Raw genomic sequence first — 102885 nt, 5'->3', positions numbered from 1 at the left:
GCCACGGGTGGCAGAGCAGTGACAGCAGATGGCAGAATAATCTAAAGCCAAGCCACTCCCACCTACTGTAGCTGGGAGAGGCACGAAGGCACACTCCAAGAGCAATATTGTGCTTTGGAGGACCGATCAAAAGACCGTTGTCCTGTCTTCTTGGCCTTGTCTCATGAACTCTCAGAATTCTTCTCAAACAGCTTCATTTATGGAGCATGTTCTAACACAGGTTAGCTTGGGGTTTTTTGGGTTTTTTTTGTTTTGTTTTGTTTTTTAATATGTAATGGGATTTATTAGATGGCTTACAGGCTGTGGCCCAGCTAATCCACCAATGGCTACCTATGAATGGAAGGTCTAAGAATCCAGTAGTTACTCCGTCCCACAAGGCTAGATGTCTCAGCTGGTTTTCAGTGTGCACCTCGGAATCCCAAAGAACTAGGCTCTAATGTCAGTTAAGAAATGGACTTGAGGTTGGGGATTTAGCTCAGTGGTAGAGCGCTTGCCTAGGAAGCGCAAGGCCCTGGGTTAGGTCCCCAGCTCCGAAAAAAAAAAAAAAAAAGAACCAAAAAAAAAAAAAAAAAAAAAAAAGAAATGGACTTGAAAGGGAGGTAGAGGGAAAACAGGCAGGCAGGCAGAGAGAGAGAGATATCTTGTCCTTTATATAGGTTGCCAACAGAGGTGTATGTAGTCCAGATTAAAGGTGGATCTTCCCATCTCAAATTCCAGATTAGAAGTGGATCTTCCCACTTCAAATGATTTAACTAAGAAAAAAAAAATCCCTCACAGGTGTGCCTAGTTCTTGGGTTTTAGTTAGAATTCCAGGTGTCATCAAGTTGATACCCAAGAACAGCCATCATAGAAAGTATATATGAATGCAGATGTCTGTGGAGCCCAGGAGAGGGTATCAGATCCCCTGGAGCTGATAATTAACAGGGAGGGAGCTATGGGCCGCCCAGTGTGGGTGCTTGGAGCACAGCTCAAGTCCTCTGGAAGAACAGCAAGGGCCTTTGCCCTCTCCACCAACTCTTCAGTCCCAGGGTTTGTTTTTTCCAAAGCTTATCTACTCGAGACAGACCAGTAGATCCATAGACTTCTGCACATGGTGGTCTGTCTCAGGCAGGTCTGGATCAATTATGTTGTTAGTGTCTTTCCCACTGAGCCTCTGGAGTAACCTGACCTCATCGGCTTTGACACATTCAAACCCTATCTATCGCCAACGTATCTTCCCTGCTGTTTCTCCAGATAAAACATTTACACGTGTTCAAGAAAGAAAAAAGATCCCTCAGTAGGGAGAGAATATAGTTGCAATTTTTGTATTAGGGAAGAACTTGTATCCCTAAAATCTCTGAGAATGATCACAGCTCAACCACTAAAAGGCAAGTCAATTCAAAAGAGACAAAAACATTTTGCAGATATAAGGCAAGTAGACAACTGGTCAACCAGTCCATGTTTCCAAAGGCACTCCGGATCATTAGTCACTTGACATTGGAAATGAACTGCAAGATACCATTCATAGCTAATAGGATTACTGATCGTTTATAAAATCAAGGTATATGCTAACAAGCAGAAACTGAGTTAGAATGTAGCTTAGGTGGTAGAGGTCCCAGCTACCTACTGAGAATGTAGGGGACGCTGCTTCACGTTTCACAGAGCTGCTGTGGGGTGCTATGCGCTTGTGATACCAGCCTTGGGAGATGGTGGCAGGAAAATCGGGAATTAAAAGTTGTCCTCTGCTCCTGAATCCTGGGATTCAGGAGACCCTGTATTTAAAGAAGAAGAAGGAGAAGAAAAGAAGGGGGAGGATGAGGAGGAGGGGGAGGGGGAGGGGGAGGGGGAGGTGGAGGGGGAGGGGGAGGGAAAAGAAGCTGCAGCAAGATAGAGATAGGAATTCCAATGCATTACTGGTGGGCAGTGCAGGGTGTTGCAGCTGCAGCTGTAGTCAGTTCACAAGAGAGTTCGACCCCACATTTGTCGTATAGCTCAGTAATTCACTCCTGAGCATATACATGCCCAAGAGAGCTTACGCTGGATCTCTAAACATGTAGAGTACCAGTCACAGTAGCCAAACACATAGCACAGGTGTAGTTATACAATGGCGCATTATTCACTCATATTTTAAAAATGAGATAGTGACTCATCCTGCCCTGCCACTTCTGCCTAGGAGTCTGGGTAACATCATTCTGCACGAAAGAAGCTCATTATACAAAATATCGCGTGTTGTACAATCTCGCTAATATGAAATGCGCAGAATAAGGGATTGGAGAGAAGGCTCAGCTGTAAAGGCGAGACTTATAACTGAAAAGAAATGTACAGGTTAGGGAAATCCACACAGAAAGCAGATTACAGACGACTGGGGGCCTTAGGGTGGAATGGCTCCTGTATAGATCACGCTCTTGAAGTAGACAGCGGTGATGGCTGTAGCCTGTGAATAAATTAAATGGCACTGTGGTGCACACTCCAAAAGGGTGAATTTTGTGGTATATAAAATGTATGTCCAAGAAATTAAAACATTTGGTAGGTAGGTTGAGGTAGAAAGAGACTTGATATTTCTGAGGGAAACAGAAATCGCTGACAAGTGCATATATTTCATGATGTGTGTCTCTGACTGGCATGGGCACAGGTCTTTCATGATGAGTGTCCCTGACTGTGGCATGGGCACAGGGCTTTCATGATGGGTGTCCCTGACTGTGGCATGCAAGGATATAAGGATCAGAATGTCACAGATTCTCACCCCATCACAGCTCAGCCCCATGAGATTCTTTACAGTTGGCCTTTCTAACCTCTGACCTAATAATTCCAATAAACCCCCCCAAATGGTCATCACATAATTAACTTAGGACAGGCACAGAAAGATTCATTAAAATATGGTAGGGAGCTGAAGAGACTCAGAAGACTCAGGTTCAAGTAAAGCCTCTGTGGATCTGATGTCCCCTGTATTGCCTCTCTGAGCACCAGATATGTAAGTGGTACACAGACACACATGCAGGTAAAGCATGCGTATACATAAGATACATTTAAAAATATGTATGATAGGGGCTGGGGATTTAGCTCAGTGGTAGAGCGCTTACCTAGGAAGCGCAAGGCCCTGGGTTCGGTCCCCAGCTCCGAGAAAAAAAAAATATGTATGATAACGATGCCCTTCTAGCTCCTGGTAATAAAACATGAACCACAAGTACAGCCTGCAGACTAGTCATTAAAGACCTGTAAGGAAAGATCCCCCTTGTATCAGCCCCTTCCCGGATGGAAAGGCTCTTACCAGGTCCTCTTGAATCTCCTTCAGTCAAACTACAAAGACATTCTTTGTGGGTTCAGATCTGAAGGATTAAGGTTGTCCTTCAGTCTCCATAGCCTCAAGCACATCCTGAAGAGAAGGCATTACCCTTGTGTAATGACATCTTAAACAACGATAGGTTCCTTTCATAAGATCACTCTGTATTAGAAAGGTTTAAAAAAAATGCTGTTACTGGCGTCTAAGTAAATCCTTTCTAGATTGGGCTCCACAGAATCACTGAGACTGTGATAAATTGTAGTGGGCTACTGAACTATATTTGGAGACTGAGTACAGCCCGGGAATGAATTCACTTTGTAGACTAGGCTAGCCTTAAACTCAGATGCTTGTGAGCTACCCTGCAGTTGCTGGGGACAGAGGTCAGTGTTAGTCACAGAACCATCTTTCCAGGATTAAAAGCATGCGCCCAACGTGGGGCTCGAACCCACGACCCTGAGATTAAGAGTCTCATGCTCTACCGACTGAGCTAGCCGGGCGCTCCTGTGAGCTGCATTTTTCTGAAACACTTTAAACCGGAAAGCGATGAGTCATGTCTTTAATCTCAGATCTCTTGAAATAGAGGCAGGTGGATCTCTGTAGGTTTAAGACCAGAACAGTCAGACTACACAATGAAACCCTGTCTCAAAAGTCAGTCAGTCAGTCAGTCCGTCAGCCAGCCAGCCAGTCAATCAAACAAACAAACAAATAAACAGACGAACAAAAGACAAATACCTTTAAGTGCCAAAATTATCTTAGGTAAACTAATCCCTGGTTATGTAGACCAGTCGTAAATTTCTACACAATGCCCTACCACTTATTTAACTTGTTATCTCTCCATTTCTGTAACCCACTTTTACTCACAGCTGCCTTTCTGTGTATGTCACACGGTTGTGGTCTTTGCCTTCAAAAATTCAGACAAATGGGAGGTCGGGGCTGCTCACTCCTCTACTCTGGGTGGAGCCGTCCGGAATAAAAGGCTCCATAAATAATTGTGTTTATTCAAGTCTCTCGGGTATCCTTCTGGTACCATATGATAAAGGGACTGCTAGATTTGTGGACCGCTGCTTCCTGCTAGTGTTTTCAGCCTGTCTTGAGGGACAGCCTCTATCCTGGGTCACAACTGGAGACAAACTCCAACAGGTCACTAAAGATCAGCGGGAGTGTTTTGTTCTTTCAGACGTTAAGGCTACTGTTCACCAGCCTGGCCTTGGGGGAGGGGAAATCCTTAGTAGAGCCAACTTCCAAGCCTGGGAGTGGCTAAACTTCACTGGGCTGGCTGTGCTACACTTACAGCCTTTCCTAGTTTTGCTACTTAGTTGGAAACAAGGAAGACTCTTTTCAGGTTTGGAATGCTACGCCCCTAAAATAGTGCAACCGAGTCATACAGGTGCGTGAGGAACAAAGAAAACATCGATTTGACTAATATAAACATCTCACTGTCCTGTTGGGATGGATTCCTGTAGCTCAGCCACAGTATTAGGGTTGCTTCACTGCCTGGAGGCTGTGAACTCCACAGGTGGTTCCTCAGGATACAGATGGGATTGTGGGTACAGTCTGTGTCCAAGGCTGCCCTGGTGGACTGTGGGCTGTACATTAGGACACTCCCGGATGTAAAGGTAATAACCGAACGGACCTGCACACCTCCCCACACTACGGCATAGATGGAAGAGGTCTGTTCCCCACCGCTGTGCTCTTTAGCTCCCAATTTTACTCCCGAGTAAGGATTAAAATGGCTTTAAAAAATGGTGTGTATACATGGATACTATACAACTCTAAAGGAAAATTAAAGGTAAAAAAAATTCAGGAAAATGAATAGACTTAGAATGTATAATATTAAGCAAGATCACACAATCTCAAAAAGAAGCAAACCATGCATGTGTTCTCCCTCAGCTATAGAGTCTTGCCAGTTATTAATATATCATATATGTAAACAAATATTAATTATTATAATTATACATGATTAATATATAAATACATTGCATATATATGTAAATACGTGTACATGTGAGTACAATATAACATGCAGGAAGAGAACGAGAAATGCTGACTATTAGGGGATAGGGAAAGGCTGAATGCAGGTAACAGACACCAGTTATGAAAGAGGGGAGATATATATATATATATATATATATATATATATATGTATATCCTAGCTGCACAGTGGCGACACATGCCTTTAATGCCAGCACTGGGGAGGCAGATGTGAGCAGATCTCTGAGTTTGAAGCCAGCCGGGTCTACAGAGAGAGTTCCAAGAGAGTCAGGACTACACATAGAAACCCTGCCTAGGGAAAAAAAAAAGAAAGGGGGCATTTTTCTAATACCCACACTGGGCAGCTCACAACTGCCGGTAACCCCAACTGACCTCTGGGAGCATCCATACACACAAAGCACATAGATAGACACACGCAAGTGAAAGTAAAACAAATCAGCACTTTTTTTTTTTTAAAGATTTATTTCATGAGTACACTGCAGCTGTCCTCAGACGCACCACAAGAGGGCAGCAGATCCCATTACAGATGGTTGTGAGCCACCATTTGGTTCCTGGGAATTGAACTCAGGACTGCTGAGCCATCTGTCCAGCCAAGTCCTGTTTTTAAAGAAACATAAAAATGTACTTGATAGTCAAAGTGTATACTCCAACGTGGGCCTCCACCCTGCAGAACTGCTTTCCATACTGTCCGTTAGATGTATACATTTTGGCTCTGGTTAATCGTGTGTGTGTGTGTGTGTGTGTTATAATCTACAAGTTTTATATATATATATATATATATATATATATATATATATATATATATATAAATTTGCAGTGTAAGGAACTACAGTTTTACAGGGGAGAGAGTAAGTTTGAGTTTCTCAATTCTACCAATGGGCGGGTGAGAAAACCGTTTGTAGGAGTTGTTTACAAACTCTACACGGGCAGCCCAGGGCGGGCTAGAACTCAGCATTCGGTAAACAGCCACACATGTTAACCAATTGTGTCATAGATGTTATGGGGGACACCATGTAGGTGAGCGACAGTCATTTTGGCAGTCACACCTGAGATAACCTCGAGGCCCTGTGTGGTCCTCAGCAGCTGGACGTGGTGCTCACTGTAATGCACCGGGGACCGGGGAGGGCAGGGAAGGGAGGTTCAGAGTCACCAGGCACCTTGGTCCTCGTGTCCCACGCATGCATTCCGAATCCATAGAAACAGAAGGAGTACCACAGTTGTCACGGGGTCCCTACTGTGGGATCGTGTCCCCAGCGCCCAGCAGGCAAAGGAGCCCACGGGAACTTCAGGGTCCAGAACTTTACCTTCGTAGACCCGGAGTTTGGAAGTAGGAGGTATCTCGGGAGGTGTGGGTGTAGCTTCTGTTCCGCTCCCTTCTTCGACCTGGCAGCAGGAGTGGGATAAACAGCAGATTCGGTGCCCAAGCTCAGCAAGGCCGGAGGGAGGGGGAATGAGTGTACAGGGGTGGGTGGGATGGGGTGGCGGGAGCATACCTGTGGAGACCTGCGGGTGGGGCGCTGCTGGCATGTGTATGTGAATAAGTTTCTGTGGATGCAAAACGAGAGGGAGAGGAGGGCAGATAAGCATGCGGGGTGGGAGGTGGAAGAACAACGGCACCATTTAAATTGTCTTGATTTTAAAGGTAGCTTCATAAAGTTTCAAACACGTGAATAACGGTAAAGTAACTTCTCTCTGCCAGAGGTAGGCCTTTAATGCCAGCGCCTGGCAGACAGAGACAGGATCTCTGTGAATTTGAGGCAAGCCTCGTCTACACTCTCGAGTTCAATGACATCCAGGGATAGGTGTTAAAATGGGGGAGGCGCGATGTCCCACGCTTTTAATCCCAGCACTCCGGAGGCAGAGGGAATCGGATCTCTAAATTTGAGGCCAGATTGGTCTAAAAAAGAGTGAGTTCCAATGATACACCGAGAAATACTGTCTCTGGAGGAAAGAAGAGAAGGGACAGAGGGGGGGGGGAGAAGAGAATGTGTGTGTGCCTGTCTGTCTGTCAGCTGGAGTTGGCTTCCCTAGAGGTCTGTGATTGCGCGGTGGTTTCCGTTAGGGTCCTAGCTCTGGCCCTTTTGCTTTTGGTACAGTCTTCCATAACTACGCCATTGGCTCAGGACAGAGTGAGAAAGGAAACTGTTCTGTGCCACAACTGCAGATCTGGCAAATATGAGAACTGCGACTGGCCTTTCTGTCTGAGTTAAGGGAAGGGTGCAAAAACAAAAACAAAACAAAACAAAAACCAAAACGACAAAACAACCAAGCAAACAGCACAAAAACAAACAAAACAAACAAAACAACCAGGGCTGCAGCAGTCCGACCCCTCAGGAGTTTGGGATAATGCAACCATCTGACTAGATCAGTTCTTCCTCCTCCTCCTCCTCCTCCTCCTCCTCCTCCTCCTCCTCCTCCTCCTCCTCCTCCTCCTCCTCCTCCTCCTCCTCCCTCCCTCCCTCCCTCCCTCTCCTCCTTACCTTCCCCCTCCTCCTCTTCCCCTCCTCCTCCTCTTCCCCCTCCCCCTCCTCCTCTTTCCCCCTCCTCCTCTTCCCCCTCCTCCTCTTCTCCTCTTCCCCCACCTCCTCCCCTCCCCCCCTCTCCCTCCTCCCCTCCCCCTCCTCCTTTCCTCTTTGCCTGGGCATTGCTAGTCAAGTGTGACGTGACATCACAGCTCTCATTCCGCTGTTCCAGTATCTTAAGTAAATTCTACTTGATAGAATAAAATTAAACACGATGACTTTCTTCAATTATTTTCTGGGTGTGGCTGAAAAATGAGCCATCACCTAGGTCAAGGGATAGAGAGAGCGTTGATCTCCATCGACCCGCACTGTGCAGGTAACCTTAGTCATCACCCACTCCACATACACAGCCACCGTTCTGATCTCTCTTTCCCTCTCGGTCAGGTTTAAGCATCAGTAAGGTTTCTGAAGTGGGGATGGAGGGGATGAGCGTGTGGGTGGATTTAGGCCTCTTCCTTTTTGCTCTTGTCCTCCTGGGTGGTTTTAAGGATGGCATGACTTTACACACAGATGATACTCAATTAGTATACTAACTACTTTTTCCAGCGGTCGCTTATGAAGCAGATGTTGTCTGCTGGAAGGCTACCTGCCCTGCAAAGTAAACAACTCACAAACCTGGGACCCCGTCCCCGCCCCCGCCCCCGCCCGCCCCCTTCTTCCGGCCCAAACCTGCTGGGACAGAATGTGCAGTGCTCAAAGAAGGTTCTTATCAGTCTGTGTGTGTCACACAGGTGGGGTGTTGTCTGGGACCCATACCAAGTGTGTTTTTGACTACTGAATTGAGCATATTTTTGGTCACTGGTGAGAACCAGGAGTTTCAGCTGGAACTAGCATTTCCCTTCTAATGAGCGGAAACTCCCAGGCAGAAATAGAAAGAATTCTGTTGGTCATGCCTCGAAACTCCTAGAATGACAAATTTGGCCTAGGTTTATCATAGTCTAGCATCTAGATAGGTCTGTGCTTCCCTCCTTTATACTGGAAATTAAAAAAATCTCATGACGAAACGTCAGTTTACATTGCTATTTTTCGGTAGAAGTTCATTGAGATGCATAGCTTCTCTTACCTTTTCCTGAAGCACTGTCAGCCAGCTCCCCTAACGGTGCATTGGTGGTTCAATGGTAGAATTCTCGCCTCCCACGCGGGTGACCCGGGTTCGATTCCCGGCCAATGCAGTGCGTTCTTTTCTCTCTGCTACCTACACGTTTTTCTCATTGTGAAATTAGAATCCAAGACTTGGACCAGAATCCAGGCTGGGTTTTGCTGGAAGTGTCAGCGTTGAACTTTTCTAGCTGTGGCGCAGGCAGGAGTCCAGGCGCAAATTTACAAATATTAGATATCACTACCACAGCTGTTCAACTCTTTTCCAGTTCTGTTTCTATTCAGTCACCCTTAGCCTGAGATTTTTATTCTCATGCGAGGAGGTGGTTTCACACCGATATTCTAGGCAGGAAAAGGAGCTCTAAGAATACTGCTCTGCTGTTTCTCAACATACCCGAACCGCAGTTACCGAGAAGTCAAATACAAGTCTCATGTTTAGAATGATTTTCACCAGAACAATCCTTTCTGAGGACAATATGTGAGGACAACAGCTAAAGAAAATCCTAACCGTAGAGAAACGTTGTTCCCACCAGGACTAAATTCCATAAATTCAGATTAGGAGTTCTTTGGGGGAGGGAGGAGTTATTCCGATAAACCCGGGTTCGACTTTAAGCAATTACACAAAGATTTCCGGCGATTGGAGCGTCACTTTTATTTCATGTATGAAAGCAAAATATGCATACACAAAAGCCTCAAAAAACAGCCTCTGAACAAGAACTCGGTTGGTATGGGACATCGTCGTCTTCAAGCGTTACAGATTAAAAGGAAAAACAAAACAAGTAGTGGGCGCTTAGGAGTGATGGAAAGAGCTCCATTACCTGCTGAGGCCGTGTGGATTTCGCTTCCTTTTACATACGTCTAACACACCTCACCGCTCTTGCTGCCTTTCTCAGAAACACGCGTATCTTCTGTGTACGTGGCCCCACTGTCCTTCCCACGCCATGCTAAATCTCTTGGGTTTCCCAGGTGACAGGCAGCCCCGGAAGCCCTTTGAGCGCCCCTGATCTGCATAGACACCCCTACCCCCTCCCCGACCCTCCCACACCCCTGCTTTTCTTAGACATGTCCTGCCTTCCACTGTGGACCTACCTTCATCCCATTTTCGCCACCTTATTGGCTCATTGGCAAACTTTGGAATGCTGCTTTAAGCATCCCCCTCTTGTCCCCACAGCCTGTGCTCATGCTGTGCATTCTTCCTCTTCCGGTGCGTACGCCATTCTTACCATGAACTCTGCTTCTTCCACATTTGTAGACCCTCGTGATCTATTGTTATTGTTTTGTTTTTCCAAGACAGAGTTTCTCTATGTAGCCTTGGCTGTCTGGGAACTCGCTCTGTAGACCAGGCTGTCTTCAAACTCAAGAGATCTTCCTGCTTCTGCCTCCGAGTGCTGGGATTAAAGTCATGCACCACCACTGCCCGGCATCAGTCATTTTTTTTTTTCCCCAAACACAATTTCAATAATATCCTCACTCGTTTCTGATGTTCTTCACAACTTTGGTGGAAAGACGATGGAACCACGGATATCCAAGGTCATATTAAAATTCACAGTCATTTTTCCCCATTGCATTGGCAGCACAGTACACTTTCTAAATTATTTCCTGACTGAAGTAATCAGGATGTACAAGAGGAAGGCATGGTGGTCAGCACCTAGACCTACTCTTATACTTACAAACTGCCCAGGAAGCTTTCCGAGAGACCCAGCAGATTCCTTGGGTGCTCACCCAATTGAATCTGGAAAAGACTGGCCTGAAGGAGCTTGGCTTGTTTCTGATCAACTAGCTTATCTAATAGGATAACAGACAAAGAACAAGGCTGGGTTTGCTCTGTGGGCTTTTCTCTTCAGAGGTCCCTACCTACCTCTCATCCAGTCAGGTCCCTGCTATCATTTAAAATGGCCAAACCAGCCACATCCCTCCTGCACGGTCCAACTCAAGGAGAGATGGATCTAAGCTTTGCTCCACATCCTCTTGAAAAGCATATAAACCCAGACTCCCCAGGGGGACAGACATTGTCCCTCTCTGGACACCCTGTCCCCTGTGTTATGCAAGAACTCTGGCTTTGTGCAGTGCATGCACATACTTGGTGCAAATAAATCTTGTGCAAACGTCTAGTCCTGTAGCTCTTTACTTGACAGAGAGACAGATTTGTGGAGGAGCCAGAAGACTGACACCAAACTTCTATGACCCATGAACTTTCCACTCTTGACTTCCTCTACTGCATCTGGCTCTGTCATTCTCCATTCCTCAGGGTCCCCAATGTCCCAGGTTTACCCACCATCTTACAGACTTCCACATTCTGGGGTCATTTTTGATGGCACTCACTAGCCTTGGGTAGGAGGTGCTAATGCAGAGACGCCAGCAGCACACGGCAGCCTGGCCACCACAGGCTATTTTGTAGTATAATCAATGGGGCATCCATCCACAAAATAAGTGCAGTGTTAGTCATTCCATCTCACTCAAACATGCGCGGACCTCATATTTCTGGGCTTTCCTGCCTTCCTTTCAAATCCAGTTCCTTCAAGTATGTGGAGCCCTTCTGCTTAGCACCCCATAAGGAGGTCCAGTCTAAAGAATTGTTCAGAACATCACAAATACTCCCCCAAATAGAACTTTTCCATGAATATAATTTCTGGACTGTTAGAATGTACTTGGACATATCTCAGTCTACTCTAGCCGCTCCCAACCAGTGTTAAGGTCACACATCTCTGAGATGCCACCATTACCGAGAGAGAGAGGGAGAAGGAGAAGTGAGAAGCTTGTAGTATCTGTGGGGAAGCTTCAAACCACCATGAACAGGGGAGACATTCAAAAACTCAGTGAGGTTTTCTGCACCTCCATTTCTACATTATAAAATAGGTCAGGTAGGAGCTTCCTCTTCAGACATCTACTACCAGCATGTGACAGGCTGAGAGAGAAGGATTTGGGTTTGTTGTTCTTGTTGTTGTTGTTTTTTGACAGGCGGGTGAGAAGACATAAATGACAGCTATAGTGGGAAGAAGTAAATCTGTTTTCGTTTGCAGGCCTCTTAGCCATTAAGGAAACCCAGGGAAGGTAGATTGAACATGGTGGTTAACAGATGATCTCAGGATAGTTGCCAGGCCACAGATCAACAAACAAAACTCACCTGGTTCCGAGCACCAGAGCTGGGCCATTGCCTGGGTTTATCCCTGAGCCTGAAATCACTTTCCTTAGCCCAGTTTCACCTCTGGTTATGCCGTCGTAAGCCTACCACAGTCACGATGTATACACAGGTGAGACGCTGATGACTTTGTCTTACCAACAAAATTAACTTCTCCATTCGAGAGTAGATCCTGTCAGCTAAAAATAATTTGAACTAATTTCCTATGAGAACTCATTTTAATTTACGTATTTGGAAGTTTTGTCACATTTAGCCCTGGGTGGCCTAGAACTCACTACGTGGCCTAGGTTGTCCATCCTCTGCTTCCTGGTAATGGGGCTAAAGTTGTGTAAGAGCTGATACAAACAGAAGCAGTTTGGGGCACCTCGTTATATAAACATACCATACAGTATATACTCAAAAGTAGCATACAGAAGCCATATAATTTAAGATTCTATAATGTTGTGGTAATTCTCCAACCCCAATATGCCCATTCAAAAGCACACAATTCGGGAGGGGGATGTTTGCCCGGAAACCGGGAAAGGGAATAACACTCGAAATGTATATAAGAAATACTCAAGTTAATAAAAAAAAAAAAAAAAAAAGAAAAAGAACATAAAATTGGGTGGATGTTGATGGGAGAGGGAAGACATGAGAGATTTGGGAGAGGGGAAAGAATATGACCAAAATACAGTGTATAAAGTTCTCAAAGAATAAATAAAAAACACAATGAAAACAAAAGCACACAATTCAGTTACAGTATTTATAAGCGTCACACCTACATTGGGCAGATGCGCCTCTACTCTACTCCCCAGCTCTGACAGCCCTTCTCCGTGTGACTTCTCTGGGCTATGTGGTCCTGTTCCATCTTCATTTCCTCTCCTCTCACTCCCCCTTCCTCCATCGTCCTTGTTTTCCTCTTTTCCCTCACTCTCCAAAACCTCCAGTCCCACCATCCCTTTCCACTGCCCAATCACAGGCGCTTTGACCATATAAAATAGGGAAAAGGGTCACATGGAATCACCCAAGTACATGATCCACTCCTCATTGGAGCAGCCCTTCTTGAGGAAGCAGAATTAACATCAGAATACAAACAGCACCAGGACAACCCACGACATTTCCCCAATTAAAAGGCTCTTTTCCTTCAGATGTAAATTGAGCACAACTATTACAATAATGCCATTTATAAAGTATAAGATACACTTAGCATCCAGTCTGTCATATTTGTCAACTCAGATCAAGCACTCCACCATCTATATTAACTTAAAAGGCTTACAATTCTATACCTGAATTATGTCCTGGGTTTAGCTTGTATACCGCCGGAAAACATCCTCTCAAATCTATACCATCTCTCTCAATGCTAAACAGCTTGAGTTGGCTGTGAGACTACAACCAGTCTTTAACTCCATCAGAAATCCAAGAACAACCTAAATGTTATCTGAAAATTTAGCTTCCAAAACGTAACCAATTTGTAGAGATGGCTGACTACCTGGACAGTCCCTCAATCCTCAAAAACTTAGAGCATCAGTCTTCAGCCTTCTGGCCAGGATCATCTGACAGACCTTTGTGAAGCAGAATTATGAAGGGCTGCTTACCCTGTCTGGGCAGAGCTACCAGTTGACCTCAGTGTGTGTCCTTCTCCCCACTGAAAGATCCCCGTTTGATATTAGTACAGCCATTTCTTTTTCTTTTTCTTTCTCTCTCTCTCTTTTTTTTTTTCTTCAGAGCTGGGGCCTGAACCCAGGGCCTTGTGCTTGCTAGGCAAGCACTCTACCACTGAGCTAAATCCCCAACCCCAGTACAGCCATTTCTTAAGAATGAGAATCTTTTAAGCTGGCCCTTGCTTAGCCCCTAGACGTTAGACAATAGACCAGAAAGTACAGAAAGCACATTCCCACCACTCTCTAGGAAACTGCCCGACCATAAGAACAGATGGTATAGATCATATTTACTGCAGGGCAATTACAAGGCAGGAAACATCTCTGGGAAGCTGACTGACCACTATAGATTGTGCCCCAGAATGAGAAAACCTATATGAAGTTAGATGTCCTTGGTACTGACATAGCGTGCTGACATAGCTATAGCCTGGTCCTGGGAACTCCAGGAGAAAAATATCTGCCAAGTCAGATATCCTTGGTCCTTGTCCTGGGAACCCCAGGACCGGAAAACATATATCAAGTCAGACGTCCTTGGTACTGAAAGAGCTGCGTTGATATGGTTGCGGCCTTGTCCCAGGAATTCCAGGAGGAGAAACATCTGCCTAGTTATCCTTGGCACCGAAATAGCTGAGCTAATGAAACTTTTTTTCGGAGCTGAGGACCAAACCCCAGGGCCTTGCGCTTGCTAGGCAAGCGCTCCACCACTGAGCTAAATCCCCCAACCCCTAAACTGCGTAATCTTTTTTTTTTTTTAAACTGTGTAATCTTTTTTTTTTTTTTCGGAGCTGGGGACCAAACCCAGGGCCTTGCGCTTCCTAGGCAAGCGCTCTAGCACTGAGCTAAATCCCCAGCCCCTAAACTGTGTAATCTTAAATGACTATTTAAGCTGTACATTTTTGTTGTTCGAGGCTCTTCACATCCCTCCTGCGTGAGGACCATGTCGAGCCCCAATGCATTGGTATTACGAGTAAACCTCTTGTTTTTTACATCAAGACTTGAGTCCCGTGTGTTTGTGGGGTGGTGGGTGTCCTCAGGACTGGAGCGAGAGTCTCCTCTGTCTGAGGGTCTTTCACCATCACCCCCTGAACAGTAATTTGGTCTGTAGATGAATCAAGACAACTCTCGCCCAGTGTTTTTCTTGCCATACCTAGAGCAACTGCACCAATGCTCAATTTCTTCTTTGAACCAAGAAGGAAGCGCTGTCAGGAGCAGACACGCCATTTAATAATGAAATGGCCTTAAATGTCATATAATGTGGACTTCTGACGACTTTGAAGACTATCTGTGCAAAGTATATCTGAACTGTTAAATCTTAATTATTCTTATTCGTTTTTATTTGAGTAAATTAAAAACACTTTAAGTGAATCAGACTCTAATACAACCGTGGTTTACGATCTGGCCCTTAACTTGTGCTGCTCCACCATCCTCAACTGTCTGCAGTGGCAGTCACGGAAGGACTGGCCTGGGAGTCTTAGATGAGTTGTGTAGGCACAATGCCTATCAAAAAATAATGGTATTAATTCCAAATTTTGTGTCAGTATAAGAAATTCACACCAATAATCTGCATCGATCTATAAATTTGATACCAATGCAAAGTTATAATTTCAATTTACATTAACTATAAAGATTTCTACCAATGTAAGACATGGCTATACAACGTTTTGTTTAAGAAGAAATTTGATAACCTATCCGTGTTTGTCTAGTCCTCTACTTTCTATGATATTACTATGTCTCCCCTTTACTCGTCCTCCCCTCTTTACCTAAGAAGGAAGGATAGAGAAGAGGAAAGAAAGGTAGAAATCCCTGAGCCTAAGCTCCTTACTTTCTCCTGTGTCCAAAGCGACAACATTTGTAAAGTATCCCTTAAATGACAACATATCTTTAATCATAAAATAACCAGAACTACCCAGCCCAACCTAAGGGACTGGGGAAAAGATCCTTTGTCAGCTTCCAGCTGAATTGGGGTGAAGATTCCCACTGGGGGCAAAAAGGGAAAGAGGAAAATGGCTTTGTCAAAGGAGAGCTGGCATCATTTGTCTTCCAGTCACTCTGTGCTGAGAAAGTTCATGGCTTAGCTGACATCTTGACTATGACAGTCTGAAAGGCTGGATAGGTGAGCTAGCTGTTCTGGAAAAGTTCTGGAAGCAAGCCTTTAGAGGAAAGAGCTTTCACGTAGTTGAAGTAGAATCAAACAAAGAGCTGGAAGGGAAGGTCCCAGAATCTCAGCATCACAGAGTGTGATTCTTTTTTTTTTTTTTTTTTTTTTTTGGTTCTTTTTTTCGGAGCTGGGGACCGAACCCAGGGCCTTGTGCTTCCTAGGTAAGGGCTCTACCACTGAGCTAAATCCCCAACCCCACAGAGTGTGATTCTTGTCAGGGCTGTCTCTTTTCTCTTTCATTCTGCAATATACAAAGAGCTCTGTAAAGACATTCATATGGAGCAAGCAGGGTCACAGACTGATTAATGAAGATCATTAAGAAAGACAACCGCCTTCCTTCAGAGGTTAGTTTGATCAAAAACTACAATATATTTATATTCCATTCATGCCATTTTTTAAAAAAGATTTATCCATTTTATGTATGTGAGTGCACTGTCACTGTCTTCAGACACACCAGAAGAGGGCATCAGATCTCATTACAGATGGTTGTGAGCCACCATGTGAATTGAACTCAGGACCTCTGGAAGAGCAGTCAGTGCTTTTAACCCCTGAGCCATCTGTCTAGCACATCCCATTCATGTGATCTTAAAGAGTGATATATAATAACTCAAGAGAATTTTGTGCCCGATAAGTGTTATTGACTGTATATATAGACATTTAAGTCTCAGCCAGTTCCAGAGTTGTCTCCATAGACGGAGACATAAACATCAGCACATATGCACCACCTTCTTGTTGATCGTTTTTGTCTCCCTTTTCTTCTCCATCACCAAGGGCTTCAGGAGGTCTCCCTTTGTCATGTCTGATTTTTAAAAATTTGAGAGGAACCCATGGCTTTTCCTTTCCTGTGGAAATATAGGCATAACTCCTCCCAGCATAACACATTTCCTGTTTTCCCTTCTGATCTCAGCATATACTGACAATAAATAGGCAAGTTTAGTTCAGTAGTTCCCCCCCCCCCCACAATCCAATGTATTTCAGCAGCTGTACATCTTTGTTCATTAGCATTGAAAATGTAAGGTTAGTAAAGCACTGTGTACTCTATCTCTGGGGGTTTTATTGCCCCTTTAGCCTGTTAAGCATCTCTTTCAGAGTACAATGAGATCTCCCCAAGTCGCTTGTCCTGTAGGACTATGTGATAGGCCTGTAACATGCTTTACACTATAATGTGTGAGCAGCTGCTTCTTATTAGAGACACATATGCCAGACCGCTGTCTGTTTTAATTTGTATGGGTATTCCCACAATGGCCATAACTTCTAAAAAATGTGTAATTACATAATCAGACGTTTCTGACGCTAAGGCAGTTGCCCACTGAAATCCTGACTGTGTGTCTACTGTATGGTGCACATGTTTCAGTTTGCCAAACTCTGCAAAATGGAGCACATCCATTGCCAAATATAATTTTTTAGATACCCTAGGGTTACTTCCTGTAGGTAATGGGGTTTGGTTATCTAATGAGCAAATAGGACATTGCCTCCCATTTTCCTTGTCTCATTGCCAAGCGATAGAGAATTCTTTCTTTGAAGCTTTGCTGTTAACATGGTGTTTTTTATGGAATTCAGAAGCCTCTGGTAGGGGTTGGGGATTTGGCTCAGTGGTAGAGCGCTTGCCTAGCAAGCGCAAGGCCCTGGGTTCGGCCCCCAGCTCCGAAAAACAAAAACAAAAACAAACAAACAAACAAAAAAAACCCAAAAACCAAAAACAGAAGCCTCTAGTACACTTCCTATCAATAGCTGGTCAGTCTCATTGTTACCTTGTGTAGAGGGCCTGGCACATGCGTATGGGATCGTGTGTGTGTTATATGCAGGGGATGAGTCCTATTCCTGATCATTTGCTGTAGCTCAGTAAACACTGAAGTCAACTCGGAATCACCCTGAGTAAGTTCAGCAGTCTCTGTGTGGAAACAACCCTTTCTGCAAATGGAGAGTCAGTCACTATATTAAGAGACTCTTGAAACTCTGACAATATCATGAGTATGGCATGTAATTCAGAGTTTTAAACAGACTTATAGGGACTCTCAGCCACCTTCCTTACATCTTCTGACTTATATCCTGCCTTTCCTGACTTACTGGCATCAGTGTAAAATGTAAGGGCTCCAGAAATTGGGGTTCCCTTTAATATACAGGGAAGAATCCAATTAGTTCTTTTCATGAACTGGGGTCGCTTGCTTTAGGGTGTCTGTTGTTAATCTCTCCCAAGAAATTACTGCACGCTCTCGGCCAGTGCTCATCTTGTGCCCATAACAAGGCAATCTCTGTGTTAGTAAAAGGTACCACAATTTCAGCTGGATCCATTCCGACTAATTGTTGAAATCTCGTTTTTCCTTTTAGTATCAATTCAGAGACCTTCTCAATGTAGGTTTTAATTTCTTACTCTTTTTATGGGCTAAAAATATCCACTCTAAGATATAATCTTCCCTCTGCCTGAGAATTCCTGTAGGGGATGAGTAGAGGGCAGGATGACTAAGATGCAGGCCATCTTTGGATCCATACAATCTAGATGTATATCCTGCAGTTTCCTTTCTACCAGAGCTAACTCTTTGTCAGCTTCTGCTGATAATCTTCTTGGGCCATTTAAATCTTTATCACCTTGTAAGGTTTGAAATAAATTGCTTAGCTCTTGAGTGTCCAAGCCAATTGCAGGCCATAGCCAGTTAATTATCTCCCAGTAGCTTCTGAGAGTCATTAAGAGTCCTTAATTGGCCTCCTCTGGTTTGCACCTTTTGTGGCCTAACCTTTTGTTGACTTATTCTATATCCTAGACAATTTTTTCAGGGGTGATTTGCAACCCTCAGTAAAACAAGGTTTTTGTTTTTTGTTTTTGTTTTTATTTCATCAAACTTTTTTCCAGGATATTTATATCTGAATCAGCCAAAAGGATATCACCCAAATAATGATAAACAATGAATTGGGGAAATTGTTTGTGGATCATCTCCAATGGCTGTTGTACAAAATATTGACACAAGGTGGGGCTATTTAACATTCCTTGTGGCAGGACTTTCCAATGATAGCTTTTCAGTGGGCAACTTCTATTGAAGGTAGGCACTGAGAAAGCAAACCTTCCCTTATCGTGTTCCTGTAGAGGAACTGTGAAAACCCCATCTTTTAGATCAATCAGTACGAGAGACCATTCCTTAGGCAGCAAAGAAGGTGATGGGATTCTAGGCCGCAGGGAACCCATTGGCTGAATAATAATACTATTCTCTTTTATATCTGTTAACATCCTCCATCTGCCAGATTTACGAGAGAATTCCAAGGGCTGGTGGACTCCTCTAAATGCTGAGCTTCCAGCTCCTGGACTAGTTGCTCTAATGCCTTTAGTTTTTCTTTTGTCATAAACCACTGATCAATCCCAATGGGTTGGTCAGTCACCCACCTTAGTGGTAAGGCTGTTGGTGTTTTAACAGCAGTGGCTTCCTGATGTTAAGTTAAATTGTTGTGTCTTGTTTATAGACAGCCTAGACAGTCAGTAACTGTCTTTGATAACATTCTTTAATGATTTTTTTGTTATGAGCCCTATTGGTTTTGTGGCTGGCCTCTGAAACTGAGCCGTATTGATTTATGTTTTCCACTGTTCTAACAGATCTCTTTTTCCCCATAAGTAAATGGCTTCAGGTCCTGTACATTTAAGCCATCAGGTACTTTGTTTTATTTGGAATAAAGTCCCGTCTCCCTTGAAATTGGATGGTTACTTCTTGAAGCAGCCAACTTGCAGGCCAAGATTTTGGAGAAAGAAGGTGACATCTGTTCCAGTGTAGATCACTCCATGGATCTCAATATTGTTTAGTAGTATTCTTGGTTTGTGCCTTTGATCCTCTATAGAAGTTTGCCAAAATATTAGTTTTTAGTTCCCTTTTAGGCTTTTAAATTTTTTTTTTTTATAGAATTTGCCTCAACCTTATTATCTGGTCTCAACTCTGTTTTTAGAGCAGTGATGTTTACTTGTCCTGAGGAAGAGAATTCTCCCTGCCTGACACTGGGGCCTGGCAGAGGCCTCCTGGGAATTTTTTTTGGGGGGGGTTCTTTTTTTTTTCGGAGCTGGGGACCGAACCCAGGGCCTTGCGCTTCCTAGGTAAGCGCTCTACCACTGAGCTAAATCCCCAGCCCCATCCTCCTGGGAATTTTTGTTATGGCGTTGCTCCATTTGTCTGCTGTCACTCTACATTCAGCCTTGCCACATCTTTTACTGTTCCAGAAGAAATAGGCCCACTTTTTGGAATTAATTTGGTTTAATTAATTATTAATTTTGGTTTCCCATGCAGTTTCTTCTGAGATGTCCCTGCTCACCACAGTGAGAACATTTGAAGTCTTGTGTTGTCTCTTGGTCTTTTTGTGGTGGCTTCTCCTATCACAGTCATATCAGGTGTAGGAGGTCTAACCTTAGCTCTGTGTCTAACCCACTCATCCATGGATACTGCCCTTGCTGTCAGTGGTCTGATTACTTCCTTATATCCAGCATCTGCACTTTTAAAAGCCAAAGACTCGATTATTGCCCAAGAAGTCAAGAATCGATTTTCAAATGGCGAATGCATTCCAAAATTAGTGACTTTCCTCAAATTTCCTCAGTTCTAACACATCCACAGGTTGCCATTTGAGTTCCTGATAACCCTGTGGATGATCATCATCTGGAGGTCTTTGTTGTACACTAACTGGATCACTGAAGTTTGTTTTCTTTTCTTTTTTTTTTTTTTGAAGTTTGTTTTCTAACAGCCTTGGGTTGGTGTGACAGTTTGCATATACTTGGTCCAGGGAGTGGCACTATTAGAAGGTGTGGCCTTGGAGGAAGTGTGCCACTGTGGGGGTGGGCTTGGAGACCCTCCTCCTAGCTGCTCAGAGATGTTCAGTCTGTTCCTGGCTTCCTTCAAGTGAAGATGTAGAACTCAGCTCCTCCTGCACCAGGCCTGCCTGGATGCTGCCACACTCCCACCTTGATGATAATGGACTGAACCTCTGAACCTGTAAGCCAGCCCCAATTAAATGTTGTCCCTTATAAAACATTAGTCATGGTGGCTGTTCACAGCAATAAGACCCTAACTAAGACAGTTGGCTTTCTTTAATATCTTCTGTCTCTACCTGAGTGTTTTCCTTAATTGAGATTTTAAATTCCTCCCTTAATGTCTATGTCCATGCTTCACCTCTCTCCTTTTGTTGCCCCTCCTGTTCCCTGAGTTCCTGTATTCTCCGTTCCAGCTTCTGCCTCCACATTTTAATCTTTTCTTTATATTGTAACGCTGATATTCTGCTGTCCATTTTATTCTGACTGATTAATTTTAAAAGGTTCTCCAAGCCTTGCTTCCAATCCTCATTTTCTTCTCGCTGCCTCTCAGTCTGATCTGTGAGCTGCTGCACCTTTCCTTCTAGTGTCCTCCCCAGCTCGTGTCTGTTACCTTCATCTTCATCCTTTAGTCTCGTATTCTGATCTATAATTTCCTGTGTCTTCAATCCTAGTGCTTCCTCTAGGCCACGTTGCCAAGTCTTAAATTTCTCCCTCTGTTGTTCATGCTGCTCTGTAAATCCCTGTATCTTCTGTGCTAGGCCCTGCTTCTCTTTATGTTGTAATTCTGATATGGTAGCCTCTTCCTGACTTTGACTTACTAGCCTTAGTAATTTGTTCTCTAGACTTTGCTTCCAAATTTTAGTTCTGCCTCCTTGCTGTTCAGTCTTATCTGTGAACCGTTGAATCCTTTTTCCTAGTGTGTCTTCCACCTCCTGTCTTTAACCTTCATTTTCCTCTTTCTGTTGCTTATCTTGACCTATACAATCCTGAACCTTTAGCTGTAGTGTTTCCTCCAGGCGGTGTTGCCAAGTCTGAAGTTTATCTCTGTTTCTCAGTCTCATCTATGAACTTCTCTAGTGTTTCCTCTAATCTCTTTTCTAAGGCACATAATTTTTTATTTAGGGCCCTGTGTTTTGAGAAGACATAGTAAATCAAGAGAATAAATACTGCAGTACCAGTAAATGACAAGGTGTCGATTTCCTTTAAATCCATCCCTGTTGAACCATTCAAAATATCATCCCATAAATCCCACAAAGTATTTGTTTTTCATCTTTAAGTATCAAAAATTATATATTATATAGTATATATTATTTATATTTATTATATATTATTATCAATTAATGAGTCTTATTACCTGCTCCGGAGCCCTTTGTACCTTTATCTCCCCCTACTGTTCGATTCAGGACAATGCAGTCCTCTGATTCTTTTATTTACAGGGAGAGGTTGACAGAAAACCCCAGTCTTCTGTGCTTCTAAGCTGACTCTCTTTTGTTTGGGTTGCAGCTGGCAGCATGTGCTTGTGTGCTGATCTCAGGCGCCTGCAGCGCAAGCAGTTGGGAAAGCCAGTCTGGCTGTCCTGTATTCAGTGTTGACTCGGGGGATACGGGGAGCGAGCACAGAAAGGTTTCCTCAGGCGTAGAAGCCCTGGTCAGCTAGCTCTGTGTCTGCCCGAAGAATTCCTCACAGGCAGTTGCCCTCCAGGGTCCCCTGTCCCTTCCTGGGAATCCTATAGAGCAATGCCTAAGTCCAGCTCCAGTCTGGGATGCTGCCCCTGGCTGTAACTGCCTGCCCTGGACTTGGGGGAGGAGCCTCTCTGCAGCTCTCTATAGGCACCTCAGACCCAGTCAGCTTTCCATCCACACATTGCTGCAGCCTTAGATTGTTGCCCCAGTGGAGTATTGAGGGTGTGGGGAGAGGCAGTGGACTTTTATGTTAGTTGGGTTCTAATCGATATGATGGGCGTCAATCGTTGTGGTAAATTGCCCCAATATGTCCCTGCAAAACCACACAACTCGGTTACAGAATTTATAAGCTGCACACCTAGATTGGGCAGATTCACCTCTATACTATTCCCCAGCTCTGAGATCCCTTGTTACTTGCGGCTTCTCCGGGCCAGATGGTTCTGCTCCAACTTCACTTCCCTCTCCTCTCCCTCCGTCTTCCCCGCCTTCCTTTCTTTCCCCACTCTCTAAAACCTCCAGCCCTGCCTTTCCCTTCCATTGCCCAATCACAGGCTCTAGCCTTTATCTGACCTAGTTAAAATAGGGGAAGGTTCAGTGAGGTTGATTGCAGATAGCTTCCGGGTTAGGGGTGGGAGCCTGTGTGCCCTTCCCCGTCTCAGGACTGGGACCCCTGGCTTGAACCTGCTTAGCCCTGTGTGTGCTGCCCCAGTCTCTGTGAGGTCATAGGAGCATCAGTCCTGCTGGGACCGGAAGACAGTTTCCTTGGACTCCTCCAGCACCTCCAGCTCTTACAATCTTTCTGCCTCCTCTTCAGCATAGATTTAGAAGTGACTGTCCCAAACTCTCCCACTCTCTGCACATTGTCCAGTTGTACCCCCTTGAGTTTTAAAATGTGTGACAAAGTTTTTTTGTGTAACAGCCCTGGTTGTCCTGGCTTGCTTCACACAGTGACTTTGAATGATAGCCTTGTTTTTTTTTTTTTTTTTTTTTTCCGCCGATAGCCTTGTTTTGAAGGGGAAAAAAATCAGATGGTTAAACTAAAAGTCACCCCTGCCTCCATGTTATAGTTTAGCAATGTTCATTTTTTTTAGCTTAGTTTTCTTCATTTTTAAAAATACTGTGGCTGAATTGACTTGGAAATATTCTTTAAAGATTTATTAACCTTAATGTGGATGAGTATTTTGCTTGCAAGTGTGTGTGTGCAATGTTCACAGAGGCCAGAAGAGAACGTCAGATTCCCTGTTGGAGTGACAAAGGGTTGCAAGCTGCCAAGTAATTTAGGTTCCCTGGAAGAGCAACCCGTGCTCTCTACCCAAGTCAGGCTTGGGCCTACTCAACTCCTTTGTTTAGAGACCAAGTCCTAATAAAGCCAGCTGTTAAACTTCTGTCTCCTGCCAGAGAACTGGCTCCTCAGAAATTAGGGATCCGGCCTCTGTTAATCTAGCTGATCTGCTTGGAAGCCCGTGCTGCAGCAGCCCCTCCCCATCCATTTTCCTCCTCTCCTCCAGTGACTCCAGCTATAAATCTAGACCACCCCCCTACCACCCTCCACCATCCCCACGCCCCCTGGGGAGATGGCTCAGCGATTAAGAGCACTGACTGCTCTTCCAGAGGTCCTGAGTTCAAATCCCAGAAACCACATGGTGCCTCATAATCTGGGATCCGATGCCCTCAGAGCAACAATGTATTCATATATAACATAGATAAATCTTTAAAAAGAATCTAGCCCCCCATTTTAAATAAGCGAGCTGCCCTCTGACAGTCTTCCAGGTGGCTCATACCTGAGTATCCACTGCTGCTGAAGACCTTCCTCTCCAGCTCCTCTGTATTCCGAGACTGCCGCTGCCCAGTGGGCAATTGGGGGAGAGGGGAGGCACAGTTGTTCATAAAAGTACTCCTTAAGAATGTGTACTCTGAGGCTGGAGAGATGGCTCAGCAATTGTTTGCTGCTCTTTCAGAGACCCTGAATTTGGTTCCCAGTACCCACAAACTCAAACCTCAAAACTCCAGCTTAATGGAGGTGAGTCTCTACAAGGACTCCATGCATATGCATATACCAACACACAGACACATACGTAAAAATAAAGATGATTTAAAATGTATATTTGGTTGTACAAACCTTAAATCAGGAGGCAGGTGGGTCACTGAGTTTGAGAACAGTCAGGGCTTGTCTCTTAAAACAAACAAACCATATATATATATATATCATATATCACATATCATATGTCATATATCATAGATATATCATTAAGAGCAGAAGTCTATACTATACACTGCTTCTCCAAGGTCTTGAGATCACAGAGGAAAACACACACTCCAGCACTGGACAGAAGAGGGCGACATTACTCAACCAGAAGACACAGCTACATAGGTTTTTGTCATTAACAGGTGCAGGTACCAATGGCCTGCACAATCCTTTCGTGTTGCCCAAGGAAAGGCCCTGTCCTGTCCCTGTAGAGGTCATAACTAGCAATGGAGAAGGTCAAATGCTATGTAATGTACTGACAGAGGCAGGAAAGAAAAAAAAAAAAGACTATACACGGAGTCTGACAAAGCTCCCTTTGAAAGGTGATTGATTGGTCATGCCTGTAATCACCACAGGGAGGAAGCTGAGGCAAAAAGATGTTGGCAAGTTCCGGTTGTTTGCTGGACTGTAGTTATTTGAGGATAGCTTAGACTTTAGTGTCTGCCTTAAACAAACTAACAAGAGTCCAGCAACACTAGATGTGAGGACTGTTTATCCGTAGGTGAGAGTTCCAGGCTCCGAGACCTATCTTATGCAGTCTGGTGGGAGATATAGAGCGATCCTTGGATGTCTCTTACTATGTCGTATAGCACAAACACCTCACCTGTTCATTCAAACAGTGTAGCAAAAATTATCAAGACCCAAATCACTGGTGGCTCTGTCTCTCAAGGTGAAGCAAGTACTTAGTATGCCCTAGGTCTTTGGATGGTTACACAGTGTTCTTGCAAGTACACACTAGCAAAATTGAGAGTATCAAATGGAGTGCTACGTACACTGACACCGACTTCAAAAGCATCGAAATGACGTGGTTTTGTCTGTTTTGTTTCTCTGTGCAGCCCTGGCTGTCCTGTCCTGGAACTATATTTGTAGACTTAAACTCACAGATATCCTCCTGCCTGTCTCCTGAGTGCTCTGTGAGAGGATGCCTGGAAATAGGATGTTGTGAGCTGGTGAAGTGCAGGGGTCCCAGAGCCCTTGGGAGAGCATTACTGGGTGTTTTGAGTTTCCAACGTCCACTGGAAGGTGAGATCCGTGGCAAAAGATGGCCAGGCAGAAGTACTACACTGCCGTGACTCGGATTCGAACCGAGGTTGCTGCGGCCACAACGCAGAGTACTAACCACTATACGATCACGGCGAGCCACGTGCCCGGCGACGAGTCTTCATGCACTTGCTCGGTCCTGGTGCTGTTGGCTGAGCCTCAATCCAGTTCCGTCGGGTCTTGCGCTGCCCTCTGCGTTTTCTCCTCGCTGGGCGCAGACGCCCAGACTGAGCTGCCCGCCCTGGTGAAGCTTAGGCCAGCATCCTGTGCGAACCGCGGAGCGTCTCTGCTCGCTTCCGACCTGCCTGTCCTGCCTGTCGTCCGGCAGAAGTGATTGGTCCCCACTGCGTTGGGAGCGGCGCTGAGTGCACGGTGGATAGTGAGAGCAATTGCTGCTACCTGTGAAATCAATGTAGAGTTCAAGTTGACGCAAGACTCCAATGCGGAGCCAGGTAGAGTGGCACACACCTGTAATTTCAGCACTTGGAATGCAAGAGACAATAAAATCAGGAGTTGAAGGTTAAAAAGTGAGTGCCGGGGAGCCTAGGATACTTGCGACCCAGTCAAGAAAGAGGAGGGAAGAGGAGGAAGCAGCAGCAACCACTAAACCAAAGTGTGACACAAACCAACGTCATCAGAAAGAAGGAAACCTCAATTAAGAAAACGCCTCCATAAGATCGGGTGGTAGGCATGCCGGTAGGGCTTTTTCTTAATTAGCACTTGATGGTGGAGGGGCCAGCCCATTACGGGTGAGGCCACACCTTGGCTGGTGGTCCTGGGTTCTGTAAGAAAGCAAGCCGAGCATGTCAAGGGGAGCAAGCCAGTAAGCAGCAACCCTCCCTGGCCTCAACGTCAGGTTCTGCCTCCAGGTTCTTGCCCGGCTTGAGGTCCTGTCCTGATGGCCATCAGTGATAGACTTGGACAGGGATGTGTAAGCCCAGTAAACCCTTCCTTTTGGTTATGGTGTTTCATCACAGCAACAGAACCCTGTCTAAGATAGTCTGGCTGGGCAAATAGGGCCTGGGCTGTCCAGGAAAAGCCAAATAACCCCCACCATGGGTACTGGGTTCAGCGGGACAAGAGTGACCCCCACCATGGGTACTGGGTTCAGCGGGACAAGAGTGACCCCCACCATGGGTACTGGGTTCAGCGGGACAAGAGTGACCCCCACCATGGGTACTGGGTTCAGCGGGACAGGAGTGACCCCCACCATGGGTATTGGGTTCAGCAGGACAAGAGTGACCCCCACCATGGGTATTGGGTTCAGAGGGACAGGAGTGACCCCCACCATGGGTATTGGGTTCAGAGGGACAGGAGTGACCCCCACCATGGGTATTGGGTTCAGAGGGACAGGAGTGACCCCCACCATGGGTATTGGGTTCAGAGGGACTACCCCTAAGAGGGAAAAGCCTTGCCCTGGTCTTAGAGGAAGGAGCAACCACAGTCCAAGTAAGGAATCGTGTGTGTGGATTGGTCTGCGATGATGCGGCATATTCATAAAATGGAAGGAGACTTAGCAGGAAAGTTGGGGAAACACCAAATTAGGAGCTAATGGAACGAACTGAGAATAACAACTACTAAGCCCAGAAACGGTATAGCAATTATTTTATGTTTCCTTTTTTTTCTATTTTCCTTTTGTTTTTAAAAACGAACAGACGGAACTGAAGCCTCCCTTTCTTCCCTTCCCCAAGTTCCTTTGTCCCACTACCTCAACAACTCAGTTAAAAACTCTGAAGGTGAAGGGAGCATAGGTTCCTGGAGGTGAGAGCAGCAGAAAGGAGCGCTGGCTCGGCAGAAGACACATCCCTCCTGGTGGTCCTGCCCCTCTGTATGGGTAAACAATTGAGTACTGAAAGAGGAGGGAATGTGGCATTAAAAGAGAGCACTGGAAATACATTCCCTGACCGGGAATCGAACCCGGGCCGCGGCGGTGAAAGCGCCGAATCCTAGCCACTAGACCACCAGGGACACACAGAAACCTATTCGTTGACCACTTAAAGGAAATTTCTAAGAGTAAAGCCTCTTAGTTTTCGAAGGCGGCCAGGCCAGGCATTAAGCCCTCTCCTCCTATTCAAGACCATCATCATCATCATCATCATCATCATCATCATCATCATCATCATCATCATCATCTCCTCTTCCATTTTCTGTCTTGGTAATGTTCTGCCTCGGAAAGCAATGGACAGGGAAGAGCATCTGGACTCCATTCCACACCATGTGGCACATTTCTTCCTCCTAGCCTCGGGTGGGCGAACTGTCGGTTTGACTCTGCGTGTAGTGAACCAAGTCCTCCTAACCTGGGAAGAGGCTCCTTTTCCTTCCCTCCCACCCCCATCACTACAACAGCCGCTCAAACTAAGAGTTCCAGGAACAGATTGGGATCGTTTTTTCTCACTGTGATGGTTTCTCTGCCTGTCCTTCCCTGGCCGTGCTCAGGGTGGAATCAAGGCGACTGGACTACAGGAGGGAAGAATCCCTTCGGACCTTGGACATCTATCTCTCTCTGCCTGGAAAGATTTAAGCAGAGATAGAAGTTGGAAGTTTCTGGATCTAACGCTGAGGGAAGTGCTTCCTGGTGGAAGTCTCCACCGCACTCACACGGGAAGCCAGGTGGATTCCTGCGAGGAGGGGTTGCTGGAGGTGGGGAAAGCCACCTACTTATTCTTAAGGGCAACTTAAGGTCGTGCTCCTTAACCTTTAAGGTCCGCTTTCCATTCCTCTCTCTTCCTGCCTCTCCTATCTTCCTTTGTCTCTCTCAGAAAATTGTTATGTTCTGTTTTTGAGATCAATCTCATTATGTAGTCCTGACTTGTCTGGAACTTGACTCGCAGACCAGGCTAGCCTCCAACTCACCGAGTTCCACCTCCCTCCACCGCACCCCTCGTGCTGTGATTAAAGGCGCGCACCACCTATTGTTTTTGAACAATTACGTAGTTCAAGGCGGAGCCAGAAAATTGATTTTGAGCAACTGTAACTGGTGGGATTGCGGACAAGGTCCTGCATAGAGCGCTTGGCTTGTATGGGAAAATGCTAATGGGTCAGGAGGAGAACAAGGTGAATTCCCTGGTGAATTCCTCAGGAAAGTCTTGTGCTGTGTCCAGTGCAGTTCTGGCTGCCTGCGAACACACCAGCAGCCATTGTGTGTCCAGGTTCTTCTACAGAAGCAAAGTGCTCGGCAGTGGAAGAGTGCGCCAGAGGCCGGGCAATCTCCCTAGGCCAAGAGACTGTGGCCCCAGCGGACCCTGGGCAGGCAGTGGAGAAACTCGCCCAGAAGAGACCGGCCTTTTCCTGGCACAATAGTGTGTAGAGAGACTCAACGCTCTGGCCCGCAGCCCCAACGGCATGAACCAAGAGGCCACACCGGTGCGCAGTCCCTTCCCTGCTGATGTTCTAACTCCTACTGCAGCAGGAGTCTCCGAGCTGGGACGTCCGAACCCAGAGTAACTGAGGCCGTCTGTGATCCTGGACGCCGGGTGGGGGTCCATGTGGGTTCCGCCACCCGGGGGGGCGCGGTGGAAACTGCAGACACCGGCGTCCTGGAGCCTGTCCAAGGATGGGCACTTCCAATAGTGAGACCCTTGGCCTGGGTCCTGTCCCTCAAGTCGGCGGGCAATCCTAAATAGCTCTAGTCCTGGGCCCAAAGGGATTCCCATCACACTGGCTTGTTTTCTTTTCTCTTGTCCCCCACTAGCTTATGAATAATATCCAATCATGCCTTGATGATTGCAGTGTTAATCCCACAAAGGAGGAGAAATTCACCGACTCAAATGGCCAAATTAGAGCCAAGTGTTTTTTATTCATGAACAGAGGCTGTCTTCCTCTAAGCCAGGGGTTCTAGAGATCAACTCTGGACATGGGGAAGATAAGTTTCTTAGAGGTCAGGGGTAGGAAGTTTCCAGATCCGGAGGTTGGCAGGCAAATAAGTGGGGTTCACAGAAGCAGGACACAAGCATAGGGAGTTGGTCGTAACCAACCCCTTCAACAGTCTTCTGTGATCTGAGTGACCAAGTCACCACAGAAAACAATCAGGTATTGGAGGGCTCTGAAGTGCCTTAGGTTTCCATTCAAAATACTTAACATAGTGTCTGTCTGTGTACCTGTGCACTGTGAGAACCCCTCTTCCCCCAGTTTAAACATCGGAGACAGCTAAGAGAAAGTTCGATTCAAAGTTTGTCCCTTTCTTTGTAAACAGGGAACATGATACACCTGGAAACACTGCACCAGGACTGGGCACCACCCCTGGGGAAGATACATTTACAGAATGGGCTCAGTTAGAACATGATACGAATGCCATCATGTGACAGTGGTACACCCATCTCTCCACTATCAAATTAAACATCTGCAGGAGCCAACAAGGATATACTGGCTTCCACCGCAGTTGTGTTCACTTTAAAACTATTATCTGGGAAAATGACAGGAAGAAAGGGGGGGTGTGTGTGGAGGAGGGGAAAGAACCTAGCTGCATTGAGATCTTAAGAAATTCAGAGTAGTGGGGCGGTGGTGGAGCATATCTTTAATCCTAGCACTAGGAAAGCTGAGGCAGGTGGACCTCTGTGAGTTTGAGGCCTGGTCTACAGAGTGAGTTCTAGGCCAGAAGCAGGAACAGGAAGAATGGGGTGGGAGTGGAGGAGGAATATATTTAGAGTAAGTGTTGGCCAGAGGGCTCAGCAGTTCTGAGCACTTCCTGCTCCTGAAGAATGTTCCTTACTAGCGACCACACCAGGCAGTTCACAACTGTCTGTAACTCCAGTTCAGGGAGATTTGACACCCTCTTCTGGCCTCTGACAGCACTGCACATATACAAAAATAAGATCTTAGCCCAGGGTGGGGTCACATGCCTTTAGTCCCAGCACTCTGGACAGGAGGCAGGAGTTCAAGATCAGGGGCTGGAGGGATGGCTCAGTGGTTAAGAGCACTGGCTGCTCTTCCAGAGGTCCTGAGTTCAATTCCCAGCAACCACATGGTGGCTCACAACCATCTGTAATGGGATCTGATGCCCTCTTCTGGTGTGTCTGAAGATAGTTACAGCGTACTTATATACATAAAATAAATCTTTTTTAAAAAAGAGTTAGAGATCAAACTAACTACGTAGTGAGTTCCAAGATAGCCAGGGCTGTATCGAACAAAGCAGAACACCTTATAAATTTTTAAACATAATCTTTTTCATATATATATGAAAAAGAAATGCAGAATTCGGCCTGTCTGGGTGTGGTGGTGCATGCCTTTAATTTTAGCAGCAGCTAGCAGATCTCTGTGAATCCCAGTCTAGCCTAGGCTACAAAGTGAGCAACTGTCTCAAAAAACAACAAACAAATCACAAAAGAAACACAGACAAGTTCTCCACTCTTGCTATCCTACTGGGTCCAAAGATCAACCCCAGTAGTCCGATGTGTGTGCATTGGGACCAGCTCAAAGCAGCCTCAAAGCGGCGGCAGCAGGAGAGGCAGACTTCCCTTTGGGTTTAGAATCCTCAACTTTAATCTTACAAGTATCCAAGCCTGAACAACGAGCCAACAAAAAGTACCCTAAATGTGTATCTGTAGACCCAGGGGAACAACTCAGACTAGCCTCAAATTCCTGACCAGCCTGGGTTATTTCAGGCCTTGTCTAAAAAACCAAATTAAGTGAAAACAACAGTATTACGAGTGTACCCTCCCGTACACTTACATAATAGATATAATAGATACCCACTCCTGAACACAGCTTTGGTAGGGGGGATTATTAACTGTTGACTCTGATCCTGAGGGAAGGGGTCTTGGCATGGTTTCTGTATCAAGAGGTGCGTGTATTCAGTAGACACAGTTAAAAGGCTCGTCCCTGGGTGGGCTTGAACCACCAACCTTTCGGTTAACAGCCGAACGCGCTAACCGATTGCGCCACAGAGACATATGAATCTCTGGTAGGTTGACCGGATGGTGAGGGAGGGCTCACCCGGTGCAGCGCTCAGTCCCGGCGGCTGGCCACAATGCTCACTGGAGTCAGCCGTTGGGGACGAAACTGGAATTACCAGACCGCACGCCCTGCACCCAGTTCTCGAGCTCGCGCGACCGCAATGAACTGCGCACGTGCTGCTGGCACCTCCTGATGCTGAGATCCCGCTGATATCCAGAGGTCGGGGCCACCAGGGACTCCAAGCCGGCGAGGTCGCGGCCTGGGCGCCCAGAGATAAAGAAGCCTACTGTGCTATAAAGGGTATGATCTTTCGCAGACCCCAAGCAGGTACCGACGACGAGGAGCTGGTCACTCCAAGTGTGTGCTGGAGCCACGGAGCAGTCGCGGTTTGGGCAGGTGAGGTGAGTGTAGAAAAGGCCGTCGGTGGAAAGGGAAGACAACGAGGGGAAGGGAGGGGAGGACAGAGTGGGAGCCACCCTTTCAGGTGCTGAGACGACAAAGACCCGCGAGAGTGCAGGTGTTTGTTCTTTCAAAGTAGTTTACACAGCTATGTGTTCCAGAGGTGAATTGCTGAAGGCATCAATCATCGACAGATCAGGTACTGAAGAGGATGAGGGGAGTCTACGGCCAATCACTCAGCAGTTTTTCTCTAAGGGAGAAAAACTTAATTCTCTAGGACTAGCAGAATAAAAAGGGAGAACGCGCGCGCGGTTGGTTGATGAAGAAAGGCTCCAACATTTTACTTTTTTTCTTAGACTTTGTATACCACCTAAGACAAAAATTCTTTACGTAAGAGAGCCGCAAGTTTTGTATTATCCAAAAACAACTACCACAAAAACATATTCTTCAAAAGATTAAAATCATTAACAAAAGAAAATTATATGACTATTTATTAAATGTTCCTTTTTTGAAACGCTCACTTAACATTTCCAATCTTTCTTTCCACAAATCCATCTTAACCCAAAGCAATAATTCTTTTGTTACTAATTAACAAAGTTTAAGCAAGCTAGTTTTTCCGTGTGCTAGCTGACGACAGTTTGTATTTACCAAGAAATAAATAATTTATTATATGTCTTATTCTTTCAAACCTTGTTTAGATAAACTGGCGAATCATCAAGTTTCTATTCTTGTATTTATTCTTATATACACAATAGAATCATTTACTTTTTCTTCATGCCTTACCTTTTCATGGTGCACACCTATGAACACATCCTTAGATCACAAGCTCCAGGAACGGAGACCCAACCTAGAGTGAATGTTTTCTTTCATCATTAACCTGTTGCAAGCCCATTTCTCCCCAAGTACATTTATGTGTTTGCAATGCATGAGAGCTCACTGCTCCTTTTCTAACCTATGTATGCAGTTCTCATTCTTCTACAAGGCAGGGGGCACACTCTACTCTTTTTTTTTTTTTTTTTAATCTTACATCTTCCTGGCAAAAACATCTAAACTGTGGGACTTTGAAAGGCAGCCTAGTTCCCGGTTGAGCTAAGGTTAGAAACCCCGGTGACCCTGAAGGGACAGAAGGAGTTTCACCTGTTTCCAGGTACCAGCTTCCTCTCACTAGCCACAGACACCCCCCCCCCTAAATTTGTGGCCATCGGTCACGTAAGGGCAACGCCCCAAGCCCCTCCACATGTAGAGGACAGGTCGAGTAGCTTCAAGACCGACCTCCATTTTATGAGGTACCTAAAGGCTTGGCCAATAAACTTTCCTTCCCAAACACCCTTCCCTGCAAAAGGTATTTAACCTCAGGCCCTCCCTGAGAAATTGGGTATGGTTTTACACATCCACTTTCCGCCATGACAATAAATGCCTTAAAACCATGGACTGCCTCTTTTCATCGGACCCGCCGTGGAGAACCACAGAGACAGGTCTTCGCCTACAGAGCCGCCGTCTATGTTCCCAGCCACCAAGCCTAAGCTCAAAACTGCCAGCCGTCAAGCCAAGAACTTCCCGGAGGAGACCAGCTGGAGCTCCCCTTTTCCCTCTCAGCCCCGGACTAGATCCAGCCCTCGGACCCCCACTCCATTCTCTGCTCTTCCGCGCCGTCCAGCGGCGCCTGGATGTCCAAGAGCCTGAGAACCAGACAGCCCCCGCCTCGTTGCAGGCCCGGGGACCTCGCCACCCTTAGCCAGCTCCGGCTGTCCCGCGCCTCAGAGCGGTGTCCCGGGGCCTCCCTACAGCCCAACACCCGCCTGGTGACAGTGTGGGGTAAGCGTCAACAACCACGTCCCGCCTCCCCAGGCTGTGCCCTGAGTCGGACTCCGGACCCACAACTCTACACTAAACCATCTCCTTAATCTTCCTTATCAACTACCCTAACTTCCTAAAACTAAAACAACCCAAGAATTTTGTAAAATCATTAATTCGTTTAAACACTATTATTTCGTAAAAGTTGATCTTCATATCGATCTGTAGAAAAATTGCTCAATAGAATGGGCAGTCACACCATCCTATAGGCAGTGAGGGTCTCCCAGCAGCCAATCAGACTACGCTACATACAGGAGGAACATTAGCAATGACAAACGTGAGCAGGCGTAGCAGCAGTAAGAAGCTATCCAGAGACAACCCCACCCTTCAGCCCCACTTTCCCGAGCTGTGCCCCTCAGAGGTACATTCAATGCCGCCATGCAAAAAAACAAAAAACCAGTGGGCTGTCTCCGGGAAGGTCACTTGCCCACTGCGGTTCCTCCTGTATGACATATGCCAGTGAATGTTTGCAGTGTTATTGAAAAACATTTTTTTTTCAAAATACGAGCGAATACTCTACAATTTAATCTTAAATTTATTTTATTGAGATAAAAATCTAACCATGTGGTCGACACCTCTGTCTCCTGCGCGGGCTACATGTCGGCCAGGAGATCCCCGTAATAGATCTCCATAATAAACCTCGCCTTTGCTTATTACATCAAAAAAAAAAAAAATCTAACCATGTAGCTCTGACAGACCTGGAACTCACAGACATCTGCATGGCTTCCTCCTGAGTGCTGAGATTAGCGGTGTAGGCATCTAAACCAGGCTTCTAATCAATTCTTAAAAGTGGTTATTGCTAAGTGACTCTTTAAAATAAGTCAGAAAATAATATGCCTTTCTAGTCTGACATATGGAGAATTTTAACACACACCAGTATGGTCTTGTGAAGACCCACCCTGCCTCGTCTTAGGCTTGAAAGCCATCTTATGGTGAAGACAAACTGGCTTCATTCCTATTTATGGTTAAATCTTTTTCTCAAGGATTGGGCTATGCCCCACCTGCAACCTTAGCTACACATGGCTCTGTACCGCTTGTTCTAGAAAACAGCAGCCTTGCCTTTGTTTCACAAAGTAATAACCATCTCGCAACCCTACCTGTGTTTCAAAACTATGTTATGATTACCTGTTGTTATGACTTCCTTGTTATGTTCCACATCTGTAACCCACTCTTTTTTTTTCCCAGCCCAGTCTCCCGTTTGGAAACCCCCTACCCCCGAACTATAAAAACCTTGTCTTCTCGTGTCCAGTTGACCTCTTGAAGTATGCCCTAGGGGAGGAAGCCCATATACAGGAATACAAAAGCTTGCTTTAATTAATTGTTTGCTTTAATTAGTTTGGCCTTTTGCGTCGGTGGTCTTTCTCTTCACCTTTCTGGGATTAACACTGGCTTCAATATCTTATGTAAACCTTTAATTTAGCTGCTTGCATTTAATTTTGTTTTTTAATTTAATTTAATTTAATTTTTAATTGTAAGAACAACAGAACTCACCGGAGTTACACAAATGTGTATACATTTAGAAAAATATGAAGGTTCCCCCCTCCCTCTCCATTGCTGACCCACTTTTATGTTACAGGAAGTGGTGGTGGGCCTTTGTTGCTGCTAGGTGGCCTAGCAAAGCAGGAACGTCCAAATTCTGCTCTTGGTATTCCTGGGTGGTCGGGGAAAAGGGCCAGACAAGACCACTAAAACCACTTATTGGAGAAATTTAACACGGGGACCGAAGGGAGTGGTGGCCGAAGCAGATGATGGAGGCGAAATGACTCTTAACTCTGAGTTGAGTGTACTTGAAGGTGAGGATGAAATGCAGTAAACCAGTCTGTAAGAAAAATCTGGGTAGTAAAGCCTTTCATAAACAGCCGAGGAAATGCTGAGACAAGAAGCTATGTGGGTTCCATGGTGTAATGGTGAGCACTCTGGACTCTGAATCCAGCGATCCGAGTTCAAATCTCGGTGGGACCTTTAGTGGTGAGCTATTTTCTTTCACTTAAGTGTGAAGGAAAGCTCTTAGGTCCTAAACCGGAGCAGTGCAGAGAAGAGGAAGCTGCCCTATGCACAAGGGAACTGTATGTAGCAGGAAACGTGCCCACAGCCTTTGGGTGCTCTGGGCACTACGCGTTGTTTTTTTTTTTTTTTTTTCCGAAGCAGGGAGCAGAGAGTTGTCCTCACACCACACTAGAGTGAGCCCGTCTGCATCATAGGCCACCCACTGGACCCCAGTTTATTGAATCCCTTGGTCGCTGGCTCCTGCATAGTTGAACAGTCGCCCTTGAGTGCCTGGATACTGGGTCTCCAGCGGTGCAGGCTGGAGCAGAAGCTGCAGATGCCTTTCCACACTTGGCCTATTTCGCCCTGGATGTTGCTTTAATGATTGCTTTCAGGTAGTGCTGTGAGGAGAGCTGTACCTGAGCTCCCCCTGGGAGGCCCAGGCAAGAGTCAGTCAGCCTTTGCCTCGGAAGCTTCCCGGCTAGAGCCAGTCTTGATTCTGGTATAGGCTCAGGTTGCTGTTCAGAGGTCTAGGATGAGTAACTCCTTGCTGGCTTCCCTGGTGGGGCCTACGGAGGGAAACCACAAGCCCCAAGTTCCCCTCGAAGGTGGGTTTGAGAGCCTTTTGTGGAGAATGAGAGAATCAAGGAAAAGCAATAGTTATCAGAGATGCATTCCAACGACTGCATTCATGGATAATGGCATTTCTTAGGGGACACGTTGAAGAGTTCAGAGAACTGTGGTTTTCATACAAAACATTGGATATAAAAACGAGAGAAAAAGTATATTGTGTATACAAACTCGCATTCCTCTGTATAGACATAAGCATTTGAGTTTAACCTTCACAGTCACTTGTATCACTATTTTGAACTCTGTATGATGTGCAAGATGTCACATATGTGACTTCAAAGGGGTTGCGACCCACAGGTTGAGGACCACTGCTCTGGGGTGTGCATCTTCGGTGTGATGGGTTTGGAACACACTGGACCTAAACATGGCACCTTGGTACATTAATCATGTTACACAGAAGCCGGAAGGGCATTCATTCCTCCCCCACCTTTCTCCCTGGAAGCAGGTGCCAAAGACTCTCATGGGAGAGGTGCTGCTGCTGAGCAGTTCGTAGGAGACCAAGGCCTTCCGTATTGGAGGTTCTCTGTCTAAGAGACAGATTTAAAGGGGAAGTAAACAACAGCTGTTCTAACAGGGAGTTCAGACACAGGATGCTTTTTTAAAAGGGAAATGAAGTGAAACAGTGCATCCTGCAAGGATGTTCAAGCAATAAACAACTCAATAGCTTCAGGAAGTCCCTGAAACTGACCAGATTCTCTAGGGCCCTCCCTCCACAACCATATACATATGCTGTGAAAACTGCAGAGAGACTCACAGACCATCTGAGCTGCCTGGCAAGCACACTGCCCTACCTGTTGAGCTGCCTGCAGGTTGTGCAGTGCACTCCAGGCTCCCAGCTTTTGTGAACTGCCGTCCATGCTGTGAAGGGCTTTGATGATGAGCTGTCCTTGAGTTGTTTCTGCTTCTGTAAGTAACCCCACCAAATTCGCTGGTTAGGGTATGGCCTTGGTGGTTTCCCCACTTTGGATGTTCTCTGTTCCCTGTCTGAGGTGATTTGCTGTGTGGGAGTGAGTTTACAGCTCTCTAAGACAGTGGTTCTCAACCATCCTAAGGCTACTACCCTTTAATACACTTTCTCAAGTTGTAGTGATTCCCAAACATAAAATTGGTTTGTGGCTACTTCATAACTGTAATTCTGCTACTGTTATGAATTGTAATGTAAATGTATGATGTGCAAGATGTCACATATGTGACTTCATAGGCATTGTGACCACAGGTTGAGGACCACTGCTCTAATAGTTCTGTCAACAGGAGGGGCCTTTAAAGATTCAGAGAGGGAGGAGCATCCTTATCACTGGAGACAGGAACACAGGGGTGGGGGGGAAGTTGGGGGGTGGGGGGGAGTTGGGGTGTGGGGGTGTGTACAGGAGGCCTGGCTGGGTTGGCTGGGTTTCCCTGAGTGTTAGCAGTGCGCCCCGGACCTCTGGCCCTAGCGTTGCTTCTGTACAGCCTGCTCTTCATCAGAGCCCATGTGTGAATCCTCTGGTTTACCTGCTTCCTCCCTGAGACGGAGGCTCTCCTGTCCTGAAAATGAACTTGATGTTAGGTTGGAAGCCTGCTCATTCCCTGCCTCCCTCCCAAGCTAGGAAACCCCATCTGCCTCCTTTCTCCCTACCCCACCCACACAGAGAAAACTCCCCCGAATGCTTGGAGAAAACTCCGGGCTAACGTGTCATCACTCCTCTGAGTTTCCAGAAACCCACCCAGGAGTGCCCACCCTGGGGCTCAGTTTGTGACCGTGTATGGACACATTCCAGCTCCCAGATACACAGCAGCATCCCGCACCAATGACCCATAAAGACCCCTTGCTTTAGCCTGGATGTGCAACTTCACTGACCTCCACCTGTGAGGTCGGTGAACCCACCGAGAGCTGCCTCCTTACCAACCTGCCTTTATCTATTGCAATCTGGTCCAATCTGGCCTCTGCACCACCTAGGGAAAGAGAAAGCTCATCACTGAAGAGCAGGCGGAAGACTGAAGGCTGTAGCAGGTTCTCTGAAGGTTCCTGAGGAGCAGGGCTGCTGGGAACTCAGGTTCTGGGATCCCCCAGCCCAGGAATGGCTGCTGCACAGAGAAGACAAGTGTTCTCTGTGTCACAGGGTCTGCAGCATGAATAAGTGCTGAGATGTAACCTAAATACAATCGGTTTTATAATGTCTTGTCTCTGAGGTGTTGTGCCCCAAACAGGAAAGCTCCCATTCAGTGGGTCCAGGCAGTGTGCCGGGTGCAGCCACCACTGAAGAGTTGTGTGTTCGTCCATCGTTCGTTTGTTCCTTAGGACAGGTCTGTGTCATGCCAGCCTGCTTGGTTGACTGTGAGAGGGACAAGGAGAGACAGGCCCAGAGACACACCTCACAGTAGAGATAGCAAAGGCTGAGAGAGTGGAGGAGATGAGATGCAGGAAAGCTGAGGAAGCCAATGTGGAGGGCAGGTGTGTGGCCAGGAGGGAATCCCGAGACTTACAGAGATGCATGGAGAGATGTGGGCAGAGAACAGGGATCCATACAGGACAGCAGCAGTGACATTGGAAAGGGGACAGAGCCCAAAGGAAATGATGGGAAGAAAGAGGGTGAGGATGGACAGAAAGGGCAGGCATCCATGGGGAAACAGTAAGCCATGGCTCTCACTGTTGGATACACAGAGGAGGAACACAGGAGTGAAGCCAAAGAGGGCAGAGAGAGACTGGGGGAGATGGAGACCCAATAGGGACAGAGCAGGTGCATCTGGTTCTTAACAGCCTGTCCCCATTTTGTTCTCAGCCCTTGGGTGCTTGTGGTCCTAAGTGGTGGGTGAGCAGGGTTTTGCTATGAAAGACCACCAGGGTGGGGAAGACCCCCACTCAAATCTCGAGACGACGCAACCCCCAAGAACTCACGAGAAACCGGTCTTGATGTAATGAACAAGAGGTGTATTTGAGGCACCAGAGCTCTGGGGACGACACGTATCTCACACAGGAGACAGAGGAGTTGACCCCGAGCCCAATTAGGGGAAGGTATTGATAGGGAAAATTACATAGGTAGTTGGCAACAGTCACACAAAGCAAAGCAATTTCACTAGTTTGTTTACATTGGCACACATGATCTAGCTTGGGCTCAGTCCAACTCCAAGCTACCCTGCCTCTGGGGCGAGCTGACCCCAACTCTTTTTTTCTCAGGACTGGTAAATCAGGCCTTATGGAGGCCGGATGGCTTACATCAAGTCAGGTCTTAACAGGGCCAAATGGCTAATGTTCAACCAGGCCTTATCGAGGCTGGATAGTTTATGCTGAGCTAGGCCTTATGGAGGCCAGGTGGACTACTTTCCCATAACATGTGAGGTTATTCTTTGCTGTGAGGTGGACTGGCCCTCACAGCAGGGTCAGTGGGATAGTTTAAAAATCTTTATTCTTTCAGTTATACCTGTGAATTGGGAGTCTAGAGAACATCTGCTGGGATTTCCAGGTCATTGTGGACCAGAAAAAGGAGCTGTAGCAGAAACCCATGCATAGGAAGCAACAAAGAACATTCATTCAGAGCACTTCTCAGTGGGTGATGGGGCCAGGAAAGGGCTGTGAGAATCATGGCTCCAATGTGCAATTCATATAGTTTCCCTTCCTCTGCATTTGTGCTCCGTACTTTCTCATGTCCTGTCTGTCTCTCACGTGCATCCCTCGTGGGTAGGGGCTTCCAGGCTTTCTGGCCACTGAGTTTTTTGAGATCCTCATCCCGAGTCTTCTCTCTGTCTTCCTCCTTTGCCACAGTCTGTGCTGGAACCAATGATCTTCAGCCTGGGCTCTGCAGAGGCAAGGTGGCCAGCAGACCCAGAGAGTGGGGAGCAGACACCTAGAAAATGAGAAGGGGGCCCAGAAAATGGGGGACAGGGACCTTAAGGTCTGGTGTAGGATAGATAGAAACCCAGAAGGCAGGAGCCAGGGAGCCTAAGAAGGAGCTAGAGACTTGAAAGGAGGGGAACCTGCCCAAGGGAACTTGGTGCTCCCTTTTGCTAACTGAGGTCCTTATTTTCTCTGTGCACTAGGGGTCTTGGAGAATGGACCCTATACACAGGAAAAACCTCCTTGTTTAAAGAAAGACTGTCCTAAGGGACACACTGCCATGTAGCATGGTTAGTGGCTCTGGGATTTCATGAGTGAAGTGTCAGGAGAGCCATCAAAGACACACACCACTTACAGAGAACAGCTAAACAATGAAGATGTAGTGGCCTGTGTTCGTAATCTACTCACTTAGAAAGTTGGCTCAAGAATGTTAGAAAGTCAGGGGCATCGTTGACTTGGTGTCTTACGGTTTTATTGCTCTGAACAGACACCATGAGCGATGCAAGTTTTATAAAGAACAACTTTTAATTGAGGCTGGCTTACATCAGAGGTTTGGTCCATTATCATCAAGGTGGGAACATGGCAGCATCCAGGCAGACATGGTGCAGGAGGAGCTGAGTTCTACATCTTCACCCAAAGGAAGCCAGGAACAGCCTAAGCATCCTCAGGCAGCTAGGAGGAGGGTCTCCAAGCCCACCCCACAGTGACACACTTCCTCCAACAAAGCCATACCTTCTAATAGTGCCACTCCCTGGGCCAAGCATATGCAAAAACCATCACACCTGGTTTTCAGGGCATCTACTTTTGTAGACATAGGACAACCATGAGGTACATACACATCCATGCATATGTACATATGCACACACACACATATATACACACACACGCACACAGATGTGTGTGTATGTGTGTGTGTGTGTGTGTGTGTGTGTGTATTCAGTGCACATAAGATAAAAGTAAACTTAAAAATAAAACATAAAGGGGTTGGGGATTTAGCTCAGTGGTAGAGTGCTTGCCTAGCAAGCGCAAGGCCCTGGGTTCGGTCCCCAGCTCTGAAAAAAAAGAAAAGAAAAAAAACAAAACAAAACATAAATAAGGCTGGCTATGATAGTTCACACTTTTAATCCCAGCACTCAGAAGGCAGAAGCAATCAGATCTTTGTGAGTTCAGTTCCAGCCTTGTCTATTTAGACAGTTCTAGGCCAGTCAAGGGTACCTACTAAGACTCCTTCTGAAAACGATGAGGAGTCAGATCTACAGTGTAGTCCACATATCCGGCTTTAGCCCAGATCTATAAGGGGCCAGGAGGAGGGAAACGGTGGAAGAGGAGAACAGGAAGTTCCACATGTGTCCTTAGATGAAATGACAGTTAACTTAATTTTAAAATTTAAAACCATGATAGGAGCTTGACTTGTGGCTTTAGCCTATAATCTTCGAAGCCTAAGGCAAGAGGATTACAAGTTCAAGGCCTGTGTAGAGCAAGTTCACAGCCAGCCTGGGCAATTCAGAAGTGTCTGACTATTGAATAAAAGATAAAAAGAGGGGGCCGGCGGCCAGACACAATACTGGCCGTTCTCAGCAGCCGACATTTATAACTGGAAACAGCACAACCCCCCTTTCTCTAAGGATCCGGTGGCCCTCACCGAACTAATAGAATCTGTTTTACTTAATAAATAAAAAAAAATAAAAATAAAAAAAATAAAGAGTTGGAGCTCTGAGGAATAATGCTTTCCTCACAGCATGAGGGTGGCCTTAAGGTCTATCCTCACTATAAGAGGAACACAGTTTAGGTAGAATTTAGGATTGTCGAGATCTCTCAGTAAGTAAAGGTCACCGGCCAGACTACTTTGTCTTCTGAACTTCACGTGGCCATCACACATACGAAGATGAATGAATAATTAATTTAACACTTCTTTAAAGGTAGATTTTTTTTTCCTAGTCTGTGATCATACCACTCTGTATATGAGTACACTGTAACTGCCTTCAGACACACCAGAAGAGGGCATCAGATCTTATTACAGATGGTTGTGAGCCACCATGTGGTTGCTGGGATTTGAACTCAGGACCTCAGGAAGAGCAGTCCGTGCTCTTAACCACTGAGCCACCTCTCCAGCTGATCATACCACTCTGAATTCACCCAATCGCCCCTGATGTAGGCAGCTAATCTGAAGCTGACCTGGGTAGCACGCAGAAGAGTTTGAATCCTCAAACCACTCAGCTTAGCCTTAGTTACAGTAACTGAAAGGCAGGGATGTGAGAAAACTGGAGAGATCCACAGTGACATGGGATTTGAAAGAGAACCAAAGGCAGCTTAGCTCCCTGAAAACATGCCCAGAATCATTGTGCCTTCATACCACACTACGAAATGTTAACTGTCTTTACTTAAAACCAGAGAAAAAGCCTATAATAGGTGACAACTTGTCACAAATGCTCTTATTATAAGCTTATTATATGCTGGCCTCATTATATGCACCTTATACAGAAAGAGACCATAACGAACCCTCCATACTCCCACCACATGAAAAGTACTGATCTGGATCATGATACGTGTTAACGTCGTCGTCTTTTGCAAAAGTGGACTCATTTAGCGAGTGCAGTTGAAACCAATCAGGAAAAGCATAAAGGTGGCAAGGTTTTTCTCTGTAGCGCCTGACGTTGAGAAACGGCTTTTAGTAACAGATGGCCCGAGGAAAATAGTATCCCAAAGAACTCGAAAGGCCGGTTCGGTCGGTTTGTGGAGAAGGAGGATAAGGCCAGTTAGCCTCCAGATAGGGCCTTAGCTTCCTTCTGGAGGGAGAATCTGGAGCCCACAGGTGCCTTGAGCCGGGAGAGCAAGTCGGAGCCTCAAGAGAAGGAGCCGTGTGCTCTGAATCGGAGGGGCTGATAAGTTCATTCGTCTCAGGGGACAAACATACTGCAGGTTAGGGACCCTGGCCTGGTTTCTGAGAAGGGCGGAGAGGCAGCCAGATAGGGCTGTGTGTCTGCGTAGTCTAGGAGCCTAACTGCAACACGTTGTTTATCCGGGCAATCGAAGGAAGGGTCTGGGACATGTTGAGCATCGTTAGATTGGAAGGGCATTTTTCGTTCGGTCACCCCCAAGCATCCCCTCACCAACCCTTAACTCCGCTCCTAGATCCTGTCCGGGCGGGATCTCAAACCTCACAGTCGGGAGGGAGGGCAGAGGTAGGAAGACCTCAAAGAACAAAATCGTCGAGTCTTCCAAGTGCACTAGCTGCCATCTTTCAGTTTATCTAGGGAAAAAGGGAATCGACTCTTCAAAGTCAAAGATGTCGTGGGTGCTTGTCTCTTTAGAATTGGCCTCAAGTGGCTTAAGCAAGTCTCAACCTCAACTGGGGCTGGGGAGATTCACAACCTCGATATGTGCCTTCACTCCCTTTTTCCCCGGCTCTCCCAGTCATAAGACTGCTGAGCGACAAAGGTGACAACAGGCAAGACAGCTTAGAAACTCTTACTTTCTCATACCAGAAATGCCAGGGGAGAGCGCGAACGCAGTCCCCCACTACCACAAATTATGCAGTCGAGTTTCCCGCATTTGGGGAAATCGCAGGGGTCAGCACATCCGGAGTGCAATGGATAAGCCTCGCCCTGGGAAAACCACCTTCGTGATCATGGTATCTCCCCTGCCAGGTAAGTATGCTTTTCTACCGCACAGCCCCGACTCACGGACGCCGCCACTCCACTCTTAACGCACGGTCACTAAGCTACACACGATCGCCATACCACCCCCTGTCTCATTCGCCATACCTGTGCTCCTCTGACACCCGCGGACCCGCGCTCCCTTCCTCGCCGCGACGAAATCCCTCGCGTTTCCGCAGAGAGCGCGGACCCGGCAGACCCTGCGCGCCGCTCATCTGCATAGGCCACGCCCAGGACCGTGACTTCAAGGATGACGTCTGGTCATCTATCTTTCTGCGCCTTCCTGGCCGCCTTCGGATTCTTTGTTTGTAGTCTACGATTGTAATTTCCAAGCATTTTCACCTGATCCTTATTTTTCCCCCTTTGGGAGGAGGAGGGGGGGTATCCGTGTGGCTCCGGCTGGTCTGGATCTGATGCAGCAGAAACTTCCAAGTAGAAAAAATTAGTGCTCTGAAGGTTTACTAATAACTAGGGCTCGAGACTTGGTTCCCCGAGGTGGAGGGGAGGAGGAGAAGGAGATGGAGATGGAGATGGAGATGTCGCCCTGCCACCTCCTTTTCTGCATCTCATCTGTATAGACCACACGCCATCCGTGACCCAGGGGAGACGCCGATACAGCCGCCGCCGTCGCGGCCACCACCACCACCACGGCCACCATTGTCACCCCACTGCCCCTTTGGCTTGTTGAACTTTACTGCTAGCCTAGAGATGGGGTGTTGAAGGCTCCTAGACACATCTTGAATTATGTTATGATGTCATCCTTAAATCTGTTTTAGATCTTGGCCTATCCAAGGATGGGCTTCTTGTCTCTGCTCTGGCTGCAGCTGGACTTCTTATGCACAAATCAAAGGTTAGCCTTTAAGTCACCACCACAGTCTTCTCTCTTTGCCACCGACAACATCTGCTAACATACAAGGGTCTCTGAACACTACCGGCTTTCAGAGTTCTCTCTCTCCAGTTAGCTTTGCTAGAAGATGCTAGAACCTTCAACATTTTATACTGACGACTTTCCATTTCTTTCTGCTGGCTTCTGCCACCTATCATATTGGGTTCCAGATTCTAGAGTCGGCCTCTCTGGTCTATCCTAGAGCCTAGAGTCCGCAGCGTATGTCTGCCTGCTCTAACTAGCCCTTTCTCCTGACTTACTTGGAGCCTTTCTCCCTGGTTCATGGAGCCTGCTATACTTTCTGGGTCCTCAGTGTCTGGGCAATGCTCTAGTGAAGATTCACTCCTCTCTCTCTGCTGGAGCCGGCCTATTCCTTTCCTCCTCTCCCTCGGAGCTGCCTATTAAGCCCTACAGCCTCCTTAAGCCCTTCTGGGCCTCTGTGACCTTGTCCCTCCTGTCTCTCAGCTCTGTCCTGGAAGACACATCTTCTCTGTGCCCTCCTGGGCTTCTTTGTCTTCAGCTCCCACTTGGAGTTTATAGAAACTTCCTACTGCAGAGTTAATTTTGTGACACTTTCTCTCTTCTACCATGGACTCAAATTTTATTAAAACCTCACTCCGTTTTCACAAACAGCTTTTCGTTGGTACAGTTCAAATGGCCACAGTTGTCAGGCTTAATTTTCAATGATGGGACTTCTATCTCTGCACAAACAAATGATAAAACCTTTTATATTCTAATTAAAGACTGAAGGCATCCCAGATGGGAGATGTGGATTATTGGTAAATGCTAGTATAGCATTCATCACAACTGCCCATCAGGCACAACCAAAATACAGGGTACACATCCCACTCTCAAACCCTAGACATAGACATGGTGGAAGAAACTGTCCAAAGCTCCTCAGACTTCTCATGTCCCTAGGATCCCCCATTATTAATAATCTTGGTCCTGCTTCCTTTCATATGGTCTCTTGTTTCAGACCATAGCCTCTGCATGTCAGCTACTGAGCTGTTGGGAGCAGCCTTCATGTTAGATCAGAGGCAGCTATACTGTAGCCTTTCGTTAGATCACAGCAGCCTTTCCTAGGCCTGCACCTGCAGTTCTGCTTGAACTCAATATAGAGCAAATCTGGTTGTCAGGTCGCTTAGCACCGGTGGTCAGGTCACTAAGCAACCCATCCTACTGTTCCTCCCGCTGACCGATTTACCCAGCCAACATCCTGGTCATCAAGCCAGGCTCATTCCTTTGTGGTTACCTAACCCCTCCCCACATCCTGCTTCTACCTTCCGCCTGAGAAAAAGTCAGCTTGATCATACCTTTTGACTTGCTGTCTGTTCTTTGTATCTCTTGTCCCCCGTTCTCTCCCAGGTGGACTCCAGACCCTGGTCCACTGCCCTGCAGGACAGGGCACTGAATAATGTTCTACCTGACTGCTTTGGAGAATGTTGCTTGTGTGTTAGTCCCAGGTCAAACTCACTACTAGTTTGTGGTCTTGCCCATTGTCTTATGAAATTCTGTCACTTTGCCAATTGTTAATTGCTCTAAGCCAAATGCCTCTACCACCCCTAGCTTTTCCACATCTCTCTTTTAGTTGTCACAGATCACTTTAACTCCCCCAGGAAGGCACTTTGTGGGTGTAGTAGAGTTTGCAGACCCTAAGAATGCTTTAATCATTACTATTACCACCCATCCTCCATGTCCAAACATTCACAGGCAGAAACCTCCTCACCAATATCTTACTCATACTTTCTAACCAGCCTGCTTAGTGCCCTACCTGTGTTGAGTTATACTGGAAGCAACCTTCCTTTAGCTAAATTCTAATTTTTCTCAGCATGTGTATCAGTAACTCCTTTTTAGAAAATAGATTTATTTACTGTATGTATATGTGTACACTGTAGCTCTCTTCAGACACCATTATAAATGGTTGTGAGCCACCATGTGGTGGGTGCTTGGTATTGAACTCAGGACCTCTGGAAGAGCAGTTAGTGTTCTTGACTGCTGAGCCATCTCTCAAGCCACATAACACTTTTTTATAAAAATTACTCTTCTTCTCAGGTCTTTTTTTTTTTTCAGGAGCTGAGGACCAAACCCAGGGCCTTGCATTTGCTAGGCAAGGAGCTCTACCATTGAGCTAAATCCCCAACTCCCATAACTCTTTTTTAAAAAATCATTTTCTATTATTATTCTGTGTGCATGACTTGTTTTGTCTTCATGTGTGTCTGTGCACATGTGCACCACACGTGCTAGTGCTAAAGGAAGTGGTGACCCTCCATGTGGATGCTTGGAATGGACCTCGAGTTCTTTGCAAACGAGAGCTCTTAACCACGGAACCAAGTCTCGAGCCCTAGTTATTAGTAAACCTTCAGAGCACTAATTTTTTCTACTTGGAAGTTTCTGCTGCATCAGATCCAGACCAGCCGGAGCCACACGGATACCCCCCCTCCTCCTCCCAAAGGGGGAAAAATAAGGATCAGGTGAAAATGCTTGGAAATTACAATCGTAGACTACAAACAAAGAATCCGAAGGCGGCCAGGAAGGCGCAGAAAGATAGATGACCAGACGTCATCCTTGAAGTCACGGTCCTGGGCGTGGCCTATGCAGATGAGCGGCGCGCAGGGTCTGCCGGGTCCGCGCTCTCTGCGGAAACGCGAGGGATTTCGTCGCGGCGAGGAAGGGAGCGCGGGTCCGCGGGTGTCAGAGGAGCACAGGTATGGCGAATGAGACAGGGGGTGGTATGGCGATCGTGTGTAGCTTAGTGACCGTGCGTTAAGAGTGGAGTGGCGGCGTCCGTGAGTCGGGGCTGTGCGGTAGAAAAGCATACTTACCTGGCAGGGGAGATACCATGATCACGAAGGTGGTTTTCCCAGGGCGAGGCTTATCCACTGCACTCCGGATGTGCTGACCCCTGCGATTTCCCCAAATGCGGGAAACTCGACTGCATAATTTGTGGTAGTGGGGGACTGCGTTCGCGCTCTCCCCTGGCATTTCTGGTATGAGAAAGTAAGAGTTTCTAAGCTGTCTTGCCTGTTGTCACCTTTGTCGCTCTGCAGTCTTATGGCTGGGAGAGCCGGGGAAAAAGGGAGTGAAGGCACATATCGAGGTTGTGAATCTCCCCAGCCCCAGTTGAGGTTGAGACTTGCTTAAGCCACTTGAGGCCAATTTTTTTTTTTTTTGGTTCTTTTTTTCGGAGCTGGGGACCGAACCGAGGGGCTTGCGCTTCCTAGGCAAGCGCTCTACCACTGAGCTAAATCCCCAACCCCCTTAGGCCAATTCTAAAGAGACAAGCACCCAGGACATCTTTGACTTTTAGGAGTTGCAGACTACGCAGACACACAGCCCTATTTGGCTGTCCCTCCGCCCCTCTCAGAAACCAGGCCAGGGTCCCTAACCTGCAGTATGTTTGTCCCCTGAGACGAATGAACTTATCAGCCCCTCCGATTCAGAGCACACGGCTCCTTCTCTTGAGGCTCCGACTTGCTCTCCCGGCTCAAGGCACCTGTGGGCTCCAGATTCTCCCTCCAGAAGGAAGCTAAGGCCCTATCTGGAGGCTAACTGGCCTTATCCTCCTTCTCCACAAACCGACCGAACCGGCCTTTCGAGTTCTTTGGGATACTATTTTCCTCGGGCCATCTGTTACTAAAAGCCGTTTCTCAACGTCAGGCGCTACAGAGAAAAACCTTGCCACCTTTATGCTTTTCCTGATTGGTTTCAACTGCACTCGCTAAATGAGTCCACTTTTGCAAAAGACGACGACGTTAACACGTATCATGACCCAGATCAGTACTTTTCATGTGGTGGGAGTATGGAGGGTTCGTTATGGTCTCTTTGGTGTATGTTTCTAAAATTTTCTCAGATTTATTTTAATTGTGTCAGTGTGAAGTGTGGATGTTCTCAGAGGTAGGAGGTCAGATTCTTCCAAAGCTGGTCTTACAGTCACTTGTGATCTGTCATATGCACCTTTTGGCCACTGAAACATATTTAGTTCTTTTTTCCAATTTTGTAATTCAAAAGGTTGACAACCGGCTACTTAACAGGCTGTGGAAGGGATAGTGAGAGGGAAAGTATGCGAAGATAAAAGACAAAACAACCCAAGAGTAGAAGGCAATGATGGTGAAGACGGATATTTGGGATACCTGCAGACACACATACTGAAGATAAACGAAAATGTAATAAACATTTTCATTTTTTGTTGTGGTTTATGAGACAGGATCTCACTAAATAGCTGGACCTGGCCTGGAACTCTAGGTAAATCGAGCTGTCCTGGAACTCATGGTGGTCCCTCCACCTCCCTCTTCTTCCCCGAGACTGGATTAAAGGCGTACATCACCACAAAAGGCATGAGAATGGTTTTGTTCTGTTTCAAGGTGGCTATCTGGAGGTGGTTGTTTGACAACCGCAGCAGGCAGCAAGTGATGGGGGCATTGTGTCAGTCTTAGGCATCTCATGAGATCTCTCCTCTGGTTTTAAACAAATACGCAGTGGGCTTTCTTTGCAGTGGTAGAGCAGCAAGGTGGTTTTGAGGACGTTTTCAGGAGCCATGCTACCCTGTTTTCAAATCTCGAGGTTGAAATTTCATGTCGGATGTGGCTGTCTGTCTCTGTTCCATTTTCTCACATCCCTCTTCTTCCGGGCATCGATGTTCTTCAAGGTCCTCTGCTAAGCACCTTATTCCCCTGAGATTGCCAAATTCTGCCATTTTTCTGCTATTTCTCTCAGTCCTTGGGATAGAATCTATGTTACCAGTGTCTGTCAGGAAGCCAATAATCCATCATCCGTACTTACAGCCAACTCCCTCCATCAACCAGGCATTTAGTTCTGTATATAAACCCATAACCCTCATTGAAGTCCGCACACTTCCCAGGCTCCAATGTCTCCATTACCACATACCTGTTCCACACTGGTTCCCCGGCTGTTTTGGCTTGCACACTTCTCTCCCCTGCAGTATCTGCTCACCTTAAAACTGACAAGGCTTTCTCCACCTTTCCTGTTATCTCTGCTCCTGAGAGATTGTCACAGAACTTTAAAACTGACCAATAAACCGTGCTTTCTCCTGTGGAGTGGCCCAGTTCTAAGGTTTCATTGTACCCTCGATTAGGTTGTGGGCGCTCTTCCAATGAGCTGTCTGCAATCCTTTTTAACCTTTGATTTAACCTCTTGCCTCAGCCTGCCACAGTAGGTCTCTTATTGGCCTGGATAAACAGGCTAGGCTTTTGTTTTCAACAGTTCACACAGCTGTTAGAGGAGACAAAAGGACTAGGCCACTTTGCCCACAGAGGCAGGGAAATGGGTTTGGTTTTAGTGCTCATGGAGTTCCCAAGTGAGGACCTTTGCCAGATTTTAATAGCTCAGAAAGGTAGAAAACACTCCTCAAAACAAAACAAAACAAAACAAAACAAACAAACAAACAAACCAGGTCTGCTTCTCTCATTCTGTAGTCCTCATAGGACTAAAAGGCCTCCCGGACATTCTTTTGAAGCCATGTGGCAGAATCTTTCTTTCGGAGCACGTGTGCGGGTGTGTCCCTAGGTGCTTGGTGTGCTCTGGAAAAGGTGAAGAAGCCACAGGACACGCTACCCGGTGCAGTGGCTCGACCCACCTGCGCGCCGGCCTGCCGGGCGGGGGAGGGGGTGGGTAGAGGCTGAGGACGCGACCTGAGTGGGCAAGAACTCCACTGGATTAATAAGCAAACTTGCTAAAGACCACTACTGTTCTCAGCGTCAGGATTCAGTTTCTGGAACGTTGGGAGCTGGTCAGGCCACAAAAACAAAACACCCCCGAACCGCCATTCCCTCCCATGTCACGTGCGAAATCCCTTGCGTTTCAGCATCAATTGCGGACACCGCACCCCCCCCCCCATCTGCATATATCGTGCCAACGTCAGTCCATGACATCAAGGATGATGTCGTCGCCGTTATCTACTCTTCTACCGGTCCCCAGCCAACCAGAGAGCACCGATCACCTGCTACCTGGGAGGAGGAGATGTCACCCTTTCCCCGTACCTCATCTGTGTAGAAAAAATGCCGGATCCATGATCCAGGGGAGACGCCTCGCCCCTCCCTTTCGCCAGGTGAGTTTGTTGAACCTTTTGGCTTCCGGAGAACTGGAATGTTGAAGGCCCAGAGACAAGCAAACTGTGGGTCATGAATCCTTTAGGAGAGTGGTCAACGGATTTTCAGTGTGGTCCCCTAAGACCATCAGAAAACACAGAAACATTCGCAACAGTAGCAAGATTACGGTTTTGAAGTAAAACGAGGACAATTTTGTGTTTTGGGGAGGGGGGAATCATCACAGCATGAGGAACTGTGGCAACATCAGGACGGTTGAGAGCTGCTGCTGTATTTCCCACTGTTAAGATCTTAACAGGTAGTTGGCAAAACCCACAGAACTTTAAATGGAGCCATTTTGATTTATACTCACGTGTTAAGAAATGGCTGGGGAAGGGTGTTGGTGTATACATCTTTCCTCTCAGCACCCAGAGGCAGACAGAGCCTCAGGTGAAATGGGGCCAGCTTGGCTTACGTAGGGAATTACAGACTGGCAGTTTGGAGTCCGTTTAAAAACAAAAAGCAAGCTATCCAAAAGTCTTTCTATTGTACTAAGAGGACAACATCGTTCCCTGAACACCACACATGAAGCACAGTTTATTCCTAACAGTGAGAAAGTGTTGCCGAAAAACGTATGAAATGGAGACCTGTCTCTACACCCATCAGCAACATGCACTTGTTTAGTTCCAACCAAAAAGACAATCTTTGGAACAGAGTACAGGCCTTTAAAACGTTTTCATAGGGTACCATGCATTGTGAGTACTTTACTTCCCCCCCCCGGGGGGGGGGGCGAGTGTAGTGAGCCATATTGGATTTGGGCCTGGCCGCTTTGTAACTGTACGGCCACAGTTAAAGTCATGGGATTGTTGGATAGAGGCCTCTCCCATGTATTTACGGCACAGGAAGAAAAGATCAAGTAGTAAACACCCGGTGTCTCCACTGCATGACCTCTGCTGAGCCCGGCTGATGCATGTGGAACTGACACACCTGGACCACACCTGGGTGGTGGTCAATTTACTTCTGCCTTTTGCTTCCTCAGCCTTTATCCTTGAGATTTAGGCTGATCTTCTCGGATTTCTCCCTAATTAATTCAGGTCTCCTAGTCGGTCTTCCCCCCCCCCCCCACCCCCCGAAGTCGTGAGCCAGGTAGTCAAGAGCCAGGGTTTCCCACTGTGCTTCCCAGTTATTTTCTACCTGGAGACTTGGGTATATAAGTGGTGAATAAAGCTACAGGAGACTCTCACTCTTCTTCCTCACTCTCACTCTTCCTCTGTCTGTCTGTCTGTCTGTCTGTCTGTCTGTCTCTCTCTCTCTCTCTCTCTCTCTCTTCCTCTCTTCCTCTCCTGGCTTGACACGATAACCTGTGTGTGTGTGTGCGTGTTTCTTTCATCCTGTAGGCTTTCGCCCGATTCTCGGTACCATGTCGGTGCTGGGGCCGACAGGCGAGGACAGACAACATGGCGCTCTTATACAGTCTTTTGACTTAGAACTTCCCAGCAATTAACTGTAACTGTGGGTGAAAGAGATACAGCACACTGGAGACTTGCTCTCACAACCATTTTGTTTCTCTTTCTAATACAAGAGAATGTATAATCAAAATGTTTAATAAAATGAGAAAGCAGTTGCCCATGATTCCCCTCCACCATCCTTATTCTGCCTTTGGTAAGTCGGAAAACCAGGGGAGAGAGCAGATGTGGTCCCCCACAACACAGTGATTCCCCTCCTTGTGTCAGGTGTAGAACTAGGGCCCTTTTCCTGTGCTTGGCGGTTTCTGTTTGGTTTCTCTGCAGCTGGGCAGCAGAACTTTGGGTAAGACAGAGCTAAATGTGGGCCTCAGGAGGAACTCTTTGGTTCTGAGACCCTGGTCAGCCTGCAGAAGAGGAGTCCTGGGTATTTCTAGAGGAGTCCCAGGAATCTTTGGAGGAGTGCTGGGTATTTGCAGAGGAGTGCTGGGTATTTGCAGAGGAGTGCTGGGTATTTGCAGAGGAGTGCTGGGTATTTGCAGAGGAGTGCTGGGTATTTGCAGAGGAGTGCTGGGTATTTGCAGAGGAATGCTGGGTATTTGCAGAGGAGTGCTGGGTATTTGCAGAGGAGTGCTGGGTATTTGCAGAGGAGTGCTGGGTATTTGCAGAGGAGTGCTGGGTATTTGCAGAGGAGTGCTGGGTATTTGCAGAGGAATGCTGGGTATTTGCAGAGGAGTGCTGGGTATTTCTGGATGTAACTAACTGAAGGTTCTCCCACTGCTACTTCCCGATTTCCATCCCTCTCACAGCAGCGAAGCAAACTGCAGTCTTAGATTAATTTCCATCAACTGCTAAAAGGAAAGCAAGCTTTGTAAAGACAGGAGGAGAAGCAAGGAGAGAGGAAAATCACTGAACTATCAAGGTTTCCTTGCCCTTGGATGAGCAGCATAGCAGAAACCTAAGAGGTCTCTGTGGCAAGCCTTCCTTGGAGTTGAGTCAGTGGCCGCACAGGAAACAGTTGCAGTTGTTAGAAGGCTTCGAAGGGCCTGGGAGTTTCTGTTTTTAAAGCTGAGCATTAGTATCAGTGTGCCAGGTCACTGGGCTCCAACTGCAGTTTGAATGATGTGGTAATTTCCTTCTGGTTGAAATATTCTGGGATGGGGTGGGGTGGGAACTCCACTGGACACGGCAAGTTCTAAAGAGAGTGAACTCCAGGGTTCTAGCTCTGAAGAGCTGTCACCCCTCACCCACATTCCTGTAACATTTTCACACTCTGTGATCCTCCACTTTGGTGCTATTCTTACTTGGGTCTGATGAACTTCAGGGGAAGCTTTTCAGAACCAGGGGTTTGACCTGGCATTGGTGTTTTTCCCTTCTAATGTGCTGAAACTTCAAGGTCATGGCAGGCAGTAGAAGGAACTCTGTAGGCCATGTTCTGAAACTCCTTGAGAAGCAAACCTGGCCCAGATCGAAGGGTAAGAAGACTTTTCACAGACTAGCAGGTAGAAGAGCGTTTCCCCCTCAACACTGGGAAATACAAAATGTCCTGTGGAGAGATACTGACTTCTTCTGGGCGTTGCCTCACTGTGGCCTGTGACTGCACTGTGGTATCTGAACTGCATGGAAATGCAGCAGCCTGCATTCAGGTTCCAGCCTCAGCCCCCTGACCTCTGCTTGTGGTACAATCTTCCCATCACTGTGCCATTGTGGCAGGACAGAGTGAGAAGGGAAACCAGTTGGCACAGGCCTGGCAAACACAAGAACTGGATTGGCTTTCCAGTCTGAGTCAAGTACAAAACAAAACAAAACCAATAAAACCAAACCCAGGGGCTGTGTATCAGTCTGTCTCCTGTGGAGCCTAGGTTGATGGAATCGAGTGACCAGATCCGTTCTTTCTGTGTCACAATTTCCTCCTCCTCCTCCTCCTCCTCCTCCTCCTCCTCCTCCCCCTCCCCCTCCTCCTCCCTCCCTCCCTCTCCTCCTCCTTCCCTTCCCCCTCCTCCTCTTCCCCTCCTCCTCCTCTTCCCCTCCCCCTCCTCATCACCTTCCCCTCCCCCTCCTCCTCTTCCCCTCCTCCTCCTCTTCCCCCTCCCCCTCCTCATCACCTTCCCCTCCCCCTCCTCCTCTTCCTCCTCCTCTTCTCCTCTTCCCCCCTCCTCCCCTCCCCCCTCCTCCTCCTTTTCCCCCTCCCCCTTCTCCTCCCCTCCCCCTCCTCCCCTCCCCCTCCTCCTTTTCTCTTTGCCTGGGCATTGCTAGTCAAGTGTGACATGACATCACAGCTCTCATTCCGCTGTTCCAGTATCTTAAGTAAATTCTACTTGATAGAATAAAATTAAACACGATGACTTTCTTCAATTATTTTCTGGGTGTGGCTGAAAAATGAGCCATCACCTAGGTCAAGGGATAGAGAGAGCGTTGACCTCCATCGACCCGCACTGTGCAGGTAACCTTAGTCATCACCCACTCCACATACACAGCCACCGTTCTGATCTCTCTTTCCCTCTCGGTCAGGTTTAAGCATCAGTAAGGTTTCTGAAGTGGGGATGGAGGGGATGAGCGTGTGGGTGGATTTAGGCCTCTTCCTTTTTGCTCTTGTCCTCCTGGGTGGTTTTAAGGATGGCATGGCTTTACACACAGGTGATACTCATTTACTAGCTATTTTTTCCACATTTGCTCACCTATATAACATCCCAGAAGAGCAGTGCTTGTTCATTAGGACGCTGTGTGCCCTGCAAAGTAAACAGCTCACAAACCTGGGGGACAGTGGCCGGCCTTTCTTCAAGTTTCTCCCTCCTTCCTGTCCAAACAGAGGAAACAGAATGTGTCACCCTTCAGAGAAGGGTTTGTCAGTCCGTGTCACACAGATGGGGGTGATGTTCACTTGTCCCCAGGACGTACACCAAGTGTGTTTTTGACTACTTCTGAACTGAGTGTGCCTTGCACTGGTAAACCACAAGGAAGGCTCTTAAGAACTGAAACTAGCATTTCCTGTCTAATAAGCTGAAACTCCCAGATCGTGGCAAGGAGAAGTAGAAGGAATTCTGTAGGTCATGCTCGGAAACTTCTTGAGCAGCAAATCTGGTTCAGACTGAGTCAGGTGAGAGGACTTGGCCTTTTCACAGCCTAGCGTGTGGGAGGGTACTTTCTCCTCAACGCTGAAAAATACTGAATATCACGAGAATACATTGATTTACATTGCAACTTTTCGTGGGGGAAATGCGTGGCTCTCACACCTTTTCTCAATGTGTTGTCAGAAACTATCTTCAAGGGTGCATTGGTGGTTCAATGGTAGAATTCTCGCCTCCCATGCGGGTGATCCGGGTTCGATTCCCGGCCAATGCAACATCCTTTTCTGGTTCCCTCTCTGACTTCAGCATATTTTTTGGTGCAATGATCAGGATCCAAGCCCATCTTTTCGGTCTCTTTTGCCAGGAAATCTTAACACTACTTGACTAGCAGTGGCACAAGCAGATATCATCTTATGAATCAAGGAATCCAGGCACAAACTTACAAATTCCGAATATTGCTATCACAGCTCTTCAGTTAGTTTCAAGGTCTTCTTGTTTCCATTCAGACACCTTATCTTGAGGGCTGTATTCTTAGGGCAAGAGATGGCATCCCCCCAATATTCTAGGCCAGAAAAATATGGGCAGGCAGAAGGTGTTCAGGGAAGAATTACATCCGGAAACTTCTGCCTATCTGTAACTGAGTTATGTGATAACTTCTGGCTGGAAGATACAAGGAGTGACTCGGGTTTCTTGGGGCATTCCGCAGTCAGGCAGCATCTCCGTGATTTTAGGTCAGCCTGACATAAGGAGGAGGTCAGCCTAATTTATATAGCGAGCTCCAGCCCAGCTAGAGCTAAATAGTGAGACCCTGTCTCAAAAAAACAAAAACAAAAACAAAAAACAAACCAACCAAAAAAGTTTTTATCCCTAGGGATCCTGCCTGAGCTTTCTCAGTATCACTGCACGGAGGCAGTTGAGTAAGAAGTCAGATAGAAGTCTTAGGTTTCCAACGTCTCACCAGCGTAAAATCCTTTTGTGGGAAGACCACTGTTTACTTAATTTAAGACTTTCGCCAAGATTAAATTTCATTAGGAAATTCTCTAATAAGGAGCTAAAGAGACAGCTCAGAATGAGAGCTCTTCGAAGAATCCAGGTTTGACTCCCAGCAACCACACCAGAACTGTCGGATCTTTGTTCCCTGTGGGTCCCGCTCAGCGTCCTAAACAGAGGCAGGCTCGATAAACAAAACCCTTACAAACTCTCACCAATGATTTTTTTTGTAACAAATTATAAGGACAAAGCGGGAACGCAGCTCCAAATAATACAAGTCAGGGAGCCGACTTCTCCCGTTTGCGGAAGTTACGGGAATCTGCACATCCCAGATGCAATGAATCAGTCTCTTCCTAGGACGCCCCGCCCCGCCCCGCCCAGCCCAGCCCAGAATAATAATGTTTTCCCGCCAGGTAAGATTGCTTTTTCCACCTTCACCTTCGACTCAGCCTCTTTAGCCCCGCGCTCCGAACGCACAGCCACTTTCAGTGCATGCTCGGACACACGCTACTCAGTCGCTCCTCTGCTCCGTCCCACCACCAGCCTGCCCCGGGACCCGCGCTCTCTCCCACAATGGTGAAATCTCCAGGGTTTCTAAAGCGGGCGCTGACACCGCAGCTCCACGTATCATTCATTTACATAGATCACTCTTCACTTAATGTCAGAGAGCTCCGATTATCAAGAAAACGCCCCGCTCCTAGACCTTTCCTCCAGCCGTCAAATTAGGTTTATTGATATTAACAATTTTCAAGATTGCTTTAAGGTTTGCTGTACCTACGTGTAATCCCCACAGCTGTGTTCAAATGACATTTTTCTGCCTCTTAGGTGAATCCTTTATTGTCTCTTGTTTCTTCCATGTCTCAAGGGACCCAGAAGGGCAGCGAAATGCACCTGGAAAAGAGACAGCAGGAGACTGGAGAGATCTATGGTTTGGCTGTTAAGAATGATGTTGCCAGAGATGGAGCGAATAGCTAAGCAATAACCGGCCCAACATGAGACCCATCCCCTGGGCAAGCACCAATCCCAGACACTATTAAAGATACTCTGTTGTGCTTGCAGACAGCAGCCTAGCATTAAGTGCCCTCTGAGAGGTTCCGTACAGCAGTTGACTGAAAGAGATGCAGAGACCCACAGAACCATTGGATGGAGCTCGGGGGAGTCTTGTGGAAGACTTGGAGAAAGGATTGAGGCCCCTGAAGGGGATAGGAACTGCACATGAAGACCAACAGAATCAACTAACCTGGATTCTTGGCTCTGAACCACCAACCAAAGAGCATAGACGCCTGGACTGAGCCCCACCCCAACATGTAGTAAACGTGCAGCTCAGTCTCCATGCGGGTTCCCCAATAACGAGCAGGGGGCGTATCGCTAAAGCCCGTTGGTGGAACACTCTCCTAATGGGGTTACTTTGTCTGGCCTCAGTGGGAGAGGATGAGCCTAGCACTGAAAAGACTTGATGCGCCAGGGTGGGGGGATGGGGTCCACTCTCTCAGAGGAGGAGGAGGAGTGGAGGGGGAAGAGATTGGGATATAAAGTAAATAAAATATTTTTTAAAAAGTTGAAGACTCGCGTTCGGTTCCTAGTGTCTTGTAAATCCTATTCCACAAATCTATTTCCAGATGTGATTGGTTCAGGCCTCTCTAAGACACTTGGTGACCCCATAGCTATTATTTTTTGCCCATCCCTAATCCATATCCATATCGCACTTTTCTATAAGTACGTTAAGGAAGTCTCATCTCAGCTAAAGACTTAAAAATCTTATTCAGAACATTAAAATCCTGGAAAAAAATTTCCTCCCCACAATTAACTAGTTCCAAGGCTCCAGAATCTCACTTTTTAGACACATAAACTCAACCCACTCCTGCCCGAATCCTCAGACTTGGTTTTCAAAGCTGTAGCCTCTGGGAAGCTGCCAATAACTGAGGAGACTGGGAAGCTTGCAAATTGTACAGGGAAGCTTCAGACTTGAGGGGAACCTCAGAGTCTCTCTGAGTAGCCATAGCTGTTCTGGAACGCCCTCTGTAGACCGGGACAGCCTCCAACTCACAGAGGTCCGCCTGAGTATTGGGACTAAAGTTATGCACCACTGCAGCACACCCAGCTGTAACAGTCTCTTCCATAGAGCAAACACAGTAAGAAACTTGGCTTTAGGGAGCTGAGGGATGGCTTAGGGGTGAAGAGCATTGGTTGCTCTTTGAGAAGACCATACCCACATAGCAGCTCTAAATCTAGTATCCATAACTCCAGTTCCAGAAGATCCAGTACCCTTTTCTGGTCATCCAGGGTACCAACCACACACTGGTGGTGCACAGACATACAAGCCATTGAGACACCTTTACACATAATTTCTTTTTAAAAATTAAAAAAAAAAAACTTGTCTGAAACACTAGTTCCATCACCAGTAACAACCCTTCAAAAATCGCATGTTCTTTGCGCTGAGGTTGGAGTGGTATATATTTAAAAATTCTTTAATTCATGCACATGAACTAGGTACTCTATATAGATTATTTATATCATAATAAGAATATATTACACATAATAAGAATTCTAAAAAAAAATTTCTACATCAAAGTACTTATTGGTAGTTCTTGCAGAATTGTCTTGAAAGAAAAACAAGACATTTTACAAAATGACGTATAGGCCTACACAAGTGTGCATAACTGATGTGCATGTTTGTCGCCTAGGAATTGCTATTTATTTTGAGGCGTTGAGAGGACTTATTTTGAGGCAGAGGGATTCTTATGCTCTTCATGGTCAAAAGGTCTTCCCTGACCGGGAATCGAACCCGGGCCGCGGCGGTGAAAGCGCCGAATCCTAGCCACTAGACCACCAGGGAGCGACGAAAGTTAAATGAGGTGGTATGGAGTAGAGTACCTAGAAATAAATGTCGACAGGACTAGAAACCGAAGACTAGCAGGTATCCAGTGTGGTAACATCCACCCCCACTACCCTAGAGCCTCTGTTCCACCTCTCATCTTTCCGGGGACAGGAGATGCTTTGGGCTCGGAGGCCTAAACTCACTTGCGCTCCATTCCAGTCTAGCCTTGTGCACAAACACTTCTTCCGGTTCGTGGTGGTTTAAGTGGGGACTCGGCTCTTGGTGTGGGGTGAGCGTCGTCTTTCATGTTCCTTATGTGGTAATTGGCTCAAGGAAGCAATTGGCATGCTGGTTCCGTTTATCTCGGACCATCTCAGTCATTATAACAGATAGACTTCGCCCCTGGTTCTCCAGGTGAAGGCTTAGCCTCGAACCCTTTGCCTGACTAGATGCTCTACTCTGCACTTGTGCGTAGGGAAGGAAGAAAGCCAATGGGTTTTTCAGGAAGAAAAACAAAAAAACCTGAAAACAAACACGCAAAGACCTTTCTGGTTTTTAGACACTAGACACTGTCAACTTGTAGAGATTTGGGGAAGATGAAAGTTGCAGATTCCTGGATCTACTGCTGAGGGAAATTAGCGGTGGCCCCAATGCCAGTCGCAGCGGGGGATAGAGGGGGATCCTGGGTGTTTACCGGGCTGCAGGGGGTGGGGAACTCCTGGGCACCCCCTTTCCGCCTCAGTTACAGCAACCTAGATTCTGCCATTTTTGCCTCCGCTTCCTACATCCTTCCTTTCCTTCTCCTCTTCTTCCGCCCACCCCCCCCCTCTCTCTCCCTCCCTCTCTCTCTCTGTCTCTGTCTCTCTGTCTCTGTCTCTCTCTGTCTCTCTCTGTCTCTGTCTCTCTGTCTCTGTCTCTGTCTCTGTCTCTGTCTCTCTGTCTCTGTCTCTCTCTCTCTCTCTCTCTCTCTCTCTCTCTCTCTCTCTCATAGTTCTCAGCCTTCCTAATGTAACCCTTTAATAAGCTTCTCATGCAGTGGTGACCCCAACCATAAAATTATTATCTTTGCTACTTCATAACTGTAATTTTGCTACTGTATGGATCATGATGTAAATATCCTGTGTTTTGGGAAAGCAAACGCTCCTCTTCCAGGGATCTTTCAAGTGTTAGCAATAACCCTTCGGGGGCCCGGAGAAGAAGCCCACACCATGCCTTGACGATTCATTCGTGAGACTGAATTGCACCTTGTGTAGCTCTGACTGGCGACAGTTGAGGTGTCACTGGTTCCAGTTCTTCAAGCAGTGCCAACGTGCTTGGTAGTGGAAGAGCATGCCAGAGATTGGCAGTTACTCCGGACCAGGAGACAGCATCTCCAGGAAGGAAGATGACAAGGCATAATCTGCAGGGAGCCCAGCCCAGCAGCCTGGTGGAGCAGACATTTACCTGGCAAGCCCTGTGTGAATCTTCACCTGTGCTGCCCCTTCTCTGACCTGCCCTCTGATGTCCCTTCAGAATGCCCAGGGACTCATGCTCCTGTATCAGTCAGTGGCAGCATCTGTGCTTGGTACTTAGCGAAGAAGGTTTGTTTTCGCAGTTTCAGCTAAGCTCTGGTTTTATCTCTGTCAAAGCAGTACAAGTAGAAGAAAGACCACTGACCCAAATTATGGCTGCAAAAACTAAAGTGTGCGTGCACGCGTGGGTGCATGCGTGCGTTCATTTGTACCGGTTAAAGGTAAGGTACCAGAGATCATGAGCATTGCACACAGAGAATATAAATATTTTAATAGCTCGGGAGTGGGGGGTTTCCAAATTGGGGGTTTGGCTAGCAAATAGGCAGTAGCAGAAGCAGGACATAAGACATAAGCATGACACGCCTGAAACCAAGGCATGGTTATAAGGTGGTCATAACAACTTTTTGAAACAAAGGTATAGTTTTTCCCGCCCTGGGACAAGCAGTACAGAGCCATATGTAGTTAAGGTTACAGGTGGGGCACAGCCCAGTGCTTGAGAGAAAACAGAGGTTTAATCAACAAGAATTAACCTAGTTTGTTTTTACTAGGTGACTTCCAAGTCTAAGATGGCGGCGGGCTGGTTTATCAGTAGCTGCTGTGAAGAGAGGAACAGCTGAGATAGGGGCTACCTGGTCCTGGTCATTTCACAGGCATTGTCTTCTGTGCCTTCTGTCCGTGGCTCTGCTGCAGTTGTCAACAGACTGTTATTGGTGTGAGCACAGGCAAGACGTGACATATACCATGTGGCAATGGGACATGCATCTCCACTCCAGAAATAAGCATGTGTAGGGGTCACTAAATAACCAGGAAAACAGTCCAATTTAAAAATAAAAAATCAGAAAAATGTAAGCAACATCTAGCACAAGCTAAGATAGGTTCTTTTCAAAATTAATAAAGTGGTGTGTGGTATGTGTGGTGTGTGTGGTGGCCCACAGTTGTACCACAGCACTCCGGAGGAGAAGTTGAAAAGAGAGAGCCAAGCCAGCAAGGGATTTATAAAACCTTTCCTCAACATAAAATGTAGCAGTTCAAGCGATGTGCAAACAGTGGCTATGCTGATGTTATGTGGTGGTAACATTGTTGCTAGAGCAGTTACTTAAAATTCAGGTTCCCGGGGTTGGGGATTTAGCTCAGTGGTAGAGCGCTTGCCTAGGAAGCGCAAGGCCCTGGGTTCGGTCCCCAGCTCCAAAAAAAAAAGAACAAAGAAAAAAAAAAAATTCAGGTTCCCAGTCATTCATGGGATACCCCTGTCCACCTCACTTTGCAGGTGAAAAGAGTAGGGACGCATGCCTTAGCTGTTTAAGGCTTGACAAAGGCACTCGGATCTTTGATCTCGAAGTGGGAGGGGGGAGCGCACCGGATCAGGAATTTGAGTCTCAAGCGTTTAACATTGTTATCCTATTAGCAGGGTTAGGCTGTCCAAACGGAGGAGGGTATCAGTTTGGGCGTGTTTATCCATCTGCCACTGATAATCCTGTTTAGCTGTCCGCCCTTGAGAGAGGAAGTTACAGCGGTTTAAAATGACAGCAGGACTCCCAGGGTAGGTGTGAACTTGGACCATGCAGTTAACATTCCTTTGCTGGGCTGTGCTCATGAAGGAAGTGGGCGCTACGCACCCTCTGGCGTCTCCCGGATGCTGGAATTCTGCTGCCACCCGTGGGTCGGGTCGCGGGGACCCGGGAACCCCACGCTGACCAGGTTACGGCCCGGTGAACAACAGGACTCGGAGAAGGAGACCGCGTGCGCCTTAGGATCCGGGTGGGTTAGTCCGCTCTAATCGCCCGGCGACGGCAGCGCAAATTCCTCGCTAGAAGCCCCAAAATAAAAGGCTCTGTGTGTGTGTGTGTGTGTGTGTGTGTGTGTGTGTGTGTGTGTGTGTGTGTGTGTGTGTGACGGGCTTTGTTGGTTGGTGGCTGCTGTAGCCTATTGATCCAGGATAGGGTTTGAGGGAGTCGGTTTCAGGAGCTTGTGAGGACACTTGGTGGTTGTCATTCGGGTTATGTGTGCGGGAACATCCATTAGAATCCAGGTCAGAGCGGAGCGTGGTATCGCGCGCCTTTAACCTGATCTTTTGAAAGTCCGAAGCCAGCGGATTCCTGTGAGTTCAAGGCTAGCCTTATCTCCGTAGTCTTGAATTCCTGGACAACCAGAGTCACACTATGAAACTGTCTCAGATACAAACGAAGCAAACGTCTTTTGAGTGGTAGTGATTAAACCCAAGGCCGGTGGAGCTCCCGCTCCCGCTCTAGTAGTTAAGCAACAGCAGCCTTGACCTTGCATTTGAAGCCCTTGTGGGTTTTCGCTGTGGTTGTTGTTTGTTTTCTTTTGGTTTGGTTTGATTGGCATGTGTTTTTTTGTTTGCTTTATTTTGTTTTGGGGTTTTGTTTGTTTGTTTTCTTCGAAACAGATTCTCTGTATAGTCCTGGCTGTCCTGGAACTTGCTCTGTAGGCTAGACTGGCCTTGAACTCAGATCTGCCTGCTTCTGCCTTCTGAGTGCTGCTGGGATTAAGGGTGTGAGCCTGCCTGGCTCTGTTGATCTCTTTTTAAACAAATTTCCTCACATCAAAGTCTAAGTGAAATCTTTTAATATCTAACTTTGTGATTTCTAAAGGGCCCATAGACTATCTCAAAAAAGTATTGTATTTTCAACTCACTTGAGGCTCACATCCCTAATCCTCGCACTGGGGAGACAGAAACCTAAGGATTTCAATGAGTTCCAGGCCAGCCAGAGCTACATTCTGTCTCAAACAAACAAACAAACAAACAAACAGAAAACTATTATTTGTCCTATGAAAAGAGTCACTAAATAATGTTTACATTATATTTTAGTTTGCATAGGAAGTGATAAGAAATGTTGTGTGGGCTGACAAAAATAATTTCAGTGATAGATTCAGTCCCTAGCCTACATAAAGCCTTGGGTTCATCTTCAGAACAGAGAAAATATTAGCAGAGTACTGCCTTTGGGTTACACTTGTGCACAGGTACATGTTATTGACGAGGCTCTGTGAAACTGTTACTAATGTCATGCACCAGCTACAGGGACCCCAAAGAGCACAGAGGAGCCAATTCTGATGCAAATACTTAAGAGCCTTTATTATGAGCTGAGAGCAAGGTCAGTGGGTCAGAGAGAGAGCCCCAACTCTAGGGGTGTAGGGTATCTTTTGTAGTACAGCAAACTTGGGGAATATCTATATGGGTCAGCAAGGTAATGCTTTAAAAACTGTAATCTGCAGGAACCAAACGCTGGGGCAAAACCACCTGACAAACAGGAAGGCTAAGGTATCCATTCTCCTCAGGATGTCTTAAGTTATCTATGTGTACCTTGACCTGCTATTGGGATGTTAGCTCAAGTGGAGTTTGGTTTTCTTCCTGGAATTGGAGTTTAGCCGCTTCTCTTTTACAAAATAGTTTCTTCAGAAATCCACTGTCTTGGTGTACCATAGTCATAATTGATTACCTCAAATAGTCTATGACAGAGATAAGCAAGTTTCCGTGTTTGATGGGTTGTCATGGTGATGGATTCTCACCAGGTCTTTAACCATGGTCCTTCTGAGTCTTGTCTTCCAGAGTTCATTGATTCATTCATTCACTTGCTTTCCTAAGTGTCTATAAACTAAACTATTTTTTCTTCTAAGAAATTCATGGAAAAGGTGGACATACATTTTTCTAAAGTTAAAATCAAACCACGTGGGGCTGGAGAGATGACTCAGCAGTAGGGAGCACTGGGGCTCTTCCTAGGGGACAGGGGCTTGATTCCCAGCCCCCACACATTAGTTAATAACAGTCTATCACTACGGTTCCAGGAGAGACTTCATCATACCCTCCTCCAGCCAACGTGGGTACCAAGCGTGCACAGAAAGCACAGAAATGCATGCAGGCAGAACATCCACTCAAATAAAGTAAAATAATCTAAAAATGTCATACCATTTGGCAGGGAAGGAGGATCGGTAGTTCAAATGTCTGTTGACTCAACATCAAATGGAACAAAAATAATCTGAAATTGAATGAACTGATGAAGTATATTTATTGTTTTTCCCATTTCTTTATTTTTTTTGATGAAGTATAATTCATTTAAGTATTGTTTGTTTGTTTCAAACATTGTTTTGTCATGTTCTCTAAATCTAAGGAAAAATCTTGGCAATTAATATTTGTGTGTGTATGTGTATGTGTGTGTGTGTGTGTACACACTTGTAGGTGTCATGCCACAGCACCCGTGTGAAGGTCAGAGGTCAGTCTTCAGGAGTCAGTTCTTGGCTTCCATCTTGGTGAAAGATCCTCCCCGTTGCTGTTGCCCCAGGCTAGCCAGCTTGAACTTCTGCCTTCATTTCATCTTTGGAGCTCTGGGATTAAAGGTGCAGGCTTTTCAACATGGGCACAGCACGTTCAAGCACACATAAATGAGTAAGTCTAACAGAACACCACTGGAAACATGGGTCTGTTTATACTGCCGAAGCCTTGACCAGTGCGTCATGTTTGAAAATGTTCACTGACAGGCTGGAGAGATGGCTCAGTGGTTAAGAGCACTGGCTGCCCTTCCAGAGGACCTGGGGTTTGACAACTCACAACTGTCTGTAACTCCAATTCCAGGGGCTCTGACACCCTCGCACAGCATAGATGCAGGCAAAACACCAATGCACATAAAGTGAAAATAAGTTGTAGACTTCTTAAAAAGTAAACGTTCATCAAATCTGATATCTCATTGAAATCAATGTCACCAAACAGTTAATAAGCTAAGCCGGGCTTTATGGAGACAATAAACTTGTCATTAAAACCTGGCCTGGAGGGTTGGGGATTTAGCTCAGTGGTAGAGCGCTTGCCTAGCAAGCGCAAGGTCCTGGGTTTGGTCCCCTGCTCCGGAAAAAAAAACAAAAACAAAAAACCTGGCCTGATGTATCCCCTTACCCTCATGGAAGGAAGGCACAAGAATATTATAAGCCATTCTGAGGAGCTACAGAGAGGAATTCATCCAAATCTTTGGTAGTATAGGTCATTTGAATAGCAATGGCTTTTAGATAGAAGAGATTTTGGAAATCCAATCTGGGGCTGTGTGTATACATGTATGTGTGCATATTCATGTGTGACAGACTCTCACTGTCAAGTTAGCCTGGAGTTCACTATATAGACCGCTGGCTTCAAACTCGAGGTCAGTTCTCCTGTCTCTGAACAAACACTACCTTGCCTTGTAATTTAAAGATTCTTTGTTAAATATTCTATCAAACCTGGTTCTGGTCACATGAGTATTCTCTTAGTGTTCTATTGCTGTGACAAAACACCCTGACTAAGGCGATTTAATAAAGAAAGCATCTAATTGGGGACTTGCTTACAGTTTCAGAGGGTGAGCCCATCCATGATCATCATATTGTGAAGCCTCGTGGCAGGCAAGCATGGGGCTGAAGCAGTAGCTAAGGGTTTACATCATGATCCACAGGCAGGAGGCAGAGAAAGAGAGCAAGACTGGGTGAGGGCTTTTGAAACCTTTGAGCTCACCTTCAATGACACACCTCCCCCAACAAGGCCACACCTCCTAATCCTTCCCAAGCATGTCCACCAACTGGGAAACAAACATTCAAAATATATGCACCTATAGTGGGGCAGGAAAACGTGCTTCAAGCTCACATTTAAAACTCTGCTGAGCTTAATTTTCATCCTTGTTTTTCTTTGATTTTTTTCTTTAACTTGGTTTGGTTGATGAAGACTTAGGTGAGAGACCATGCTGCAGTCTTTTGCTATTTTCCTCTTCAAAGGCATCTCAAGTATCTTCTTGATGTGCTTTATTTTCTCAAATGTTTTGAGTGCGTGGCTCCTGTGTCCCATGCCACATGGTCTCTTTGTGATTAGAGCCACACCAACCAACCCAAACAGCAGAAAAACAAAACAAAAGGTCTTCAGTGAGTCTGACACGGCTAATATGTAAGTTCCTTCCCAAGTCACAGGCCAACCAGCGTGTCGACTGACAGTGGTGCTTAGGTCAAATTTTGACTCGCTTTCCCCAAAAAAGAATGGGGGTTGGAGGGGAGGCCGGAGAGCCAGTTCAGTGGTTAAGAGAATCTGTTGACTGCTCTTCCAGAGTTTGGATTCACAATGTTTATGTTGGCTGCTCACAACCCTTAATAATTCCGGATCCAGAGAAATCCAGTGCCTCTGGCCTTCCATGGGCACCTGCGCGCACACACACATTTTAGAAAGTGAATGGGTTGGGATTTGAGAGTTTATCTCACTGAGGTGCTGTTGTGCTGAGAAAGCCTAGAGCTGTGGGGTTCCAGGTAAGCTCACCAACGCCCAGTGTAAACAGTGCAAGCTGGCTGTGCGGATCAGTGATCCCAGTACTTGGAGGCTAAGGGGAATTTGAAACTAGCTTGGGTTTCAAAGACAGACTGTGTGTTTGCCTAGCTCCAAACCAAACAGTCCGGGCTAAACTATAAACAAAAGCAGAGACTCCGCCCATCAGGAAGAACTAACAGCTAGTTTCCCGTTAGGTAGATTTTTCCACTCTGAAAAATCAAACAACTTAGCTTTGTTTTGTTTCTTATGATCACTTAACAGATTCCTCTCTTGTCCCTCCCTGCAAAATGCAAAATTCCCTTAATTTTCCCTCAATTATAAATGATCAAAGAAATTTTTTTGTTTTTTTTTTGTTTTTTGTTTTTATTAACTTGAGTATTTCTAATATACATTTCAAGTGTTATTCCCTTTCCCGGTTTCCGGGCAAACATCCCCCTCCCCCCTCCCCTTCCTTATGGGTGTTCCCCTCCCAACCCTCCCCCCAAAGAAATTTTTTTTTAATCTTTTTTTTTTCTTTTTTTTGGAGCTGGGAACTGAACCCAGGGCTTTGCGCTTGCTGAGCTAAATCCCCAACCCCGATCAAAGAAATTTTAATTAAAACTGTAATGAACACAGGTTTGTCTTTAGCAGTCCAAGGCTGACTGGAGAGCTGTAATATGCACACGTTACTATTTTGAGATAGAATGTTGAATTTTATCTGTGTGTTTTATGGGGGCCTTGGATACATATATCCTGTGGCCCTGCAGTCAGTGGTTTGGGTACCTTTGGATAGTATCTACTTTAAAAATAAAGATTTTCAGTTGTGATGAGGAAATTTAAATGGAATCAATGGCCAACTTTGAGAAAACAGTGCCTAAATGTCACATCCGGGCTTCTGGCTTGGCCAGCACAGATGGATTTCAGGTGAGTGCGATCTAGGTTAAGAGTTCATAGTCTTGGGCTGGAGAGATGGCTCAGCAGTTAAGAGCACCCGACTGCTCTTCATGAGTTCAATTCCCAGCAACCACATGGTGGCTCACAACCATCTGTAAAGAGATCCGATGCCCTCTTCTGGTGTATCTGAAGACAGCTACAGTGTACTTATATATAATAAATGAATAAATCTTAAAAAAAAAAAAGAGTTCATAGTCTTAAATGTCACCCATTCTTATCTCTTTTAATAAATATGTGTGCATTTTTAAAGGAAAAACTTAACCTAAATGAAACATGCATGTGTATATGAAAAAACAAACAAAACAAAAAACAACAACAACAAAACCCAGGAAGACCCCTCCAGTCCTTCTTATTGAAGGCTTATGTTTGTTAAAGGTGGGTGGTGTGAACCATTATGGGTGCCTGTTGTCAAAGGAAGAGCACAGGATGTCCCGGGTGACACCCTTTCATCACTGAGCCTCCTTGAAGGAGGAATAGAATGGAAGCCCCCCCATCTCCCAAAAAAGATACCTTTGTGTGGGAAAATTCATCTCAGGACAGAGCAGTGTGGTAAATGAAAGGAGACCATGTTGCTTTTGGTGGGGGCTCTTGTCTGGTTTTAAGACCATAGAGGCATAGAGGATTTGGGAGGATTTGCCTTTAGTGTCTCTTGTCCTGTGGTGGAGATAAAACAAAAACACATAAAACTAAAAACTAGGAAAATGGAGGATAAGCTCGCTTGCTTGTTCGCTCGCTCTCTTTCTTTCTTTCTTCTTTCTTTCTTTCTTCCTTCCTTCCTTTCTTTCTTTCTTTCTTTCTTTCTTTCTTTCTTTCTTGTTGTGCCAATAAAAACATGGAACGCTTCACGAATTTGCGTGTCATCCTTGCACAGGGGCCATGCTAATCTTCTCTGTGTCGTTCCAATTTTAGTATATGTGCTGCCCAAGCGAGCGAGCACAGCATTTTCTTATACAACCAAGGAGTAATGGAGGATACTAGTATGCATGGGTTCCATGGTGTAATGGTTAGCACTCTGGACTCTGAATCCAGCGATCCGAGTTCAAATCTCGGTGGGACCTCTCTCTTTACTTTGAGTAAGAGCACTTTTCTTGCACTTCATTCCTTACCTTCCTTTGTCTTCAGGTGAGCTGGAGCTGAGTGGCCCCCAGGTCAGTATCTGATTTAGCAGATCTAAGCAGAACCTTCCCTTGGTGCCTGCTCTCTGGTGCAGGCTACAATTCCTGGGCAATATTGGACATTAGTTCACCGACGTTATTTGCATTCTGGTCTTGTCAGAATTTCTACCAGAGTGTACTCAGCTCTGCGCATGGGATTCAAGGGTGGTCTGGATTTTGCTTTTGCTTTTGTGGCTTTAAGACTGGGAGGGCAAGGTTCGGCAGCACATTGGCAGAAAGGGAAACTGCGTTCCACTGGTGGGTCTGCAAAAGCTTGAATGGAAACAGGAAACGGAATGATAAGGACAGTTAACGACTGCATGAGTAGGATGAGATTTGAAAGGAGAATTAGAATCGAAGGAATGCAGGCAGCTTGGCTCTAGAAAACAGACTCAGAAGCACCGGGACAGAAGTTGCAAATTGTAAACATCTATCTAAAGAAATGGGGATCGTTTAAAAAGACTCAATGAAAAACAAAAGATGAGTTTAAAACTGTCCCAAATTTAAAAAGAAGAACTGTCCTAAATCCCCTGGTGATTCACCTGCCTCCCCAATATTATTTATTCCAACTTCTCCCCTCAACATTTTATTGGAAACAACATCTTTTCTAGATCTGTGTTCTTAACAAGCGTTCCGCTCACATCTTGTCTCACATCTGTTTCCCACACTGTCCCTTTACCCATGCACAACTCAAAAGACATTTTTTTTTAAACAAATACATTTGACACATACACAGAGAACAACCGTATTCCCACAGCCTAGAATTTACTATGGCTGCCTTGACGTCTTTTCTGTGCAATCTCTTTTTAAGCCGCAGTGACGATTGATTTTAGTCATGACTTTGGCTGGGATTATTAGATATCTAGGACCATATCAGGGTGTCTATTCGTGGGACCTTTCCAGAAAAGATTGTGTCTTAGTGTGGTCCCAAACAAAATGTAAGTATCCAGAAACCGCATTTATGAAGCAAATCTGACATACCAGAAAAACAGCCATCCTTACTGTTTTATGTTTATATGATATTGTTTTATGTTTATTTTTTATAGACAGACATTTTTCTAGTATCCCAAATCCCACAAGGGTTTCTTTTGCTGTTTTTGCTTTTTAAATATGAAAGTATGTTGTCCCAGCAGAATAAACCAGACGCCCGTCATTGGTGATGATGGATTTTGTCACACTGGCCATCTCTTCAACCACCATCACAGACTTCGATGATCATCTTGTGTTACGTTTTGTATTCTGCAAAGACAGTCTTCAGATTTGACAGAAATACCGAGTTCAAAATGTCCTTGAAATGTTTACTGTGTCTCTTTTAGTGAGCAAGACATCTTCCTAGTGCTCCAGGAAGAGGTGACTCCTTCTGCAGTGACGCTCCTGGGGTGGGGCGGGAGCAGCCCTGGAGGAAGGCGGGTGGGCCGCTGATTCTTGGTTAGGACCTCCCACGACTATCCTCCTTGAGACAGAAGCAAGCGGGTGACTTTCTGGATTGCAAGTGTCTCAGTTGGAATTGAGCTCCTATCTCGGATACTCTAATTCCCTGGGGTTCGTGTATTCTCAAAATGGTTTTACGAAGTCGGTCACCACAGCCTCCTGGCGTTGCTACTCTGCCTCTATTACGTTCCGTTACAAATCCCCTGGCATGCGCAGACTGGGGATTTCTATTCAAACGCAACCTAGCCAGTTTTGCTTGTAGACTGTTAATGAGCGAGCGAGCGAGCGAGCGTTGGAAGCTGTGGCTGAGGGCGCTCCCTGAGACGCCTGAAGGATAGAGAGCCACGAAGCATGGCCCTCGCTGTGTGACTGCTGCTGTTAGCTGCAGGTTGTACCCTCTCCTGGAACATTCTCTATGGTTGCTAGACAACAGTTTGTCTTTATGTGCTAGAAACACATTTCTCAACTAATCTGGTAGTAAGCACATTTCCCCCAACATTTTGTGCCTCCTGAATGCTGGGATTAAAGGCAAGTGACATTACCACCCTGCTGCTTTTGCTCTTAAACTCTAACAAAGTTGTCCTCAAGTTACCCTCTGGAAATGTTAAAAAAAATTTTTTTAACCTAAAACCAAGAACCTTGTATTCCCTAGTGACAAGTGGAGTGCATTTTCTTGCAAGATCTTATACTCTAATTTTAAAAAAAAGTCCCTGGCAATATTTTTCAGATAATTATTTGGGAATTTCACATCGTGCACCATGATCACAATCACGCTTACTTCCCAATCCTCCTGTGTCCACTTCCCTTCCCTTGTGACCTCACGCCCACAAAGAAAAAGAAGAAAGGGGAAAAAGAAAAGAAAAAGCCAAGTCCATTTTGTGTTGTCTATATACTCACTGGAGCATGGACAGACTCCCAGTGGCCCCTCAAGGGAAGACGAGTCCTTCTGCAACTGCACCCCTGCCAGAAGCCCTCGATGCGGAGAGCTACACTTCAACCCCCTTACCACAGTTTTGAAGAGTTCTCTGATGGTTCCCTTTTTAGGCTCTTTTTTTTTTTTTTTTTTTTTTTTGAGGGGGGTCGTGGTGGAGGTAGGGGTTGTCACTTCTGCGGTCTTCTTTTTGAACTGTGCGTCTGCAGACATCGATACTACTTCAAGAGTAGCTTCCTTGCTCTTTACGGTCAGCCGGTGTCCAAATCCTGGGCTTCATGGTTTCTGACAACAGCGCAGACTACGAACATCCACTTGGTATCCAGTGGCGGCATAGCCGGAGGACATCAACATGGCTGTCAAGCAAGGGGCAAGGACCAGCACGGTCTCTGGAGGAAGTATGGACCACACAGGTCTTTCTCTCAAGGAAATCCAGTCTGGTAAATGGACCACTCTTCATCTCGGACATCCTGTTGCTGTTGAGAACCAGGGCAGTGGTGCGGCTGGGCAGCTTGTTCCAAGTTCCGAGGCGGAGTGGGTGAGCACAAGCTCCAGGATATCGCCCACCATCCTGACAACCCTATGGTAACGACCTGTTCCTCCATCACCTCAGCAGCCTTCTCTCACACACATCACGGTTGTCACATCTCCAGTTCCACCCCACACACACTGCTCTGCTCTCCATCTTGCCCAGACCTCCATTACGTCTGCTCTTGTCGCAGTGGCACTGGAAGCGGCAGTGTGTCACACAGTGTGTCCGTTCGCTAAATAGCTTCACATGCAGATGTTCATTGCAACAAGTCATTGGTCTGGTTCGAGGCCTCTGGCGTCTGCCACACCATCAGTACTGGATCCTCATTGAGACTCCTCTCGGATGTCCTGCTGTTGTTCAAGTCATGGAGTTCCTGTGACTCTGGTTCTGCAGGACCAGCTCCTTCAAGAGTTCTAGCAGCTCAACAGGTGGAGTCGACGCTGGGGTGGACCAACTCAAAGCCCTGGAGTGTAGCTGAGTTGGTCAGCCGTGGCCTCCGCTGGGGCAGTGAGGAGCCGCCTATACTGTCCTACCTACCCATCTTTGTGTGTGTGTGTGTGGGTGCAGTGAACTTTATTGATGGTATTCAAGAGAGGGAGGGCTCCCTAGGCCCCTCCTGTCATTATGGGGATCTGGGATGGAATTGTGAGGGAGATGCTCAGTGTTGGGGGCTGAGTTGGGATGGGGACTCCTCAGCAACTGAGGGCCTCTCTCTTGCTCTCAGTATCCTTGCTGGGCTGGGGTGGGTGGTCCAGGGTTTCTTACTCCTTGGAGGCCATGTAGGCCATGTGGTTTACCACCCTGTTGCCGTAGCCATATTCATTGTCATACCAGGAAATGAGCTTTACAAAGTTGTCATTGAGAGCAATGCCAGCCCCAAAGGTGGAAGAGTGGGAGTTGCTGTTGAAGTCGCAGGAGACAACCTGGTCCTCAGTGTAGCCCAGGATGCCCTTTAGTGGGCCCTCAGATGCCTGCTTCACCACCTTCTTGCTGTCATCATACTTGGCAGGTTTCTCCAGGCAGCATGTCAGATCCACAATGGATACATTGGAGGTAAGAACACTGAAGGTCATGCCAGTGAGCTTCCCGTTCAGCTCTGGGATGACCTTGCCCACAGCCTTGGCAGCACAGTGGATGCAGGGATGATGTTCTGGGCTGCCCCATGGCCATAATGCCACAGCTTTCCAGAGGGGCCATCCACAGTCTTCTGAGTGGCAGTGATGGCATGGACTGAACCCTTCCACGATGCCAAAGTTGTCATGGATGACCTTGACCAGGGGGGCTAAGCAGTTGGTGGTGCAGGATGCATTGTTGTCAATCTTGAGGGAGTTGTCATATTTCTTGTGGTTCACACCCATCACAAACATGGGGGCATCAGTGAAGGGGCAGAGATGATGACCCTTTTAGCCCCACCCTTCAAGTGGGCCCCAGACTTCTCCATGGTGGTGAAGACGCCAGTAGACTCCATGACATACTCAGCACCAGCACCACTCCATTTGATGTTAGCAGGATCTCGCTCCCAGAAGATGGTGATAGGCTTCCCGTTGATGACCAGCTACCCATTCTCAGCCTTGACTGAGTCGTTGAACTCGCCATGGGTAGAGTCATACTGGAACATGTAGACCATGTAGTTGAGGTCAATGAAGGGGTCGTTGATGGCAACAATGTCCTCCACTTTGCCAGATGCAGAGCAGAAGGCAGTCCTGGTAACCAGGCACCCAATATGGCCAAATCCGTTCACACCAACCTTCACCATCTTGTCTATGAGACGAGGCTGGCACTGCACGAGAAGATGCAGCTGTCTCTGGAACAGGGAGGAGCAGAGAGCCCTCCCTACCCATCTTTAAAGGAGCACTTTCTAGGGACTTTAAAGAAATCTTGTGTGTTTTTATTTTGAGGGGGGGTTGCCATCAAGTGCACTTTATTGAATCCACTGTGGACAGATAAGTGAAGGTAACATTTGCATACACATAGGATAAAGGGTCAAGGCCTCAGTCTCAGGGGAGGGCCAGGTGTGGACAGTGGGACATAGGGCAGCTAGAATCCAGAATGTGGCATTCTTTGTGAAAACGATTGAAAGACTACCACAGAGGCGGTAGAGAAAACGATGATGCAGATAATGACCTCGAGGACGCTGAAGATCAGGGAGCTGAGACTCAGGCACTTGGCAGTGGAGGCGTAGGCCTGGGCTCCAATCACATCACCCACCATCTTCCTGTCCTGTATACTTCACAGAGTAGGCAGAAGCAATGAAGCCCAGGCAGCAGGGGTTGAAGAAGAGTGCAATGAACAGGGACCAGACCACAGGTTCAGGCACAGAGACCTCTCTGGGCATGTTGATCATGGTGGTCCTCATGACAGTTGAGTTGTTGGTTCCCCCAGCTCAGTCACCCCGTACTCCTCTTTGATTGTCTCATAGCTTGGAGGAAGCCCGGCACTGGTGAGCAAGAAGGCTTGGGAATTGTGGCTCATGGTATTGATTCTGGAACAATCGCCCATCTGGAGGATGGCTATTGCTACCCCAGTTCTGAAATCTTGTGCTCTTTTTTTTTTTTTCGGAGCTGGGGACCGAACCCAGGGCCTTGTGTTTGCTAGGCAAGGACTCTACCACTGAGCTAAATCCCCAACCCCGAATCTTGTGCTCTTAATGCTTAGATAGCAAGGCAAATCCTGAAAGACCAGAAATGGCAGTGTGAGCCCTGCTTACAGTTTTCAGGTGCAGAACTGTGACTAGGCTGGGCTAGAGGAAGGTGTTTTGAGGCAAACCCAGTCTGTCTTGGAGAAATTTCACATCATGCACCCCAGTCACAACCATGCTCACTTCCCAGTTCTCCAGTGTCCACTCCCCTTCCCTTGTGATCTCCCCTCCCCCAGTCTGCTTGGGATAGCTAGAATTCATAGGTCTGTGATATACTTCTAAGAGAACTGGGAAGAGGGAGGAGGGTAGAGGTTCCTCTTCCAGTGTTCAGTAGAACACCAATCTTGGGATGCTTGTGAAGAGACTGACAGCAGGGGCTAGAGAGAAGGCTCAGGGCATGTGATAGTTTGAATATGTTTGACCCCTTAGGAGGTATGGCCTTGTTGGAGGAAGTGTGTCACTGTGGTGGTGGGCTTTCTGACTCTCCTCCTAGCTGCCTGAGAACAGTCTGCCCTTGGCTGCCTTCTGATTAAGTAGCAGATGTTGTGGGTAGTTTTGGCTGCCTGCTTTGTGCTCAGGGCTGGTCGCACATGTGCACCCACCCAGGGGCTATCTCGGATCAGCGAATAGAAAACACACACACACACACACACACACACACACACACACACACACACACCAGTTATTCTTTAAAATGCCTTGGCTAACTCAATGACTGGGCACCCCTAAACCTTCACCTGCTATCCCAGGTCCAGTCAGTGAGGTGACCAGTGGCCACTTACCCAAAAACTCAGATGACTGGTTGGCTTTATCTGCTGTTGCTACTGTGAGCATCTACAGGATAGAAGGAGGCCTGTCATTGGAGGAGAAGGAAGGATGGGTGGGAGAGAAGTCTGAAGGAAGAGGGAAGAGAAGGAGACTGGAACGGAGAGGAGAAGAGACAGGAGGAAGAGAGGGAGAGAAGCCGTGGCAGGATGATGGAGGTAGACACTAAGATTCTGCTCTGTGTATTTACAGGTTGTTATCAATGTTCTTAAGGGATGGTTGGTACCGGGCTTTATATGTTTAAGTGGACAATTATATCTTATCAATTGGGTCAAAGTTATTGTGTTGTGTGTTCATTTATGTGACGATTTGGGTGTAGCAAAGTGTGCGGCAGCAGGAGACACTGGGTCGCTGAGGAGTTGGGATGTGTTTCCACCAAGATATCTAGCAGATATCTTGGGGCACTGTGGTGCTGGATCCAGCGGGATAAAAGACCAACATTACTTTTTAAAATTTTTTATATTTTTACAACAACAAGCATCCCCTTCTTTTCCCAGTCCTCCCATCCTCTCTGCATCCTACCTGGGCAACTAACTCTCCTTGTCCCCCCCCATGCTCATCCATTGGCTACTGGCATTTTTATTGATAGATCAAAAACCAAATGGGGGCAAGGATCTTCAGCATCATCAAACACAGACTCCCCATCGAAGCATTTGAACCACCCTCTATATGTAGAACTCTCAGCTCTTCTCCAGCACCATGTCTGCCTGGACACTGCCATGCTCCTGCCTTGATGATAATGGACTGAACCTCTGAACCTGTAAGCCAGCCCCAATTAAATGTTGTCCTTTATAAGAATTGCTTTGGACATGGTGTCTGTTCACAGCACTAAAACCCTAACTCCAGTTCCCAGGGAACCTTACGCCCTCTTCTGTCCTCATCAGGTACTGGGCACCCAAAGTAGTTCACATACGTACATTCAGGCAAACACTTGTACACATAAAGTAAGAACATAGTCATTTTAAAATAAAATATAAACCTTAAAAAAAAAAAAGAAACTGACACACACAGAGAAACGTTACATGGAGAGGGTCTGATGTTCACACTTGCAGGAAGCAGGGCCTCTCTTCCCAGGCAGAGTGTTTGGCATTTACAATATTTTCATATTGGGAAATAATTCCTCAAGGCACTCTTCTGAATCACCCGAGGAGTGCCATAAAAAGGGTCAGACTATCCACAAGTCGAGAAACTTTAAAAAGATACATAGGAAGATGGGGCAGTGGTGGTGCATGCCTTTAATCCCAGCACTCGAGAGGCAGGGAAGGTGGATCTCTGAATTTTAGGCTAGCCTGGTCTACAGAAAAAGTTCCAGGACAGCCAGGGCTACACAGAGAAACCCTGTCTTGAAAAACAAAACAAAACAACAACAAAAAAGATATATAGGTGAATTCTATAATATCTGGTATTTAATCAAAGAACACTAGGTGTGGTGGTTTGAATAGGTATGGCCCCCACGGGTTCATGTATTTGAATGCTTGGCTCATAGCGAGTGGCACTATTAGAAGGTGTGGCCTTGGGGCTGGGGATTTAGCTCAGTGGTAGAGCGCTTACCTAGGAAGCGCAAGGCCCTGGGTTCGGTCCCCAGCTCCGAAAAAAAGAACCAAAAAAAAAAAAAAAAAAAAAAGAAGGTGTGGCCTTGTTAGAGGATTATGTCATTGTAGGGGCTGGCTTTGAGGTCTTCTGTGCTCAAGCTATTCCCAGTGTGACTTCTGCTGCCTTTAGCCAAGATGTAGAGCACTCAGCCCCTTCTCCAGCATCATGTCTGCCTGCACACCGCAACACTACCCACCAGGATGGTAATGGCCTGAACCTCTGAAAGTAAGCATGTGCCCTTTGTAAGAGGTGCTGTGATCATGGTGTCTCTTCACAGCAATAAGACCCACACTAAGATACTAGGTGTGCACAAAAGCAAGAAACATGGCACATAATGAGGAGAATAAATAGAACCTGGACTAGAACTGATAACTTAGAAAGAGTCAAGAAAAACTTGAAGCTGTTATAGAATTGTTTTACAGGTCCTAGGACCTAGACCATATAAAAATTAGAATGGCCAGAGCCTAAAATAACATCCAAGATAATAAGTTTCCCTGATGGAATTAACAGAATGTAAGCTATTAAATGGAGAAAGATTAGGGAATGTAAAGCTACAAGAAGTCATTAAGAAGTAAAATAAAAAATGTTTGCTGGGCATGATGGCATATGCCTTTGATTCCAGCATTTGGAGGCTGGTGGATCTCTGAGTTTGAGGGCAGCCTGGTCTACAAAGGGAGCTCCAACACAGCCAGGGCAATGAGAAGGGCCAAAGAAACCCTGCCACACCAAGACAAAACAACAAAGCAAAAACAAAACAAAACAAAAACAGAAGAAAAAAAAAAAGATCAGTAAAAGAGTGGTAGAGCGGCTGCCAACCAGCAATTGAGGATCCCGCGTGGACTGAAGGAGAAGAAGAAAAAAAATTTTTAAGGAACAGTGACATAAAAATTTCTAGTTGTAACGAGAATTATTAACCCACTGACCTAAGGATCTGAATAGCCTGGTGTACTAGATACTTGAGGAAAGCCACGCCTACGCACAGAGAATTAAACTGCTAAAACCTATTGGAAAAGAAAAAAAAAATCTTCAAAAGTAATTGGAGGAATAAGTGATGGCAGAGATCCACGGCGTGCCTTTAAAGGACGGGAGAGGGGCGTCACGGAGGAAGAGCCAGTCCTCCGGCACACAGGGATCTGTATGCACAGGAAGAATGAAAAGCACTGTAAATAACGATGCGAAGAAAATGGCAAGCACAGCACCACTGTTCTTGTTTCCATCCGCTTAAAAAACATCAGACTTTAAAGAAAAGTAGTAAAGATGAATTACTCGGTGTGTTTAAGGGAAAAAATGTGTAATGCAAGTAGCCATTAACGACAGCACTTGAAGATAGACTGTGGTAAGTAAAAAACGACTAAATCAGAAAGATAATGACTCAATAAAAACAGGGGAAGATTTACAGCTAATAAGCCAACAAAAGAGACAATATTTTAAAATTTAAACCCTACCACTGAACACTTGCTCTCCAGGACTCTTATACAAGTGACCACAGATGTGTGCATAGAATGGATGTTATTGTTTGTAATAATGAAATACGTGATCAAAAGTCAAAAATATATGGAAAAGGAATAGATATTAGTTGTAAAAGGAGGAAGATAAGACCCATATTCTTACAAATTTGAGGGTCTGAAAAGAACCACGCTTTGCCTTATTCTGTTTTGAATAACAGGATTCAGTAAGATATGGCCTTTAAGTTGAGAGTGGAGTGAAACCAGTGAATGTTCCCTAGAAAGGTACTCGTCCCCGGGTGGGCTCGAACCACCAACCTTTCGGTTAACAGCCGAACGCGCTAACCGATTGCGCCACGGAGACACAAGGACAAGTGCCCTCCCCAGCTCTATAAGAAACAAGTCCCTTGCCTCCAGCTTGGCTCCTTGTTCTCCTTGCTCCTGCTTTGCTTCTCTCGCCAGGATGGCCAAGGCCAGAGAGAGGTAAAGCTTGCTCTCCGACCCGCGTGCGTGAATTAAAAGGAAACCGGAAACCAAAAAACGCACAAGTTAGTTCCAGTGGGCTCAACAGAGGACAGGACGCTACCGGAGCTCAGATCGGAACCGATGTGACCGTGGGCACATGCTAGAGCATCGCCAGACGTCCCAAACACGAATTTCCTTATTTCTAGTAGCTTTTGTTTTTTAAATTTACGAACATTTATAATGAACCGGCCTCACTGGGGAGCAGTAAACAGTAAATGGCTTTGCTGTTCAGCTCAGGAGCCTCATTTTTCTCTGGCGTCTTCCTTTTTTTTTTCCCCTCCGAACACCTTTTTCTTCTTCTGACCTACTGGAGTACGAGGGAGGCCCTATGCCACAAGTGCTGGTCAGGAGAAACCTTAGATGTTCTCTGCGTGTGTCCATAAGAAAATAGCGACTTGAAACACACCAGCTTTCCCCTTTCCGGCTTTTGAAATAGAGAGCAGTGAGAAAGCCGAGCGCTTGAGGAGTGCGCACGCTTTGCTCCTCGGTGTCAAAAAGGAAGGGATTGAGGGTGACAGGAAAAGAAGAAAAAAGAAGCATCATTAAATGGTATCAGCCTTGAAGTGCGGAGTCTAAGAGAACGTGAAGAGAGAGTCTAGGAGAAAGCTAACAATCGCAGCGTAGCTCCCCCGCCCCCTTTTAGGTTGGTTTCAAATTCAGACTCCGCTTTCCCTAATGCTGGAATTAAAAGAATGACCCATTACATCCAGACTAGAATGTGACTTTTCTTCTGGTCCCAGCAGCCACAGCCGCAGAGAGGAGAGACCCCCCCCACCCCACCCCCCACCCCCGACACACAGTCGGTGAGTGCCTCAGTTTGGTGCACTGGGCCATCAGTCTACAGAGATCATCCTTTGAATAGTCAAGTCACTTGGGACTAAACCCATTCGCACAACGTGGTATCTATCTCCCCTGCCAGTTAAGTAGGAAGGTTGTTGTGGATACGATAAAAGTTAGGTCTATCTTCACCTTCCCTCTTACCCAAATGCCATTATAATTCTCAGTTGCTTTGTGCAGGAGACTGAGGCGACTTTCACATGACGATGCACTGCCCACGACATTCACGCGATGCTGCACTGTCCAGTCAAGCAGACCACCTTTTAGCTGATGCTCGGCACTCAAAGCCCTGCACCATTTCATCCGCTCACTCCACCTGCTGCCCGTGCACGAACAGTGGCACCTTTCTTCCAGGCCCATTCTTAGTTCTCTCGCCAGTACTAAAATCCACTAGAGACACGAGCTTTCCCTAGTGCCGAAACAGCGGGTTTTCTAGGGTACTGTTTTCACCAGCTCGGGCTATCATAACGAAGTACCAAGGTTATACCTCACACAATTGGAGCAGTTTCTTTCATACCAGCTGTGGTTCCTATTCCCAATAAAGCAGACTTCCCGAAGGAGGGAGGGATCGCTCTCTGGGATTTTCTCCATCTCAGGACACTGACCTAATCGTATTGGTGGAGGATGACCTCATTTAAGCTTCCAAAAGCTCAGGGGACCTAGCCTTTCACTGATGCATTTGGAACACCAAACATTTACTTATCTAAACTCACCCGCTCAGGGAGAGCCTAATAAGGTATGTTACCCCATTGTGGTAACCATAAATTGGTTAAAAGGAGACCAAGTGTTTCCGCCCGGTTTCGAACCGGGGACCTTTCGCGTGTGAGGCGAACGTGATAACCACTACACTACGGAAACTGCCTGTTGGAAGAGCGCCTCTGAGAGATTACATAAGAATCATGTGCCTACTATCCCTACCATCCCTACCAGTTTCTAACAGGGAATCTAAAGGCATCTTAAAATAATTTTTTTTTTTTTTCGGAGCTGGGGACCGAACCCAGGGAGCATCTTAAATTTTAACCGGCACACTAGTGATCCCTCAGACAAACAGTGTCTGAGTGGCCCTGTCTTAGAAGTTTGCGTCCACAGGCCCTAGGGTCGGGCTGCTGCTCCTCACCAGGGTTCAAGTTTATGAACTGTGCAAAGGTGTTATCCTCCGAGGGAACCCCGGTGCTCTCGGAAGCTACAGAATCCCGGGCATTTGAGTATGTTCCTGATTCTGGACACTCCACTTAAGCCCTGCTCCTGGGACGCAGAGGGCTGCAGGTAGCTTCCCCCCCCCTCCCCTTTTATGGCGCCAACAAACGTTCCTGTTCTTGACCCTTGAACAAAGATCGGTGTGTCTATTCCACTCAGAAGCTGTTGGACTCTTCCTCTGCCCCTGCGCTCTACTTTTCCTGTGTTGCTGCTCTCTCCTGTGACCTCCAGTGGCCTGCCCTCAGAAGCCCTGATTTAGCCTTTAGTGTCTCCGACTCGGAACCCAGAGGGGGACCCTCGGGTCCCAGATGGCTGTCATTTAGTCTGTGCAATTCTACATCCAGTACTTAGTCATCTTACAAGTTAAGATATTTGGGTTTTTGTTTTTAACTAAATATCAACCCAAGCCAAGCCGCGCGTCCGAAGCGTGGATTGTATTCGTTTGAGGACCCCCGCCGCCAGATCAAGTGTAAATCACTGGGAGACTCTGGCATCGCTGACTTCAGAAGTTCTTTGGTCTTGAGGTACCTTTCTGAAGCACAGCTTTAGTTTATTCTTTACAATTTTGGAAGCATCTTGCTGCTGCTGCTGCTGTTTCCCTGTTCAACTAGTTAGGAAGTGCGATTTTAAACCCAGCACAGTTCACCTTGCAGCAAATTGCCAGAAGGGTGGAGAGAAGCTGAGTCTGAACTGATCTCGATCGATCGATCAGTCCATTTTCTCGAATCCCGTTTTCCTTGGGAGAGACCCGGCTTGTCCTCCTCTGTAGCCAGAGACTTCCTGATAGCTTTAAATGGTGAACTTTCGAGAGATGTTTCTCTCCCATCTCTCACAGTCTATCGTCGTACTCACACACCCATCTAGAAAAGACTAATCTTCAGTCGCGTCTAGAGCTTTTGGGGGTACAACCAAGACAAGACGAAGGTGGCAGATGTCCATTCTGCTACAGAAATGGGAAGGGCAATGGGCGCCCAAAGACCACAGAGGTCATGGGTGCCCACTTGCCTCGCCCGCCCTGCAAGATTCCACAGAGACTTGACACGGAGTCTCCGCAAGCTAGAATGGAGGCAGCATGCAATTCTGCCTCAAAAAAGAGCCACTCGAACGGTAAGGAACTCAATCCTTCCTCTGGCTGGTTCTAGACAACAGACCCATAAGATCAAAGAAAACGGGTAACAATAGGACAATTCAGCGACGTCCAGGGTAAATCTAGAGTCTGATGTTAAACAGATCTCCAGTACCTTTTCCGGTCTTTGCTCAAAATTAAGAGTTCACAAAAGGGGGCATTATGTAAATAAAAGTTGATAGACACTTGAAAGAAAAGGTTCTGAGGAAAACAGCGCTGCCTTCGATTTTCACAGGACCGCAAGAATGAGCGTCCAGGACTGGAAGAGCACAGGTGCATTGATTGGGTGCAAGGCTCACAGATTAGTTCAGACTCCTGGTGCCGAACCTTGCTGCACCTATCCAGGTTGTCTAAGTCCCTTCATCCTTCAGACTCCTTTTAAGAGGTAAGGATTCTAGGCTGGAGAGATGGCTCAGTGGCTAAGAGCACTGACTGCTCTTCCAGAGGTCATGAGTTCAATTCCCAGCAACCACATGGTGGCTCACAAACATCTGTAAAGAGATCTGATGCCCTCTTCTGGTGTGTCTGAAGGCAGCGACAGTGTACTCATATATAGTAAATAAATAAGAGGTAAGGGTTCCTGAGGCCTCCAAACTCTCCCCTCCTTCTCACACTGGTTAACCTCTCTCCCACCTGCATCCTTCCTTGTTTGTTTTTCTTTTCTTTCTTTTTTTTTTTTTCCCGGAGCTGGGGACCGAACCCAGGGCCTTGCACTTGCTAGGCAAGCGCTCTACCACTGAGCTAAATCCCCAACCCCTCCCACCTGCATCCTTAGTGTCTCTCCTGTGCCATGACCTTGCAGGGGTCAGTTGTGAGATGTGTCCCTGACAAGGCTACACTACCTCTGCACTTGTGGACACTGCAGACAATAATGTTCTTTGTTGAGGCTGTGTGACGTTGAGGTAGTTTCTGAGGCTTTGGTTCACCTATCCATTATACTGGATACCATTATTTAGGTTTCTTATTTATTCTTAGTTTTCAGGTAATGAATTACACTGAACAATGACAAATGTTCTTAAGTGAGATGTTTCCATATGTTAAGTCTCTTTGAAAAAGGATTACCTTGTTTACCTCATGCCCTGGGTGTGTCTACACATGTCTGCCGTATAAAACGTTCCACATGTATTCATATGTATTTGTTGAAAAACAAAAATGAATTTAATGGGTTTTTCTCACTAAGCCCTTTCCTAGAGATAGAAGTAAATGCTGATCTTCAAGCTGGATGTGGTGGTGTTCTTCTGTATCAGGGCTCAGGGGTTCAATCCATCCTTGGGCTGCAAGGCCAGTGTGTGTGTGTGTGGGGGGGCGGCATCAGGAATTCTGTTTTGAACATAAATCTTGATTCTGCACCAACAAACTACACCGTAGTTGGCAATTGACTTAAGCTGTTTATGTTCTGGTATCATTAGTAAAATGCCAGCTTCAGAATCAAATTACTTGGATTTGTGATATGTAAATTTGCTTTAAGTTTGATGAAAATATAGCATTCAATAAATGAGAGTGTCCTACCCGCATTCCCAGCAGTCTGTGGGGGGTTGTCTTCCTCTCTGCCACACAGAACACTGAACTGAAAACTGAAGAAGTTGCCAAAAATACATGTGTTACCCAAATCACCCTGTTAGCTTCCAGAAAATGCAGACCTAGTTGTGGAATCAGAAGAGGCTCTGAATAAGTGAAGTCCTGAGGTAAGGCCTTCCCCTAGTGAGGTTCAGGGAGACAGAGAGGCCTTGCCTCCTCAGGGAACCTAGTGCACATGTTATAGTGTGTAAGGAGAATGTCCCTCATAGTGTTCTTTCCCCTCACCCTCCAGAGAGTCACAGCCTCCCTTCTCACTGGCTACTCCTATAAAGATCAGATAAATCCTCTGTGAGTTTGAGGCCAGGTTTGCAGGGCGAGTTTCCAGACAGCCAAGGCTACACAGAGAAACCGTACCTTGAAAAACAAAAACAAAAACCAAATCAAGTGTATGCCCACCACCTTGCCTGTTATAAAAAAAGACATGTAAGAGACTCCTTCCTTAGATTGAGGAGCAGACTCAGTCGTTCCCCTTCGCTGGTCCCTTCTCTAAGATCTGATGTAGTCTCCTCTTCAGTTAAAGTAGTTTGTTATGAAGATCTTGTTTACAGCTTGCCTGAAAGAAGGATGTGGAAGAAAAAGTGTCTAGATTCAGCTTTTCTCCAGTGCTACCTCCTTTAAATTGAAATAATACTAGTTTGAAGAAGTGAGGCTACCTGAGATTTCCAGGGGTTCACTTGATCACAAGACCAGGATCCATGGGGAAATAGAGATGGAAGCCTTCGATGTGGTCCTTTGATGTTTGGAGAAAGAGGGAGTAGGTATGGGGCTGTATTAAAATAAAGGGCAGTCGAGTATAGTGGTCCATGCCTTCGTCCCAGAACTTGGGAGACACACAGGCTCTCCATGAGTTCAAGAGCAGCCAGCCTGGTCTACATAGTGAGTCCCTGTTTCAAAATAAAATTTAAAATAAAAGGCAAGAAAACTAGGGTGATAAGTGAAGACAAATTAGGTGAAAAGGTGAATTTTAAAATTCTTACACTTAAGATGAAGGGCAGAGAGACTATCCCTTATAACTAATAAGTTTTAAGTATCATAAAGATAGAAAAAAAGTTGAAGATGCCAAAGCTCAGGTCCAAAGTCACTGAGATGTCAGCAGCAGAGTAAGAATGACACATAGGGGTTGGGGATTTAGCTCAGTGGTAGAGCGCTTGCCTAGGAAGCGCAAGGTCCTGGGTTCAGTCCCCAGTCCCCAGCTCCAAAAAAAAAAAAAAAAAAAAAAAAAAAAAAAAAAAAAAAAAAAGACACAGAATTAAAATAAAGCTACAGAGCTCGAGGACACCCTGCCATACTCAAAATAGGCTCTCTGTTCTCCGCAGAGGCCTCTGTTGCCTTGAGAACGTCTCTCCATCAATCTTTAGTATTTGTGTACCTTCTGCTAATATTGCATTTAAAGTTGAAAATAAAGTCAAGCATAATTTTCCTTATTCAAGCTTGCTCGGCCTTTATACATCCCAGGACTATCTGCCCAGAGATGACCCAGTCCCACACCAATCTTTAAACAAGAATACACTCCCCAGAGTTACATACAGTCTAATCTGTTTCATTGGTGGTTCTTATTGTGAAGTTCACAGAAAAATGGCCACTTGGCTTTATGTTTTGTAGGCCAAGAGTTAAATACTAGTAAAGTGCCATTTAGCAACCAATATACAGATTGTAAAAAACCTAAAAGATCCAAGGATCAAAAAGTACCACGACCCTGCCTGTTTTAGTGACCTGGTACTTGCAAGTAGCAGAGACTAAACCAGGCAATATACCATAAGGAGTGGAGGTTAGTAACTCATGAGGCCACTAACTTTCTAGACTAAAAACTTGGTTATCTATCTTTGTACAACAATAACCAGGGGAGCGCGCGAACGCAGCTCCCCCACTACCACAAATTATGCAGTCGAGTTTCCCGCATTTGGGGAAATCGCAGGGGTCAGCACATCCGGAGTGCAATGGATAAGCCTCGCCCTGGGAAAACCACCTTCATGATCATGGTATCTCCCCTGCCAGGTAAGTATGCTTTCCCACCGCACAGCCCCGACTCACAGCCGCCGCCCCTCCACTCTTAACGCACGGTCACTTCGCGCCGCCCGATCGCGGCCCCCTAGAGATGTATACGCCGTTCCGGCACTTTGCTCACACCTAGAAAACCCCCGCTCTCTCCCACGCCGCGCGCGAAATCCCTCGCGTTTCCGCGGCAGGTGAGGGCGCGGCGGCCTCTGCGCGACCTCATCTGCATAAACCACGCCCCCGCCAAGCACCCAACGGTGACACCACGTCCCTACCTCTCGCCGCCCGCTCGGGGGGCCTGTCGAACTTTCTCGTTTGCGCGGTGCTGGAGCGTTGAAGGACCAGAGACGAATCATCTTGCATCCTCTCTTACCGCTAACTGGTTGCCCACCTCTAGGTCCCAGCATCCTTGTGACTGATCGATCGTGTTGGGTATGGACGGACCGTCGCTGGTCTTCTCCAAGTCGGAGAAAGTCGTCAGGCAGCATATATATATACTCTTTTGTGTGTGTGTTGTGAAGGAGGAATAAGTGTGTGTGCCATGGCTTGCGTGTGGAAGTCAGAGGACATTTTGTGTTTTGTGGCAGTGGAATTTCCCACAGCCTGGGCTCCATGGATCAAGATCTCAGTCAGGCTTACCTATTATGCCACCTCTCTGTCCCCTTGAAACTTTGTCTCTGTCTCTATATGTCTGTCTATCTGTCTCTCTGTGTTTGTGTTCTCTCTCTCTCTCTCTCTCTCTCTCTCTCTCTCTCTCTCTTGCAGGAGCTGGGGACCGAACCCAGGGCCTTTCGCTTAGCCACTGAGCTGAATCCCCAACCCCCCCCCCCATCTCTGTCTCTGTCTCTGTCTGTCTCTCTGTCTCTCTCTCTCTCTCTCTCTCTCTCTCTCTCTCTCTCTCTCTCTCTCTCTGTCTCTGTGCTGGAGTTCCTTATATAGACCAGGCTGGTCTTAAACTCACAGAAATTCTTCTGCCTCTGCCTCCCTAGTGGTGCAGTTAAAGGTGTGCACCCCCACACCAGGCTTTTGTTTGTTTTGTTTTTGTAGACAAGGTTTCTCTAGGTAGCCTTAGCTGTCCTGAAATTCACTCTACAGACCAGGCTGGCCTCTTAATTCAAGAGGTCTGCCTGCCTTGCCAGTCAAATGCTGGGATTAAAGGTGTGGGCGACTACAATCTGCTCCCAGTGAGCTTTTGATTAATTAGTTGATCCAATTTTTAAGTCCTTGTTTTTGTACAGTTAACCAATAAACAAATGCTGGTGAGATTGCTTGGCGGTTATAGAACATCTGCACCTTCAGAGAATCAGTGCTCAATTCCCAGCAAAGACATGGTGGCTCACAACAAAAGGATATGATGCCCTCTTCTGGCATGTATGGGTACCTGCAGACAGAGCACTCATTAAAACAAACAACAAAGCCATCTAAATAGAATTTGCAATTAGTTAACCAGTAAAGGGCAACTTCACTTAGACAATTTTACTATTGCTTGATGAGGTAACCTGTGGAATGTCTAACACTTGAGCTATTTTATTTGTTATTTAAGGGAAAAGAGCACGAGATCTATTAAGTTTTACTTTCAGAATAAGCTGGGGCTAAGGAAATGGCGCAATTGTTGAGAGTGCTTGCTGCTCTTGCAGAGGACCAGAGTTTAGTTCAGTGCCCAGCACTCACACCCACAGCTCCAGAGGATCCAACACCTTCTGTCTTCTGTGGGAACTTGCAGGCACGTGCGCATAACAGACACACACAAATAAATCGTAAAAATGTTATTCGTTTAGAGCAGAAATTCTTATACGCTAAAAACTGGTGAAATCAAGAATTATGGATTGAGCTGCATGTGGTGGCTCAGGTCTTCCCAGCACTCGAGAGGCAGAAGCATGCAGATCCCTGTGGGTTTGAGGTCAGCCTGGCCCACTGCTGCAACCAGCACAGCTTTGGGACCGAAGAAGGGACAGACACACATACAGAAGAGCTGTGACCAGACGGGCAGGGTGCTGGTGGAGTCGTGGCAGAAGACTGGCAACTCAGCCCATTTATCAGACATGGTAGAAAGAGGACCAGCCAGCCCATGTTAGGTTCTGAAAAGAAACCAAGCCTGGCGGTGCACGCTCTAATCCCAGCACTCTGGAAGCAGAGGCAGGTGGATTATGGGTTTGAGGTTGCTTGGACTCCAGATTTAAAAAAAAAAAAAATTAAGGGCTGAGGGGTGGGTAGGGTATGTCTTAGTTAAGGTTTCCATTTCCATGAAGAGACATCATGAACATAGCAACATTTAATTGAGACTGGCTTACAGTTGTAGAGGTTCAGTCCATTATCATCATGGCAGGAAGCATGGCAGTGTGCAGACAGACATGGTGCTGGAGAAGGAGCCAAGAGTTTTCTATGTCTTGATCCACAGGCAGCAGAAGGAGACTGTGCCACACTGAGTAGAGCTTTACCATATATAAGATCTCGAAGCCCACCTCCACAGTGACACCCTTCCTCCAACAAGGCCACACCCACTCCAATGAGGTCACCCATCCTAATAGTGCCACTCCCTATGGACCAAGCATTCAAACACACGAGTCTATGGGGGCATAACCATTCAAACCACCACAGGGTACTTGCTGTTAAGTACAAAGCTCTGGATTTTATCCTTGGCATAGCAAGAAAGAGAAACTACTTTCTACTTTAGAAATTAGAATGCCCAGGTGGCTGTGTCCCTGGTCCAGTGGCTACTGATTCTGTGATCATCAGAAAGTCATTTGATTACTCATGGTGGTTTGAATCTTAAGTGTCTCTCAGAGGCTCTGTGTTTAAAAAAAAAAAGTTTTAGTTTTGGGCTGGAGAGATGGCTCAGGTTAAGAGCACTGACTGCTCTTCCAGAGGTCCTGAGTTCAGTTCCCAGCAATGATAGCTCACGACCATCTGTAATGAGATCTGATATCCTCTTCTGGTGTGTCTGAGGACAGAGACAGTGTGCTCACATACATGAAATAAATAAACCTTAAGACAAAAAAAGTCTTAGTTTCAGGCAGGCATGGTAATATGAGTTCCAGAGGTACACAGAGAAACCCTGTTTCAAAACACAGTCTTAGTCTTAGTCTCCAGCTTTGGGTTATGAAGAAGGCAAATGGAAATGAGCCATTGGGTATCCACCCCTTAACGGGAATGCTGGGATCTCAGCCCCATTCCCTTCCTCTCTTTTTTGCTTCCATGTCGTGGACTCGTTTTGTCCTGACACCGTTCCACTTAGAAGTGCCTCTGCCCCACTGTGAAGAACCCGGAGGCAATAGGTCTACCAGATCATGAACAACTTTTTAAAGCAAGCTGTCTTCCCTCAGAGACTGATTAATATCCCCACAACAACAACAACACAAAACAAAACAGCTTAAAATTAATGGATACTTTAAGAGAACTAATTGTATATTGAGCCTTCATTCAAATTGTAATTAATTATTACACAAATGCTTGTTAATTCTTCACTCCTTCCACAGCTGCCAGAAGCTCTCACTTTATCCTCTGGATCTCTGTGGCAGACCTTATATTCACTTACTGCCATGCAATGACACAGTCTCCCTTTGTCATTTTGTCATTCTGCAGCCCACTTTACACTACTGTAAAGCTATCCGAACACTTGAGAACTTCATTGTGCTAACATGGTAGCTACTGGAAGCCAGGGACACTGTTCTTTCCAAGTTCACTTTCAGACTGAGGGCTGTACTGAAGCTAGAGGTCTTGAGGGAGAAGAGTGTGGCCGGAGAACATTCGTGTTATAGCTGTATACTGACACCTACTGGGCCTGTAGGATTTTATCACTACCAGATAAAACATGAACCACTTTTCTACGCAGCAGAATCAAATACCAGGAAGTACCCAAACCAAAACAAATACCTCAGAACAAATCAACTGCCAATCAAAACAGACTTAGATTGGCTTAGCTGCCATGCGTTACCTAACAGAGAAAGAGTCACTGCTCAGCAGAAAGATAGATGTGCATTTCATAAAATCAAACCAGAAATCCATATGTACACCACTGATGGAAGAAAAAGAATCTACAATATACAGACAGAGATAAAAAGTTATTATCCAATAACAGCACTTAGTGTTGAAAACCCAAAGAGGGCTGGAGGTGTGTGTGTGACAATGCACACCTTTGATCCCAGCACTCAGAAGGCAGATGCAGGAGGATCTCTGAGTTTAAGGCCAGCCTGGTTTATAGACTGAGTTCCAGGACAGTCATGACTACACAAGGAAATCTTGTCTCAAAAAAAGTTAATAAAAACAAACCCTAATAGCTAAAGCCAACAGATAAAGGAATGAGTTCGGCGGGGCTGTTTCTGCACAGGGTGACAAAAGGTGTGGAATTCTATTGACTATTGTCTGTCTCCAATGGAGAATTCATATAGAAACAGCACTCCCTCCCTCCAATTAAGGGATAACATAAAGACAATATCATAGCTAGTTGTATGTGCCAGCCTGTCTAGGTCATCGTATAAAGATTTTTTGGTCCAACATGATGCTAGATATTTTGGCAAAGGTATGTTTAATTAAATTACTTACTTAATTGTTTCTGAGACAGGGTCCCTTTACATAGTCTTGCCCTGAACTCACCATGTAGACCAGGCAAAAGTGTATTTTAAATGAGATTAACTTTTACATTGGTTAATGCTAAGTGAAGAAGAATGTGAATGGGCTTTATCCAATCAGTTGAAGATCTTAATAAAGACAGGTTGACCTTCCCAAAGGGGGAGTCACTTTTATATATACATACATACACATATATAATTATTATCTATTATATAACATAATTATAATACTATATTATTTGTCCTAGAAGATGCACTTAAACCAAAATTCTTCCAGGACTCATTTGCTGGAACTCACACCTCTAACTTTTGACTTGCCACAATGATATCTTAAAAAATATTGATCGATCAGCATGTAGCTAGAAGAGAAGCCTGTTTCATCCTTCTGGAAAATGCTGAAGAACAGAACATGCTATACTAATTCTATCCTGTTACTCACAGGAGACAGAGAGCAGGCACAAACATTGGGGTCAATGAGTGAGGATTTTCTCCTGTTGGGTAAGATGCGTGGCACAAAGCTCTTCAAGAAGTCACACTGGCCAGGTCCCCTCATCCCTGGTTGACAAGGTCAACAGAGAAATAATCACAATTGGGCAAACTATCTTGGAGATGCAGCTGACGACCAGACAGGGAGATGTCCTTCTTACTTGATGTCCTCATCTCCCACTGCACAGAAGAATAGCTACGCCATTCCTGGATGTATTTCTATAGTTTCTGTAGTTTACCACACTATCAGGAGTATGAAGCATTTTTGGTTTAATAAAATAAATTGGAATATAAATTGGTTCCACCTTTATGGAAAGTTATTTTATAAGGTCGGTTGCTCAGAAGTACAAACACGATAATCTCCATGCCATAGCATTTGTAAGTCTAGGGCTCAGACTCTTAGAAATATTTGTACAACTGGCAAAGAATATTTGTAGGAGAATGTCTGCGGCAGCACAGTGTGTGAGCAAAAGAAGCATGGAGAGAGCTTAATTTTAAATACAACATGTACAGAAATAAATACAACGGAGGAAGAAACTCAGAGTCCCTAGACTCTTTTTTTCGGAGCTGGGGACCGAACCCAGGGCCTTGCGCTTCCTAGGTAAGCGCTCTACCACTGAGCTAAATCCCCAGCCCCTCTAGACTCTTAAAAAAGGATTTGCAGGTTAGCATAGATGCTACAGGAGACAGCGGCTGGTAGATTTTCCTGACAACAGTGATGAGCTGGCACAGGTGCTGGCTCCTGTTCTGCATTAGCAACCCACATCTCAGCCTCTTACCTAGTCTTGCAGTAACTCTCCAGGGATCAGGAGAAGGTTTAAAAGGAAAAAAAATTTCACCGATTCAATGAGTTCTGTTGGGGCTCCCTGGGTATTAGTTTGACCTAGGTCCCACCTGTGCAGAGCTGACCTGTCGCAGGGCGGGGCGGGGCGGGGCGGGGCATCGCATCAACCTAGGGCTCAGGAATAGTAAGCAAGAACGAAAACGATGAACCTTGCCTTTCCTGGTAGCATTATGGAATGGAGCAGTTATTAAAGCCAGTGTGTCCTGTGGATAATGTAGTACGTATTATTATTCTCACTTTACAGTTGACAAAAACAAAACAACTTTCGTACAGAAAGTTGTCCTTGGTCCACCTGCTGCGAATTACTGGCTTCTCAAATTCCCTATAACATTTTGTTTGTTTGTTTGTTTGTTTTGGTTAGGATAAGAGACTATAAGAATGTCTTATTGTAGAGAAAACAGCCTTTGATACACAATAAAAGCCACGAGACGTCCCTGGGTGGGCTTGAACCACCAACCTTTCGGTTAACAGCCGAACGCGCTAACCGATTGCGCCACAGAGACACAGGGAGAGAGGTGTCTGCATTCTCAAGGAGAGTGAGTTGCTCGACTAGCCAATAGCCCTCGCAAAATTCCTGGGTTAGTTACACTGCCTTGAAAATTTGGAGTATTTAGAGCGGGAAATACAATTGTTCTTGTCCTTTGATGCCTGTGTTTTGAGTCCATCCTACTGAAACCTGAACATCCGAACTGCTCCCAGAATCAGAACCTCCGCCCCGCCGGTGACAGGTCAGCCAGTCGGCTCTTCGAAGTAGGACCTAAGCCAAGCGAACACCCAGGGAGCCCCAATAGAACTCATTGAATCAGTACTTTTTTCTTTTTCTTTTAAACATTTTTTGTCGAGATTATCATGAAGTTTCATCATTTTCCTCTCCAAACTTTCCCATATACCCCCTTCTAACTCTTTCAAATTTTTGGAAATTAAAAAAAATTGTTGTTATGGACACATATACATGTGTATTGCATATGTATGTATGCTTCTAAACACATAAGTACAACCTGCTCGTTTCTGTATAATGTTACTCGTATGTATGTTTTCAGGGCTGACATTTGTCACTCTTCTCTGGGAAAGGACCCCGGGACCCAGCATTCCTTAGTTGCCTGTAGTTCTTTGTGTAGGGTTGAAGTCTCGCGAGTTCTCCTATCCACTTTGGCATGTGTATTGTACTCGCTCAGCTCATGGTTGTACAGTCATGTTGATGAGACACTATGGGTCTACCTTCTGACATTTCTAGGCGACCCAATCTCACGGCACACTCCCTGATTCTCTGGCTCACATGATCTTTCAAACCCCCTCTTCCACAACATTCCCTGAGCCTTAGGAGTGAGGTCTCACCTCCATGTCGCACCTGCAGGCCCATTACTCTGGGTGGCAATGGTGTTAATATTATGAAACCATCATAATTCTTTTGCCTTTCCGTTTGGTGAGAGCAGAAGCCACAGGACTCCAACCTATGACACAACCACAGGAAGTAGTAATAAGGACCCCCGCTTCTGGCCTTCTTTAATGTTCCCAGGGTTTCTGGTCACTTCACTCCGAGACAACGGGAGTGTAGAAGGTGGAAAATGAGCTGGAATGAGAGGAGCATTCGTAAAGTCCCTCAAAGGCCTTCCACTGCCGAAACGGAGGGTTCTCCTTCCCTCCCTTCTTTGTTGCATTACGCATAGTAGGCAATCATTCTTTAGATAACACTTTCAAACAGTGACCTCATGCCCAATACACACAGATTTAAACCCTGTTCATTGGGGAACAAAAACCCACTACTGTCACAGGGTCCTGGAATCCAGTTACAGTCATTAGTATCAACTGAAATAGTGGGGTCCTAGCTCCTCCCCCAATTTAAGGAAGAGATGGATAGGAATATAAGTTCAGTAAGAAAAATTCTTTGCCTTACTTCAGCAGTGGTGATTGCTAAGATGGCCAAGAACAAGGTTGCAGGTATTTTATTTGGCCCCAGGTAAGTCACCATCTCTCCTCCTCCATTTGCCAAAAGCTGCCCGCCGAGTAGGAGAGGTACAAATCACTGTGTGGGACGGGGTTCTCAACCTGAGTGGTCACGACCCCACAGGGTCACATGTCAGACATTTACATTATGATTCACAAGAGTATCAAAGTTCTAGTTATGAAGTGGAAAAAATAATTTGTGGTTGGAGGCTACCACAATGAGGAACCCGTTAAAGGGTCACAGCATTTAGAAGGGCACTAAGGCAATGGTTTTGCAGTAGCTTGGCCATCTGACTCAAAGTCAGAAGAGCCATTTGTTCAATAGACAGGTCAGAGTCAACCCAGGGTTGCTGGCTTGCCTCTCAGTTTCTGCAGTCTTTCTGGAAACCAATGATCTTCTGTCTCTGAAGAAACATAGGCACACCCTTTCCCCCGGTTTATAACATTTTTTTTTCCATTGCAAAGAGTCTTCCTCTTTATATCAGATAGGTTGTAGTATTTTTCCCTTAATACTTTCATCAATAATAGATTGCCAATGCATTTCAACTGGTGTAAAATCATTGTCTTTACAATTCAAACATTTAAAGTAAATAATGAGTCTAATATGATGTTTCTAGGCTTACGGGCTGTCTTGTCCCCTTTTTGTTTAATTAACATTTCCTTTAATGTCTTGTTAGATCTTTCAATGATGTCCTGTCCTTGAGAATCCTCAAGTAATATGTTTAATATTTTAACATTGTAAACCTCTCTCCCTCTCTCTCTTTCTCTCTCTCCCTCTGAGATAGGGTTTCTCTGCAGCTCTGGCTGTCCTGGAACTCACTCTGTAGTTCAGGCTGTCCTTGAACTCAGAGATCCTCCTGCCTTTGCCTCCTGAGTGCTGGGATTAAGGAGATATTCTATCACCACCCAGCTTTTAGTAGCAGTGTGTGTGTGTGTGTGTGTGTGTGTGTGTGTGTGTGTGTGTGTGTGTTGACATACAAACTGGAACAGTACTGGAATACCCATGACTTTAAAGTTTCTTTTAACTGGAATCTAACTGATGAGACCTTTTCATTACTTAGTGCAGTGGCCCAGAGTGAGGTACGTGTCGCAACTTAGCAAAAGCTTTAGTGTGCATTGTGATGTCTGTAGGCAGACCTCTCTCCGTATATTAACCTCTGCGGTTGTTACCAGAAGACAGACAAGGCCTATGAAAAGTTTGAAAAGTTCCTAATGTGAAGTTATAGGTTTTGGCACTTTTTAGCACTAAAGGAAATTTTTATTTTTAAGGCTCTCCAGTTAGCACGTGTATCTGAATGGAAATTTAATAGCCTCGGGTAAAAGTGTACAAGGATATAATCGATGTATATCCATTAAAGAATCTGTGAGTTGATTAGCATTGACCTCAGGGCCAGTGAGATTGGCCTGTGCTCCGATATGTGTAATGAAAAGTTAATTAATGTGATGAATTAATAGCGATTGTAACTGGGACAATAGAAGAAATAATTTTGTATTAAGGGAACTGGTGTAAATATGCTGAACAGTATATGATGCATATTGTGAGTCTGTAACAATGTTTAAAGGTTGGGGGACATCTGACAAGACCATAAAAATAGCTGTCAATTTGATCTTTTGAACAGAAAAGAAATGCCTTTTTTATCAAAGTATCCAGCAATTTCAAATGTATTAGTATCAGTCATAAAGTTAATGTTTGATCAAGAGGTTCTTGCTTAATAATGGGATTGATTAAAAACATCTTTTAAGTTTTAAAACTGCACACTCTTGGTTTTTGAAAACCAATTATTAATTTTTGTTATGAAATCACTTGAAGCTATCTGCCAATTTTTGTTAATAAAGATCTTGTTGGTGCCTTCTTAGTTTCAACAGGAGATACAATGACAAGCAGAGGGCTTCATAGAACTAAGAAGTTTTAGGTTGACTTGTTACAGATTTTTTTAAGTATACCCAGGAAACTTACAAATCTTGAAGTAAGTTTAAATTTTAGGAGTTCTAGACAAGCAACAGTAATTTCTATTGGGAATTATCTACTTTTGAATTGTTTTAAAGCACATAGTGTCTTTTTCTGGGCTGTTCTGTTTTCTTCTCTCTTTCTGTCCTAGAGTCAAATGGCCCTTGACAGAGATTTAAAGACACTTTAACCAGGAATGCTTGGATTAGGAGACAGTGGATCATAACCCAACTTCAGAGCCAGCTTTTAACAAGGTGGGACAGCAAAAGTGGACGTTATCCACGCGTGAAAGACATCTGACTTCCTGCAGAACTGAGTCAAAGGACCAGAGGGAGTGGCACGAGTGGACAGAGAGCAAAGAAAGTTCAGAGATAAGAGATTTTGTGGGTCTGAAACAGCAGGCTTCATTGAGCCAACGAGAGGAACAAACACGGAATAAGCTCTGAAGGGAACTGGAAGACAGAACTGCAACCAAATATATACAGACAAACCCAAGACAAGACAAGTGCTGTTCTGAGGGAGTCCCGAGTGGGCTTCACCTCACCTGAGCAAATACAAACAGTAATGATAATAGATAAGCAGTGGCGGGCACCATGCTCTCACACAGCACACTCCCAACTGAGGGCGCCACTGTATGGGGAGCCACCTACCTGAATGTCAACAGGGCTACCCCTGATTTGATCTGCAGTAATAGGATTTTTTTTTTCCTAGCCACAATGCTAGTTTCATCTTGCCACCATGTTCTGAATTGTAAATAAGCCTGGTTTTTACAATGACCCTTGTTAAAAGCTTTCCAATCATGTGGGATTAACCAGTGTTCAGTGGCGAGTCCTTGTAAAATTCTTTGAACATGAGTGGAATTCATTCTGTACCTACCATTTCGAGGGAGTCCTGACTGGGATTTTATTGCCTTAAAGGTAATAGGAATATGAGTAAAACTGAGAGCTTCTTGTGGGAATTCATCATTAGGTCCAATTACAGGGAATTGAAATAAATTACCTATGGAATATTATCTATAGGCATTTTGAAAATTCTGTCTTCTTGGAGCCTCATCTTGATCCTTTTATTTTTATTATTAAAAGGCTTAGAAAACTTGAGATCATATGTAGAAGGTCCATCATCAAATGCTGGAACCACATTGACTGGATCTGCACGTTTAAAATAGCTAATTTTAAAGCTTCCTTTATTATTTTTTATACTGACTTTTGGTAATAACAATCTCTTCTGTCCTGGAACTCTCTCTGTAGACCAGAATAGCCTCAAATTCAGAGATCCACTTGCCTCTGCTTCCCAAGTGCTGAGGTCAAAGGTGTGCGTAACCACAACCCAGTGAGAGTTTTTTTTTTTTCCCTTTATGCCTCTTCCTTCTCTTCTTCATATAAGATATCAGGATTTAAATTGCTCTGAGATTTAACATTCTCGCTGAGTTTAGGTAGAGGTCTGTCTCAGTGGTGGTAAATACCTGGATTTATTTTTGTCTTTTATTTTCATAGCCTTTTTCTTCTGTGGCTCACTGTCAGTCATGGCGTAACTGGATGAGCTCCCAGAACCAGTGTGTAAAGGTTTTAAAGCATCGGAAATTAAAGTGCAAGGGACCAAACAGCAATGGGAATATTTTCCCCTCTTGGACGAGCTCCTTTAAAGTCCATTATTTGCGTCCGTATCTTATAAATTAAAGTACTCCTTCCTTCTGAGTGGAAGCAGAAGCAATGCTTCTTAATTTGTCTAAACAGTTGTGAAAAGGTTTCATTACACATACCCTGTCTCCCTTGAGCAAGGCTTTGAGCAATTGTGTGTAGCTCTTTGGCTGATGGAATTCCCCATTTCTTTGGTGTTAATGTTCACAGTTTCTATTTCCCTTTCAGTTTAAGATGTCTTTTAAAGCTGTGTGACATTCCTTGAGCTCCAAATTTAGGAACCAGATGTGAAAGTCAAGGAGACCACGGTGAGTTGGGGATTTAGCTCAGTGGTAGAGCGCTTGCCTAGCAACCGCAAGGCCCTGGGTTCGGTCCCCAGCTCCGAAAAAGAAAAAAAAAAAAAAAAGGAGACCACGGCGAGGGACAGCCAAGGACTCAGCATATGCCGGAAGCACACTGTAAAGTCTTTATTCTTAGCTGTCTTTCACTGTTACAACTCTGATCACAAACACAGAGTGTGTAAAAGAACAGTCTGCTAATACTTGCTTCTCTCTTACTGGACAAAGAACAGCTTTTTTTTTTTTTTCTTTCTTTCTTTCCTTCTTTTTTTTTCCGGAGCTGGGGACCGAACCAGGGCCTTGAGCTTGCTAGGCAAGTACTCTACCACTAAGCTAAATCCCCAACCCCAGAACAGCTTTTTTATAATTGAACCTTTTCCCGGAAGAGAAATGCAAACAGAGAACATGTCTCCCCGCCCAGGAAGTACTTGTTGGAATTGAACAAACATCTCCTGTTCTCAAGAGAACAGTGCACTGCCCTGGCCTGATGTTACTTCAGCAGCTAACACCCCGTTTTCACAGCACTATTTGTTGAAGATGCTTTCTTCTCCCCATCGTATGTTTTTGGCATCTTTGTTACTTTGTTACTCGTCCTCAGGTTTGGGTCTTTGATTTTGTCCCACTGGTGTACCCGTCTGTCTTGGTGTCTCTGTAACACTGTTTATTACTACAGCTCTGTAAAATATCTAAGGTCTGGAACAGCCCCTCCATCCCCACCCCCTTGGTCTTTTTGCTCCAGATTGTTTTGGCCATGAAGTAGTACTTTTAAGAAACTAAATGTACAAACTGACAGTGTTCACACCACACATAAAAACGACTTGCCTGCCATAATGTCTGGGTTTTATAGACGAAGAGGCTTTTCTAGGAAGGTGACTGCAGGCTACAGATTGGAGGTTTTTGTTTTGTTGTATTTTTTTTATTTGACCAACTATCACCATGTGACTGAGGCTGATCTAGAACTCACGGTGTGGATGAGGCTTGCCTTAAAGTCACAGAGATCCACCTGCCCCAGTGCTGGAGTGAAAAGGGTGTTTTTCCTTCCCTTTCTTTTTTGAGACAGACTTTCTCTCCTTAAGGTCTTTCTCTCCTCCAGGCTGGCTTGAAGCTCTCAGTCCTCCTCCACCCCCAAGTTGCTTGAATTACAAAAATGTGATACAGCTCCCAGCAATACTTGCAAGATTTTTTTTTTTTTACAAACAAGAATTTTGATGAAATTCTATTTTATTTTCCCTTTTATTGCTAAAGCCCCTGAGATCTCTAAGCCACTCCTACTACACATTAGCATTTTTGAAGCCTTTTTAGTCTTCATGCTAAAATCTGTTTTCTATTCTCTGATCTCATTAAAGCTCTAGATTCAGCTGTCAGACCGATGTTGACAAAAACTCCCGTTACGATCTTCTGTACATCTCTGTGGTTCCTGCCTTCCCCCATCCTGTCTTTCCTCTCTCACCTTTTCATTATGAAACCAAAAATGCACAAAAAAAAGAAAGCTAGGGTCTAATCTGGCCTGGCCCGACCTGACCTGCTTTCTGGCTTGTAAATCCGTCCTGCCCTGTGCAGTCTTGCACTTCAGTTGTGTGTCCCCATTCTTATAAAGTGGGGCCAATTAAAGGGTTGGCTTCCTTCTTCCGCTAACAGTGTCTGGAGGACAATAAAGCTGAGTCTGCAGGCCTGTACTCCTCAGCACATTTGATAGTTACATCTGTTTGCACCGTTTCTGAAAGCAACTGTATAGATATTCTGCCCATTAAATTGGTGTTGTTTCTTGTAGAAACCCCCTGTAGATGGCTTTCTGGAGCACGAGCTGTTTTGCCCAGTTTTCTTTGCATAGTGTCTTTAACTTTTATTCATATCACTGAGTATATTACATAGTCATTTCTTTTAAGTGTTGAGCACTGCTCCATGCTATGGAAATAGCACATTTTATCAGTATTCCAAGAGCGGACTCTTGAGGGTAGCTTGTAGTGTGGCCTATTATGGCGAAAGCTGCTATGAAAATTTTCGTCAGTATGTTTGTGGGTGTGGATATATGTGTATATGTATACAGATGTCTGCCTGCATGTACGTGTTTGGAAATGTGTGTGCATAGGTATGTGTGTACATGTGCATGTTTGTGTGTGTGTACATCTGTGTGCATGTGTGTAAATTAAGTTTTCAGTTATCATGGAAAAGATGGGTTAAGAGTTACTGAGAGGGCTGGAGACATGGCTCAGTGGTTAAGACACTGACTGCTTTTCCAGAGGTCCTGAGTTCAATTCCCAGCAACCACATGGTGGCTCACAACTGTAAGAGTCTGTTGGAAGACCCCCCCACTCAATAAGGCCACAGAGACCAGAATCACTGCAATCCACAAGAGGTATACTGTTCCAATGTACGTTGGGATCCCCCAGCATGTGGGCAAGAGGAGACCCTGAGCTCACAAAGCACACACTTTTTATAAACATTTTGGCAGGGAACTCAGCAGCTGAGTTGGATAACTACGATTGGTTACCCTGAGCAACATTTAAAATTACTGGTCAACTCCAATGGGAGGGTTGTTTCCTACTTTTGACCCTGTCCTGCCCATCTTATGGAATTTGTGGTATTTCCTGGCATTGTCTTTTTTCCGAGTCACTCCCCTCTGTCCTCACCCTAGGCAGGGTGGTTCCCTGTTTAGTCCATTTCCTTACCTGTCCTTCCCCCAGGCAGGGTGGTGGCCTGCTATTTCTGACGGGTTCTCACACAACCATCTGTAATGGGCATCCGATGCCCTCTTCTGGTGTGTCTGAAGACAGTGACAGTGTATCCACATACCTGACATAAATTTGAAAAATCCCACGCAGAGAGACCCTTACTCAAGTCTTGGGAAATCGCGGACCCCAGACACAGAGAGACCATTTTGGATGTAATAAGCAAAGGCAAGGTTTATTACAGAGACCTATTACAGAGATCTCCGGGCCGACACATATCCCACGCAGGAGACAGAGGTGTCGACCCCGAGAGGCTGGGAAAAAGAGTATTTAAAGGCAGAGGCTGTGAGCACTAGGGGGTGGGGGGGATGTCAAAGGGGAATGCACCACAAGTTACAGGATTGTTTTATGGCTCCAGGAGATAAGGGGATGCCAGAAGGTTTTATGGCCCCCTCGTTCCTGGAACAGAGCTACTAAATCAGGAGAAGGGTAGGGTCTTCAGGTCCTCATTATTTTTAAAAGTTTGTCAAAATTGATGGAGCATCTGTATTTGAAACACCTCTGGTTAGGCTTGGGCTGTCCGGTTTCCTGGAGTGCTCTCTGTAGGACACATGGCTGAAAAACACAAGTAGGGGCTTATCAGGGTCTGGAGGACATCTGGTTAAAGTATGACTCTGAGTAAGCTGGGGGGATGTCTTTGGATGGTTTATGGCTCAGTCCTCGATAGCCTGAGCTGGTTTTTGTATTTCTTTTCTTTATCTTTATGGCCTGCTATTCCTGGCAGCAGGGCTTAGCCCTGAGTTTGTGGCTTTTGGGGCTAACTCTTTTAATTTTATATTTCTAAACCTAGAATTCATATAATTCTCTTTTCAAATTAATTAATTAAAAAAAAAGAGTTGCTGAGAATAGAAATTTTTTAAATTTGTAAGAGACTGCCAAACTTTGTCATTAACATATCATTTTTCTCTCTTCTTTTGTAAAAATGGCATTCTGGGGGCTTCATGTGCCTGCTGCACCATTTCTTGTACATTCATTGTAAACATTTCAGTTTTATCTTAAGTTCCATCAACAATACGATTAAGGCAGGCTCTGCTTAAAGGGACGACCCTGATTAGTTTGTGTGTGGGAAACTCAGCTTTTCCTTATGCGTCGTTATCTCTCTTACCTCGAATTCCTATAAAATCCACCAGAAATCATTTCTGTGTCCAAAAGAGCTCACGGTATTTTTTCAAATAAAGATAATTTTAGACAAGTTATTAATTGTGCCTCTGGAATTCATAGAATGCACTAGGAGAGATGATTGCCATTCAAGTTTAGCGGCTGCCCAACTGCGACCATGCTCCTTGGAAGTAAGGCCTAAGAGACAGGATTTCTGCTCAACAGCGATTGTGTGCTTCCGGTTTCCAAGTAGACTTCAGCTTCGCGGTGCCTGTTCTTCAACACACCGTGGCTTGCTGACCTTTTAAGCAAAACTGAAAGGAAAAGTATTGGCTTGGGACCCCCAAAACTAAGTTCTCAGCACAAAGATTTAATTGCCCCAGAGGGATAAGGGGCAGGGAATGAGGGACAAAGACAGGAGACAGAGGCTGAGGGAGATGGGGAAAGGAACAAAGGAGAGGGGGAGGGGCATTTGCCCTGCATTGAGAGAAAGGACTCCCTCCAGAGAGACAGACAGACCGGGCCCATAGGAAATGGCAGCTTATACAGGTACCGAGGGAAACCCCACGTTAGGATGGGGTGTTTAACATTGATTGGGCTTGTGAATTAGGTGAGCCAAAGGGGGCTTTTGACTGCTGGACCTTGGTAGTCAGCCTCAGGAGGAGGAAGTGGCCAAATAAAGGGGGCTAGCTTCAGGAATGTGATCTAATGATTTTTAACAAGGCAGGGAATGGGAGAGAAGGGCAAGACCTGCCAGAGCCGTGCTTCCCACAGTCAAACTGGCCAGAGTCTCCTCAGAAACCATGACCATACGGTCCCCACCTTGGACAGCAGCCCATCATGTGGTCAAGCAACCCCAAGGAGGCAGCACTGGTCCTACTTGCATTAAATGTTCTAGTACAGAGACAGTGAACTCAAAGGCAGTGAGGGACTTTATTCACACAGTGTGATTAAGAGTCACCTAACAGCCACAGTCCCACAGATGACATCGAAGTGTAGTAGATAGCACAACAGTGGCAGTTGTGTCCTGCAGGAGCCAGCGTTCCACTGCAGCTCCGTGGTTGTATCCTAGGAACACGAGGCCAGCGGGGCGTTTCCAAGGCTCCGTAGAACTACAGGTAAGAAACAGGAGCTGCTGCTGAAAGACAAGGGCTTCCTACAGCAGGCAGCCTTGTCTGGCGAGGGTGCTGTCCAAGGTCTAGGTCAGATTGTGGCAACCGTACCTCTTTGGCTTAGCATAAAGTGTCAGAGTTCAGGGCAGAGCTCTGGAGCCTGAAAGAGGCGGGTCCAGTGTAATATCCTTGGCTTGCAATCTCTTTACATTTATGTTTGAAAATGCTGTTCCAAAATAAAGACAGAGAAACTAAAGGGGGGTGCCTTTCTTTTATGACCTTGACCAGGTGCATGGAATTCTCTGTTTTGTAACTTTTCCAGCCCAGAGGACTGGAGGCTGTTTTCTTTATCTTAAAATCTGAATTTTACTGTATTGTCTTGAGGCTGTTTTTCCTGTGTTTGCTTTCGGTTGAAGGTCGTGATTAGGAGCCGCTCCAGGAGAAAGGGGTTTATTTCACTCACATTACTTGTTTTTTATAAGAAAGTTTTTTATTTATTGTTTTTATATGCTGGTGTGTATTTGTTTGGGGACAGGTGAGGGAAGGGCAGAGGTCAGTTCTCACCTTCCTCCATAGGGGTCCTGGGATTGAACTCAGGTCATCAAT

The 102885-nt window shown here is 46.0% G+C and overlaps 4 long non-coding RNA genes, 16 other non-coding genes and 2 pseudogenes across 20 annotated transcripts; 6 read left to right on the top strand and 16 right to left on the bottom strand.

The window, feature by feature from the left end:
* Positions 1-3683: 3683 nt before the first annotated feature.
* On the bottom strand, positions 3684-3756 carry Trnak-cuu6 (transfer RNA lysine (anticodon CUU) 6). The gene has a single exon. It is a non-coding gene; the product is annotated as a tRNA-Lys (tRNA).
* A 1964-nt stretch (positions 3757-5720) lies between these two features.
* LOC134485755 (uncharacterized) lies at positions 5721-7621 on the bottom strand. The gene is made up of 3 exons (XR_010064005.1): positions 6745-7621; positions 6556-6634; positions 5721-5848 (listed from the first exon to the last, which is right to left on the bottom strand). It is a non-coding gene; the product is annotated as an uncharacterized LOC134485755 (long non-coding RNA).
* Positions 7622-8874: 1253 nt separating this feature from the next.
* Trnag-ccc3 (transfer RNA glycine (anticodon CCC) 3) lies at positions 8875-8945 on the top strand. Its single transcript has one exon. It is a non-coding gene; the product is annotated as a tRNA-Gly (tRNA).
* Positions 8946-14959: 6014 nt separating this feature from the next.
* Positions 14960-23701, bottom strand: LOC134485658 (uncharacterized). The gene is made up of 2 exons (XR_010063885.1): positions 21934-23701; positions 14960-15144 (listed from the first exon to the last, which is right to left on the bottom strand). It is a non-coding gene; the product is annotated as an uncharacterized LOC134485658 (long non-coding RNA).
* A 1870-nt stretch (positions 23702-25571) lies between these two features.
* Positions 25572-25643, bottom strand: Trnah-gug1 (transfer RNA histidine (anticodon GUG) 1). Its single transcript has one exon. It is a non-coding gene; the product is annotated as a tRNA-His (tRNA).
* A 1800-nt stretch (positions 25644-27443) lies between these two features.
* On the bottom strand, positions 27444-27515 carry Trnae-uuc3 (transfer RNA glutamic acid (anticodon UUC) 3). Its single transcript has one exon. It is a non-coding gene; the product is annotated as a tRNA-Glu (tRNA).
* A 3844-nt stretch (positions 27516-31359) lies between these two features.
* Trnan-guu4 (transfer RNA asparagine (anticodon GUU) 4) lies at positions 31360-31433 on the bottom strand. Its single transcript has one exon. It is a non-coding gene; the product is annotated as a tRNA-Asn (tRNA).
* A 4149-nt stretch (positions 31434-35582) lies between these two features.
* Trnaq-cug2 (transfer RNA glutamine (anticodon CUG) 2) lies at positions 35583-35654 on the top strand. Its single transcript has one exon. It is a non-coding gene; the product is annotated as a tRNA-Gln (tRNA).
* A 3541-nt stretch (positions 35655-39195) lies between these two features.
* On the bottom strand, positions 39196-44372 carry LOC134485657 (uncharacterized). Its single transcript, XR_010063884.1, has 2 exons — positions 43884-44372; positions 39196-40129 (listed from the first exon to the last, which is right to left on the bottom strand). It is a non-coding gene; the product is annotated as an uncharacterized LOC134485657 (long non-coding RNA).
* On the bottom strand, positions 43611-43774 carry LOC120101277 (U1 spliceosomal RNA). Its single transcript, XR_005501651.1, has one exon. It is a non-coding gene; the product is annotated as a U1 spliceosomal RNA (small nuclear RNA).
* A 2705-nt stretch (positions 44373-47077) lies between the features above and the next one.
* On the top strand, positions 47078-57786 carry LOC134485656 (uncharacterized). Its single transcript, XR_010063883.1, has 2 exons — positions 47078-47366; positions 57089-57786. It is a non-coding gene; the product is annotated as an uncharacterized LOC134485656 (long non-coding RNA).
* Positions 47476-47639, top strand: LOC120101355 (U1 spliceosomal RNA). The gene has a single exon (XR_005501710.1). It is a non-coding gene; the product is annotated as a U1 spliceosomal RNA (small nuclear RNA).
* On the top strand, positions 55437-55507 carry Trnag-ccc2 (transfer RNA glycine (anticodon CCC) 2). The gene has a single exon. It is a non-coding gene; the product is annotated as a tRNA-Gly (tRNA).
* A 1201-nt stretch (positions 57787-58987) lies between the features above and the next one.
* On the bottom strand, positions 58988-59059 carry Trnae-uuc2 (transfer RNA glutamic acid (anticodon UUC) 2). The gene has a single exon. It is a non-coding gene; the product is annotated as a tRNA-Glu (tRNA).
* Positions 59060-68594: 9535 nt separating this feature from the next.
* On the bottom strand, positions 68595-68705 carry LOC120101161 (U6 spliceosomal RNA). The gene has a single exon (XR_005501558.1). It is a non-coding gene; the product is annotated as a U6 spliceosomal RNA (small nuclear RNA).
* A 49-nt stretch (positions 68706-68754) lies between these two features.
* Positions 68755-68826, top strand: Trnaq-cug1 (transfer RNA glutamine (anticodon CUG) 1). Its single transcript has one exon. It is a non-coding gene; the product is annotated as a tRNA-Gln (tRNA).
* A 3592-nt stretch (positions 68827-72418) lies between these two features.
* Positions 72419-73839, bottom strand: LOC120100603 (glyceraldehyde-3-phosphate dehydrogenase-like; annotated as a pseudogene).
* Positions 73840-73853: 14 nt separating this feature from the next.
* Ifitm2-ps1 (interferon induced transmembrane protein 2, pseudogene 1) lies at positions 73854-75333 on the bottom strand (annotated as a pseudogene).
* Positions 75334-78607: 3274 nt separating this feature from the next.
* Trnan-guu3 (transfer RNA asparagine (anticodon GUU) 3) lies at positions 78608-78681 on the bottom strand. Its single transcript has one exon. It is a non-coding gene; the product is annotated as a tRNA-Asn (tRNA).
* A 1783-nt stretch (positions 78682-80464) lies between these two features.
* Positions 80465-80537, bottom strand: Trnav-cac1 (transfer RNA valine (anticodon CAC) 1). The gene has a single exon. It is a non-coding gene; the product is annotated as a tRNA-Val (tRNA).
* A 4881-nt stretch (positions 80538-85418) lies between these two features.
* Positions 85419-85583, bottom strand: LOC120101310 (U1 spliceosomal RNA). Its single transcript, XR_005501683.1, has one exon. It is a non-coding gene; the product is annotated as a U1 spliceosomal RNA (small nuclear RNA).
* A 6319-nt stretch (positions 85584-91902) lies between these two features.
* On the bottom strand, positions 91903-91976 carry Trnan-guu2 (transfer RNA asparagine (anticodon GUU) 2). The gene has a single exon. It is a non-coding gene; the product is annotated as a tRNA-Asn (tRNA).
* Positions 91977-102885: the final 10909 nt, after the last annotated feature.

The sequence above is a fragment of the Rattus norvegicus genome, chromosome 2 (genome assembly GCF_036323735.1).
Source record: "Rattus norvegicus strain BN/NHsdMcwi chromosome 2, GRCr8, whole genome shotgun sequence".
NCBI classification, from domain to species: domain Eukaryota; kingdom Metazoa; phylum Chordata; class Mammalia; order Rodentia; family Muridae; genus Rattus; species Rattus norvegicus.
Note: the sequence above shows the minus strand (reverse complement) of the source record. Positions and strands in the feature narration are given on the sequence as shown.